The 120,008-nt window shown below is 42.1% G+C and overlaps 3 protein-coding genes across 10 annotated transcripts; 1 reads left to right on the top strand and 2 right to left on the bottom strand.

Annotated features, from left to right (window-relative positions):
* Positions 1 to 980: 980 nt before the first annotated feature.
* On the bottom strand, positions 981 to 14,952 carry USE1 (unconventional SNARE in the ER 1). Of its 2 annotated transcripts, none has more exons than XM_074939862.1 (8): positions 14,540 to 14,952; positions 8,434 to 8,483; positions 7,525 to 7,603; positions 6,877 to 7,029; positions 6,275 to 6,293; positions 5,515 to 5,545; positions 5,057 to 5,219; positions 981 to 4,508 (listed from the first exon to the last, which is right to left on the bottom strand). In XM_074939862.1, the coding sequence occupies exons 1-8, from the start codon at positions 14,858 to 14,860 to the stop codon at positions 4,326 to 4,328; spliced, it is 999 nt and encodes a 332-aa protein (XP_074795963.1). In that variant the 5' UTR covers positions 14,861 to 14,952; the 3' UTR covers positions 981 to 4,325. The 2 variants fall into 2 exon arrangements, with proteins under 2 accessions (XP_074795963.1, XP_074795964.1); XM_074939863.1 differs by lacking the exon at positions 14,540 to 14,952 and adding an exon at positions 13,901 to 14,023.
* Positions 14,953 to 15,795: 843 nt separating this feature from the next.
* MYO9B (myosin IXB) lies at positions 15,796 to 90,406 on the bottom strand. Of its 7 annotated transcripts, none has more exons than XM_074939829.1 (42): positions 90,193 to 90,406; positions 76,071 to 76,964; positions 59,040 to 59,134; positions 55,372 to 55,434; positions 54,084 to 54,183; positions 53,255 to 53,355; positions 52,769 to 52,898; positions 52,162 to 52,251; positions 51,580 to 51,696; positions 51,080 to 51,214; positions 48,272 to 48,393; positions 47,516 to 47,657; positions 47,049 to 47,244; positions 46,346 to 46,421; positions 44,296 to 44,385; positions 42,951 to 43,064; positions 41,678 to 41,717; positions 40,894 to 41,016; positions 39,737 to 39,817; positions 37,719 to 37,829; positions 36,775 to 36,897; positions 35,871 to 36,020; positions 35,615 to 35,781; positions 34,301 to 35,119; positions 33,365 to 33,431; positions 32,783 to 32,913; positions 32,021 to 32,178; positions 30,454 to 30,644; positions 29,407 to 29,505; positions 28,759 to 28,935; positions 28,178 to 28,219; positions 26,212 to 26,323; positions 25,561 to 25,634; positions 25,093 to 25,285; positions 24,637 to 24,765; positions 23,932 to 24,037; positions 22,968 to 23,099; positions 21,591 to 21,714; positions 18,819 to 18,866; positions 18,115 to 18,254; positions 17,672 to 17,799; positions 15,796 to 17,518 (listed from the first exon to the last, which is right to left on the bottom strand). In XM_074939829.1, exons 2-42 carry the CDS (start codon positions 76,905 to 76,907, stop codon positions 17,082 to 17,084), a joined length of 6,510 nt encoding a protein of 2,169 aa, XP_074795930.1. In that variant the 5' UTR covers positions 76,908 to 76,964; positions 90,193 to 90,406; the 3' UTR covers positions 15,796 to 17,081. The 7 variants fall into 7 exon arrangements, with proteins under 7 accessions (XP_074795930.1, XP_074795925.1, XP_074795927.1 ...); XM_074939824.1 differs by having other exon boundaries at positions 34,157 to 35,119; XM_074939826.1 differs by lacking the exon at positions 44,296 to 44,385 and having other exon boundaries at positions 34,157 to 35,119.
* Positions 88,521 to 105,124, top strand: HAUS8 (HAUS augmin like complex subunit 8). The gene is given in 11 exon segments (XM_074939822.1): positions 88,521 to 88,588; positions 92,306 to 92,631; positions 93,044 to 93,099; positions 93,596 to 93,701; positions 95,321 to 95,434; positions 96,725 to 96,807; positions 98,123 to 98,197; positions 99,520 to 99,678; positions 100,664 to 100,805; positions 101,516 to 101,657; positions 104,126 to 105,124. Coding segments are annotated over 11 exon segments (1,392 nt in total). The 3' UTR covers positions 104,247 to 105,124.
* Positions 105,125 to 120,008: the final 14,884 nt, after the last annotated feature.

Below are 120,008 nucleotides of genomic sequence, written 5' to 3' on the forward strand. Positions count from 1 at the left end.
AAATGTGTTCTTTACAGTTCAACCAGTAAGTTTCGTAACCTATTTATGAATTAATACAGGAGGCCAGTGTAGATCAAATTGTACAATCAAAAAATGCTTTTTAAATATAATCGTTAGCACCTCTCCCAAGAAGGCAGTCTCTCACTTGCTTCTCTGAACAGACAGCCCCCAAACAATCAGTCACATTTTCCTACCAGCCTTGATGATTGTAGAGAGGGGTGGGCAAACTTTTTGGCCCAAGGGCCACATCAGGGTTGCAAAATGGTATGGAGGGCCGGGTAGGGAAGGCTGTGCCTCCACCCCGTATTCACCCCCTCCCACTTCCCGCCCCCTGACTGCCCCCCTCAGAACCCGACCCATACTGCTCCTTGTCCCCTGACCGCCCTCTCACAGAACCCCCCGCCCCCAGGACGCCACCTCCTATCCAACCCGCCCCCCGCCCCCCCCCCCGGCTCCCTGACCCCTATCCACACCCTCGCCCCCTGACAGGCCCCCAGACCCATCCAACCCCCACTCTACTCCTTGTCCCCTGACTGCCCCCTCCCGAGACCCCCGTCCCTAACTGCCCCCCCAGACCCCACCCCCTATCTAACCCACCCTGTCCCCTGCCCTCCTGGGACACCCGACCCCCTATCTAACCCCCCCTACTCCCTGTCTCCTGACTGCACCGCCCCAAACCTCTGCCCCATCCAACCACCCTCTCCCCACCCCCTTACCATGCCACTCAGAGCCGCAGAACAGGCTTATTGGAAAGCCTGGGAGGTGTGGTGGGGAGGAGGGACAGCGGGGTAGGGCCTGGGGGCTAGCCTCCCCAGCCGGGAGCTCAGGGGCCGGGCAGGACGGTCCCGCCGGATGGATGTGGCCCGTGGGCTGTAGTTTGCCCACCTCTGTTGTAGAGCATTATGCACTATACTCAGCAATCCTCCTCCTGAGAGAAACAGAACACAGCAGGCAGGAAGCACTGGTAACATGGCCACCTAGTGGTTCATAAAAGTGATCTCTTCTATTTCCTTCCCTTCCTCACAAATGATTTAAAAATACTTAAACACCAGACACACCTAATTCGTTATCACTAGCAACTGCACCTAGAAGAGCAATGCAAGTCCTGCCTAATTTTGAAGAACAATTTTCCAAGTTTCAGGGACAACTTAGAAGCCAAACGTTTCTCTGTGTCTATTTTGCGCATACATGAGTTCTCTTTGCCTTAGGACCTGGACACTAGATTTTTCCTGGATGGAATGGATGCTTTTCAAGTACTCTCATTCTGAGCGGGCTTTAGATTCCACAGGCACAGCCTCTGTCCCCTACACACACACACACACACAGTCACCCTCACTCTAACAAAGTATAACTTCAACAATACCACTCATCTGATTCTGGACACAGCAGCCCTTCACGACATCACGTAAACTCTTATCAACCCTATCAGGTTGTAACTGATTACCTTCTCTGTACATCACCACCCTACATCCTACAGAATGTGGATGCAAAGCGTGTGTCAACAAAATACAGCCAGGACCAAAGTCGGCCTTCACATAAGTGGGTGCAAGTCTCACTGCACTTGATTGAGTTTCACCTGCTTAGGGCAAGGCTAAGGTTGGCTTGCTTCAGCCCTGATCCTACAAGGAGAACAGTCCAGGCTGAGCCCCATCACCCACGCAGGCCTAATGGGGCTCCCGTGTAGTACCCATATCACTACAGGATCAGAGCCTAGATATACAATCATAGACTATCAGGGTTGGAAGGGACCTCAGGAGGTCATCTAGTCCAACCCCCTGCTCAAAGCAGGACCAATCCCCAACTAAATCATCCCAGCCAGGGCTTTGTCAAGCCTGACTGTAAAAACCTCAAAGGAAGGAGATTCCATCACCGCCCTAGGTAACGCATTCCAGTGCTTCACCACCCTTTTGGTGAAAATTTTTTTCTTAATATCCAACCTAAACCTCCCCCACTGCAACTTGAGACCATTACTCCTTGTTCTGTCATCTGCTACCACTGAGAACAGTCTAGATCCATCCTCTTTGGAACCCCCTTTCAGGTAGTTGAACACAGCTATCAAATCCCCCCTCATTCTTCTCTTCTGCAGACTAAACAATCCCAGTTCCCTCAGCCTCTCCTCATAAGTCATGTGTTCCAGTCACCAATGTCGAATAGAGGGGAACGATCACGTCCCTCGATCTGCTGGCAATGCCCCTACTTATACATCCCAAAATGCCATTAGCCTTCTTGGTAACAAGAGCACACTGTTCACTCACATCCAGCTTCTCGTCCATTGTAACCCCTAGGTCCTTTTCTGCAGAACTGCTGCCGAGCCATTCGGTCCCTAGTCTGTAGCGGTGCATGGGATTCTTCCGTCCTAAGTGCAGGACTCTGCACTTGTTCTTGTTGATCCTCATCTCATTTCTTTTGGCCCAATCCTCTAATTTGTCTAGGTCCCTCTGTATCCTATCCCTACCCTCCAGTGTATCTACCACTCCTCCCAGTTTAGTGTCATCTGCAAACTTGCTGAGGGTGCAATCCATGCCATCCTCCAGATCATTAATGAAGATACTGAACAAAACCGGCCCCAGGACCGACCCTTGGGGCACACCGCTTGATACCAGCTGCCACCTAGGCATGGAGCCATTGATGACTACCCGTTGAGCCTGACGATCTAGCCAGCTTTCTATCCACCTTATAGTCCATTCATCCAGCCCATACTTCTTTAATTTGCTGGCAAGAATACTGGCAATGCATTACAAAGGCAGCATATAAAGAATTAGGAAGATGCACTTTTCAGCTTTCCTCTGAGAGGCACCACATGAAGGCAGGAGTTTGGAACAGTGACAGTTTTCTTACAACGTGAAGCGATTAAGGAGGATTTGTGTGACAATAGAAGGTACACATTCTACTGTGGATGGGTTTGCTCTTAAATCTATACGATCTGCAGGAATACATATCACCCCAGAAGCTGCAATATAGTAGTGTGCAACATTCACTTGCTATATATAGAGAGAAGATGGCAGTTGCTTCTAATTATGAAAATCATAGTAATACATAAGTCAAAGAGAAACCAATACAAACTTGTACAAAATAGACAGCAATATACAGAATACCAACAGTAACAGTTTGTAATACATAGAATGGTTTAAACTGAAGTGAAAGCAGGCACTTTGCAGTACTGATGCTTTAAAAGTTAGGGCAAGAGAGACAGAATCTCACACCCTCTCTTTATGAGCAGGTTGGGTGGGACGATTACACTGCTCTCTTTTTCATCCAGTACAGCAAGCCAGCACTTCATCAAGAGCAGAACGTGGCTGAAAACTTCGGGGTATCTTCCACCAGAAAAACAGTAAGAGTTAAGGAAGGCAAACATGCAAATAAGCCCAGCCCAGAAGATACTGGCTGATATTTTCCTTAAGTAAATGCCTTATTTAAAGAGAGACCAACTTCCTCGACTCTCATTTTACAGTGAAGCAACAAGATGCATAGGCAGGCAGGGTCTGCACAGTCTGAAGAGTACATTGCATGTTCAGGGCTGAACAGCCACCATCAGCTGCTTCCTGAAGGAATGGAATAAAGGTAAATGACACGCTCTGTACTTTGGTTGCATGTTAGGGTTTGTGATTTTAAGAGGAGATGAGCCGGTTTATTCAGGCTTCCCAAACTAGATGCTTCCGACCTCAGTCTTCTCCCATAAATCCAGGCTTCAGGAGACTTCCGTGACCAGAGTCCAATAGGCGGGAAGGCAAGGTTGTGAAGTTAATTTTTCTTCTTGCCTACTCTGACCCAAGGGGGCCCACTCAATAACAATGCTCCCTCCATACCTGCTACAGGCTGGTTACAAAGACAATTGCAGCAAGGGTCCTGTTAAAGTCAGTGGGTTTCTAAAGAGCAAATATGGTCTTTAATCCTTCAGTTGTGTACTGTTCCAATGAAAGTAAACTCCCTTATAAAGGAACGATAGCATTTGCCTTAGCCACATCACAAGTGGACGGCAGATATCTACCAAGGCACCTGGAAGGATCTATTTCTAGGGATATTCCACTGAAAGTGCCATCTTTATTGCAGTTTCTTTCTCAAGAAACAACCATATTAGTCAAGCAAAAGGGATACTGAGGGACCCAACTTAGGAAGCTGTTCACAAGGTGTCTCACCAACTCCAGTAAGAGCACAAGGAAGGGATGGAGGACTAGGCCCCTGGTGACCCCCTTCAGGATATGATCAGAGGTAGGTCACTGCTTACAGTGAGTACTTACCAAACTGGTCAAAGAGACTTGCTGGGAATGGGCAGAGTGTCACATACTGTCTAGCTTTCTACCTGTTGCTCCTGGAGGCTGTACACATTATCGGAGTTTAGGAAAAATTCTGATAAAGAGGATCATGCTAATAAAAATAAAACAAACTACAATTAACATTATCCAGAGCAGCCAGTTGACAGATTTCTTTGCATGCTGCTCAAGGCGTTCAGATTCATCCTTCAGCTTCTCAAAGTTATGGTCTGCCATTCTGAGAGAGTGAGACAATGTCTAGGGAACAAAAAAGAGCAAGCTGTAAGTAAGATTTGATTGCAAGACGAGAAAGACGACATTTTAGTGCTTGTCATTGATTAAGCCAAGTTGTGTTGATGTAGCCTAAACAGTAGGAGCCATATTTCAACCATGGAGAAGAGATGATTGAGCAAGCCTTAAGTACTAAACCCCGCAGTTTTCAAACCTGAGTAGTTAAAGATAGGCCCCCTGAAGCCATCTGTAGGCATCTGATTGTCAAAGGTGTCAAGTACCGGCAACCCCAACTGACTTCAGCAGGATTTGTGGGTGCTCAGCACCTGAGAGTCACACTACTTTTACATCAGGCATCCAGGTTTCAAAGATATGGCTATTGATTACAAAACTGAAGACTCTATAGTTGCACTATGGAGGATGCTGACAGGTCCTTCCAGCACACTCTCGCCCGCTCCAGTCACATTTAGAATTAAGTTACAGATATTCCAGTTTACCCCATATCTTGGCACATTAGTGTTATGCACTGCAATACTGAGAATCTGAATAGTTTCTTGCACTGCAATCTGTGCTACCTGGTTATCTTGTTTAATAACGTTCTGTGCTGCCAGGGTGTTGTTTTTGAGACTGCGAGCCAAACTCAACATTTCTTCAGCCAGCTTCTCCTGCATGCTGCGATGATGCTGTAACACAGCATCCAGATCAGTTGCTGACTGCTTCTCTTCAGATGCAAGGCCTCTGCAGAGCACAAGGGAGGAAACGTAGGACTCATTGGGTGTTATCATGGACTGTTCTCAGTGGTTTTTAGATCACCATTAGGTGATGTCAGAGCTGCGCTACAGCTCACAAATCTGATTAGATGGCAAGAGGATTCAGAGCATCAGTTTATTAGAACATCTAATAAGAAACCACTTACGTTTGCTTCTTCAAATGGGCATTAAAACCTTTCTAGCTGAGTTAATAAAGTACATTCAGGAGTCAAAGGCCCTTGCTTCCCCATCACAAAGAGTCAAAATATTAAACTATGACTTACTTCCGTTTCCTTAAATTTAGCTCTTCAGACTCTGGGGGAAAAAAAAGTTTGAATTTTAGCAGAAGATAAACCTCCAGGCCTGGCTCTCTTGTGGAAAGCTGCTGCACCAGGAAACTAAGCAGGTATAATTGAAAACTGTAGAAACAAAACTAAAGACTCTGTAAGAGGTACGGGGGGGGGGGGGGGGGAGAGAAGAGGTTTAAATCTGTCTGGGTGTCTGCACCAGGTAACAAGGGTTTAGAAAGCCTTGCCTCCCAATGGGAGACAGACAGACATGTTCTGGTGTCATGCAGTGTCATAGGTAACATTAAGAACATAAGAACGGCCATACTGGATCAGACCAAAGGTCCATCTAGCCCAGTATCCTGTCTTCTGACAGTGACCAATGCCAGGTGCCCCAGAGGGAATGAACAGAACAGGTAATCATTAGTGATACATCCCCTGTCACCCATTCCCAGCTTCTGGCAAAAGCTTGGCTTGTTGCCTCTAGTCCTAAATTAGATTTGTAAACTGTTCAGGGCAGAGACTTCAACTATACAGAACCTAGCCCAATGGGTGCCTGATCCAAACTGGGAGCTACTGCAATCTCAGTAACCAACCAGGCACTTAGTTGCTTTATGTAGTGGTTCACAAGAAGAGTTCCAGGCTAGCAAAAAAAACAGAGCATGCTCTGGCTCGTCAGGCAAGATTTGTCACCCCTTGTTCTTCCCCTTCCTCCTCCCCACACACATTCCAGCCATCTACTTTGATATAAACTTACCATTGACAGACAAGGGATCCTGGAGATACAGAGGAGAGGAGAGAGAAACACAGTAAGATTACAGATGGGCAGATGAAGTGACCTGCAGCCTTGCATCAAGCAACCCCGGAGCCCTAGAGTATCCTCTGTTCCCAACATTTCCAATCAGAAACTCCAACACCATGAAGCAGGGGCCGGCTCTCCAAGAGTCCAGCACAAGAGGTGGAGAGAGCCCAGGCTCATAATTGTAGCTCAGCCCTCTGAAGGGCAGCACAGAATCACAGAACTGGAAGGGACCTCAAGAGGTCATCTAATCCAGTCCCCTGCACTCATGCTGCCAGCTGAATCTGTGCTCTCCCAGGGAGAGGGCTGGTTGTAACCTCTGTACACGGGGCCTAAAAGCATGGTACTTTAAGATGTTTTTGAGATTCCATTTCACCAGAGGCTACACGATTCCCCTTGGCTCTGCTGCTACCCCCACGCTGGAACTAGATGGCTGAGCACTGCTACTAGGCAGGGTCACTTTCAGGTTGGAAGGGGAGTGCCAGGGCAGCAGCAAGCTGAGGCAGCAGATCCCTCTCGAACTAGCAGTAGCGAAAGGCCAGCAGCAGAACGTAACTTACCGTACCAAGCAGCTCACTCCTCATCTTGCCCGTGTAGCGAGCCTGTGTCTGCAGATGAACCATTTTAGTTGCTGGGGTTCGCTCTTTGTTTGTAGTGGGAGTTCGGCCTGGAGCCAGGAACTGATTTGCCAGGGCCTTTTCTGCAGACGACGACTATAAAGAGAGGGCCAAATTAATCTTGTGCTCTGCAGAGGAGGCTAGAGAATAACCAGGGAGCTCTTCTGCTGCTACTTCCCACAGAATGGAGGGTGAGCGAGAGGGCATGACAGCACAGACTCAATCCAGTCTAATTGCAGCAGAGCTCTTCAGTAGTCCATAGCTCAGCAGACGTATGCAGCACTGTACAAACACAGCCTTCCCCCAAAAGCTCTCAGCTCAAAGGTGAAGGGGACACCATTAACCATAGAAGAAACATTTGCCTTCTTGGTGGTTCTCTGAGGGGTGGGGAGAAAGTTTATAACTCTAAATATGAACCCCTTACATTTAACAGACGACAAGTTCCCAAGACACATCACTCGTGATTTTGAGCGAAAGGTTGTGCGTGGGTGCACTAAGACACCTGCTTATTGCTGTGAGATGTGGTGCAGACAGACAGACAAAAAACCAAACGCTCAGTAAGTCACTTCAGGCTGGACAGAAGGTTCTTACCAATTTTTCAGCTTCTAACATTCCCTTTAAGAAGTCCACTTTGCGGGAGTATTCATTCAGCAGTTCAGGGGCAGGCTTGCTGCAAGAGTCAAAAGAAACCATGAAAGCCAGGAGTGTCAGTATTTCCGATTGCAAGTATTTCAGAAAGTCACATGCACGTGGAACAGTCAAGAGATTAAGCAGCATTTTCCAGCAGAAACAGCTTAGAGCTAGGGTCACCCTCACTCGTAATGTCTGAAGGACACTGGATTGAACTGGGCAGAATGATCACATATCACCTCTAGAACAGGGCTGACATGCAGCCGCTCAGGGTGGTGCGTGGGGGAGGGGGTTGTAGCTTGCCATGCTGCTGCTGCGGTTGCACCTTTTCTGGTGACACTTGCATGGTTTCCCACGGGGATGGCAGAGTGCAGGGAGGTGCGTGAGAGCAATACTGGCAATGCAGACTGCTGGAGCACCTGGGAAATGTTGGAAGCTTTTTCATTTAAATTGCCCAATACGACATTTTGACACTTCTATGCCACCTGTCTGGCTTGTCCGAATAGACTGTTAAGGGCTTTCGGGCTGGGACCATGTCTTTCTGTAGGTTTGTGCAGCACAATGGGGCTCAGGTCATAAATGGGGCCTTTGAGTGCTCCTGCAACGTAAGTGAAACAACAGTCCCGGAGCTGTCTTTACCGATATTCACACACCCTCCCAACAGCAAAAAAACCAGCAGAGCTAAGTGAGCTCTAGGGCTATAACTACAAAGGGCATCCCCTAAGCACAAACCATTCTGCTATCCTCACAGTCCCGAGCGTCCCACAGCTTCAGTGTTCCTGGGTTGTGCCTATTTCCCACCTAAGAGGTTACTTGAAAAAGAACACACATGTTTTCCTTCCAACCTCCGTCTCAGAGACAGCATCTCACCTTGAGTGTTTCTTTAATGCAAGGAGCATCTCTTCGAGAGCACCTACATACTAAAAAAAAAACAGTTGTAAGAGTTAGGATTAACAGGAAGCAGTGTGGCAAATGCTAAAGGCAGTGCGGATATAAAGGACTAATGATAATGAGGATTGTCATTGTTTTCAAAGAAAGCATCGTCCAATATTGTTTTTACCTGGGTTAATGTGGCTTGTTTTTAAAAGCCAGCTGTACAAAGTTATATCTGACTCTCACACATACACACTCTTTAGAGTCTGCATCTTACAGTCTTAATGAGAGGATCATCACCAGGAGACAGGTTAAGGAAATGCAGAGTCTAGCAGCCTGATCTTATCAATGGCACTTATGAATTAATAAAACTAAGTCCTGTAGACTACTCCCAGCATCTCTTCCCCCCACTCTTCATCTAATAGCAGGCTAACAAGGCATACAACTGGACTCTCAAAGCAAAATTTCCTTCCAACAAATGGAAATAAGCCTCCAAGAACAGCAACCATCAGCTTGAAATCTAAGATGCAAAAACCAAGTTAGCAAGTTTCAGATGCTATACCTGCCCTTGAGGCTCCCTGCCAACTTCTGTGATTTCACAATATTTTTTACAAAAGAGTTTCTCCTCCACTATTGCAGTGCTGAAGACACACACTGACCAGAGGGGTGAAAACAAACTGACTGCACCAACATATTCAGTGTTGGAGAAAGTAAATAAGGGAAGTGTTATTTACTCCTTCTCATAACACAAGAACTAGGGGTCATCAAATGAAATGAATAGGCAGCAGGTTTAAAACAAACACAAGGAAGTATTTCTTCACACAATGCACAGTCAACCTGTGGAACTCTTTGTCAGAGGATGTTGTGAAGGTGAAGGCTACAATGGTTCAAAAAAGAACGAGATAAATTCATGGACGATAAGTCCATCAATGACTATTAGCCAAGATGGGCAGGCATGGTGCCCCTAGCCTCTGTTTGCCAGAGGCTGGGAGTGGGCAGCAGGGAATGGATCATTTAATGATTGCTTGTTCTATTCATTCCGTCTGGTGCACCTGGCATTGGCCACTGTCAAAAGACAGGATACTGGCTTGGATGGACCTTTGGTCTGACCCAGTATGGCTGTAATGTTCTTATGAAAGACTCCCAACATACACTGAAAATACTCTAATTTTTCAGATATAGTGACTATGTATAAGTAGTAATATTAGCAGGTACAAATATTTCAGACAGTGATTTTTTAAATTGGAAATGACCCTTTAGAATTCCACTCATGGAATTTGAAGCAAACTGGACTGGAATCCTGCTGTGAGGCTCTCTGGTTTCTGAGAGCTGTAGTGCAGAATAAATGATCACAATGGTCCCTTCTGGTCTTGGAATCTGAATTCTGCAACTTCATGTAAATTGGAAGTGAGGGAGAGGAGTTACTGACTTAACTATAAAAATGAATAATGAAGTCAGTACAGAATTCCTTATATTCACTTTTTATGGTGTCCAAGGTTTTACTGCCACACTTTTGCACTGAGTGTGCACATGTATTGCATGTACTATGAACGCGGTCAGGGAAGGACACTAGAGATTTTGGCAGCTGGGTAGAAGGCAGCTGAAGACTTTGGCACCCTGATGGCGTGGTAGGCAAAACTGAAGGGTTTTCACTTCAGGTTCCCATCCCAACCACCAGATGCTCCACTGAATAGTTCACTGATGTCTAAGGGGACAATGGTCACATCATCTTCACTTCAGCAGGAATAAGGCATCTTTTCAGTAGATTTTAGGTACTGCGAGTTGGAGAAAGACCTAAATAGAAAGGTCCTACTTCCAAGCAGCAGGACAGAGCTCTGCAACTCTCTGAACAGGCAAACGTCTGCCCTGCCAGCCCATAGTTTACCATCCATAGTCACTGAACTTTTTGTTTCCATAAACAGCCACCCACATGGCACAACCAACCAGTTCCTTCTGGCAGAGAAAGAAAGCTGCCAATAGGAAACCATCAGAACTGGGCAAGTTAGACTATGGATTAGTGAAGTGATGCCCATCTGGCTGCAGTCACCATCCCATGGGGACACCATCCCATTACATTTCCTGCTGAGAGAGGTTCATGTCCAGTTTCCATCCAGTACATCCTATTAAAGTGCCCCTGCGGCAGCGAATGAACAGGAATTCACATGCCTGGAAGGAAACTGGCAAAGCAAACAAAACAAAAAACTAAGGCAACAAGGCCAATTACCAAGACAAGATCAAGTGGAAGGGAGTCCCTTCCAAGAAACAGCTCTCTGGCTCCTAGGTGCAATGTTGAGACTACAGAGGAACAGTTGACATGAGAGAAGCAATACCTGCACTGCTGGCTCTCAGAAGTCTCCTAACTACACTGACCAAGGTCAGAGTGTGGAATATGATCCAAGCTGTAAATAGATTGTTTTGAAGTTTATTCCCAAATCTTAAAACTCCTTCTCAAAGGGGAATTCTAGCAATGGCCTGAATAGCATACATGTTCCCACAGCCATCTGCTTTATTTATCACAACAACAGAAGCCATGGAGTGGTGCTGATTAATTTGCGGGTGTCTCTCATCTATCTGTAAGCCACGAAATTGTACCTCTAGGCAAAGGCTTTTGTGCCTTATGAAGTACCATATATCTACTTCAAACATGAACGCACGCTGCAAAGCCTTGCTACACCACAAGCTACAGGATAAAAGTGGTGTGACATACAGCATAAACCAGAGGTTCCCAGATGCTATTTTGATATGGGTTCCTCAACTTCCATAGAGCAGCAAGATCTCTCCCCCCAGGCCAACAAAGGACTGACATGCAAGGGGTGTGTGCACATTAATTATACAAGCTACACACATAAGAATGGCCAGACTGGATCAGACCAAAGGTCCATCCAGCCCAGTATCCTGTCTACTGATAGTGGCCAATGCCAGGTGCCCCAGAGGGAGTGAACCTAACAGGTAATGATCAAGTGATCTCTCTCCTGCCATCCATCTCCACCCTCTGACAAACAGAGGCTAGGACACCATTCTTTACCCATCCTGGCTAATAGCCATTAATGGACTTAACCTCCATGAATTTATCCAGTTCTCTTTTAAACCCTGTTATAGTCCTAGCCTTCACAACCTCCTCAGGCAAGGAGTTCCACAGGTTGACTGTGCGCTGAGTGAAGAAGAACTTCCTTTAATTTGTTTTAAACCTGCTGCCCATTAATTTCATTTGGTGGCCCCTAGTTCTTATATTATGGGAACAAGTAAATAACTTTTCCTTATTCACTTTCTCCACACCACTCATGATTTTATATACCTCTATCATAGCCCCCCTTAGTCTCCGCTCTTCTAAGCTGAAAAGTCCTAGCCTCTTTAATCTCTCCTCATATGGGACCCGTTCCAAACCCCTAATAATTTTAGTTGCCCTTTTTGAAACCTTTTCTAATGCCAGTGTATCTTTTTTGAGATGAGGAGACCACATCAGTATGCAGTATTCAAGATGTGGGTGTACCATGGATTTATATAAGGGCAATAAGATATTCTCAGTCTTATGATTCCTAATATCCAGTTTGCTTTTTTGACTGACATATTGGAATATTCTTGCTTACACTGGGGCAGAGAATTGCCTACTGCTCATATTCAACTTTTCTAGGAAAAGTTGGGCAAGCTGTATCTAATTTCCCTCTCAGGGAAAACAAGATAGTACTTGGTTTTTGGAGAGCAGGATTCCCCTAACTTTGAACCTCCATCTCCTCATATGAAAGCAGGTAGTCTGGCAATCACAACAGGGTTCTTAAACAAGAAGAGGGGTCCGCTATGTGTGTGGAGTAAGGGTGACATCCAGTGGCCACAGCCAGGATGATTAAACAAAGATCCTTTAAATCCTGGCAGACTAACATCTCCTTTCTTCACAAAAGTATAGTTCAGAGTAAATTAGACAATTCTGAAAGGTCGAAATTCAGTAAATTTACGAAGGCCCAAGTGAAACACTATAGCGAAGCAAGTCAAACAACCAACAATCTAACAAAAAATCTGACACACAAAGTGGGTGAGGTAATCTCTTTTATTGGACCAATTTCTGTTGGTGAGAGAGACAAGCTAGAAGTTTCCCACACCGGAAGAAGAGCTCTGTGTAACAGCAAAAGCTTGTCTCTCTCACCAACAGAAGTTGGTCCAATAAAAGATATTACCGCACCCACCTTGTCTCGCTAATATCTTGGCACCAATACAAGTAGAACACAGCATACATAAAAAAAATTCCTCAGATTTAACAACATAACAATCTCACTGAATAAAGCTGAAGAAATTTCCAAGAGAAAACATGATGTGGTTTTAAATTCTGCTTCAATACTAAGTCCAAAGACACCTATATTAGATTTCATCTTAATAAATCTGAAGAGTATCTCTAAGTCAGAAAGACTGGGCTCTAGCCAAGGAAACCAAATACACCAGCCTACCCACAACCCTGGACATTTCAGTCACAGAAGACTGATACCCTGGCAGGGAAAGAGAACATCTTCCAAGGGAACATCAGAGACCAGAAACATGAGATTTCTCTTACAGCCAACCTGACTCAAAGGGAGCTCTCTGCCAAATCATATCTCCTCCCAGTCACCCCAGTTTGCAGCTCCCAGGGTAACCACTGCGTTTACAAGACCATGTTAAAGTTTATGAATAAGACTATGACTTTCTGCTATCGCGTAGGCAAAGCGGTTCAAAGAAACAGCATCCGCATCCCTCTGAGAAGTCTGCAGGGAAAATGGCTCATCAAGCTGCTTTGGTCGCTTCATCGAACTAGGGCCTGCACACCACCAGGAAAAGGACCAGCTCCTGCTCCCAGCCTAAAGAATGGGATAATCTAGCCGGGCAGAGCCGTGCTGTTACCGTCCCACTTGCAAAATCCAGTCACAGAGCCACAGAATGTCAGGGTGGGAAGGGACCTCAGGAGGGCATCGAGTCTAACCCCCTGCTCGAAGCAGGGCCGATCCCCCGCTAAATCATCCCAGCCGGGGCTTTGTCAAGCCGGGCCTCAAAAACCCCTAAGGAAGGAGATTCCCCCCTCCACACTTGGTCAGCTACTGCGGCAGCCAGAACAGGGCGCCTAAGGCCGCGCTACGTCCCATGGGGACCCCCGGGAGAGAAAGAGCTAGAAGAGCTTCCCGCGCTGCAGGCCGGAGGGCGCCCGGCCCGGGGGCGTTGGGCAGCCGCCAGGGCACCACGGCGGGGCTGGGGCGGGTTCTCGCCTTCGCTCGAGGGCGCAGGCAACAGAAGGAGCCGAGGCCCCGCTCGCGGGAAAGCAGGCGGCGCAGCCCGGGGCGGGACGCGGAGCCCCCTGTCCCCGGCTCCCGTGCCGGGGAGGGGCAGCCCGGGGCGGGGGCTCCGCTCCCCAGCGAGCGCCAGGGGCCAGCGGCACCGGGCGGCGCTGGAGCCTGCTGGGGACACCGCCTCCCGGCCGGGCCCCACAACCCGCGCTCCCCCGCGGCACCTTCTCCAGCCGCCACTCGTCCGGCTCCCGCCTCTCGGCCGCCAGCGCCTCGCAGCGGCTCAGCAGCCGCAGCAGGTTCAGCTCCAGCCGAGTGGCCGCCATCGCTCCGACCCGGAACCGGAACCCGGCACGCGAACACCCCACTTCCGGGTCAACGCGAACAGCGGCCGCGGCCTCCACGTGGCAGGGGCGGGGCTCCCCGGACACGTCAGCGGAGCGCAGGGCGCCGCCGGGCTCCCCCAGCGCGGCGCGTGGCAGGGCCCGGCGCGGGACAGCCCGAGCGCGGCAGCCGGGAGCGTGGGCCCCGCCCGGGGCAGCACCCAGCGCAGGCGCGGCGCAGCGGGCGGGGCGCGGCGGGGCCCCCTGGCGGCGGAGCTGCCCGCTCTCGTCTCCCCTTCAACGGCGCGCCCCCGGCCGCTGGAGCATCGGGCGCCCGGGAGCCGCCCGGGTCACGGGCTCGTGCCGCCTGGAGGCGACGCAGCCCAGGGCGAGGGAATTACGCAGGAAAGGCTCGATTGTCCCGCGGCTACTGCCCCGGGAATGAAAACTCCCGTCCCGCAGGAGGTGAGGCAGTTCACCGCCCAGGCGTTTAACGCCGAAACAGGGTTAAAGCCGAGCTGCAGCCTGTGTTTCATTTACCCAGCTCACAGGCCCGCTGGTCGCGGCGACGAAGCAGCTGCATAATTCTCCTAACGTCGGAGAAAATTCTTCTAAATCCCTCCTTAGAACGTGTTTCTTCACTACCACCTCGAACCAGCCCTCCAGGGAGAAGTACTGGGGTCCGTAGAACACCCACCCACTCGCTCTTGCTCTCGTAGACTGTCGGGGTGGTGGTGTCTGCCCCTCCAGCTTATGCCTGGCTGTACAGAACTGAGCACACTGAGCGGGGTCAGCCCGTAACGTCACCAAGACATACTGGATTTGTTCTGCTCCTGTGACATTCACTTTCATTGGGCCCATCTAGGTTCTGCTCCATCATATGCATCATGATGTGACACTGCCTCTCCGCACACAATCCACACGGCAAGCAAGAACAGGATGAGGTTAGTCTAGTTTATAAAAGGCACTGTCATTTCCATATATTAAAACAAACCTTTCAAGGCATATGGAAGATACTTTAAAGAGTCTTACTAGCCTGCCTCAATTTGTGCTTAGGGCTGCCTGATAGTGCACAGCAGAAGAAAATAGTTACTCAACACCATGGGGGCTAATTCTGTTCTGATCTCAGATAGGAGATAGAGTTTTTGTTTTTTAAATTAGGCCCACTAATTTCATGTCATATGCCAAGAAAAAGCAGTCCACTTTTTGTTCATGATACCCTCCCTACCTGGCTGATGGGGGCATTCAGCACCTAGTTGTAAAGTTAGTGAAATATGGTACTTGAGTTTTCCGGCTCACCTCTAAGCTTTAGAGCCGCAAACTCCTCATGCCAGGGTCTACCAGAGAGCCTTTTTATGTCAGTGTGCGCTCCCCACTGATTCAACAGCAGCTCTAAATACAGGGTGGAACGTATGTTTCTTCATCACTACTTGTTACAGCAGCACGTTTAAATTACAATAAAGCAGCTGGACTGGCTGAATGTTCTCCGTCAAGACTTCTTCGCATGGAAAATTGGGGTTTCAGTTAAAATTTATTTTGTAAAAAGTATCTGCATTCTGTGGAAAATTTTGATTTTTTTATTGCAAGTCTGAAAACTGAAGAATTTCTATTCAGAAGTACATGAGAGTTGTAGTTTAGGTCCCCTTAGAGTGACCAGATGTTCCGATTTTATAAGAATAGTCCTGATTTTTGCGTCTTTTTCATGTATAGGCTCCTATTTACCCCCCACCCCCATCCCAATTTTTCACACTTGCTGTCTGGTCACCCTAGGTCCCCTGTGCTTCCATTCTTCAATCTGGGGCAGGCTCTCCAGTTAGACTACTACTCCTGTGATGCCCTACAGCTATGTGACTGCTGTAATGCATGACCTTTCCCACCAAGACATCCTGGTATATCATGGGAGATATAATCACATCAGTCTTTAAGGAGCATGGCACTGAGGCACCCAAACTATAATTCCCGTGAGCCACCATAACAGCATTTCCAAATCAAAATGTTGTGGGGTTGTTGTTTTTTGGAGGGGTGGGGGCTAAAATTTCAAAATTTTCAATGAGCAGACTGGAGGGGATTCCTGACTAGAGCCAGTAAGCAGACTTCCTCATATATCAGCCAGAAAATCTGCTGCCCAGTCTACACTCCCAGTTCACATTGGTAGAGGAGAGACTGAATGGTAAACTAAGCCCAACTCACATGGCCCAAGTTTTGGAAACTGTTTGTGCTTGCATGTTCTCATGCTTGACCCTCAGTGACTATTGCAGCATTGTGATACACAACATATGCTGAACAAAGCCTTGCACAGAGTTGCCCACTGCGACATCTGCATTTGCTTAGCAATGCAGTTGTACTTGTACACAAAACATTGAACTCTCAGAAACATTCCATGGTTACATGGCCTTTGATGATCAGTATTTACCCTGCAGAACCCTCTCCAAATCCTTTTATGGAAGTGGTGGGAAATGGCATCCAAATCTCAGGGAAGCAGATCCACTTTTGGTCAGAATCAAGTGTCTTCTCTCCTACTTAAAGGGCTCTCTGGAAAGGGCAGACACTTAAGCAATAGGACACTGATAACCTAACACATGTATTTTTAAAAAGTGCAATGTATTAATAAACATTTTGATATATTTTTGGTCTGAGTTAAGGCTATTACATTAACAGTTCTGTAAACGACAAAGGAACTTGTCATAAAACATACAAAAAAATGGAGTAAGGCAAAACCTAGGGACTCTAACTCACCTTCGGACCTATTAGAGCCCATCGTAAGCAAATACAAAAAGGCACAGCAGGAGAAACTAAGGTCACGAGAGTCTTCCTGCAGACTCAAGTCTCCGTATTTTACTCTGACCAAAGCAGATTTAGATTCTACTTTCCCCCTCCCCCACCAGTTTCTTTTAATTTGTTTACAAATAGCAGGATATTGTTTGTTTTAAGCAACCGTGCTTAACCCTTAGAGTGCTGAGAGTTCCAGACTGCGACTCCAGTGACTGCTTAGCGCAAGTGCACAAGTTCACAGTCCTTAAAGGAGGGTCAGAGCTAAAAGTTGTGGTCCCAATTTTTAAAAAATTCCAACATTTTAAATATTTCATTCATCTATGCATGAAATGCGTGAGTAAGGGTCTGAAAACCTCCGCTTCACTTTTGCTGTTGGTTCATATTCGTCCAAAGGTTCCTGAGTTTGGGCCACCACAGACCCTTGTGCAATGTATACGGAGTGAATTTTATCAGTTCGCCTCGCTAGCCGGTCCCTCCGTCTCACCACTGGCTGAGACTCTTCAGCCAGTGTTCTGCTCTGGGATTCTGTCATTTTGGTAATCCCATACGGAAGTTTTATATTTGCTGTCGGCATCACTGGATTTCGGCAGGGGACTTTCATCTTGATCAGCATTGATGATGGTCTGCGCCTTGTAACTGAGGAGACTGTGGAGGCCAGTGGAAGAGAAACGTTGGACCCTCCGCAAGAGTCTTTGGCAGGCACACTGGGGCACCGACCATGACACTGGATTTCAGACAGCATGGTTCCTTTAAAGAAAGTAAAAGCTACTTGGAAGTTAAAGTGCATTTTAAAAAATGTAAATTGACATGACTGGTTCTGACCAGATGTCACAAAATATGTAAAATATGAAATAATGTAGAGGGTAAAAAAAAAAGAGCACACACTACCTTAATACTGACCTTCAGTATCCAGCCGCCCTATTCGGTCCTCTGGCAGACTCTCCGTGCTCGCTGAGGTCTCAGAGTCTAGATTTTCCTCATCAGAGCCTTGCTGGTCAAGCTCAGGTAATCGGTAAGTTATGTCTTCCCTGCATCAAACACATATAGATCATAGCACTCCAGAAAGTCACTGACTTACAATATTTACCAATGCTACTGACATGAACTATTCTAAGTAGAGCAGACGTTAGAAGCAAAGCAGTCCTGCACCTATACCTCACTAAATTTCACCTGAAAATATTTCCTTTGCCTGTTACCTTTTACTGCCTCTCCTCTTCTGCATTCTGACTTCGCAAATTATGTTTGAAATGCAACACAGAAGTAAAGCAGCATGCTGTGTTGCCTCCCAGGACACGAGGCATAAGCTCAATAGATTTAATTAGAAATATGAAGCTGGGACTCACTTTTCCTCTTTTATTGACTGTATGCGTTCTATCAGAATCTCCTTTTCCCGGTTATCAACATCAGACACCTCGTCTTCCTCCTGCAGTGATCTCAGCTCAGGGAAGCTGTTGTCATTTCCCCTGTCTTGGGGGCTTTTACTCTGTAAGAAAGTTGGATGCGTTATGCTTCATGATCAGGAGTAGGATATCTCACACTAACGTCTGGACAGAAAGTTAGTTATAAAAGGTGGGCAGGTGAAGGTAGGGCAAGTGAAGGGCTCCCACAGAAGTAGGGAAGGGGGGTGTTAGATATCCATTCCATATATACAGGTATCTTTGAATAGGCCACACAGTAGCTTTAATTTGCCTTGAAAGTTTAAATTCACCTAATTTGTTTTAACATTTTTCTTTTTTCACATTTTTCAATGGAGAGAGTACGTTTGCCAACACTTGTTTAGCTGTGAGAGTTAACTACAAATTCTTGTTCCATTCAGTATGGGCACAGGTTAGAACGTCATTAATAAGAAATGGTGAAGTGAGGAAGGAATTGGACAGGAGCAGTGCATGCATTCCGGGGGAAGGGCTGCAGTGATGCATGCAGTCTGGAATGTTTTGAAATCTATTTCATACCATGTAAGTTATAATAAGCAGCAAATGTCTCATCATGCTGTGGTGCCATAGGAGAATTAACCATGCACTATAAACACATCAGATCTTGTACATACCAGCACCCCCTCATAAGGAGAAGAAAACCCAAGTTTTACAGGCCAGAGCTAGAGAAAGATGAAGACCAAATTCACTACATCATGATAACTTCAGAAAGTTGTTTTTTCTGATCAGAACAGTTACATTAAAACTTCATGTGTCAGACTTAATGGTAATCTCGATAGTTCTATCACTGTGATATTTTGCAATGTATGTGTTTGGAGGTTCTATAAAAGCAATATTTAAGGTTTTAAAAACATTTTGATCTACCCAAGCACAAAGATATTGGATCTTTCTTTATCAAAGACCTTCTTGCTCCATTGTACATATTTTAACCTGCTAGATCTAGGTGGGTTTTTTTTTTTTTAAACTCTGATTTTTCACTTATGTCAGATTTCTAGGGCACACAGACCAGCTGTATCAGGTTTTGAATCAGCAAATACAAGGCCACTATCCTGAGGTCCATATGTGGAATATGTGGTCCATATTGGCTGTCACAATTCTTACATCCAGGATTAAAAACAGACATGCAAGCTTAACACATACGGGTCTAACACTATTTAACTGCCAAACAAAAGGCTCTTTTCATCCCATTGATTTTAAAGCCAAACTCCACAATGAAGTCTGCAGGGAAGTTCTGCTTTAATTTTTTTTTTTTTTTTTTTAAATCAATGGCATGATGAGGCCAAAGAATTGTGAAGAAATCTCACTCAGTGCAAGTCCTGTTTGATACAGAGAGCCTTTGTTTGTGCAGTTAGACTGCAAGTCCTTTGGGGTAGGGGTGGTCACATGTCTGACTGACGGAATCTCTTGTAAAGCACTGGAAGTGCACACTGGTGTGTGTCAGCTTCTCACTTGGGCTGACTCAAATCCTAGCTCCACATGTACAACTCCTGTTCACTCCCTACACTTCTACCTCTGGCCTGCAGATACATTCCCAAAGAGCTTTTCTTTTTGCATTTTAAATTAGGAAGTTTTGTGGTACCACTTGCATGAGAGCAACTATAGTTAGGGTTACTTCAGCATTTCCATGATAACCACCATTTTCAGTCACTCAGCTTTATAAAACTCTCCCCCCCCTTTTGGGCTGAAATTTTTCCAGGCCTGGTTCCTGTTTAAAGCGGATTTTGTGTTTTTGACTCCCTCCCCCCCACCCCCAAATTATTCAGCCATTTAAGACAGACAGCTGGAAATTAATTCACTTTTACTAATTGTTGTGAAGGCCAAGACTATAACAGGGTTCAAAAAAGAACTAGATAAATTCATGGAGGATAGGTCCATCAATGGCTATTAGCCTGGATGGGCAGGGATGGTGTCCCTAGCCTCTGTTTGCCAGAAGCTGGGAATGGGTGACAGGGGATGGATCACTTGATGATTCCCTGTTCTGTTCATTCCCTCTGGGGCACCTGGCATTGGCCACTGTTGGAAGACAGGATACTGGGCTAGATGGACCTTTGGTCTGACCCAATCTGGCTGTTATGTTCTTATGTAATTATACAAAAAATTTTCTTTGTTTAAAGCCACTCTAGTGCCAAAAAAGGAGGGAAATAGCCCTCACAAAGGAAAGTGTCCTGGCGACACTCTGTTTTGATTGTGCCACATTTGGAAATTGCTCTTCTTACATGGGCAGTAGCGTGGGTAGGAGTTACTACTCTGACAATAATCCCAGTGCTGGCAGCCTGTACTGTATGCACACTTGAAGCTATACACTCATCTCTCGAGTCCCCTGGTCCCAGTCAACCAGGATCTGATAAAGGGATGCTCGTCCCTCTGATCTCTCTGAACGGCCTCCTCAGCTGAGAAGAGTGAACACTGGGGCTAGGAGCCAGAAGTTGTAGGTCCACTTCTTCCATTCCAGACCTTAATTCTCTGCATTCCACAACTTCCTAGGAAAGCCTCACCCCACTCCTTTTGGCAGGGGTGCTGGAACAATTTGTATAGTGGGGGTCCTGAGAGCCATTGAACAAAATTGTAAACCCTGTATATCATGGAAACCACTTGAAGCCACAGCACCCCCCGCACCCTTAGTTCCAGCACCTATGCCTTTTGGGAGGCAAATACAATTGCCCCTGCTTGAACGAAGAGTTAACTGAGTCCCAGAGAGGTGACATGCTTAAAGACACACACGGAGATTGTTGCAGAACTAGACACAGAATCTAGATCTCTGACTGGGTGTCTCATGTTTTATACTAAACCACCGTGCCCTAGAAAAAAGATATCAGCTCTTTGTACTATGCACAAATATATACATAATTTATGATTGCTCCCACCCCAAACATTATGCTTTTGATCACAGTCCATGCCATTGCAGAGCCAGCCCAGAAATGTGACTTTGGCACACTCAGCATAGCTGAGCTTTTCATGGAAGTACCAGAGACTGAAGTGAGAGCACACTTTGAGCAAGTGAATCACCATAGCCTCCGAAATGAAGGAATCCCCTTTAGGTTACTTGGCACCGAACAGACACAACCACCTCACAATCCTACTTACGGAGTTGCTGGGCTGCTGCCCAGATGCTCTCTGTACTTACATCATCAAGAGGTGCTCCCTCCCCAGCACACTGAGCTCATTCAAACTCAGACTTCCACATGGCTGAGGCCTAGTTCCCAGTGCAACACTGGGCTGGGCCAACTCCCTTTTCATTATAATCCAAGGTCAGTAACCAGCATTTGGTCTTTGACAAGCTGAGCAGGCTGGGAACGGTAAGGCTATTGTGCATTTCCCCCACCCCAAGGAGACTGTGATACAGCCCCTGTTGGGATGTGGGGCCTGTTACTCATTGTAGCACTTACCGTGTTCTGCCGGAGCGATGAGAGTCGGCGGAAAGCAATGCTCTCAGCTGCTTCCAGCTGGTTAATTTCACCCATTTTAATCTTGTATTTCCTCATCTGCTCCTTTATTAGCATTTCCACACACCTGTGTGAAAGTACAAGAGTTAATTCAGCAGCCTTCTCCCTGGATACCTACACATGGTTTGGGGACAGCCATGGAGGATGGGATGAGTCACCAACACATGGACAGATCTTCAACACACTGCTCATGAATACACCCAGCTTAGGGATGTTAGACACACATGTGGATGGCCCCCTCTCAAACCAAAGTCTCCAGAGGCACTTTCTCTAGAGGGTGGTGCTGTACGAGTGCAGGGTGAAGAGTCTACACAGACAAGCAAGACTGGGCGCAACCAAAAGCAGTGCTACAGATGATACATGTTCTTACTTGGATAACCAGAACCTTTGCACAGTGTGTCTCCATGCAACAATGGTGAGTGAACAATCACCACCCACGCGGCTAGCTATTTCTGTTTCTTCTACCTGCTGTCCTCTGCCTGCTCCGGCACAGACACTGCAGGGTATAGAAGGTTCTGCCCTTCTCCACCTTTTCAGCCCCACAGGAAGAGCAAACTGAATCAGAAGTTGGAAAAAGCCACCGCTTTATTATTTTTCAAACACTTCTTTCATTTCTGCTCTGGCTCTTTATTTAAAATAACTGAGGCAGGTCCAAGGCCAGCAACGTAGGAAGGGTGGGGATAAGCACAGAGAGCTAGAGAGGCTGCAGTAAGGCAAGCGATGCTAGTGATTAGCACAGAGAGGATACGGGCACATCTGTCAACTCGAGCGAGGCAAAGGCTGAAGGGCTCCCAAGTAGGCAAGTGACAGTGTTTAATTTCTATGCCATACCACGTAAGTAATGGCTCCTATCTCAATACAGCTATAGGACAGTTCTTTATACAGGAATGGTGCTACATTTTGGCCCAATTATTATTTTTATTTTACACATACAGATTAATACCACCACGCTGTACATATCCCCCTCCATCCATCCAAGCCCTGCTTGCAAAACAAATAAAGGACCCTTAATTATTAATAGTTACAGTAGTACCCTGATGTCCTCATCAAGATTGGGGCCTGTTGTGCCAAAGCCACAAAAATCAGTGCCAGAGCCAGGATTAGAACTTAGAATTTACTGGCTCCTAATTCTGCACTCAGTCCTCCAGACTGTCCTGCCAACAGGGCTCGAACAAAGTTTGTTACATTGGATAGTTCTAACATGGATCAAACTGCAAGAGGTAGATGAGGTGCACACGACAGCACCAGAGACACGCACCAACTGAAAGGGCAGTTTCACCCCATACAGACTTCTGCAGCAAACCAAGTGCCGAGACTTACATGGTTGTCTTTGAGACGTCCTTCATACTGGTGAGTGGGTCAGAATTATCAGGGCAGCGCAGGAGACATGGAGCAAAGACAATGGCCAGAGCATTGGGTGACATACGGTTGACATCTTCTATTAGAGCCACTCTGAAATTCAATGTTTGGAACAAAATGAAAGTTTCTTAGTAAATCTTTCTAGAAAACAAATGATCTGATCAAACTTTGCTAGTGTCTCAGCATGGCAGCTATGGAGGAAGCTCCAGAGGGTTCAATATACGCAAGACGTTATGGAAACTTGTTTTTAAATAGGTGAATTTTACATCTTGTTGCACGAAAGAGAATATGAATCCACACAGACTGAGGTAGCCTGGATGAACCTTGGCCAGCCACTCTGTGTCCCCTCTCGTGAGTCAGTTATCACTCTATTTTCAGGTTCCTACTTAGGTCCTCTCAGCTGAAAGCAGATCCTTCCACTTCATGCCCCCTTGCCAGCAGTACCCAGCTTATCACTAGAACACTTACAAGCATTTACAGTGCTCATGTTGCCTCTGCCACTCAGCTGCGCTAACATCCTCATACTATCTGCCATCCAACCACACTAATCCCTGCATTCCAGGCTGCTCAAACCCACCACCACTCAACCAGGACTTACAATGCTCTCAGAGCTAATGCTGCTTGGCTCACCTGACACAATTAGACTGGCTTGCAGGAAAGAGAGAGCCACGCGTGCACACAAATTGCCAACCCTAAATTCTCACCCTTGTCATATCAGTCTTTCACACAAAGCAGTAAAATCCCCACTCAGATCCCAAAATGGGTCAGGCCATCAGAAAGCTTCCAAGACAAATTCAAAATTCCACAAGATGAATATACTGATCTCTGGTTTACGTGGCTTTTTTTTAACAGTAATTGGAAAGTGACACCAGAGGGAGAATGGACTCAGCGCAGATAAAACCCAAAGGAAAGGAAAGATCATTACTTGACAAGGTGAAAGATGAGTCGCTCCAGGGTGTTGTGATTGGCTTGTGGAAGCTGTTCAAGGACACTGTAAATGGCAACGAGTTGCTCCTGCTTTTCTGGTAGCTCTGCATAAGAAGAGACGAGCACAGCAAGATCTCAAGACACCCAGGAGCTCACAGCCGTTCTAAAGCACCGGTCAATTAACGCCAGAACATTTGAATGCTCTTGGAGGGGTTTAGGGATCTTAAGCTAAAACCATGTCTGAACCTCTCTTGTTGCTTAGTACTTTAGAAGCCTTGGCTGTCACTTCATTTACTCACCCTACTATAGTGAGAGACAATAGCACACACCAGATGGTATTAGTTCTCCACCTTTTCACATGCTCATAACAGCATGGTAAGGACAGAGTGACAAATGCAAGGAATGTCAGACTCCAGGTCCGTTCACATTTTTTGCACGTAATATACTAACATTTTTCCCCCCCACGAGAAAGGGCAGTGTCATTATAGATGCTGCTATTCTGGAATCTTGACATCAGAAAGCCCAAAAATGGATTTTACCCCAGGAATTTCTGTTTCCTAGGACAAATTTTAGAGTGACTGCTGTAAAGATGACTAGGAAGAGGCCAAAAAACACAGTTAGTGCCGGGGCACTAAATCCTTCTCTAAGACAGAGAACAAGTGAAAACATTCCTATTGCTCTACAAATTGTTGACAAAACCCACCTACTGCTCGGAGAAAGTCACCGTACTGTGCAAAAGTCATGAGTGGGTCAGGTAACTCTCGCAGCCATTGCTTCAGGATGCCAGTGATGGTGTGAATGGGATAATTCTCTAGTTTCACTGAATTTGGATCTGAAAAGAGAGTTACTAGATTTAGCCCATCTGATTCCTTTGATACACACAATCAGCTCCCAAAGAAGGGAGCCTACAAACAATTCAAGCACTAGCGTATCTACTCCCCTGGAGCCCACGTGACTACTCAAAATGTGCCTGCGAGATATGTATTTATGAGCATGAACAGATTAGCAAGCTAATCAGTAATACAGGCTCCATACTGCACAAGTTAGTGCAGAGCAGTATTTCTGATAAGAAATAGTCTTACAGATGCTCTCAGAATAGCAGGGCAGCTGAACTGTGTGCTGGGAAGCAGGAAAGGCTGACCGCATTATTTAGACATACCTGTCTGCAGCAACTGTTTCAGCTCCCTCATGCGATTTGCTGACCCTGATTTCCTGTAGATTCCTTCTGTGTAGAGGCCATGCATCTCCACATACTCTAGTAGTTTCTCCATAACAACTGGGACTGAATTCTTATCGCTAATTAAGGAACTCACACACACTCCGAAGTGACGGGAGTCTACACCTTGGTCGTTCTGGAATTGATACAGGTCAAGTGTCATGTGTATTCCTGTTTCCAGGCTACCAAACTCATTTAAGTTAGGACCTCCTGTTACACCTAAATTAAAGCTGAATGTTTTATGCCATGCTTGTTACTAACTTTTGGTCACAAGATGCCCACTGGCGAGAATGGCATCTGGGCTGTGGCACTGGGCAAGATTTTCAGTTGTTGATACAATCAGGCCATCACTACCTAACAGCTGGTTTAACACATTACACATGTGTACTCTGAGGGCAGGACTTCTCTTACCTTTTTTCCACAGGGGGATGTGCAGCAGCTCTGAGTTTTGGACATGCATTTCTTGTGGCAAATCAACTTGCAGACTACAGAGGAGAGGGACTGTTACTAACAGATCAAAGCAGATTCAAATGCAAAGTTTCCTCAGTTTCCCATTTGCTATTAGTCTCTATATAGTCCAAATATGCTGCATACTGGAGTTTTCCCCAAAACACAAATTACCCTCTGCATGGGAGATGGAAAAATATTCTTAGCTGTAGGGCTGCTCCAGTTGGGATATGACAATATCACTTCAAGTCATTGGGAAACCCAACTGGTCAGGAGGTTTTCCTCCCTCATTTCACCTCATCCCGAACTCTTCAGCCACAGAAAAGGGACATGTAGTTTCTTTGAGTGGTGGTGTTGCTGCTGCTCCATGAAGTGGCTGGCAAGAATTGCCAGAATCCTACCTGCCACCTGTGCCAGCCAACTTGCACATGCACCCCCATGGCAACTTGTTCAGGTGCCCCCCTACATGCAAGGTCTTACCTGCCCTGGCCCCACCGCTTGGAAAGCGCTCCCAGCCCAGACCCCCACCAACAAGGCTATGCCTGTGCCCTCCAAACTTGTAAGGATCTGCAATTTTTAAAAACTAAGTGGCAAGAATGAGCCATTTCCACTTACTACTGCAAAGACAGGCCTTCTCCATTGGCCAGATGTAGGACGAGCACTGCTCACATGACTGCCGAATGCTCACTTGGTAGCTCGTGAACACATGGCCACTGTGCTCCTCAATCTGGGTGGGGGAAGAGGAGAAGTTAATGGCTCCCTTAGCTCAGATTGTTTCTAAAGAAAATAAGCAATCTCCACCTTACTTTTTCTCCTCTCTTCCACAATTAAAACTGATAGAGGGAAATCTGGCTTCTGGTGTAAGGCTAAACCAGTGGCTCTCAATCCTTCCAGACTACTGTACCCCTTGCAGGATTCTGATTTGTCATGTGTACCCCAAGTTTCACCTCACTTAACAACCTGCTTACAAAATCAGACATAAAAGTACAAAAGTGTCACAGTGCACTATTACTGAAAAATGGCTTACTTTCTCATTTTTACCATATATTATTAAAATAAATCAGTTGGAATATAAATATTGTACATACATTTCAGTGTATCGTATATCGAGCAGTATAAACAACTCATTGTCTGTATGAAGTTTTAGTTTGTACTGACTATGCTAGTGCTTTTTATGTAGCCTGTTGTAAAACTAGACAAATATCTAGATGAGTTGATGTACCCCCTAAAAGACCTCTGCGTACCCCTGGTTGAGAACCACTGCTCTCAACCCAAGATAATTGGTGTTGGTCCATTTCAGAATTAAGGCATTTATTAGACAGAGTTACTTTAACCCAGTCACCCATTAGATGTAGTCTGCTACTAACATTGAGCAGTCACTCCTCCCCTTTAAACAATTTCCTCATTAAAAAAAAACAGTCTGTCCTAAAAAGCACCCCAGGTGAGGTGAGATGTTGCATTTAGGAACACACCAGGCTGCACACGACAACAGACCAGTGATTCTTCTAATCCAGAAGCCAATGCTAGAACTTTGATGCGAGTGGTGAAAACCCACACCGACGCCTAATTTTCTGGTTCTGCTTGAACCCAGATAGCAATCAGCTTATGTTTTACAAACAGGCATCTACAGCCCTTAATTTATATCTTCATTACGGTAGTTATATGAAGTGTTTAATCCTTTATGAATTGCACAGTGAGATTTGGCTCAACAACACCCTACCACTGCAAGTTCCACAGTGCAATTACATGCGGTTTTAAAATTGTGGCCTTTCAGTTTCATTAAGTGCTCCCTGCTTGCTTAATGGGACAGGAACAAACAGAACCCTGATAGCTCTCCCAGCATCACCAGTTGTTTTATATCCCTCTAGCCTATCTCCTAGGACACCTTTACTTTCCAGAAGAAACAGCCCTGCTCTTTCAAGAATCCTCCCAAATGCTTAATCATTCTTGATGCTCTTCCTTGGACCTTTCATATTTCTTCTACATAATTTCTGAGAGGAGGGGACCAAATCTATAAAGGCAAGGAATCACCATTATTTTTGGTGTGATATTTTTCTCTACCCTTTAATGCAGCTGCTATCTTATTCCCTTTTCTGGTGGCTCATGTGCACACTACAAATACTTTCATGGAGCCATCCACAACAATGCCTTAATCTTTGCCCTGACAGATTACTTGACATTCAGACCCCAACAGCAATTATTGGAGTTTCAATGGTTCCTTTCAGCATGCATTACTGCACTTGTCTATGGTGAATTACATCTGTTAGATAGTGTGCTAGGGCTGGTGATTATCTTCAGCAAAAAAAAAATTTTTAATATTTTTTTGAACATTTTAAGTGACTCTGGAAGTACCCAGCACATATCTGGGAATGGTTCTGCACACCTTGCTGCATTGCGGAAGATGACAGCTATAAAGCTTTGTGATGAAGAGATTATGTTAGTTTGGTTTGCAAACCAAGAAGCCACATAGGTATAAGCAGTTTTTTGCAGGAGGAGGATCCTGTGGCACCTAGTACTGTGCGACCTCAACCATGGCGGGGGACTTCGTGCATGACCACAATTAAAAAAAAACAACACTCACTGCACGCTCTTGTTTTCGTTTCTTCTTCTGGGTTTTGCTTTGCTGCAGTGAGATACACAAAGGTATATTAATCTGTGAAATCCAAAGATTTCCTCTCCCTCAAAACTTTACAGCCCCCATTCCACCTCCAGCTTCATCTGAGGCTCTACGTTGCAGCCTCCACCAGCTAGCATAACACAGCTGGATAAGGTTCCTCTCAGAGTTCAAACCATCTCCTGAATCTGCTGGAGGGGGGTCGCTGTCTGGGGATAAAGCATTGATGAACCCTACCAAGAATTTTGGAGGTTTTAAAAAAATTCTTCCCAACTTGATCTTAGTATTTTCAGTATCTTGAAAAATGCATAATAATGAGAAATACCTTCAAATAAATTGGCCAAAGTCTGTGAAAATCTAGTACCAGGTGCTGGATTCAGGATTAATAAATAAAAAAAAAGTTTCCGAAAAGAACACCAAGGTGGGAAAATGTTCTGAAGTAACATGGACTACGTCAATGACATTGGGAAAAATGTGGTTCTAATTCTTTAAACACTTTTAAAGCAACTTTTTCAACCACCACAACTAGTGGAAAGGAAGTACTATACCTTGTGCTGCTCTGACACTTCTTTTTTTGCGTATCCTCGGGAAAACTCATCGAGAAGGGATCGGAAGAGATTTAAAACCAGATTGACGTCTTTCTGTTCCCTCTCTTTTGCAAGATTTATAACTAGAAGCTGATAGTTTTCTATCAGATCTTTATAGCCGACGTGGATTTGCCCGTTCTAGTGGAAGTAAAGGCATTATTCAAATTGAACAATCAGTGCAATAAAGTGCATCATTCTTTTTTTTAGCCATTAATTTAATGTTGAAACACTGTTGGATAATTTTTAATGGTCCCCCATTGGGTAACTAATGCAGCAACATGGACGAGCTGATGACAATAAAGTCCTGCCATCTTTGCTGCAGCACTGTAACCAGTGGTCAGAGGTGATGAGAAAGGGAAAGAAAGAAATGCATCTATTTGTATGAGTAAGTTTGCAGGATCTGACATTTGTACCCTAATTTTATCATTAAAATAAAACAGTACTGAAATATTTAATCAGTGTTAGAAATTCCTACTTGGATGCTGAAAGACTAAGGATAATACAAACAAGTAAAGCTAGAGCATTCATTTTAAATGCTTAACTGCAGCTCTTTGCAAAATCCGTGTGATATTCACATCACTTTTAGGGCTAACAAGGTATATTACTTACAGGAACAGAGTACATTGTTTTGATATTTCCTCTAAACTTTTCCGTGGCTTCAAAAAATAAACATTCAGTAGCAGACTTCTGGGAGTTCAAGTCATTTATCTGAAAGGCAAGGGTATTTGTCACAATCATATTTAAGGAGAGAACATCCAGTCTGTACTACGTTTAAGCTAACCGTTTTGGATCAGACATGTCTGAAGCTTCTAATTATCCAAAATGGGATTTCCTGATGCATCTTGATAATACTAAGAGGTTCTGTCACACATGGAAAGATAATACTTGTCTATGCCTCCTTCTGCAATGACTGTGCTCTTCTTATCCATACATTCTTGTTAATATCACCTTGCTGCCTGCATACAAGTATGAAGGCGACTTGCCAAGGGAGGTAAACACCATATGCATTAGAAACACCTGGACTGAGAAAAAATCCAGCAGGATCTAGTTTGTGTCAAGTTATTAAATCACTTCCCTCCTCCCCTTAAATCATCACTGAAGCCGACGCCTGGGAGAATAATCTTTCGAATCCCACGCTGGTGAACTGGGCACCTCCAGGTTGTTAGGAGTGGCAACAACATTTGTTCAAAGCAATCTGACATTTCTACTCAGCACTTGCACTTTTGCACGAAATCACACTAGCAGCAATTTCATATTTACATTTTGAGAAAACCAAAAAGACACAGCACTTTATTCAGTGGCAATTCATGATGAGCAATAGTACTTTGAATGATATAGCTAAAGACCCAGTTCCATGGCCATGGAACTCCTGCTCATGGAATTCCTGGTCAAAGGACATCCCCACATACAGCAGCTACAGAACAGGGCTGAAAGAAATGTCCCAAGTCCGTTCATATAACAGTTCTAAGCAGACCTTCCTTGGACATCTGGGCATAAAGACATCTTAAAAGGTGAGAAAATATACAACGTAAAATATAAATCATGAAAAGTTTCCACTCCAATTTATATTAGCTGACAAGAAGTAAAAATGGAGTGAGAAGAACCATAATCAGATAACTGGTCCTACAACACTGATCTGCATTCCATTTATCTCACCTTGTTTAGAAGGAACTCATCAAGGTATTTCAGCTCATTGGCATTTGTGATCTCACGGAACACAGAAGGTGGCCACTTCTCAGATACTGCTGAAACCTTGCTGATTTTAATATTACGGTTCCTTTTCCCTTTGCTAGTTTCTTTCACAGGTCGCTCTCCTGCCTGGGGGCGACGTGGGTGTCCAGAAGGAGCTGGGGAAAAGAATCAGTATATACTCTAGACAGAAGATAGAATTCTGTAGCTTTACTTCGCTCAGCTCCCTTGCACTGCACAATGGAAAGCATGGCACCAACAATATGGGAAGGGTCACGATTGTATTTTACAATCATCACAGTTGCTTTTAAACAATTCATTTCATAGTGATGTCCAGTTGACACAAGGCCAAGTCAAATCCATATCACCAGAAATATTTAAAGTAAACAAAAGAAATCTACAATTATCTTATTCTCTGCACAAACTTTTAGGATAATGCAGTTTCTGGAGAAGTTTCTTCGGATTCCAAGACAAGACTTGGACAAGACTCCAGCCTTGCAGTTTTCCCTTTGCGATCAAGTCTGGGCATTTATACTGTTAAAACTACAAAGAAACCACGGTTAAACACAAGGAAGCCAGAAATTCAGAACACTATTCTGAACATGTCCAATTGGATCTAGCTGGAGTGGATATGTCTGCATGGAATATATTAATGCAATATCCACCAAGAGTGAGTTTTAGATGCATACAGCTTCAGATTTTAAAATGTATAAATTTAATTCACCTTTCTAAACAAAAACTCTTGCACTTAAGACATGCCAACCACATTTAAGAATTACTGTTTCCATATCTATAATTTTGGTGACAAAGTCTGGCCAAATATAGCATTAAGACTAAGGCCTTGTCTACACTATAGGGGAAAGTCTGTCTAAGCTATGCAATTTGAGTTACGTGAATAGCATAACTCAAGTAGATGTAGCTTAGGCCTACTTACCGCAGGGTCCACACTGTGCTGTGTCGGTGGGAAATGCTCTCCCATCGACTCCCCTTACTCTTCTCGTTCCGGTGGAGTACAGGAGTCAACAGGAGAGCGATCTGCAGTCGATTTAGCGGGTCTTCACTAGACCCACTAAACCGATCGCCGCGCATCGATTCCCCGGTAAGTGTAGACAAGCCCTAAGACTACACAAGAGAAGAAGCCGCGAGGACAAACTAAGTCTGAAACTCTGCGTAGATTACTTCCCTTTTCCATGGGAACATACAGCTTATTTAGTAAAATTAGAAGGCTTATTGAGAAACATTGCCTCAGTGGGAAGCAGAACAGAATCTAAAGTTTTACTTTAGTCACATATGATTTGATTATTCTGAAAAATGAAGGTAACTTTGATCACAGAACATTTCTAACGCTTGCAGAATCTTAATTTCACTGAACACGAGGGTAAGCTGCCATCCATAGGCACCATTGGGAATTTGAAAAGGACAATTTTTGAGATGTTCACTGTGGCTCTAATGCTGTGAAGGTTCTGCAATCAACCCATTTTTTAATTTCTACTCCTTGCACATTCCTGGCTGAAACAGAGCAGAGGAAACTCACCTTCTGATAATTTTTGTGACTCCACTGCTTCTGACATCAGAATACACGATAGAAGAGGGAGATTCTCTCCTTCCTCCATTACATCAGGACTCTCCTTAATGTATTTCTTGTCTGGTTTCTTTCCCAGCAGCTTGCGCAGAGGAATTTTAAATGTGGATCTGAAAGTAAAAGCAGGTTGCATGTTTCTTTTATATGTTTGTAATGGAAGCTTGTTTTATACAGACACAGACAGGCTTTAAGAGAAAGGGTGTGCTTAACTGTACAATTAACAGCCATGATAGAGAGAAGTAAATCTTCAAAGCATAAGTTCTAAGCACTAGCAAGGTAAAGCCTGAGACAAGGGGAAGGGAAGGGAAGGAGGGTGTGTCTACCTGGATTATATTTACTATATATATTAATTCACAGCTTTCAAGAATGCAGAGAGAGGGCATAACACATTATCTGAAATGGTCAGTCAGTCAATAAATTAATTATAGATGTATATAATAGAGTATTTTCCCAAAAATCTATTGGTAGAACCAAAGCTCCAGGGATAATGGGTGCACAAAAAAATGCAATACATGTCTATCATTGGTACTAACACATTTTTGCTGATTGGCTGAGAAAAATATTTCTTGTTTTTCCCTACCTTGTCCCACAGCACTATAATCATACACAGAGACATGTGCAATACCTGGGCATAACAGGGCATGCTATAGAAAGGGCATGTTCTTTGGTTCGTTTGGTTGAAGTCAATCCCATAGACACACACAGAACACGTACTTGGCATCCATCGGCTGGTTAGGTGGCTGAACTGAGACAGCTGAATCCAAGGGCGATAACTGTTCATTGGACTTCCTTTGCACAGTCTGTTTCTTGTTGCTCTTCTCCTCCACCATTGTTTCCAGAGATGGCTACAGAATATTAAAGAAATAGAACGATCTTTAACACGGCTGTTACTCTGAAACCTTTAAAATCCAGTCCATGAAGGAAGTGCTAATTCACGTATTTAAGTTTTATCTTTTAAGAAATCTACCAAGTTTTGTTTTTGTACAACAATCGAAAGAATCCACTTCACTCAGTTTGTAAATTCCCTCATGTGGCAAGATAATGCCCTATTATATATAATGCCTCATCTGGGACTCCATTTGTGAAAGCATATAAAATTCAATGGACAAATTGCTGTGTAATAGCTGGCACATTAAACTTTTCATATTACATGGAAATTAAGCCAAAGGTTGACTTAAAAGGAACTTGCATTTACAGTACACACTGCATTTCAAATATACACAAGGTCCTATGCGTCACACTCCTAATAAGGCAAGTAAGGAAAATAGAAAATACACTTCTGAAGAGTGTGAATACCTGAATCCTGGTGACAGACTGAGCAAGGTTAGCAATATCATCCAGCGAAGAAATAGTCCCCTTCTTTCTATAAGATTAGAAGAGTATTACTCTGCATCAAAAAACCAGATTTTATATTTTAAGAATCAAAAGTTCATATTGTCAGATAGTTCAGGACAAAATCTTACTTCCCATAAAAGAGTTATAACCTACTGAGAAGTATCCTTCAGATTTAAGCATTTTAAAAAAATCCCACCTGTTGATTTTAACCTGTGTAGGAGAATCTTAATTGACACGCATTATTGTAATCCACCACTCTTCCAATATATTTGCATTTAAAAGTCAAAGATTCTTTACTTAAAATTTTGTCTACCATAAGCATGGAGCCAGTGCTGGGGATCTGAAGAGACTGGCCATTTTGGAGCAACATTTTATCCAGTGATGTAGGAAAGAAAGTTCTTTGAGAGATGCAGACAATCAGCAAGTACTAATGTACTAGCTAAGGCCTCAGTCCTCAAACTGGATCCACAAGCAGCACTGAATCCTTTGGAAAACCCCATTAGCTTCAAGGAAGCTCAGCAAGAGTACAAGGTTTGATCCACATGGATCTAACTGCAGGATTAGGGCCTCAGAACCCAGGAATTTTAAAGCACAGACAGTTTCTTTACCCCACACTGGGGCCAGGTGAACAGGCTGCCACAATACTTCCTCCCCTCCCCGCCTTTATTTTAAATATTTTTGATAATGGATTTCTCTAAAGCCGGCTGCTACTGACCACAGAATCGTCAAAGCCATTGGGAAAGCTGTTCTTACACTAGTAGGGTCTGAGGGGATTGGCCAGTTCGGTTTCTTTCATCCAAAGACTGGCTGAGCACATCATTCTGACCAGCCTCTGACTGCCTCTTTCCTTTCCATTTCTCCCGCTTGTCCCTCAGTTCTCCCTGGTCATGCAGATACCTCTGAATCTGGAAAGAGGGGGGGCTGTCCAGATCTTTGTCCACCTTCGAGATTCGGTGTTTGTTTTTATTTCCATAATTCTCATCTGCAGTTTGAAAGCTTCTGGTGGGAGCAAGGTTCTTTTTAACGTTCAGTGAGAGATCCGACGGCCTTTCAGGACAGGTGAAGCTTTGGCTGCCTTTTACTTGATTCTTTTGGTTCTCTTGAATTTTCACTTTATCAATATCCTTATCATCTAGTATTTCCTGTTTTGATTCATTGGATTGCTTGGGAAAGGAGACCTCACTGTCCAGTATTTCACCTGGGACCTGTGTGTCTGAAAGGGTTTTGTTTTCTTCCACTGGGATTCTCTCTTCCTCTGTACCTCTTGGAAGGACTGTGTCTTCTGCCGTGAATTTGTTTGGCTCTTGGACAGTTTCTGGAGTCTCCTTTTCAGAGGTTTTTTCTTCATGACATACTAAAGACTGCTCCTCTAAGGGGAACAGGACGTGCTTATTCTGTAATTTATTATGTTCCAGACCCCTTTGCCGGCGAGATTCCCGTTTCTCCCGACTGCTTGTGAGCTTCTCATGGACATCTGTTATGCTCTTCTGAGAAGGAATGGCCTTTTCAGTAGCTTGGCTCAGTTTTTCATCTCGATCATTCTGAGCTCCATCTACTCCTGCTGCCATCTGTTCAACACCTTGATCCGGCTGCATTTCAGGTTTTACAGCCAACTGCTCCAATGCCAGTTCATTACCATCTTCTGGGCTTACACTAGCCTCTCCCTCTTGAGCTTGTTGCATTTCCTGTTGCTTTTCTACAATCATTTGTTGAAATCTAGGTTAAAACACATTAAAGACAGGATGTAAAGGCTTAACCCAGAAGTGGGCAAGAAGCATGGCTGTGGGTTAAATATGGCTCACAGAGTACAACCAGTGGGTATCTTCAATTTTGAAGTCTCAGCATGGCTGCTTGGAGCTTTGTAGTCTCTGCAAGCTTCAGCTCTATAGTATGATTAGGACATCTACAATCTGCTCCATTCTGGTGCAACCCTTGCACTCTGGGCAAGCTGCCATTGTAGCCTGCTTGGGCACTCTGGCTTAACCCGAAAACTCAGTGCCTGGGCTGTCACTTCCCAGTTTAAATCTGGCCACATGCAGCTTTTACTCTTCTTTCTTAAGGGACGATGATCAGATTGGCTCTACCAATACCTGGTGACAATGCACCATAATGAAGAATTCATTCCTGAAACCATAGCAAGCTAGCTCTGAAACAGCCTGAGCGGTATCTGAATTTAGGCCTGGCTGAACCAGATCACTCCTTTTCCTTTACCTCTTGCGTTGTAGGTGTCCCCTGACAAGAGCCTGCAAAAGGGAGATTCTCTTCCTCTGCTGATGGTAGGATTCTCTCTCCCTATATCCTCGCCATACCGACTGAATGTAAATGGCAGCGTTAGTCCTCTCCAATGCCCTCCTAATACGGTATGAACGCCAACAAGTCTAGAAGCAAGATTTCATTGGTCAGAAGCAACCACAGAAATGTTTTTGGCAGAGATTTGCAGCTCACACTAAAATCAAGTTACACATACCTGCAGAGTAATGGTTGCCTGCCGCATTCTGAGAAAGTGTCTCCTTTCCAAAACCATCCGGAGCCAGCTCTGAAGGAGAACTATCTTCCTGATCACTTCTTTATGTAGTGTGTCCTGTAGCATCTGTCGTTCAGCCTCCTTCATAAACACCTAGTCAGTAAAAAAGGTCACATGAGCATTAATCAGTACCAGACTGCTCCATCTCTTAGAAGGATATATTCCAGGGATACTATACTTGGGTATGCATATACTTTGCTTTCAAGTTATAAGAGTATTGCATTTCGTTTTCCAAACAGCTATGGCTGCCTCCTGCCACATAACATCTGTTCATTATATCTGATACATTAATAAGTTTTTCCATCCCATTTCCTAGTTTTCTGGGTATTAAACATAAATGGAGGATAGATAGCCACAATTCTGTCCCACACAGGGCTGGGAATAGGGTTCATTTGTAAAGCCCAACATCATGAATTCTTCCTCCCAAAAATCTATTTTAAATTCTGTTTTACTAACTAAACCCTCATGTTCAGATTCCACCACACACTACTCTGAAGGCAGCACAAATCTCTTTCTAAATGGAAACACTGATCTTTGTGATAAAAGCCAGTGGTGCTCATGGTCCACAGAGCCAATGTCCTTGAAGTATAAAGGCTGTCGCTGCAGGGTACAGCCCTGCACCAAGTCCAGGATGCTGCCGTTAGCTGTCTTAATAAGGGATTGGAGGAGCTACAAGCAATTGAGATATCCTGGAGAAGACAGAGTCAAATTTTTAAAACAGTTCATTTTTCTGTGGATAGGAGAAGAAAGAAATTCAAATATATGTTGGGATTCCCCAGCAAAACGTGCAGACTCAGCACATTAGTGTTTCTTACAGGGGCTGAAGTGGAGGACACATTTTACAGACCTTGGTCTTTCCTATTTGGTAGTTGTTTTTGTCCAGTTTCAGTTTATTCAGATGAGCTGAGATCTCTTCCTTCGAGGCTTTGGCATTTTGGGGTAGTAACACTTGAAACTGGTCTTTGAAATCCTGAGTCGGTAACAAACAGAGACAGTGAGAAACCAGATTTCAGAGTAGCAGCCGTGTTAGTCTGTATTCGCAAAAGAAAAGGAGTACTTGTGGCACCTTAGAGACTAACAAATTTATTTGAGCATAAGCTTTCGTGAGCTATATACGAAAGCCTGTGCTCAAATAAAATTTGTTAGTCTCTAAGGTGCCACAAGTACTCCTTTTCTTTTGAGAGACCAGAGTTAGCAGACAGTTCAGGAGTCTGGAATTCTAACTAGCTCTAGCTTCCAAATCATTGCAGCCCAAATAACTTAGCTTAATTTCAGGAAGTACTAATATTACTAATATCAATATTCCAAAGTTGCACTAATACTTTTTAACCTGTAAAATGCTGGCTCCTTCCAGTTTCACATCCAAGTTAATGCTTAGTATATGGAGGTGTGTGTATATCTGCCATATCCAGAGGCTATAAGTATATTACTTTATAATGGGATAGGCCTATTGACATATACATAGCTGATACATTAAGATTCTCTACATGCAATAACTAGAACAGCACAGATAAACCTCAGAGCAGTTCAGATTGTGTCTTGTCAGCATACACAGGACCTGTCTAAGTTAATGACACATGCTTTTAGATAGCATTTCATTGAGGTTTCAGAGCTAGATTAAGCAGATACTTCCTAGCACAGAAATTGAAACTGAGTCCAAGTGGTCATAGCATCATATATTATAGAGACACACAGCTGAAGACACCTGTGCATCTCATAAGTGGTGTGTTTTTTTATAGAAGCAGATGCTTCCCAAATCATACTGGTTTGATCCCACTGCACCCCAAGTACCTGGAACGTATATTTGGCACTGTAACCAGATCTTCGGATTCGCACAGTCTCCAACATGCCAGTGTATCTCAACTGCTGCAACACTAATCCCTCATCAAAGAATAGCTCCCTCTGAAAGAGACACAGGGAAACAGAGACCTAAACACAGGACACAATTTACACCATCTCCTCTAAGACAAGATCTCTTACTGAGAATTTACACTGATTTTCTGTCAGTGACGCCTTTCTCCTACTCACCTAAAGCCAGCTACCCCAAAATATTTACATTTCTTCCCTTCAGATCCACACAGCTGGAGACAGTATTCTTATGGCAGGAGTCAAAAAATGGCACTGTTACATACAATCTTTAAAGTTCTTTTTAGCATGTGAGCAGTGTAGAATTCTTAAAGAAATGCTACAGTAGAACCTCAGAGTTATGAACACCTCAGGAAGGGATGTTGCTGGTAACTGAAATGTTGGTAACTCTGAACAAAACGTTATGGTTGTTCTTTTTAAAAGTTTGCAACTGAACGTTGACTTAATACTGCTTTGAAACTTTACTATGCAGATGAAAAATGCTGCTTTTAACCATCTTAATTAAAATGAAACAAGCATAGAAAGAAAAGGAGGACTTGTGGCACCTTAGAGACTAACAAATTTATTTGAGCATAAGCTTTCGTGAGCTACAGCTACAGCTCACTTCCACTGAATGCATCTGATGAAGTGAGCTGTAGCTCACGAAAGCTTATGCTTAAATAAATTTGTTAGTCTCTAAGGTGCCACAAGTCCTCCTTTTCTGTTTGCAAATACAGACTAACACGGCTGCTACTCTGAAACCTGTCATTAAGCATAGAAAGTTTCCTTACTTTGTCAATTCTTTTTTTTTAAAGCTTTCCCTTTATTTTTTTAGGAGTTTACATTTAATACAGAGTACTGAACTGTAATTCCTTTTTTTTGGGTCTGTGCTGCTGCCCCATTGTGTGCTTCCAGTTCCAAATGAGGTGTGTGGTTGACTGGTCAGTTTGTAACTCTGGTGTTCATATCTCAGAGGTTCTACTGCATACTGTTAATTTTGTGATGTAGGTTCTTTGAGGAAGCTTGGAAAAGTTTGCTCTCTGCCTTTATTTCTCTAACTAGAGTTCTTGGGACAGAACTGCTTCCTGGAAATTGGACATTGGTGTTTGGACTAAGATTCCAGAATAAGCATATTACCTACATGCAGTTTATGACCTCCTCTCTTTGAGGACTGGTGTCTACAGTGTAAATGAACAAGCTGCAATAAGAAAGTACCCAGACTCCACATTGGTTTCCCTTTGGAGGAGGAGAAATCAGCAACCAGCAAGACCCTAGCATCTGCTACCACTTGACAGAAGAGCAACAGCACTTTACATGGCATAGCAGAAAAAATAACCAGAGTAACCAAATAATATAAAGAATTGTGTTTGTTATTATTCATCTTTGCATTCTTCTTGGTGCTTCTGGTAGAACTAACAACGGAGCAACTAGCGCCAAATGGTCATTCCTGAGGTGCAGACATCTATCCACAAAGAACTGTACTGAGACCCACTAATTCATTCCACACATGCCACCAAACAGCTCTCTTATGGTAACTGCATCCTGTAACTACAAACCTGAGTAGAGCTAGAACTGGCTGCCAGTCCCTTGAACCTGCCAGAACCATAATCCCCAAGGCTTGCTGTGATGACACAAGTTTTATAAGAGGGCTGCTGTGGCTATTTTGACAAAAGCCATTTGAGGAGGACATCAGTCATTGAATCCCTCCCCACAACACACAGGAGTCTCTTGCTTTCATTACATTCTTTTCAAAAACTGAAGAAAGGGCTAAGAATTATTTCATGCACCACTATATTTTTAATCAGGTATCAGAGAAAACACAATTTGCCTTTACACATGCTAGTTGCAGGCTGCCTTAAAGCAAAGTCAAATCTAAAATGTTGACAATGGTACATTGATGGGGATGCCCTTTCTGTACATCCACTAATCAGACCAACTTAGCTCTGGGAGGCAGAATGACCTACCTTCTCAGCATTGGAGCGGATGCAGCGGATGAAAAATGGCTCCGCTTTCCCCAGGGTCTCCAGTAATTTATTGAGGGAGTTCTGGAATGAGATATTCAATACACTCATTCTTCAAATATCACTATTTTGAGTTGCCTTTAGCAATAGCTTTGAATGTTCTTCAGTCATGTTGTTCAAATGGACAAAAACACCCTACACACAGTGTGCCCTCACTCTCCATCAACGCACAAAGGGGTGCACACCCTGATCATACCTGGCACTGCCCACGGGGCTGCCCAGAGATTGGTGTTCGTAGGATAAAGCCAGATCTAGGAACTTCACACCACCTGGTGCGATGCTGTCAAATGTGGTCACTCTGGTTGGCACAACGGTCCTTAGTACACTGTGTGTGTTTGATGATTGATGATGATGATGATATTTTGGCAATAGCAGACCTTTCTCCTCTGAGTACAAGGCCTCTCTATTCTTATGGCTAATCAACCAACAATTGATCTGACAGGGGGCCTTAGGTGCCACCATTTCATCTCTTTTGTGTTAGTTTTTTCCTTTCTCTGCCAGAAACATCAAGACACCTTCACCTCTAATCCTTGGAGATACTCCAAACAATGGCAACAACTAATTGTGTAGCTTATGACTGACCTAGCGCAGCCTACCCCATAGGTGCTGACTGCCAGAAGGTCCTATTTTTTGGTGACACAGGGCAGACCGCAAGTGTCAGAAGATTGCATAAGAGCTAGGAGAATGAGCTGATCATCTATATCAGGGGTTCTCAAGCTTTTGTACTGGTGACCCCTTTCACACAGCAAGCCTCTGAGTGCGACCCCCCCCCCCAATACGTTAAACACACTTTTTAATATATTTAACACCATTATAAATGCTGGAGGCAAAGCAGGGTTTGGGGTGGAGGCTGACAGCTCGTGACCCCCCATGTAATAACCTCGTGACCCCCTGAGGGGTCACTAACTCCCAGTTTGAGAACCCCTGATCTATATAGAGAATGTGCAAACAGGTTTAGGAAATAAACCAGAAGTCAGATCTGTTCAGGGACAGGTCCTCAGTGGTATGCACTCACTGCATACTCCATGGCATAGCAGTGGTTTCTGATTCTCTATGAAGGCTGAAATATCAATCTCTCTCCAGTTCAGACACTCATTTACCTGAAACTGTGCACTTATGCTAGGTGGTTTCTTCTTTTTGTGTAAGTGTAAGAGGGATTTTGTAGTCCGATCATGCAGAGTCATGCTCACTATAAGCTTCAAAGACTTGGAGTCCAGCAAGTTCTAGAACAAAGAGATTTGCCGTTTTCACTCAGTCAGTATACATCTATATAAACTGTGATCACACTTGTAATATGGAAAATGGTTGAAGCCCTCAGTGAGTCTCATGATTTTTATTTTAAACCTAAATCATTCTCTTCCAAATACCGAAACCATTTCTTCCTCAAGGACAGGAAAACACACAGCCTCCCCCAAATACTTCTGCCCCTTGTGGGCTAGTCAGTGGCTCTGCACACGTGCCATCTCCTCCCGTATCCTAATGCAGGTAGGTTCATCCACAACTAGTCTCCACTGCCTGGATGAGTCACAGATGACCTGTGAACTCTGCCTGAGCTCCAGAATTCGGTAGGTTTACCTCAGATGTAGTATCTAGAAAAGAGTGTTCCTGGCTTCTAGGAACACTGAAATGTGCTTTCTCCACATATTTAGCTATTCCATAAGCCTTCCAGTTACATGCACATCACTTTACAGAAAAAGGATTCAAGAAATATTTCCGTAACTCTTCAGATAAAAGAACAAACTGTACCTATACAGCAAACTCATCTTTTGGATGTGAAAGGGAGATGAACACTTTTCTGTATTCTCAAACAGTTTTCCTGACGCATGATGCATATTCATTATTTGCAAAACCCAAGACATCGTAAAATGTGCTGAATAAATTTACCTTGGGAATGATCTGCTTTTGTTTGGTACCTCTACTCTTCCTGTTAAAATATTAAAGATTGTTTAAGAAACAATACATAATATGATTTTTGTTAGTTCAGCGTGTTAGCCATGCCTTGCAAATTAGACCATGCTAAGATGCAGAGCAGAAGAGAATGAGTGCAACAGCTTCAGGAGGTGTTCATGCATACATAGGAGTTCCTTATAACTGATTAATGCAGGGACTGCAAGCGACTTTGCAAGGAGACTGTTTTGCCAATTTCCAATACCTGCAGTACTAGCAAAAAGGAAATGTTTTGTCTACAAATAAAATTCACAGCTGTTAGAGAAATGTTAATTGCTGCATATGCTGTATTTGCTTTAAAAAATAAAACAAAAACAAAACACATGCTATTAGTCTATACAACCAACTGTACAGTCTTTGGAAGTCTCCTTATCACACTTATGCACTGCCAAAAGGCTATCGCTGGTGGTCCCAGCATCACTTTGTGAGAGCAGGGAGCTGTTCACAGCTGAACAGCACATGCCAGTTAGGAATTCTGAGGCCTCACTAATGGGATCATCTCCAGGACTTCCTAGGCTAGGGCACAAAGGTACCAAATGGAATGAGGCAGTGAACTGGAAAACGAATCCCTCGGGAATGGGGCTGCATTTCGCTCCCTGCTAATTCCTGCAGTGTTAACCCTTTGGTGTAAGGTGTGTCCCAGATCAGTGTCAGGCAATTAATATCCCATTATTATGCAACCTATTATAGATTCATTTTCATACATATATACACCTGACACTTAAAGACACTGGATCTAGGAATGTATGTATTGTTAGCCTATGTCCTGCACTTTGGGAAACGATTCACTTCCTTATCTTCACAGATGCTGGAACTAGGGGGGCTGCTGCACCCCATGGCTTAAAGTGATTTCCATCATATACAGGGTTTACAGTTTGGTTCAATGGCGCTCAGCACCCTCACTATAAAAATTGTACTTATGTTGTGAAACTTGATTTTCTATAAAATTTGGTGTTTGGAGGCCAGTTGGTATCAAAAGCAGAATGTAGCATTAGCTCGTGCAAAGGAAGCAATGTAACATTCTCTGCAGCCACTACAGGTAGTGCACTTTTACAGAGGAAATATTTTGCTCAAAATTTCTGTTTTGTTTAAATTAATCTTAAGAACGGCTTGCTCTACTGTCACAAAAATAACCATTTTGTTCTGGACTGTAATAACTGCTTCATTATTGTTACACTTGCAAAGCAATGCCCAGAGCACCAAAACTCACAGGAAATGGAAGTGAGGTTGCTGAAGTCGACTGAGTGACCGAAGCAGCCTACAGGGATCTTCACCCTGCCAGGGAAGTCCTTTTATGCTCTTGATGATTTGGTCATGCAAGTCTCTAAACGATCCACAGCCAGACAAAGACAGCCATGAGGGAGAAAACAAGGAGATAAAAAGGAAGTCCCATCACCCAGTATGTTCTAAACAGCAGGTCCATCCAAGGCTACTTTTCCCTAAACATGAACATTTCTGGAAGAGAAAGTGCTGGCTTGACATATCAATTAGTGCCCCCATGTTTTAAATATCAGGGTCAAGCGTCAAGTTATTTTCTAGGCCTAGTGTCCATTTGACGCACACTTTTGGGTCATCAATTCTGAATGCACTGAGGATCACAGCTTTTCACCAATAGAAGTCAACACAGTCAGCAAGTCCTTAATGCGATGTCCAAGGAAAACTCTGCAAACAAATAGCTCGGAGCAAAGGAGCAAAATGACCCAAAAGTGGGAATTGCTCCCTTGTAGAGAAATACAATTTTCAATAGCTTAACATGTGCAAAGAAGCTATTTTGTGTGCTATTTGAATGGTCTTTAGAGACAATATTTGAGACTTTTTTGCACTTAATCTAGCAATAAATATAAATATTTCTTTGAATAGCTTCAATATGTCTGAATGTTACAGTATGTCTGCTTAGCACAATCTCACGAAGAAGTAGACCAGAAGGCTAGATGTTGCAGGATTACTTGAAACTGCATCAAAGTGAAGTTTTACTTCTCCCATTTCCAGTTCAAGTTATTTTTTTAAATTCATGTTTAGCTTTTAAAAGTCAGCCTGGGATGGTCTCTAATTAGTGGTTCAATCAATCAGTTTAACCATGCACCATGCTTGGGAGTGTCACATCTTGGCAAAAAACTTACCTTCTTTACTTTCCAGAGAGGCACAAACCAAAAATATAACAGAAGTGTAAGAAGTCACTTCTGACCATAAAATGCCATCGCCATTCTAAGCTGCTCAGTGAAGCAGCACCAACCATTTTTTAAAAAGGTATTCATTCATTGTCTCTAGTTCCTTTGGCAGTTCTTTTTAAGAAAGCTGTTAATTTTTTTTTCATTAAAATATCTAAAGGAAATGAGTGACACTAAGGCTGATAAGTTTTATTGGCCTACTAAGAGTTCAGTGTGGACTTCACTTGCGCTTGGCTGAAAGTGTCCAATTTGCTATGAACCAGTTATTTTATGATGTGTAACACTCTCTGAGGCTTGAATTCTGCCCTGACCATGCTCAGAAGATGCATCTGCCCAGGAATGTGCCTCCCTGGTCTCCAACTACAAAGTCTTCTCACTTCTACTTACTTCTTGCTTTCATAAAAAGCAATGATGTCTTCAAAAGCATTTATATCGAAATCCTCAGAGCAATCAAATGAGAAATCAAGCAATGAGCAGCTGCAAAAGGAACACGTATAGAACCTAAATATTGTATGAAAAGATAAATATGCAGAGACAGAGGAATGATCAGAACTAGCTCTGTAAGGAATCTCCCTGCTCCCAACCACTTCACTGCATTTTCAGTGATTACTGCCATACTCCTAGAAATAAAGGCTACAAAAGTATGGGGACTTGTATGGATTCTTCAGTTTTCAGGGTCCAACAGCACGGGAAAGAATGTACAACATAGAAAGCAACATACAGTAATTACAGATGGAGAGTTTAGAAACTTAGTGGTAAGGCTAGGTTCAGAGTTTACATCAGTGATATTCGGTAGCACTGTTTCTTATTTAACAACCAGCTGGAGCATCTCCTTAAAAAGACTTTATAAACAATTCTTTCTTACACGCAGACAGATCTTTATTTTCCTTCCTTTCTTCAGAGCATTTCAAGTAAAACAGAACATATGCGTTTATCTGCTCCTTATTTCCATCTGAAAAAAGACTTTTCTGGTATCCCAGCCAGAGGCTGGGAAATTGGATTATATCTGGATTAATACTTCAAATTGGGAACAAGTAGGAAGAGTGGATATGTTCCAGAAAGCAAAATCTTAAAATTCCATAGCAGTAACAGAATGAGAGAAAGTTGACACAGAAGTGATATCTAGACAAGAGAGAGCATATAGACAGCTCCAGTTTTCTTCACAGTGTACTTTTGCATCACATCGGTATCCTATGCTGCCAAATCCCTGGGTCAAGGACTGTCTTATTTGGATATTTCTATAGTACCTAGTACAAGAGGACCCTAATCCTTAATTGAGGCCTCTAGGCACTACTGTAACACAAATAATTAGACTGCATGCTCAGAGGTGCAGGGACTGCATCTTCCACAGTGTCTGGAAAGTGGCTAGCAAATGGAGGGTGCTACTGTGTATAAGTAACAAAACTCATCTAGGTTCCCTGCCCAACACCTTGGATCTTGTTTACTGAATCCTTCACAACAAGGCAACGTTCCCTCTGTTCCTTTTCTCCATGCTGCTCTCTATGCATAAAGCTACAGTAGAACCTCAGCATTACGAACACATGGGGGAAATGGAGGTTGTTTGTAACTCTGAAATGTTTGTAACTCTGAACACAACGTTATGGTTGTTCTTTCAAAAGTTTACATCTGAACATTGACTTAACACAGCTTTGAAACTTTACTATGCAGAAGAAAAATTCTGATTTTAACAATCTTAATTTAAATGAAATTTAAATGAAACAAGCAAAGAAACAGTTTCTTTATCTTATGAAATCTTTTTTTCTAAACTTTCCCTTTATTTTTTCTGTTTTTAACGTTCTAGTTTACGTTTAACACAGTACTGTACTGGCGCTTTTTTTTGGCTTGTTTTTCCTGTCTCTTGCTGCTGTGTACATCCACTACCAAATGAAGTGTGTGGTTAACCGGTTGGTTTGTAACTCTGGTGTTCATAACTCTGAGGTTCTACCATAATTCCCAATGACAGCACAGCATCCTCCCCACTGTCCTCTTCCAAATCCCTCCTAACCCCACTTCTTCCACAGGCCCACACACATTCATTCAACATTATTCAGGCATCCTTGGCCTCCGAACATTTTAGAAGAGGGGTAATTAAAGATAGATATTCCAAGTGAACAGCTTATTCTGAGTCTCCCATCACAATTTATACAGCCTAAGCATACTAAGTAGAGAGCAATTATGCCTCATCTAGCGAATCTCCTATTTTTTGTACTACTTCCTATTAATAAAAACAACAACTGGAAGAACTCAACACAACTGCCAAGATACTAAAAAAATAAATGAGTTGTCAACCAAGCGTGTGGATAGCGGTGACAACATGGCCCGGCAGTGTAGGGCCCTTCCCCACAGGGCAAATTAACTCTTCCCTACTATCCTTAGGATACTGCCCATTGTTCTGTGTAAATGGCTCTAATTTAGAGGCCAAGCATATGTCTCTCACCGATAAACTTTTTCAACTGGTGTGTTTGCTCTCTGGAGTTCTCCCAGGGGAACCCGGGGTCCATGACGCACCACACCTGTTGTGGAAAGTAAAGGACAGTGCTCGTTAATTTTGACAAATTTATTCACACAATGGAACATACAGCATTTCAATCACAACTGCAGAAATATACCTGAGGGTCTAAAGTTTTGCTTCAACTACAGCTGGCAAACTCATCTATTCAAAAAACTCTTAAGACTGAGTATTAATATTAAAGGTGAAACAATCTAGTTTATAAAATTGGGATCTCAGTGGGGGCTTGGGAAGCCTGACGAAATGCCATTAAATAATCAGTGACAGGCAGACAATACCTGCTATGCATTAGAATTGCCTGCATCACAACTAGCTTTACAAAATATTTTATCATATTTCACATACTGTTTCTAAAGCATGCACTGGTGGCAACAGGCTTTCATGCTGGGTGTAGCCGTAACACAGGGCTTAAAGGCAGGAATTCCTGACTTCTGAACTCAGGTATAACAACATCTATGCCCTTCTTGGCCTTGGACAAGTTATTTAAACTGTAGGACACAGTTTCCCCTTCAGCATTAAGCTTTAATACTTTCTATCCTACAGATGTAAATCCCTTAGATCTATTGATATAAAGAACAGCAACTGCTTGTATTTAAAAATATTTCCAGAGTGGTTTCTGTGTGCTCAGTACCTGCAGTTTTCTGGGCTCTTTGACGTCCTGCTTCTGCAAAGACAGCCATCGCTCTAATTGCTGCCCGCAGAATAGCCCAGCGGAACACAGCCACTGGGTCCATTCCTATCAGCTCCCGAACGTAAGCACTGTCACTACTTCGCAGCAAAGCAACAATATCTGGTCTCATGTAATCCATGTTCTTCTCTCGGAAATCCTGCAGAACAGAATCACCAGGGCCGAAATACTATATCAGAAAGGATTCCTATGGAACTGTGTTTTGACTAAGGGGATATGTCAGCCTGAATAATTCTTAACATGGTCTTGGTCTTCACTCCAAGACTTTCACAAAAAAACTAATCTAAGTCTAGTGACACACCAAGTCTAACCCAGACCCAACAAGTTTTCTGTTTATACCTAATTGTAGGAAAGGAAAGGGAAAAGGAAAGGAAAGGGCCTTTGGTGACTATTCAAAATCTACTACATACCTTTATCTGATATTTAACTTTCCCGGCAAAGTGCCGGATGATAAAAGCAGGTTCCTTCACTGGTGTCCCAACAAAGAATTTATTCTCCTCATGCTGCTGCTTGAACTTTGCAAGTAGGGTCTGGCTGGTGGCATGTGGGAAGCTAAGGACATAAAGTAGGAAACAGAGTGGGAAATATCAGTTTCTTGCACTCCAAGTATGAATGAAGGTAAGCCTGCTCATACAGAGAGGTGTAAGCTGGTACAAGTCCGAGATGTCACTAGCCATGACAAACTGGATAACTATGCCCTATACAGGGGTAAGCAGCTTATAATCCCCGCTTTGGCACTTAGAGAGCTGAGTTACAGAGTTAACTTTTAAGCAGAAAGCAGTCCACAACAAAGCAGAATATTTAGAAACATCTATTGTACATATAGATATTTCACACCCACCTTCCATTATCAAGCTTTGTAACAACTGGTACTAAGTAGCTATGTCTTACAGCACTTTCATAATTACATTCCACAGCCATGTGCTTCATACTAGCTCCATAATTACACAGTGAAAACTCCAAGTTTTGTTTACAGCAGCACTCAAGAACACCAACATACTGGCGTAATTTCTCAGAAAGGAATCTGATTTAGCTGTACACTGTACATACAAAGATCCCTCCCTCCCCTTAATTTGTTATCTACCATGACCATTAACTTCATCTATTTATAACCTTTTCCCTTATGACACACACAGCTAGTCTTGAGGAAGAAACTTGATACTTGCTTGCTTTCTTCATCTAGCAGATAGAAGAGGCCAGTGGGCTTCTTGCTGATTAAGTGAATGCAGGTCACGTTATCTGTATAGTCAATATTGTGCCAAGCGATCCCTTCACTTTGATACTCCTCCTGTGCAACTCAAGAAAATTTCCATATCACCACAGCAGCCTGTCAAGCCCTGCTAACTAAACACTGCATCCCACATCAGGGCTTCCTTAGATAGATACTGCCAGGTTCCAAGTTTGTTAGTTCATACAGGGGCAGTCAGAACCAGAAAAAAAAATTCACTTATAGATAAAGCATAGATTCTCTAAATAAAATATTAATTAATCTCTGTATGGTAAACTCCATAAGCCAGGCAGACCAGGCCTACAAAACACTGGGGAGTGAGACATGGAATCCATTTCTCTAAGGGCGATGGCGGATATGTCTTGCCTTCAGTAAGCAATGCCTTGGTTCAGAAGATTTGGAGTTTTGTTTGATAAAGCTGTGCAAAGTACACTTCCACATAGTTTTGTGCCAAACAACCCTGCAGTGCCAGCTCCACAACCAGCTTTTCTTTATGCTGTGAAAGCCAGAGGCAAATTGGTTTGGAGATAATACACTTACAATTCTGTGTAACGTATTTACACCCCGGTGAAAAACAGAACCACATGTTTAAAAAGAGAGAAGCAGCAGAATGTGAAGTGGAGGTGCTTTCTACATGATGGATGTTAGAAAATGCATCCTTTCAATTGGGTGGAACTAAATCTGTCCAATTTATCTACTCTGTGTGATTTATATGCACAACACACTATAAAAAATGATATTAAAGTTCTATGAACAAGTCCCTACTCAAAAAGAGAGATGCAAAGAATCCCCAAAGGAACCCACGCAGACAGAGATACAGGAAATGAATTACTTAAGAATTAAGGCTGTTTGGGAAAACAGAATTAGAAAAACAAAAACAGCATATAGCTATTTACTCTGGTTAGTCTGGATAACAATGCCTGTCCTAAATTATTACGCTGCTGGCTCTCTGCTGTGTTTACTTACGTTTGGGCAACTTTTTCCTTTACTTTTTTGCTTAAAGCTGTTTACACACTGTTCATAAGATACATAATACAGAGCAATTTATCCCTCATGCAGATTGACAATAGGACAAATTATTTTGTCATGATCTAGAAAAGTTTTTGTTTTTTGTTTTTTTCTAAAGCCAGCAGCAAGAAAACAAAGAAACAACAAGCCTAAGCCTAGGGACACAAGTCCAGATTGTAATCTCGAATGCTGCACCACACAAAACACGTAAAATCAAATACCATGCACACACAAAGTGCACTAGCTGATTTTACAGGACACACAGCATGTAATTGATATGTATCCATGCATTAAGTACATTCTCTAACAACCATCAGGAGGGGGAAGCAATGAGAAATACTGAATATTTTAAATACTGAATGTGTTAATGAGGACATTTAAAATGAGGAAAGTGATAGGTTTTTCCCAGATTGCAGAACAGAAGATGCAGCGTACCTTATTATTGGATGCTATTTCTGTTTCTGTGCTCTAGAGATTTCACAACTGAAAGATTAATAATTTTTGGTTCCAGATCCAGAACCAGTTAAAGCCAGAGCACAGAAAGATAAATCTCTATTATCCCATTGAGCAAACAAATGAGACTTCTCTCAAGCACTTTACTGCAGTTAAATACAAGTTAATAAAGAAACTGGACCCCCAGGGAAACAGCTGGCTAGCCCCCTTTTATTTAGTTAGCTTCTGAAGTCACAGGGATTGAGGAAACACCTGTACAGAGACTTCTTGCCAGCCAAGTTGTTACAGAAAGGTTAAAGACACAGAAAAGTTTACATTCTCTGTGGTAACCATAAAACACCCTCTTGCTTATACATAGTCTGGTTTACTATTATTGTATATGGCTTTTGTTCTATGTTTATTCAGAGCCTAGCATGGTGGGCGGGGGAAGGGTCCATGACTAGGGCTCCTACCCGCTATGGTAATAATAATGGCTTTTAATGCCTTCATATCTACATGCAATGTAAACAAATTATGGACATGCTGAGAAACATCACTTTGAATCTCCTCATTCTTATTCTCTCAGAATATCGGCCAGATTTTTTTTACATTTACCAGGTACCTCGTATTTAATAAAAATATGCCAGTGCATACATGTGAATCCAGTACCATAACATAAATGCACATTGTGCAATTCCGGTGCCATATGCCCCAAAATGGTAATTTCACCCTATATGCACAAACCCAAAAGCATGACCCACCTATTTTAACTTGGATTAAGACTAATTCACTACAGGATACCCCAGGTACAAGCAGCTAAATCAAAGTATTTATGAACGGATGAAATAATTTGAAACGAACCTCAACTGCTTTGCCAAACCTTTCCAAACTAATTCCCTTTTTGGCTACAGGAAGTTGATGAAGTTTCAGTCCCAAAATTTGTAACTTAGTTTCATTGTTATCTTGTAACCCATCTTCTATTTAGACTGAGCTCTTGGAGGCCGCAGCTGTCTGTTGTGCATGTACAGTGCCCGGTACAATGGGACCCTGGTATCCAGATGGGGCCTCTACCAGAATACAAACACACTCCACAAAATAAACTAGGACCTGAAACAGGATTTTTAACTAAATAGTTTCACAACTATAATGTTACAGCGTAAGCTTTTTGGAAAGGGGATACTTTTAATTTTCTGCAATGGTTAGGTGCTTTATAAAGCAAGACATATCAATACGTGAATAAAAGGGTTTATTATCCCATCCTTAAACTTTTGCTGGGAGATCATTCCTTCAACATGCGCTTTCTTACCTGTTCTAATTTGAAAATGTGTTGATTGAAGTAATACTGAAGCTGCTCATTTGCATAATTTATGCAGAACTGTTCAAAACTGTTGGTTTCAAAATCTTCAAATCCAAATATATCGAGCACACCAATGGACAAGCACTAAGAAAATGATGCAGAAATCCTGTTAGGTAGGCCATCATGAAAGTGAGCTAATCATACAATTATAGTTGTGGTTGTTGACCATGCACTAAGCATGAGTAATAGTGTCTATTCCAATATGACTGACATGTTTAAAATTTTAACGAACACTTTTCAAGATGATAGAAGATCGTTGCCTTTATGACACCTATGTTAAAATCCCAGCTCTAGTGAAGTCATTGAGAATATCACCACTAACTTCAATTGGGCCAGGATTTCACTCCAGATATTTGAGCCTACTGTCTTATTGGGTGATCTTTGGTAGCGTTATGTACACAACTGCAATAGCTGAGTTTAGAGGGTATTATTTCTGGTGAAGAACTTACTGTAACAGATTCTTCCATATCCTTCTTATTAAGAAGCGCATGATTAATTCGCAGAACGATCCAGTCAAACAGGGCACTGTACAGTGACTTTGCCATTGAATCACGAGCTGTTATAGCCTGCAGATAAAAAACAGTTCATTAAGTTGGCCTGAAATATGAGGACTTTCCTACAGTGGTGCAGTGTCAGAAAAAATAAGATTACTCCACTGTTGAACCTTTCTCTGGCACAGTATAAGGGCTTTCAGTGCCCTAGCTTTGGTTTAATTTGTTTTTATTTTAACATTCATTTGTATAGACTCACTAAATGTATAATATATAACTTTTTCCACCAGCTGACAATGGGATTTTGGCCATGTCTATTAAAAATATGTATTTAAGTGAATAAAGTAAAAATCCCACAGCAATCCAATAACATGATATTCACAGCTCAGATGTAATCAGGGGCTATTTTCTGGTTAGTGATTTTAAAGAGTAAGAAAAGCCCAAGACAACTGTTTGAGCATTTTTACCAACAGACTCACAATGCAGGTCAGCTATAGGTAAATGGCCAAGTTCCTTCTTCTAATGCCTTTAGACACTCACCTCACTGAGACTATATGGCAGGATAAGTTTGTCATTAGCAGTCACCGTTTTTCTTTTTGTCAGTACTTCCACTAAAATTTCTCGTTTGACCTTCACACAAAAAGCAAGAAAAACAAGAGTTACTGACAACCTTAAATGTTAGCTACCTGACCAACAGCAATATGGTGACAGCAGTAGTTACTAATTCCTCAGATACCAAAGTCAAACCCTTAGGACAACTACAGCTGTGGTTGAATAAGTCTTACATGCAGTTAGGATTGATTTGTGTGGTGGGAAGGCCCCAGTGCTGACAAGCTAAGCTCTACTTCTCTGCTCCTGATACAGGGCTGAAGAGCTAACAGAGTAACCAGATTTTACCATTCCCATCTTTTGGGTTGTATTTTACCCCCTTTATCTCTCCCTATTCCCAGAAAAGTCACTCACAGCGTGCACATTCCTAGTCAGTATAGCAAGCTGGCTCCCTTCCCCAAGAAGATACCCCTACAATACTCCTATGCCAGTTCTGGGGCATGCTGAACTTGAGTAACAAAATGCTCCCAAAAAGTTATTGAGGCAGACCATGACAGTGGTTTAATGTTTATGGAACACATTAATGGCAATACTCTACCTTTAGAAGCTGAGAGAGGGTGTCCAATACTTCTGGGGGTCCCACTTCCAACCCTTCATCCCGACCTGTGGCTCTCTTCTTGTAGGTAACGTTGCCCAAGTAAAGAATAGCTGAGAGTACTGAAAAGATCCTGAAGAATAAAAACAATAGTGACTTTTTTTAAATTAATGTTCTAATTGAAGTTAACAGGTTAATACAGCCAGAATGCATAACAGAAACACAGCCACATCTACTTGAAGAGATGTGGACAACACAACTGGCCTAGAGCAGCCCACAAAAGTAGCCCTCTACTTTCCCTGTTTTGAAATGGGCTTAGCAAAGTAAATATAGTTTTGACGTCTTACAAAGTAGCACACAGCACACCATTCTGTTCATAATGCATTTTTACATCACAGAGAGCAATACAGACTACTTCACATCAATTTCACTGCAATATATGAACACTAACCTGCTGTCTGCAGAAAGAGGCTAAACAATTCTACTTACTGTTTTTTAGTTGCTGGAAGAAAGCCAACCATCTCCATGGCTTGTTTTAATCTTTCAAAATCATGGCGCAGATCTTCCCCGTCTTCTATTTTCAAGTTATGCTACAGAAAAGCCCCACAATAATTCAGTTCACATAAACACATTGAACAAGAGAGGTGCTGGCACAACTCTTATGCAAGCACTCTAATGAAGGAAAATGAACCATCCAAAGTGCAGGCCTGAAGCAACTTTTGTTTTGCTCTGGCAAAGTCCAGAATTTCGTTTATTTCAATTTTCTTACAGCAACTGCAAGACTAAGCTCTTACTTCAAATGCATACTCCGTCTTGTTTCCCCAACCAGTCTCCAGCTGAATGATGCTATAAGCGCAATCAACAGTCACCTGAGTCTTCAAACGGAAAGTGCAGTCTAATTACTGATATTGAGGCTGAGAACATCTCTAAAACAGTTCTACAAAGGGAATTTTATGTCATGTCAAAATGGTGCTCACAGGTTCATCTTTAAGACCTGCCGAGATCTCTAATATGGGGCCCACAAAGCTGAAGCATGGACAATTTTGGTGAGGGTTAAATCTCATCCACAGAGAGAAGAGTAATGAGTGGTTCACACCATGATTTGTGCTGTTGGTGCTCATGTTGCTGCATAGCTAAGAAGCAGTGTTTTGTCAAAAAGCCACCTTTGCCATTTGAACTAGTTTCTAGATAGAGAATCATCACAGGACACAAGAGGAAACAAAGATTCTCTGCTCTGGTGTCCTTTATCACTACAACACCTCAAAGAGGGACACAGCATCTTCGTCACTGAAGTTACACACAGAGTACCAACGTTTACCTGATTGAGGTAGAAATAATCTTCAGGCTGCTTGAGGTGAAATTCTTTACGTTCTTCCTCACTGACTCCAAGTAACAAATAATAAAACACATGGTAGTTCCTATAGAGTGAAACATATTTCTACTTAATGAAGATATGATATTGGTTTCTCTTTAAGCCTTACTTGCTTCCAAATGGATAAAAAGGCACCTTTGCCATAATTACTACGTTACATATCATTAGTGGCACACATACAGTGTTTAGAAAAAAATCCCAAGGAAGAAAATTACTCTTATCCTCTCATTTGTTCTTTATTATTAAAGTAATAAATAAAGAATTGTACGTCTATTGTAGAGAATTTACTTAGAAAAAGTAAAAGTGCATAATCTGTTTTCCCAGAATGTACATCCAGATAAGCAGCACTGGTTCAAGAAGAAGAAACCTTTATATGAAATCTCAAAATGGCTTAAGTATTTCCTCCTTCTGGGTCCACTGTCATAAATTCATTTGTATGTAGCAGTGTCCGAGTGCACAAAGGGAAGGTGCTTAAAGGTGACTTGCAAAGGGAAAAGAACTGGGCTGGCGTCCTTTTTGTTTTTATGATGTCTGGAAAACTAGTGTCAAGAAACAGCATTTTAACTTCAACTACTAGTTAACATGTTGGATAAAGAAGGTCTTTGTACTCCCACTCCCATTATCATACAGCTCACAAGTGATCCGAGACAGTTCTTCCACCAAAACCAGGCTTGATACTACAGATATTTAAGGTAAAATAAACCCCAAACAAGCAGAGAAGTTCTCTGGAAAACCTTCAGAACTTCTATGTAAGTCATAGCAGCAAAAAAAAAAAAAAACCCCCCCCAAAAACTAACAAACCAATTTGTGAACAACTTTGTGTGGGTCACCTTTAAAATGTTTAATGTCTATTAGCTCTAAGAAATACTGGCACCATGACATGACTGAGCTAAATTTATTTTCATAACTCTAAATAATCCTTGTTATCTGACCAGGACTGGCAACCATCATGCTAGGAGTATATTTCTAGAGAGCACTGATCAGTACAGATTTAGCCAGTATTCATTCAGGTGCAGTCCAGCCTTTTGACAGCTACACAAACTGCCGATGACCTGCCTAAATGAACCAGTAATTCACCCCAAACTCTTCTCATTGTGATCTGCTCTCTTGTCAGGAGAATTAGACAATTGTGGAATTTCTTTTATATCAAAAAAACTGTGCTTAGAAAGGTGGACATCACTGATTGGGGGAGACACAATCAAACAGATAGTACAAAATACGAATCTCCTCTTACCTTTCATCCTTCTCCTGAGAGACAAGGCGAGATTTTTCAAGCAGATATTTTTCAACAACAGCCCTGCAATCCCCCAAAAGAAATAAAACATGAATGGGGCAACACAGTCAAATAGAGCATCTGGATATTAAACACTAAAAAGCAACTAGCTACAAGTGAGTTTATGAAGATTTCATATGCCCTAGAGCTCAGGGTAGAATGGCCTCGTTGTCACCTCTGCTAGCCTGAGACGAAAAAACTCAGTCATATTGTGCTGGCTCTGAGAGGATACAATGAGAATGCTTGAAATGGGCAGCTACCCTGAGGAACATTTATCTTTTTGGTGCTTTATCTGGGTAGATATGAATAGAAAAACATTAAACCAAGATTAACTGTTGCTGTAAAACCATAAATACTGTACACAACTTGATTTTACCACTAGAGCTCCTTATCACTTTAGGGACTCAAGCAAAGGCCACAACATGCAGAGAGAATATAACAGAAACACTGTTGCCAGACTTCCTGAATTTGCTGGCCCACACTGGACCACCCCACCAGCCACAGAGGGAGGCCAGAAAGCAGGGAACCCTATGTTGGAAACTGTATGGCGAGTAAGCAACAGAACAATCTACTCTTCCACAGGGGATACAAATGGACAAAGAACGAAGCCAGAGCTGAAGTAGCCTTTTCTCATGCTGGAGACAGAAAACAAATGAATTCACATGGTACCAATCTCCTGAGTTGGGGTGACTTCATCTGTAAAGATGCCAGATTTATCCAGAATAATACTCAAAGCACTGAAACAGAGTGGAGGCTTGTTGTTCATCTCTGAAGTGTTTAAGAAACAGCAATGATATAAATAAGACTTTTCAATGGAACATTGCATTGAAACCCCAGCAACAGTTAACTGTTACAATTTCAGTACCTGGAATAACACAGACAGGTTTGCGGCATAGACCAGAACTCCTTTTTAATGTTCTAAGCTATCTCATTCCACCTCATGAAAGCAGAACCTTAATGTGTTTACAGAAATGTGTGGTGTGATGCTGCTATGTATTCTGCATACATACTACGAAGTTTACCCACCAAGACAGAAACAGATTTCAGCGTATGACATTAGATGGATAATTAAGTGCAAAGACATCATATAGGAGGCAATTATTGGACAAAACCTATTACTTGTAATGAAAGATCCAGTATAACATCTAATTGTTGCTGTAGTAAATAACCTTTAATCACTTTATACAACTGATATAAAGTTACTCCACTTTTGGATCGGAGCACTCCTAAAGAATAACCTGCAACGTTTAATGTCTATTGCAGAGTTCAAGTTCTATTTAGACACCATCATATTGATTTTTTTAATGCGTTTTGTAACTACGATGCCCCAGCTAAAATGAATCTACATTTGGGAACATTTTTTTTTTTTTTTACCAACACACATTGAATTCTCCACTCCTCTTCAGCTACATTAAGCCCAAGTAATAGCTAATGCATGTGTACATAGTTTTAACTACCTTGTTTAGTGTCATTTTCTTCTGCACCTGTCTTTCAACTGGTGTGTGACTTCTCTAAAAAAACAAAACTTCCTCAATTCTATTTCACTTCTCCCCAAACTCTCTTCAAATAGTAGATTTGAAACTATTTTAAATTACAACATGGAGAGGACAATGGAACAGCCACCGTTTAGCAGGAAATTAAATATACAGTGACAATCTTAAGAACGGCCACAGTGGGTCAGACCAATGGTCCATCTAGCCCAATATCCTGTCTTCTGACAGTGGCCAATGCCAGGTGCTTCACAGGGAATGAACAGGACAGGTAATCATCAAGTGATCCATCCCGTTCCCCATTCCCAGCTTCTGGCAAACGGAGGACAGGGACATTGCAGAGCATGGTTTTGCATTCCTGCTATCCTGGCTAATAGCCATTGATGGATCTGTCTTCCATGAAGTTATCTAGTTCTTTTTTTAACCCTGTTGTAGTCTGGGCCTTCACAACATCCCCTAGCCAGGAGTTCTGCAGGTTGACTGTGCCTATTAATTTAATTTGGTGACCCCCTAGTTCTTGTGTTATGAGGAGTAAACAACACTTCCTTATTTACTTTCTCCACACCAGTCATAATTTTATAGACCTCTATCATATTCCCCCCTAGCTGTCTCTTTTCCAAGCTGAAGAGTTCCACTCTTACTAATCTCTCCTCATATGGAAGCTGTTCCATACACCTAATAATTTTTGTTGCCCTTTTCTGTACCTTTTCCAATATTAACCAGTTACTGATCCATGAGAGGACCTTCCCTCTTATCCCATGACAGCTTACTTTGCTTAAGAGCCTTTGGTGAGCGACCCTTGTCAAATGCTTTCTGAAAATCTACGTACACTCTCTCCACTGTATCACTTTTGTCCTCATGCTTGTTGACCCCCTCAAAGAATTCTAGTAGATTGGTGAGGCACGATTTCCCTTTACAAAAACATGTTGACTCTTCCCCAACAAATCATGTTCATCTATGTGTCTGACAGTTCTGTTCTTTACCATCGTTTTAACCAGTTTGCCCCGTACTGAAGTTAAGCTTACCGGCCTGTAATTGCCGGGATCGCCTCTGGAGCCTTTTAAAAATATTGACATCACATTAACTATCTACCAGTCATCTGGTACAGAAGCTGATTTAAGTGATAGGTTACATACCACAGTTAGTAGTTCTGCAATTTCACATTTGGGTTCCTTCAGAATTCTTGGATGAATACCATCTGGTCCTGGTGACTTACTGATGTTGAATTGATCAATTTGTTCTAAAACCTCCTCTAATAATACCTCAATCTGGGACAGTTCCTCAGATTTGTCACCTTAAAAAAATGGCTCAGGTGTGGGAATCTCCTTCACATGCTCAGTCATGAACACTGATGCAAATAATACATTTAGTTTCTCCGCAATAGCCTCATCTTCCTTATGTGCTCCTTTAGCATCTCGATCGTCCCCACTGATTGTCTAGCAACTATTTCTGATGTACTTAAAAAAATTTTTGCTGTTACTTTTTGAATCTTTGGCTAGCCGTTCTTCAAATTCTTTTTTGGCCTTCCTAATTACATTTTTACAGTTCACTTGCCAGAGTTTATGCTCCTTTCTATTTTCCTCAATAGGATTTAACTTCCATTTTTTTTTTTTTTTTAAAGGATCCCTTTTTGTCTCTGCTTCTTTTACTTTGTTGTTTGGACAAAATCTTAACTTGTATTAATTACACTGTTAATTGCATTACTAATTTAAACTGTGTTATTAAAAACATGGCTCTGTAGGGATATATTCAAATGAAATTAATTATCTTGGCCAATGTGGCCTAGCAGACAGAGCACTGGACTGACTCAGCACATCTGGCCCTACTTCCAGCTCTGCCAGTAGCATACCGGGTAAGCTTGGGCAAGCCACTTCCTCTGTGTGCACCTCAGCAAACTGGGGATGAGACGGATACTGACCTCTGACCTACTGAGGAAAAGTACTAGGTATTGTTTTTACGTGGGCTATGAAAAATCCAAACGAAATGAAGTTATGTATCTTTGAAATCACCACCCACAGAAACAGATCATTCACATATGTGGAATGCTTAAATGAAAAGCTATTTCAGACTCCATCAAGTCTGCACAAAACTTTAAGAACATACAGTTTATCTCCGGAAAGAACCTCATGCCATACTTACCCTCGGACAATACCATTCTCCAAATAGTTGACTTGAATGAATTTTCCAAAACGACTGGAGTTGTTGTTATGTGCTGTTTTTGCATTTCCAAAAGCCTGTAACAAAGAACAGGGTGAGTCTATATTTTCATCAGTGAAACAGAGTAAGCTGGTACATAGCTTCCACTGTTCATTGTTTATCCAACTATTGGTTGGCACTAAACACCCAAAATCCTAATGAAAGAGCAAGATGCATGTGCTATAAGAATGAACAGTTGCTAAGACTCCTTTCTTATTTGCTATATATCAGTACATTTTGCTCAGACGATATTTCAGGATTTGAGGAAGGGGACTCTTACATTTATTAGAAATTACTTTAATATGGAACACGAACAGCCAAGATTAAAAAAAGCTTAACAAAGGAAACCACAGTTAAAACAGCCTGAATTCATTAGAAAGCAAGTATGACCTTAGAGAAGGATCTTGTGTAGGGGAAGAAAGCTGCAACTACCAAGGAAGTACCTCTCCGTAGTCAAAACCACAAAGTGAGCAAGCTTCCTGTTTCCAAAAATGAATCCCACCCTCTATGTTACAAAGTAATATAAAAGTTGCTTTGTCTTTAAAGAGAAAATATGAAATTAAAGTCTGTTTTGCAAAGTTAGCCTATTTGAATTCTGAGGGTTAATCAAACTAATCTTGTATGAAAAAATGGAAGTTCACAGATATGGCTTTGGTTAGCAGAAATTCATCTTGGAATTGCTCTCAGAGTGAACTGGTCCTTTCAACATTTTTTCAACTAATGAATGAATTTTAGGTTCATTAGTATTTGTCATGAAGAGACTTGCATTAGCAGCTTTCAGGAGTAGAATTCAGTCTGACAGTCTAAAATCTCTCTCCAGAGAAACAATAATTAGCTGCTGGAATTTGTTTCCTCTTTTCTCACTTTAATGAATAACTTTCCCCAGACTCAGAGAAGGATGGAAGAGGAACAACAAATACTGTAGCCATGACACTAAAGACAGCAGATCACTACCTCCAATGCCTCTAACACAGGAGTTCTCAAACTTCACTGCACCACAACCCCCTTCTGAGACCCAAAATTATTACATGACCCCAGATGGGGGGACCGAAGCCTGAACCTGCTCAAGCCCCATGGCCCTGGGCGGGGGAAGATGAAGCCCAAGGGCTTCAGCCCCAGACAAGAGGCCTGTAACCTGAGCCCTGCCACCCAGGGCTGAAGCTCTTGGGCTTCAGCCATGGGGCTCAGGCTTCAGCCATGGGACCGAGCAAGTCTAAACCAGCCCTGGTGACCCCATTAAAACAGGGTCACAACCCACTCTGGGGTCCTGACCCACAGTTTGACACAATGACATGTCTGTTCAGCTTGGCATGCCCCATCCGCAGGGTTCCAATTTAAATGTCATTAACCCACCTACTCAAGCTCTGCCTGTATTGCTGTTACAGATTATAGATCAGTTTTGGCCTATAACTATTTGAACAACCGTCCCTCTGTGGGCCAGTTTATGGACCAGACAGCAGCACATTTACTTGACCTTGATAGCCAGACCTTCAGTTTGAAATACTTCAGCAGCAATTTTATTGCCTTTAGCCTCAGGGGAGTTAAGATATAAAATGTGAGAATACCAGCCTGCCTTCAATTAATTTTCTGCCATACACTTCACGGGGTTTCATCCCTCTCACTGGACTCTACGGAAAACTCCTGACTGGCAGCCCTCCTACAGTAGCCTGGTGGAAGAGCCAAAGGGTTAATTTAGGAGTAGCTGAGAGCAGGAAGCTAGGGATGGTCATTTGGAGATGAGCTTTCAGGAGTGGGGGTTCCTGGGATGAGCAATGTGTATATGGAATGAGCAGGTGGAAAGGATGTGTATGAAAGGTGTGTGGAATAGATATGGTGCACATGGAATGGGTGAATCTGAGAGCCGAATGAGTGGCTATATCTATGAAAAGTAGTGGATGGGTGGGTGCAGAATTAGAGGCTGCACAACTGAAAGGAAGTAGATGCAGAAAGAATTTTGTCTGTGGAATGCATGTGTAATGAGTTGGGATAAAGTGAAAGAGGGTGTGTAATATATGTGTGGAGTGGGTAATTAGGATAAATGGGCAATATGTATTTACAGATATATGTACTTTATGCAAATTAATGTAAATGACCACACATTTATTTAAAAAGGAATCTGCTAGGTTTTGTCTCCAAGAGTTGGAAGGTATTGACTCCCTTTTGTTGTAACTGCCACACAATGTTAAGACTGTAAGATGCATTCCATGCCAGGCAGTCTCTCTGTGGAATCTATACCCTAGAAGTGCCCATGGATTTCATGATTATTCAGGTTATGATGGCTCTGGGATGCACAGTCAGCCAAAAAAATAGGAGGTTACATACTGTAACTGGAGGTTCTTCAGGATGTGTGATCCCTATCCATATTCCACACAAGTGGAATAAACTAGGGACCATCACTTGAAGAAGAAGGATGTGTTTCTGTGTTTTAATGGAGTGCACCAAATCTGAAGATACCAACAGCCCCAGCACAGGAAGAAATCATTACTGAAACCTCTGTTATCCTATACTTAAAGTTGTAAGTTGGGAATTCTTAACAGGAACACTTGCTGCGACTTAATAGACAGCACTGAAAACTGTTTAATGTTGCCATATCCCTAACATTTAATTGTGACTTTTTAAAATGTTTATCATTTGGTATTAAATCTTAATAAAGATCCTTTATACATTTCTTAAAAATAGCCAGAAGTCAAGACAAAAATCAAACCAAAGGTATTATAGCGGAGGTATATTTAAGGGGATCTTGTCACTTGATTAAAATGCACACAGAAATGACCTCGTGCAGTCAGTGTGGAAAGGCAGCAGTTTAGAAAATATTACACCTCCAAGTGTGAACTTTATCTGCAGAAAGTTCTGACACAAGCATTTCCCATGCAAACTTCAAGCAGCATCAGTTATGAATTCCCAGATGAAATTTGTGTTTCCTAATACAACAAATCCATGGAATGATTTCACCGAAAGGCCATGTATGACAGCATCCTGAAAATGACAGCCATAAACAAACCATTGGGACAGTTATGGCGTAAGCATCAATGGCGCATTGCATCAACGCTAATCACGCTGTTTCGTTTGCAGTTCTCATTGGAATCCATACTTGTACTAGAGTACACTACACTGTTGCAGTTGCACTGTCCCACACTTCAGCACAGATCCCTGAAACAGTCTCTTCTGAGAAGATTTCTATGGTTTTCTGCTAGCTTTCTGAGAACACACTGTAAGGCATTTGAACACACATGTTCAAGGACACATTTTCAGGATTGCAGTCAATGAATGTTTACATCCTTGTACATTTCATATTACACACCAGTGACTAGGATACTGCGCATTAGCTATGGATTTGATTACTGCTTTGCTTTTGTTATATCACCAGCATTCCTTAATGTATTCTTGTAACTACCACCTAACAAGTAATTCTCAATGTTATCTCTTTGATTTTACTCCACTCACAGGCATGGATCTCTGAGGGAACACGCAGATAACTCATTTTGGATATGTCTGGTATATTTAGAAAACCCTGGTTGATTAATCAATTTTATAGTTAATGGAACTGATGCCAATCCATAAATAGGAATTCCTGTGACATCAGAACAATGAACAATCCATGACACAAGAAGTTAAATCTGCCCCTCTCTACCAGGTATTGGCTTAGCTATGGCTTTCAAGAGAACGTCACCAATTACCTCTCATTTAGAGTAAAAAAAATCAGCAGTATTAAACCTCACCAAACTGCAAACTAGGGAAGACCCCCTGTAAAGGATTCATAGACCTACTCTGCAAAGAATCAACTACATGCAAAAAACTGGTCTTAAGGCTGTCAGTTTGCCACCTACTAAAAAATCCACAGTGTACTAGGTTTGCCCAAGTATAATCTATTTACAAGCAAGCAGGCATCCTGGAGTTAATTAATAAGAAATCCCATAATCCTTGTTTGCTAAAAGACTTTTTACTTATTACTCATGCAAGCAATGCATATGATTTAAAAAACTATCCAATGGCTCAGATGACCTCACCTCTGGTATTTAGTCTAAGCACATAGCAAATTCTCAAAAGATGATGTAAAATATATCTGTTTTATATACTCTTTGAAATGTGTTTACTGGTTTTGTCTCATTGTCAATTACACCCATTACTCCCTTTTACACATTCCAAATAGCTAAAAATTTCAAAATACTGAGTAATGTTTGACCTTGCACCCAAATCAGAAGCAAATACCACTTCAGCATGTTTTTTACCCCTTACGTCATAGTGCTCTATATCATAGAGAATAGGACTGAGCATTATTTACTGTATAATTTGGTGAGGTTACTAAAAACAAAAAGTTACGTTTTCCTCTTAAAACCAGCTAGGCTGAACAATGTTTTAACAGGATTTACAGGTGCAAGCTACACCAAATTAAGCCAGGTCTAAATTAATTTAAGAGGGTCCACACACAAAGTTTCACCAATTTATCAAAGTCTATTTTTTTAAAAATCACACCTTTAGTTAAAATAGTGCAATTTTGTGTGTGGACAAGGCCTAAATAAGTTTTAATTCACAGGTTTAGTTATTTCTGTGCAAGTCTGTGTGTGGACACACTTTTTTCGGAATAAAAGTATCCATACAGACTCTGAAATAAGGTGTGCACTGAAATTTCTGCACTGAAATAAGGTGTGTGAATTAATGCCAATTTAATTATTTCAGTGCAAGTTTGTGTGCAGACCCCAGGTAACTGAAAATAAGGGTCTATAAAGGAAAACAATCCCTGCTCACAAAACCCTCCTGAAGTGAAAGTAACAAGAAAGGAAACCTAGATAGTCATAAAGTAGATACTCTGGTTGGCTATTAAAGCACATTTAATGAGGACTTGTAGAACCACAAAGGAACACACCGAGTCCCCAGATTGCCTTATAAATAAGATATCATTGGCCACAACTACAAAAGTGAGAAATATTATGACACAACTGAAGACTGCATTGGGAGAGGATTGCGTATAGGCATAAAGCACTGGTACGTGAACCCAACATTTACAATATGGTAACTCCTAAAGGCCTCAACCTGGTCAGGGTCCCATTGTGTGAGGCACTGCACATACAGATAAAACAAAGACAGTGCAAGCCTAGAGCTCAAAATGTAGAATTATGAGAAGACGACTAGAGGATAAACAGAGATTTTGGGGTGGGGTGAGGAACATGCAGAAACACTTCCACAGTCAGAGAATCACAACAGTTCTACAATTCCATTCGGAGCCCCTGCGTATGTAAGGACCAAAGCCAGAATTAGGTCCACGGTGTCCATTTCTAATTATAGAACTGTCCAGTTTTATGGGATTATGCATATTTATTAATTACTATCAAGAGTGAACTAGTTTCATTACTCTGGGAGATAAAGCAACCCAGTGAATCAAGCTCACCATAGTTGGATCCAGTGCTTGACGGACATCCACACCCAACTAGCAAACAGGAGTGGCAAACGGGAGTTTTGCGAGGAAGTTCTCCAGGTGAAGGAGAAGTGACTAGGTGACCTTTGGGGTGAGTTTGCTGGCTGCTGTGTGCCTGCTTGAAAGAAATGTATAATGTGGTCTGTTGGGAAGTGGTGGGGGCCTGTATGCTGAGCCTAGCATAGTTTCCTAAGGAGCTCTATCCTTTTATCCTAATCCCTTTAGAATCCCTTAACAAGAGAGTGGATCTAACTCATGGAGAACGAGCATTTAAAATGCCAGCTAGTAAGCAACTAGAAAAGCGAGTGAACTGGAGAAGCAAGTGGGGGACTTAAGAGAGGGAGAAAGAGAGCTAGATATACCTAAAAATATTCTCTAAACTTAGGCCAATAACTCCCTCACACACAGGGCAAAAACACACACACACACACACAAAGACCAAACACACACAAAAGACCCTGCAAGAGTAAAAACAGTGCAGGCAGAAGTCCAGCAGCAGGGTGGGAGGTAAAATGCGTATCATTTTATTGCACTGAATGCAGCACGTCTGATTACCTATCTTGTGGGCTGATGGCATGTGTGTGCATTTGGTGCAAGCAGCTTATGGCCCTCAGAGACCAAGTACGGGCTCTTGAGACCAGGGTGGGTGAACTGCAGGAGCTAAGGGATGCAGAGAGGTACATACATGAGACTTTCCGAGACAACAGACCAGCCCCATCCCCAATCTGACAGCCACCACTCTGGTGAGGAGGATGAAAGTCTCAGGGCAGGATGACATTAAGATGGAACCATCCTGTAGTTGGGGCCCTCCTTCCACATGATGTCATGGTATCATCTGACACTGAGTATACCTCTCCAGGGAAGGGGACTCCAGTTATTAGGAAGAGACAGGTGAAAGTACTGTGAAATTTGATTATTAGAAATATCTATATTTGGTTTTGTAATGACCAGGAGAACTGCATGGAGAATGGCCTGCTGGGTGCAAAGGTTGTGGACTTCTTGAGATATCTAGACAGATGTATGTACAGTGCTGGGGAGGAGCTGGTGGTCGTGGTACTTGTAGGTACCAATGGCATAGGTAAAGAAGGAGATAGCTCCTGGAGGCCAAATTTACGCTGCCAAGGAACAGATTAAAGTCCAGGACCTCGATGGTAGCGTTCTCTGAAATGCTGCCAGTTCCACACATGAGGCCAGTTAGAAAGGCAGAACTGCAGGATCTCACCGAGTACATGAGACAACGACATTTGGAGGAGGGATTTAGGTTTATTAGGAACTGAAGAATGTTTTAGGACAGGAGGAGCCTATTCAGGAAGGATGAGCTCCACCTACACCAAAATGGAACAAGATCGCTGGCATGTAAAATTAAGAACAGTGTAGAAGAGTTTTTAAGCTAAGGGCTGAGGGAAAGCTGGCAGGTGCATAGGAGCACACGGTTTGGACAGAGACATCCCTCAGGCGAGGATTTATTAATGGGGATACTCTATATCCTAGTAAAGAGGAGGGGACAGAAGTTGACAAAGCATAGTTAGAAACTGAAGAGAAAGAGTCAAATAAAATAAAGAGTCCTATCCAATTGCATCACACAGACAACTAAATATTGACAAATTTTGTAAGTGCTTGTATACAAAAGCAAGAAGTCTAAATATTAAGATGGGTGAACTGCAGTACCTGGCATTAAATGAAGATATTGATCTAACAGACATCACAGAAACTGTGTGTAACAATGAGAATCAATGGGACACAGTAATACTAGGGGAAAAAAAAGATAGGAACCACAGAGTAGATTGCACTAGTAGTGTAGTGGCACTATATGTAAAAAAAAAAAAAAAGCATAGAGTCAAATATATTAAAAAATCTTAAATGAATCAAACTGTATCATAAAACCTTTACAGATATACTATTCAAGCATGGAATTTCTGAGTATAGCAATAATAATACACTACTGACAACCTGACCAGGATGGTCATGACCTTCTTGTAAACTAGGGAAATACAACCTAGGTGGAGCTACTATAAGGTGGGTTCAGTGGTTGTAAAACCCTTTCCAGAGAGTAGTTAACAGTGGTTCACTGTCAAGCCGGAAGCGCATATTGAGTGGGGTACTGCAGGTCTCGGTCCTGGGTCCAGTTCTGTCCAATATTTTCATCAGTGATTTAGATAATGGCATAGAGAGTATACTTACAGAGTTTGCGAATGATAAAAAGCTGGGAGGGGTTGCAAACGCTTTGGAGGATAGAATTAAAATTCAAAATGATCTGGACAAACTGAAGAAATCATCTGAAGTAAACAGGATGAAATTCAATAGGGACAAACGCAAAGTACTCCACTTAGGAAGAAACAATCAGTTGCACACATACAAAATGGGAAATGACTGCCTAGGAAAGAATACTGGGGTAGAGCAAACTAGGGATCATAGTGGATCACAAGCTAAATATGAGTCAACAGTGTAACACTGTTGCAAAAAAAAAAAAAAAAAAAAAAAAAAAACCCAAACAAAAAAAAAAACAAGCAAACATCATTCTGGGATGTATTATCAAGAATGTTGTAAGCAAGACATAAGAAGTAATTCTTCCGCTCTACTCTGCGCTGATAAGGGCTCAACTGGAGTATTGTGTCCAGTTCTGGTTGCCACATTTCAGGAAAGATGAGGACAAATTGGAGAAAGTCCAGAAGAGAGCAACAAAAAATGATTAAAGGTCTAGAAAACATGACCTATGAGGAAAGATTGAAAAAACTGGGTTTGCTTAGTCTGGAATAGAGAAGATGGGAGAGGGGAAGGAGGAAACATGATTACAGTCTTCAAGTACATAAAAGGTTGTTACAAGGAGAAGGGAGAAAAATTGTTCTAGTTAACCTCTGAGGACAGGACAAGGAGCAATGGGCTTAAATTGCAGCAAGGGAGGTTTAGGTGGGACATTAGGAAAAACTTCCTGTCAGGGTAGTTAAGCACCGGAATAAATTGCCCAGGGAGGTTGTGGAATCTCCGTCACTGGAGGTTTTTAAGAGGTTAGACAAACATTTATCAGGAATGGTCTAGTTATTACTTAGTCCTGGCTTGAGTGCAGGGGATTAGCGTAGATGACCTCTCAAGGTCCCTTCCAGTCCTACACTTCTATGACAGTAATTCTGAAATCCTCAGGGAGATTAGAGAGGCTACAGAAAACAGAAAACCAAATCATAATGGGGGATTTCCATTAGCCCCATATTGATTGGGAACATGTCACCTCAGGGAGGATGCAGAGATATAATTTCTAGATATCATTAATGACCACTTCTTGGAGCAGCTAGTCCAGGAATCCACAAGGGGAGAGGCAATTCGTGATTTAGTACAAAGTACACAGCATGTGGTCCAAGAGGTGAGTACAACTGAACTGCTCAGTAATAGTGACTAAAATGTAATTAAATTTAACATCCTTGTGTGGGGGTGAGAAGAATACCAAAGAAACCCACTATGGCACCACTTAACTCAAAAAGGAGAACCAAAAAAAAAAACAAAAACCCCCACCCAGGAGATTAGTTAAGTGAAATTCTGTAGAAGGAACAGTCACAGGAGTGAAATGCCTACAAGTTGCATGGAAACTTAAAAAAACATCATAATTAGAGACTTAACCCATTTTATACCCCCCCCCTTAAAGAAAAAAAAAAAGTAAGATGACCAAAAATATGCCACCATGGCTAAATAGCAGAGTAAAAGAGGCAGTTAGAGAGAAAAAGACATCATTTAAAAATTGGAAGTTGAATCCTGCTGAGGAAAACAGAAAGGAACAAACTCTGGCAAGTTGAGTATAAAAGGATAATTAGGCAGCCCAAAAAAGAATATGAAGAGCAACTAGCAAAAGACACAAACTAACACCAGGTGTTTTTTTTTTTTTTTTTAAAGTACATCAGAAGGAGGATGCCTGCCAAACAAGCAGTGGGGCCAATGGACAATCAAGGTATTAAACATAAAGAAGTACTACTTCACACAATGTACAGTCAACCTGTGGGACTTGTTGCCACGGGATGTTGAAGGCCAAAACGATAACTGGGTTCAAATTACAAATTAGACGAGTTCATGGAGGATAGGTCCACCACTGGCTATTAGCCAAAATGGTCAGGGATGCAACCCCGTGCTCTGGGTATCCCTAAGCCTCTGACTGCCAGAAGCTGGGTCTGAACGACAAGGGATGGATCTCTGAATTAGTTGCGCTGTTCTGTTCATTCCCTCTGAAGCAGTTGACACTAGCCACTGTCAGTCGGACCCAGCACAGCCATTCTTATGTTCTTAAATAGAGAGAATAGTGCAGTCTTGGTCTGTAAAGGCTAATGACACGACCAGTGCATGGTGTCTGAATGTCTGGGGAACTCTGGACAAGCCATGTGGTGAGTACACTTAAGAGCAAAGAAGTATTTTATCAGTAGGCTAAAAACCCCAACATGTCAGGCCACATTTGACATGTAACTAGAAGCTACTAAGGTTTAAGTGAATAAAAAAAGGGAACTGCCATGCCTTTTGTGACTATGATCATTTTATAAAGTGTATGTCCTCAGAACAGCATTTACTTTAAATAGAACATAGTCTACACCCACTAAATATATTATGCAGGCTTTTGTGGCAAATGTGAATGAAAACCAGAGCTGAAGTACCACTTAGTCTTGGCCCACCTCATACCAACATCACAGGCTCAGCATATCTGTAATACAGGAAACTGAGGGCTGGCAGCAAGCTCAAACTGTTTTACTCTGTTTTCCATTTCTAGCGGGTTAGCAAATTGAGGACTTTACTTTCCATAACTAAGTTTAGCAGCTTCTCCCTAGCATGAATTGGCTGGGCTCTGGGAAAGCCTCACTTTTTCTACCTTTGGGGTTCTGCTGTCATATTAATTCATTTTTAGCAATTTCTTATTTATTAAGGAATGCGGCTTACAAGAGAAACACTTACAGGCAGTATTAATAGCTTGGGCCACTCTTATTTGGAACCATCCTTTGAAGAGAATTAAGTTTCATGAAGACGCCTCCAGGAATACATTATCCAAATGGCAGAAGAGTACCTAGTGCTGTTTTTATTTCACCTATCATCTCTATAATATCCTTGAGTAACCTGGAATCCTCCTGTCAAATCAAACTAAGACAAGAATCAAAATTGTTCCACAACTGAAGAGGTACCCCAATCTATTCCACAGTCTGTGCTACCATCTTCCACTTCAGAGGCACCATGCTTTATTATTTCAGTGGATTAGGAAGGCCATTGCTGTAATGAATCCAAGATATTCACATGTACCAATATTTGGTTTCAGAAGCTGGCTGGATTTTTAGCTGAGTCTTTCAAAAGTAGACATTTACAATGAATTTCTACCACTCCCAAATTATGCAAGTGGCTTTGCCAAGAATGGCTTTTATTTGGAAACTACTGCCAGTGAAGTTTATCAGCACTTTAGAAGGCCAGTATTTATCTTTTTACCAATCTTACAAAATCTCTAACACATATTCTGTGTGTCTTTTAAATAGATTCAATACTTCGCATTTTTCCTTGACAAAGTGACCATACAGAATTCTTGGAGCATTCCAAAACTATGTAGTGAAGTAAAGTCTTCCCAATCATGTGGAATAAGCCTGGAACATAAGTTTCTACAGGACTAGTGCAAAAGTTTAACCAACCCAAACTTTGTCCTTATAAAAAGCTCCCAGGAGATGCTAATTCCTTCAGAGGGAGATAGGGATAGATCACTCCATAATAGCCCTCTTCTGTACACTCCCTCTGAAACTCTGGTATGGGCCACAGTCAGAGACAGGATACTGGGCAAGATGGACCATGGTCTGACCTAGTATGGCAGCTCTTATGTTCTTATAACTTAGTCCATATAAAAATTTCTAAACCCTATGGCCAGCCATAGTTTAGTTTTCCTAAGCACTGCCCATACCAGAAGGCAATCCTCCACTTCAGTAAGAGATTACACTTTAAAGATTAAATTGTTTAAATTGTGGAGAGGAAAACAGAGCCAGCCTAACTTTACGCTCCTATCCATCCTCTGGCACCCACCCAAAACATGTCTCTGCCATTTGTTGCAGATTCCCTATACTGTTCTAGTGTATCAATAAGGACACCTGTAACAACCACTCTTTAGTTAAAACAGCAACAGTTTCATTTCTTAACTCTCTTTTTGCATTTACATAACTTTAAAAAGAAATTTTTTTTTTAAGATGAACCATGATCGTTGCACCATCTTTTACCTCTTTTTCATTCCCTCCTTTGTTCCGACAGAAAGACAGAAAAAAAGACAGAAAGAAAAGTGACTCCCAAAGGTATCAACTACCACTGCTGGGTGGATCCCCGTAACACGTCAGACACTGGTGACTCATCAGTTAGACGGTGGGTCATATCCAGTCTAAAGGTTGGGAATTCTTAAGTTTGCCTTCAAACCAGTGTCTTGCAGATTAGCACAAAACAGTGTTAAAATGATCTTCACACATGTACTCACCAATTTGAGAGTGGGTAGGGGAAGGAAAAAGCACTTTGGATGATAAATAGTCCATAATCTCCTAATACAAATATGCTGAAATCAGTGTGTTACTGCAGTCCAAAAAAGTAATAGTTTATTTTAACTACAGTGTTTTATTAGCATTTGTATATTAACAAGGGCAGTGCAGTGGCAAATCACTTAATTAGGAGGAAAATATTTCAGTCTGTTTTTTCTCCCTGAGGAATTCTGTTAGGTCACTTTTACAGTTTTGTCTTCCACAGAAAATGAATAGTCTTCACAATCTACTTTTCTAGATCAGGAGCTGGCAGGAAAACTCCAAAAAAAGCTACCTAGGCAAAGCTGCCTGCAAGTTGCAGAGTCAGGTGAGTTCTGTCCCAGAAAAGAGGGGCAAATGCCACCAACAGAAAACTATTCTCAGAGCTCAAGATGGAGTTATGAAGAGGGAGAAAGTGAGTTAAGCAGAAAAAGCTTTCAATTAGCCCCCAAACTACTTCCTAATTTATTTAGCAGCTTGCTGGCTACATTTTTTAGCACTAAACACTCCAGTTGAATAGCTTTTCCTCTCTAGCAGCTATTACTAAGATAGCTACTATATCCTGAATGTTCAATTGGTCCCCTTGCAGTCTTTAAACAGCTTTTAAAAATTACATCTTGGAAGCTGGAAATTCAACAAAATACCCGTCCCAGGGATGTTACTGTTAGAGATTTTATTAGAGCGTTCCATCGTGGCACCTGACAATTTCCCATACATAAACAGACACATGTGGAAGCTACAGTGTAACAAGAGATGCTTTTCATGTCTATTATGATATTGCATGTGATTGCTATACTATTATCATCTGTAGCAGAAAAAAGACCTTGCTAAAATTATGCATGAAGTCAGAATGCCAGAGAGTGACCCAGGCTGTATTTCCTTTGGTCAAGCGTTGCAGAAGTATAAGCAACAGCAGTCTATTTTCTGACCACCTTAGTTTTCCAAGATCCATGATCTTTTCTGCGCTAAATCCATATTAATCCAGGACTGATTCTTCTTTTGATTTATTTAATATACAATATCTTTCATAGTTAACTAGGACATCTATGAATCATTTTGGCAGATCTAATGTCTCAGAAGTTGGAGAAGGTAATTTCAAGAAGCATTTAAATTAATCCCATGGCAAGGTGTAGTTGTGGTTATATTTTTTTGCAGAGTCTGGTTATTCTGAGCAAATGATTAGATGATTCAACACTTTCCACTAATTTGAGGAAAGGTGAGCTACCAGCTTTGGCTAACTAGTCTTCACATAGCAAAGAACATGCAGTTTCAGGTTTCCTGACAGGCTATTCTTAAAATATATGATTTTTTTTTTTAAATTACAAACACAACTTGCCAGTACTATGCCGCCATTCACCTTTTTTACGTTATATTAGAAATGTTGTTATGACTCACTTGAACTCTATGAAAAGGTCAGCCCATTAGCAGATGCCTGGCAACCAGGTATCACTAAAATAAGAGGTCACCAAAAAATGGGGGAAGTTCTAAGCCAATACCTAAAGGCTCTTATAGTCTTACTGCAATCAAGCAGACTTCAATAACGTTAATAGTCTTTCACATTTCAGAAGGACTCAAAATATAAAGCAAAAACGAAATAGAGTATTGCCAAATGACTAAAACACATTTCAAAGTATTCTTCTGCCCCAAAAATCCCCAGGAAAACTCATTTTCAAAGGAAGATTCCTTGTTGTGTTTGGTTCTATTAAATGAAAAGCCCAAGTGACTCTCACTGTAGCCAAATCACCAACTCTGAAACAGGACATTTTGGTTGCGAACAATTCAGTTTCTGTAAGACAGAACGTTTGTTACAAAGTTTTCATTGCATTCTCCTATTAAACTCATAATTGACTTAAGTATTCATCATCACTTAACAGAATAGGAATTTCCACTAAGAGGACATCTACACTAAGAAAACTGGGACCCATAATTCTCCACTTCATCAGCTCCAGCTGTGATAATAATGGAGGCAGTAGCGCAGACATGAGTTGAACAGTTATTACCATGTTGTCTAACCCTACTGTAAAAATGTGAGTTGTCTATACTTCAAACCTTCACTGCTCCCACTGATACTCAAGCTGAACTCTTGGAGAATTATAGGTCCTAACCCATATGCAGACATAACCCTACTCATATTTTTTGGTTAGAGTCACAGGTGCCTCCATAACTTCTCTACATGCAGGACTGTACTGCCTTATTAACTTTCATGCATCTACGAATGCTTTATTTCCTCCTTTTTAGTTTCAATCTGATAAGTAGCACCCTTCATATAAACTTGTGCTCAGCTCCGCAAGACATTTTGGGATACATCTGTACTGCATTTTGTTACTTTTATTAAGAAGCAAACAAAGGGATTTTCGAAAGTACAGCCCCAGATAGGAGTTTAGGTTGAATTAATGTGTGATGGACAAAGACCCTTAAAGCATGAGAAAAGTTCTTGACTGAAATACTCATAAAAAGAAACTATCAAATCCTAAATTTTAGATGGTATATGTTGAAATGTCTTCTTTATGTGAAGGTTTATTTAGAAAATTCCCAAGTTTAGGTTTCAATCTTTAATCATATTTTTAGCTAGGAGTGGTTCTTTATGATTCAGACTTCCATGTTAGGTGTATCAATTTCTAAGGGCTTGGCTACACTTGCGAGTTACAGTGCAATAAAGGAGCCCCGGGCCCACTAGCTCGCTACCCATCCACACTGGCAAGGCACGTAGAGCGCTCTGACTCCGCGGCTACAGCGTTGCTGGTACTCCACCTTGGCGAGTGGAATAACGTTTGCTGTGCCCTCTCTGGAGCGCCGCGGCGCCAGTGTGAACGAGGTGTTGCTTTCCTGTGCTCTGATCAGCCTCCAGAAACATCCCATAATCCCCTTAAGTCAAGTGGCCACTCTTGTCATTGTTTGGAATTGGCTGTAGGAATGCGGAAATGCCCTTTGAAAGCTCCGTTTCTGACAGCCGGTTGCTTATATGCTCCGAGACAAAGCAACCATTAGCGTGGAATGATGTATGGGGGGGAAGGGGTCAGGGAGGTGAGGGGGGTCTGCTGCTGTCTGAACTTACAAGACAGAATGCTGACATGCTCTCAGCCCCCCAAAAACCCACTCTCTCTCCCCTCAGATACACACAACACACTCCCTGTCACACTCCATCCCCCCGTTTGAAAAGCACATTGCAGCCACTTGCATGCTGGGACAGCTGCCCATAATGCACCGCTCCCAATGCCGCTGCAAGTGCCGCAAATGTGGCCACGCCAGTGCGCTTGAAGCTGTCAGTGTGGACGGGATTGCAGCGCTTTCCCTACTGCACTCTCCGAAGGCTGGTTTAACTCAAAGCGCTCTACATCTGCAAGTGTAGTCATGCCCTAAGAATGCTTGAATAAAACAGCATTCATTTTTTATTGCATAACAGATAATTACAAATCTAGCTGGTGAAGTTTGGAGTATTTGCATTTCTCATTCAGTTGACAAAATATAACATGTGATTTCAAGCCCCTCTATCTGATTTGATTATGCTGTATCACATCTTGCAAATTAGAGTCCAAAAGAGTTAATGGTATCAGATACAGCAAGATCAGCTGATTGAATAGTGCTTTCCACAGTGACCCCTTCCTGTTTTCTATTCTAAACTGCAAACTTGAGCTCCAGCAACTAGCAAACCTCAAATTCTACTTCTGCTTTCAAGTAGCAGAAAGCAAGGCAAAATGCTTGCATGTGCTCCCTGTTCTGTAAAGCATCATGGGTAAAATTTTCAAAAGCACCTAAGTGACTCACATTGAAAAATGATATGGCAAAAAACCCTTATCACTGGTGGTTGAACACTTTTCACAAAGTGATCACTCCATATCGGACCTCTCAGCCTTCATCCTCAAAGGAAACCTGCACAACACGCTCAAAAGATGAGTGTGGGAGCTTAAATTCATAACTTTTCTAGACACTAAAAATCATAAACTCAATAAGGACCAGGCAGGCCCCTCGTCTGGTTTTTAAACAAACTGACCTGCTTTTGTAATGTTTGTTCCCTATCCAGCACTGAGACAAAACCAGATATGGTTTTATGCAGTATCCGATGAGGGATGCCATAATGGAGAGCGCCCCACTCCACCACCACCAGCATGACCTTGTACACACCATGCGCATGGTCACACCAGTGGGGGCAAGATGACACAAGTTTCCAAATGGTGCCCCCATGTGGCATGACCCTACACGCAGACGGGGATGGGATCACTCCCACATCATTCCCAGAAATACCAGAATCTCCAATATTCCAGGTATATATGAGAGGCCACCCTAATAAGGACACTGGATTTAATGCTTATTACAACAATCTGTAATCCATTAACACCCCTGTATAAGACTGGTGGTTGTTGTCTTTCCTTCTGCTGGAAATGATGTAGTAATTAAGACAGAATTTGCTCAGAACTCTTACGGGTTAATCAAAATTTCTCCCCAACTGAGAACATGCTTCTGCCTGAAGCAAACATTTACACTAGAGAAGTAAATCCCCGCGAAAGGGAGTTCACAATGGAAAGGCTAAAGACATCCTCACCATGCAAAAAAGCACCAATAGACTCAGAGCAGTAACTGTTTCAATGGAGAGCTATTTACTTATGAAAACATTCACTGTATTCCTTATTCAGTGGAACCAAGTGACTGGTTGTATTTGACCCTAGACTCAAATACTGACAGTGTCCTAATGAGAGACACCCAATGAATCCTTCACCCCAGCACATTGAGCTCTGGCCGTGAAAACATAACTGATCAAAATTGACATCTCTGAAGACGAGAATGTAACTTGCAAAGGAAAAATAGAGAAATAGCCTATTTCAAAAGAGAACTAAATGGTCTATTTCATCTATGCAGAAAGTTAGTTGCAAAGAAAGATTAGAGATTAAAAACAGAAATAATTTAAAAATCTGTCTTCAAAGTAGCAGATCAACACAGACTTGGATTTTCAATGCCTCTGCAGGAGAAAGGCCTTCAAAATCCTCCCTAAAAATGACACATACCAGCAATTATTCAGAAAGTTTTTAAAAAAAGTTATTTGTGCGAAGAAAAATTTCAGCCTAAGTTTACCTCCAGTACTGGTCCAGCTCCCAAAATAGTTCTCTCCACACCACTTGCGTACCCCTTCTGACTCAGTGCGGTGAGACAATGAATTAAAAAGTTTGTACTTTGAGTTTTTCCAGATCCACTTTCACCTGAAATGACTATGCACTGGTTAACGTGTTTTTTAAGCATTGTGTGATAAGCCACATCAGCTATGGCAAAAATATGGGGCTCCAACTTCCCAAGTTGGTGATTCTCGTACATCTTGACATATTTGGGGTTATAAATGGGCAAGAATTTGAAGGGGTTGATGGCAATCAGAATGCTTCCTGCATACGTATAAATCTTGTGTTTTAGAAAGCGGCGTTTGAGATTCTCTAGGAGTGTTGTTTCTGTTAAATTGGAGAGATTGCATAAGTCATCAAAGTCTTCCTGATGCCATGGAAGAAAACCCCTTTCAACCAATCGTCGAGCGTCCTTCTCCTTGGACACCAATTGCATATGGACATATTTGATGGTCCCATCAGTGTCCCTCTCTTGCAAAAGAAAGTAGTACCCATCGTTTTGTGGATGCTCATCCTGAGCACGGCGGGGCCAAAGCAAAACCCTATGAACAGGAGAGTCATTCAAATCAAGTACCCATTCTTCACCTCCCGATTCTTTCACCTCCACAAGCACATAATGCTTTGAGACATCCAAGTTCAAAATATGTATCACATCCTTGATTACATCTGAAGTGGTGCTGTCCTTAGTTGCAGTCACACTGCAGCAGGTGGTGCTTTCTGTCGAGAGCTGGGGGTAAATATGAAGATTATAGGCCGCCTTCTCCTGGCAAACTGCACTTCCAGCATCTTTTAAACTCATTCTGCCCCCAACCTGACTTCAGCATACCGCCCCAGCTTGTTGATCAATGCCCATTATCTGCAAAAGGAGAGTGAAGAGAGTCAGATGTTTAAAGGTATCCTGTCCAACCGGTTTCCCTGAAATACAAAAGCAACTGAACCAAAAAATAAAAAGTTATCTGAAATATAAGATGAAGTTATTACACAGGCAAATTTATGGAAAGTAAGGTGTTTTCCTGAACATCAGTGATGTTATTTCAAACAAACTGCCCATTTTTACTTAGGATCTCACAATGGAAAGATTTTCTTTATGAGTGAGACTCAGATGGCAGAGGTTGGGGTGGAAAGAGTTTGAGCATCTGGATTTCACAAGCTGTTCCTTCCAGCCTGAGATAGTTCTCTCCTCACTTAAGCACAGTGGCTATTTCTTTCATAAAATTCACAACAATTATTGAAAAGAAACACAATTTAGAGTTAATTTCATTACTATCAATCAACCAACAACCACACCCTTAATGCCCCAAAGCGTATTTTTGCTTTTCACCTCCTATTCAGGAAGAGATCAACTAAAATTAGTCTAAATTGTAGCACATTTCAGCGATAAATTTTGTAACTAGCTCATCTGGGATACACAACTCTCATTCCATACCTAAAGAACCCCCTATTCATTCCTTTACCTTTGTCTTTCTAACTATTGCTTCATCTCTCTCCTCCCATTTGCATTCAAGCTCCTCATACATGAAGCTCCTGTAGTGTCATTGATTCCCACTACCTTGATTTCCCCTCCTCAACCCCTACTGGCCCCCTGCAATTGAGCTTCAGTTTCATGGGAGTAGAGAGAGCAGCTCTTATGGAAGTCAACCAACACCTTTTTGTGGCCAAGTTAAAAGATGCTGGTCTGTATTCCTCTTTGATTTGCAATCCACTCTGAATCACTGTCCTTCGTTCAGCGTGGTGCTTCATCAGGCATTCAACCTCCACCTAGTTATGTTCCATGGGTAGTCACACTACAAGTCCAAACCATTATGACTGCGGTACACTGAGTTCAATGACCTCTATTATTAACTTCTAAGTGGAGAGCAGTTTCCTAAGGGAAATCTTGCAGTTTAGGCAGATGGACAATAAAGCTCTATCTTTGCTCTCTTCAATTTAAGGTGCTCTATAACAGTATACGCAGAGGATGCTACTTGACCAAGTTTCAGAGTAACAGCCGTGTTAGTCTGTATTCGCAAAAAGAAAAGGAGTACTTGTGGCACCTTAGAGACTAACCAATTTATTTGAGCATGAGCTTTCGTGAGCTACAGCTCACTTCATCGGATGCATACTGTGGAAAGTACAGAATACTTGACCAAGTGACCCAAATACAAGTCACAAATTAAATCAAAACATAGTACAATATGAGAAAGTCAATTCAAGTTATAAATTAACATGCAGTCATTTTCAGTGGCAGACAATTTTAGGCCAAAGGGTTCCACAAATAAGATCTACAGTGCGTTGGAAACATTATTTTGTTGGCATTTCCACCACAGGCGGTCAATGACTCACTCCCGAGATGCACATGACAGTTCTGCCACTCCTGAACATAGTCTCAGAATGGAGAACTTCATTTCTAAGCAATTCTGTGTAGAAGCAAGAGTTTCTGAAACATTTTCTGTTATGCAAGTTTTTTAGATTGTTTTCAGTTCATCCTTATGAAACGGGAGGCAGAATGAACCACAAACAGTGGGACAAATAATGGCACTTCTCTGGTTAATCCATACGATCCCCTGCAGAATGGTTCCTTATTCTACATAAAAATTAAGTCTATCACTTCTAAGAGGCTCGTTGTAACACTCACACAGGCGGTTGGATCGGACGACTCAGGAAGTCCCATCCATTTCTTAAATCTATAATTATCACTGATTTTTGACTCATGGCAGATACTCAACCACAAAGGTTAAAGGTTTCAGAGTAGCAGCCATGTTAGTCTGTATTCGCAAAAAGAAAAGGAGTACTTGTGGCACCTTAGAGACTAACAAATCTATTTTAGCATAAGCTTTCGTGAGCTACAGCTGAATGCATCCGATGAAGTGAGCTGTAGCTCACGAAAGCTTATGCTCAAATAAATTGGTCAGTCTCTAAGATGCCACAAGTACTCCTTTTCTTTTTTTAAAGGTTAAAGGGTTACATAAGAGCAAGTCTACCCTTAAAATGTTTCATTGGTGCAGCTGTACTGGTGCAGCTGTGCCACTGTAGCACTTTAATGAAGATGCTCTAAACTAACGGGAGAGAGCTCTCCTGTCAGCGTAGTTAATCCACCCTCCCTGAGGCAGTAGCTATGTCAGCGGGAGAAGCTTTGTCAGGCAACAGCAAAGTAAAATTTACAAGACTCTGCTACTTTCACCACCGCTACTCAGAACCCCAGTCAGCAGTGACACTATCAAGAAACAGAATTTCACCTTACTGCTGCTTGGGAAAGCTAAAAGCAGAAGGGACCCTGGACTTATTCATGGAAAAGAGGATCCAAAAAACCACTAAAGCTACAGACGACGAAGAGTGACAAAGACCACTTCATCTTATCTCCTCAGCCAGGCAGTTCTGGGAAAAAAGTAGAGTAGCTTAGACCCTCTCCAATCACAGAATTCCTGCTCTCTTCCAGCAGCGAGAAGTTTCAGACACTTACTAGCCAGAGACTGGTATGAAAGATGGACCCAAGCAGAGTCCAGAGGCAGCATTCCCACAGAAACCTCAGCAGCCTTCTACTTCCCAGTTGCTGAAGGTGGCTGGAGGCTGCTTTTCTTACCTAGGCATTTTCTTACCTAGGCATTGACCTTGTTGATAAAGCCCACCCAACCTCATCTACTAGCTCATATAAAGGCTGTCTGATACATTTTTCACTCATCCATCACATTTTCCAAAACTAAAGTCTTGGATATCTGCTGGGGGAAATGGAACACTAGTAGTCTCAGCTCTGTTCATGGAAGACAGAGGCCCATTATAACATAATACACTGCTTGTTGAGGAGACAGCTGGTGGTCTGAGCTCAGGAGATTTCCAAGACTGAGAAACAGGAAAAAAATATTTCCCATCCTGGGGAAGGCTGATCACTGACAAAGCAACACGCAGATGGTAGACATCAACCTGAGAGTATTTATGCTAGACACAGATTTGCCGTACATGCAGTCATCACAGGCATCTGCTTTACGGGACATCAAACAGACAACGCAGTTTTGTTTCCTCACTGGGATAGTCTAGGGCACAGAGCCTTCAGTGAAAAGAACTTGCTGCAACATGATTACTACATACATTCACTGAGGGAGAAAATAGGAAGAGTCACCATAATGGTTGTTTCACTTCAACCAAATACGAAATCCAGATGCGGTTTGCTTTATTTTAACACTGCTGAATTTTCAGAGGCCCTCTTCCTCCTTGTGGATCAGCTGCCTCACGTAAAACATTTAGAGAGTTATTTAATATTGATGTTAAAGGTTATTTTAATATTAAAGGCTGGGATTTTCAAAGGACTCTAAGGAAATTGGATACCCAGCTTTCAATGAATTCTTTTTGAATTGATTTGCCTTTGAAAAATCCAGATGAAATTATTCAATAATTTGTGTGAAGGTGACCAAAACCATTAAAACTTAAATGTTAAAGTTCACTTTGGAGTAGTCTGAAATGCAATGTTGCAATAATCCACTTCAGATACAAACAGGAGGAGAACCTCAGTGCAGTGTCATAAAATTAGAAACTTTAAAGCACATCAGTTGTTAGGTCTAATTACTAATTACCTTCACAGTATCCCTTTAAAAAGAGCTAAAGTAGTCTCATGAAATCTTCAAAAGCAAAGCAGAAATGAACATGGATGTTCTGCGAAGCAACAGGCATTAAACAAAATAAGATGTAAATATCTTCTGGTCTACCCATCAATCTGCTTACAGATCCCAGCAGAAGATGCCTCCACTATTCATCCCAACAGCTCAAGGCCATGATTTGGCAGGTTAGTGAGCTGAGGACTTCTCTGCCTACAAGTTCAAAAACTATACTAAATCATAACCTAGAGGCTGAAGTACATTTCTCTTGGGATAAACATTTAAAATCACTTGAACAGGAGAAATCAAACATTTCAACAAAACTAGGCCTCAAGCCAAGATGATATATACCCTAGAGCCCTGTTGGACCCAGCAAGGGGTTTGGTGGGCTTTTTTTCATATTTTGCTCAATGACAGCTCCAAGGAGTGCCCAAGCAGATAGGCCTTTTCTGCACAGTGGTGGGAGGAGACTATCTGAGGTTTTAAAATACTGGCCTGAGCAGTGTGGCTGAGGAAATAACCTTTTGGAACACGTTCTAGACTAGGTAGAAACTAGCCAACACTGGTCAGGCAAACCATCTTTGAAAATTGTGCTGAATTTGCTTATAATAGTTTTATAAGCTGGTTCAGACACTTTATCGCTTCAGTATAAACAGGGCTCTAAATGATACATAAACCTGAGGTCAGCTGTAGCAGAGACATTGGACACAGAAGAAAATTAGACTCTTAAGATGAATGTCTGTTGCCACAGACTATTACTGGAATTTCAGAAGGAAACAGTATGCCTAAGCAGTCTGCTAGAGCTAGTAGAGTACATTACAGAAGTGAATTCATGATGTACTGCTGGAGAACTACTAGATCTCTAGGCTGGTAGAAAAGAAACCAAACCAGACTTTCAGATAATTTTATCTCCTTCCGCCTCTCTTGATTGCCTCATTGATTTAAAGTAGGACATTTACCATATGACCCAAGCAATGTTATTTTTTATTATTTGTATTACGGTAGTATCCAAGGAGCCCTAGTCATGAACCAGGACCGCATTGTACTAGGTGCTGTACAAACAGAACAAAAACTCCTTGTCCCAAAGAGCTTAAAATCTAAGTATATGACAAGAGATAACGGATGGATACAGACAGACAGGGAGTACAAGAAATCTATTTTTTTTTCTGTTTCAGTTTTCATTACTCTTCCCCTCTGCCTATATAATATACAGAATATTAACAAAATACTTACAAGTAGCATGAATATAATCAGTTTGTTAAGGAGCACTGCTTAACTTTCAAATACTTCCTTGTGTTCTAATACAGATTTTTGTTTTCTTCCCATTTTAGTGTGTCAAATATTTAAACTGTTACCGGCTAATAGCTTGAAAAATGTATGTGGTGGGCGTGAGATTCATCAGTATGTTCAGATGCTACGCCTGAGGGAATTCTGCATCACTGTATGTGCGCAGAATTCATGTCCCCCGCAGATTTCTTTGTTTCCCTACAGAAAAATGAATTCTTATGGGGAAACAAAGGGAAACCAAAAGAGTGGTCACACACCCCCACCCTGGCAGTGCAGGCAGGTCGGTTTGGGCAACTGGAGCACCCGGTGGAGACAAAAATCACTGCTGTGGGGGGAGGACGGGGGACTGGGCAGTCATGTGTGTGAGAGAGACACTGTCCCTCTTGCTTGCTATTGCAGCACTCTCAGCAGGGAGGGGCAGGGCATCAGGGTGTTTCTGAGGTAGGCAGGCATGGGGCAGGCTCTGCCTCCTCAGGCAGAGCAAATGTAGCAGCCTGCCTGCTTAGTGAATTGTTCCCATTGTCTTTGTGAATTCCCCCAGTAGTATAAAACAGATGTAAACGTTTTAAGGCTCCTTTACATTGCCAGAGTGGTGTAAAGGAAAGTACAGCCTTATAAATGCTTATGGTGCTTTAGTGATTAGAACTGAACTAAATTTTTGGACTGAAAAAATTTCCTATCAAAATGTGCTCCATCAACTGTTTGTTACTGACCTTTCTGCAGGTGGTCAGTAGCCAATATAAATTGTGAGTTTGATTCCCCAGCCATCACTTGCTCTTCAGTTGCCTATGATGTAACACTGAGCATATGGCTGCATATATTTGTTGACTAATAACTAGAAATAAAGGGTCAAACCTAGCTACATTATATTAGACAAGGGGGTTTGGGGATTTTCTTCAATACTCCCCACTCCCATTCTCCATCCATTGCATTGCAGTTTAAATAAGTTACCAAAATACTGTAATTGAAACCAGTGTGATTATATTGTGTTATTTTGATAAACAAAATATGCAGAATTTTAAAATATTGTATGCATAATTTTTTATTTTTGGTGCAGAATTTTCCCAGGAGTAAGATGTGCGTGCACTTCAGAGCTTGCATGCATGCCTGTTTGTTTATTGTGTGTATCTTCTAGACTACTACATAGCCTTACTTCAACTGGCAGCTTTGCATATCCACACAGACTAATGTATTATCTGAATACATATATCTCATGCAATGTACTGTATTTTCCTAACAACAAGTTTATGATTTTATTTTGGCAGTGTTCATGGTCATGTATTTTTCAACATGAAAATAGCAACAATACATGGCTGATCTCCAAAGTCAAATACAGTTCAGTAATATTTAATTCAAACCACAGACTTTGCAAGATACTAGTGTCCCTGAGTAATGTGAAACACCAATTTTCAATTATGTGTTTGCTTCAGAAACATGCAATTACTGACTATGACAGTAGGACTGTTTCTTAAACTGAAAAGGAGAAATTCTCCATCTCCCATAAGAGAGGATATTATAGAGGTGCCCCAACAACTCCAAGGCTGCACTGAGCTTTTCCACTTAAAGCAAGGTTTAAATCCCCTAAATTAACACTGAGCTTCCCAAACGGGTACTACTTCTTTCAATAAAAACAAACTTGAATTCTCTTGCAAATTTTCATATTACGATCAGCTGCAGATTGAGAAGTCTAAGCAACTTGAAATCCTTCTTACTGGATATTTTACATGCAAATATAAGACTTTATTGGATTCACTATAACTTTATTTTAATGCTCTGAGACTTGTAATTTTCCACATTAGTTAATTCTGAATCAAACACCATCAAAGATTGTTTTTTGAAAGAAGTATATGATGGCTAAATGTTATTACATTTTTCTTAGCTGTTGTAATCAAGGAAACCAAGGGACAAAGTGTCTTTGCCATGGGCTTCCTAACACAGAACAAGCTGGACTCTAGCAGGGGAGGCTGCAGAAAAAAAAGGGCGCAAGCATGCTCCTTACCTCACCCTATCCTCACCCCAACCTCAGCTTTGCTGCTCAGTGGTGCGTAAGGCACAGAAGGTATTCCTCACCCTCTCAACTACCTGCTCTGCTCCTTACTGCCCCTCAAGCCCCTGCATCACAGCCCCACTCTGCCCAGGCCCCAAAGTCCCTACAAATCACATCCAATTCCTTTGAATCACACTCAGATGCACAGCTTAGTTCTGAACTCAGCAAAATTAAGATGCTCTACTAGTCTACTGGACATAAGTTTATTTCAAAAGCCTATAATGCATTATTACCTAAATTAATCTGATGGCAGAGTTAAGGCTATGGTGCTTATTAAGTGAGATTGAGAGGAATCAGATGTGCGTGGCAGAAATATGGTATGGTATGGTATGGTGGAAATGAAATGGAGTTAGCTGTGGAGGCAGAGTCGGAGCTTGTTTGGATAGCGTGAGCATTGTGCGGCAAAGTCCATGAACCAAGGTGGCCTGGATGTTAATGTTGCCTTACCTGGTGATTTTCTTAAGAACATAAGAATGGCCATACAGTGTCAGAAACAAAGGTCTATCTAGACCAGTATCCTGTTTTCTGACAGCGGCAGGTGTCAGATGATTTAGAGAGGACAAACAGAACAAGGCAATTATTGAGTGATCCATCCCCTGTCCTCTGGACGCAGCTTCGGGCAGTCAGAGTCTTAAGGACAGCATGGGGTTGCGTCCCTGATCACCTTGGCTAATAGCCATTGATGGACCTATCCTCAGTGAACTCACCTAGTTATTTTTTGAACCCAGTTATACTTTTGACCCTCACAACATACCGTCAACTAGTTCCACAGGTTGACTCTGCATTGTGTGAAGAAATACTTCTTTATGTTTGTTTTAAACCTGCTGCCTATTAATTTTATTGGGTGACCCCTGGTTCTTGTGTTATGTGAAGGGGTAAATAACTCTTCCCTATACCATTCATGATTTTAAAGATCTCTATCATATCTCCCTTCAGTCATCTCTTTTCCAAGCTGAACAGTCCCAGTCTTTTTAATCTCTCCTCATATGGAAGCTATTCCATAGCCTTAATCATTTTTGTTGCCCTTCTCTGTACCTTTTCCAATTTTAATGTATCTTTTTTGAGATGGGATGACCAAAACTACATGCAGTATTCAAGGTGTGGGCATACCATGGATTTATATAGTGACATTATGACATTTTATGTCTTATCTATTCCCTTCCTAATATTTACTAATATTGTTAGCTTTTTTGACTGCTGCTGCTGAACATTGATCAGATGTTTTCAGAGAACTATCCACTGTTTCTTGAGTGGTAACAGCTAATTTAGCCACCATTGTTTTGTATAATTGGGATACTTTCCAATGTGCATTACTTTGCATTTATTAACATCTAATTTCATCTGCCATTTTGTTGCCCAGTCATCCAGTTTTGTGAGAGCCCTTTGTAACTTTTTGCAGTCAGCTTTGGATCTGAATGATTTTAAATCATCTGCAAACTTTGCCATTTTACCCTTTACCTTCTTTTTCTAGATCATTTATGAATATGTCGAATAGCACTGGTCCCAGTACAGGTCCCTGGCGGATCCTGCTATTTACCTCTCTCCACTGTGAAAACTGACCATTTATTCCTACCCTTTGTTTCTTATTTAATTGGTTATTGATCCATGAGAGGACCTTCCCTCTTATCCTATGACTGCCTACTTTGCTTAAGAGTCAGTGAGGGACCTTGTCAAAGACTTTCTGAAAGTCCAAGTACCCACTGGATCACTTGGACCACATAATTGTTGGCCCCCCTCACAGAATTCTAATAGATTGGTGAGGCAGGATTTCTCTTTACAAAAGCCATGTTGACTCTCCCTCAGTTCTTCATTCGATTAGTAGTAGTACTCCGTTAGGGCCTACTTTCCTGAAGGAGGCTGGGTCCCCATTGTCCTCGGTACTATAATTACACCCATGATTAAGGTACTTTTTCTCTAAGTTTTATGTGGGTTTAAAAATAATTTATTCAGCCATACCATAATCTAGGCATATTTGAAACAGCTTTACAAACACTGTGCGGATAAAGACCACAGCTCGTTGAAGTAGTAGAGCATATTATCTCTGCAAAGAGCTGCATCCTGTTACCAATCAAAGTTCAATATTGTATATGGTAGCATAATAAAGCCCAGGTAAATCCAACTCTACATGCTCCACTTCATTATTAAAAAGGTACTTGACGTAATTAGTAAACAAAACAAAGCACACAAGAGAAATTGACCTCAGTGAGGAGGCAAGTAAAGTAGAAGACCAAAACAAAGAGGTTCTGCTAATCCTTTCACAAATGTGCAACCCACTATTATATCATTAGTTTTTTTATACAAGGAAGAATTTTAAATACGGTGCATAGGGTGCTCTCTCTGCTTGAGGCAGGGGACTTCTGGAAAGTTTTCAATCTACTTTTTCTTTTATGCTTGTACTTGCAAATTGAGGATTGGTAGAATCAGGCCTTGAAGCACAGTTCTTGCAGCTAAAGTCCATGGCACCTGAGGAATACAGTGCCCAAGTCTATTTTAAATAGATGCTTGCATTTTACCGCAGGCGGAGGGGTAAAAAGTATCTCCTCCACACATGAGGATCAAACATACAAATTACCTATTGGAGTAGTATTGGACATTGTTCTTAAATTAAAGTTGCTTCCATATATGGCCAGAGGTTCCCCTTTTACCTCCATTTTAACAGTGTAAAAATAAACTATTTTTAAGATCATGGCTAAATGCTAGAAAGGAATTCTACACAGACATGAAATGTCTAGTTAAAAATAAATCAAACAATATCTATTCAGAGACACTTTTTACAATCTTTAAGTCCCTAGAGATGCAATATGTATCTATTTTGTATAATAGCAAGGAGAATACTTTGATCAGTTTATATATAAACATCAACTATACCTTAAATCATACAAAATAAATGCCAATTTTCACTGTTAGTATTGAAGTATGTAATACCAAATCAATGTTAAAGAGAAATATTTTGTATTTGGGATTTAAGCAATGTATCTGTAGAAATTCTTAGCGTGTTATTTAAAAATTACACACACTTTCCACGCTATAAATGTGTAACAACAAGTACCAAATCCTGGGATCTTTAAATAAAATCAGTTAAAAGTTATCAAGAGTTGAGACAACCAAGATTACATATGTAAGGGTTTTTTCTTTCTGAATTCCAAGGATATGAGAAACAAGACATTTGTCCTTACAACTAATAGGTCATTTTTAAGGTGGGCAGACTTGTGTTATAAGTATATGAGTCAGACAGTTTATTCATACATCAGATTGTTCAACAGGTCTAATGCTTGAATCACTATTTGTCAGAAAGCTCAGTTTCTACGAAGTTTCAATTATGGATAGGTCTCATTTAAATTTTTCATCAGCTGCATTTACGGTTTCCAAATTATTCAGCCCTACAAGCATTTTAAGTTCCACAGCAAAACTGGAACAGAGACCTAAGAACCCCCCTATTCCTATGCTGGTTAGAACATCTGAGTTTTTGGGCTGCCCCATTTCACTGAAGTATAGCATTACTGAGTCAACTTCTGGAAAAAGCTCTTTATTAAACCAGTCATTCTCAAGTATAGCAAGAAAGCATGGTTCAACTTGATACAGTAAGGAAGCTATGCAGAACCATTCTAGTACATAGCACTGTGGGCTCTCCCGTGCTTGGGAGTAAGCCTAGGCACCAACACTTAAAATTTAGGTGTTTCCCTGGGTTTTGGGAATGGGACAAGAAGGGAGCACACCGGTGCAGCAATGGCACAATAGTTGCTGGGTGGGGGGGGGAGCACTCCTACATTGTCTCCAGTGGGAATTACCCACTCCAACACCGAAGTTCATCTGGGTAAAGTACAGAAGTGAATGACTAGTGAAAAAGAAAAGCATTTCAAAACAGGATGCTGATTAATACCCCCACCATCACTACCTACTCTTATAGGGTACTATTCATCAATAGAGCTCAGAAAGGTGGCCAATCATTTACAGATGGTGGAACTGAGGCAGAGAGGCAGGAAGTGACTTGCCCAAGGTTACCCAGCAGGCCAAACACAGAGCTGGGAAAAGAACCCAGGTATCTTGAATCCCAGTTCAGTGCTCTGTCTTCTAGAGCACACTGCCAGAGTCAATGGAACGGCAGAGATTAACATGGATTACAGTGTGAGCATAACAAGAGAAGAGCGGAGAAATTGAAACGAAGCAACAATTGCTTTTATTAAAGTCTATTAATCATTCAGATACACTGCAACCAGATGCGATATGCTGTTGTGTATGTCACACCCGATTACAGTGACTGAATTTACTCCTTTTCTTAAAGCAAGGAAATGTTAAAACTTTGCATTTTTAGATGTGCTATTTTATATAAATTCTGGATAATAGCATCATGCAATTTTAAAGGGAAAAAGTCAAAACTTCTGAAGAATAATCATTTTAGGCAAATAAGTATATATACACCCTCTCCACAAAATTCACAGCTTGTGGAGAATTATAAAACACAGCCATCTTGTTTTTCCTTCAGTTTTTTCTATATAAATCTGTTCCTGATGACATGCAACATAAAGAAACCAAAGGTTTACTGAAGTCAACAGGTGTGAATATTCATGTGCTAATTGGAATGTAGGATTGCCTCATGACAATTTTAGGACAACTGCTCCTGTTGGCCCAGTAATAAGTCTGAAATCCCTAGACCCTTCTGAATGCTTGCAATAAATACCTTATCTGCAGATAGGAAAGCAGGCAAACTGATATTAATCCACTCTGAAGTGTTGTGTGGGGAGGGTGCTGAAGCCATCATCCTTGAAAAGCTGGTCACATGTCAGAAGTCTAAGATCACCTCCGTAACCTCTACTACCTCTACTAACCTCTACCCCGTCTTACAGAAGATGGAAATGAGCAATTATAGAACTGTTGTGGGCATTGCGTATTTCTCACCAAATTCAGAAATTCTGAGTTGTGAATTCCCCACGATGCTCACAAATGGAACCAGTTACGATATCGATATTAGTCTCTAGCCATTTTTCTAGTCAAAATAGAGGAACCTAGAAAAAAAAGTATGCTTCCTAGCTTTAAGACCTTAACATTCTTTGGACATAAGACACAGTGCCAGTAGTAACCACATTGCAATCCTGTCTGCTGAACACATCAATGCAGATAGATGCAGCATAGCATAATACAACCTACAGGCACTTTCTCTTAAAACTTGAGCACAGAATAGGAGTCTGAGGCAGCCTGTGCAGTTGATGGGTCTGTAGTGCCTCCTGCTCACTGGCTCAGTCATAGAGCATGGAACAGAGAGCACCCACAATCACAGCTGCATGCTTGGGTTTACTTTCAAAGGCACCAGAAGGTCTTAGGAAATAGCTGTGAGCTGGAAAAACCAAACTCCACTGCCAATAATGGTTCCAAGTACTGTAGTTCGGATTCCCCAAGCAAACATTGAAGGACCTTATCTAGGAAGTTGGGGCAACCAGAATGTGTCTTCCTCCCCCTAACCTCCCAAATCCCATGGGCAAGCCCTGCACCATCTGAGAGGGCTGGAAGCTACAGATCCCCCTGTGTATTTATAGAAGATCTGATTCAACCCGCCCTCCTGCCCTTCCTCTCCAGGACCCTCCTCCTCCCACCATCGCCCCCTGTATGACACTCCACATGTTATCCTCCAGTTCTCCATTACCTGTTACAAAGCAACTCCCATATGAAAAACTCTGTATAGCATTATCACCTTCTCCCCACCCTTTCCACAAACCATCCTACACCCCTTCTCCCAACCATGTCTTCCCCCCCCGCCATCAAACCAGCTCCCTTCTCCCCCCAACCAGGGGTGCTGGAACAATTTGTATGGTGGGGGTTCTTAGAACCATTGAACCAAATTGTAAAGCCTGTATATAATGGAAACCACTTCAATCCAGGGGGTGCTGCAGCACCCCCAACACCCCTACTTCCAACACCCATCCTCCCACCCAGCCCCCCTTCTCCCCACGCCCTCGCAAACCGCCCCCGGCCTCCCCATCCGGCCCCCCTTCTCCCCACGCCCTTCCCATCCTCCCACCCAGCCCCCCTTCTCCCCACGCCCTTCCCATCCTCCCACCCAGCCCCCCTTCTCCCCACGCCCTTCCCATCCTCCCACCCAGCCCCCCTTCTCCCCACGCCCTCTCAAACCGCCCCCGGCCTCCCCATCCGGCCCCCCTTCTCCCCACACCAGCCCCTTCCCGCTCACCCACCGAGGGCGAGGAACGAGTGGGGCAAAGGCCCGTTCCCCATCGCGTTCCTCCGGCGGCTCGGTTGGTCGATCACTCCCAGCCCGGCGGCGGCCCCTCCTACTAGGCCCCGCCGAGGAACCGCTCACTTCCGCGTTTGCGGGGAAGGGACAGGGCAACGCCGGGCAAAGCCTGAGGAGCTCCGAGCCGCTAGTGCGCCTGCGTGCGAGAGCTGAGCATGCGCGCTGCTAGCTGGCAGCGGGAGGCGGCGCCTGGGCAGAAACCCAGGGGGATGCGCCAAGGAGCGTGTCCGTTTGGGTCGGGCTGCAGCGTCTCGTCTGCAGAGCTGTCTGCTTTCCCCATGAAATGTTCTTCTTCCAGCTCCTGCTCTCATCCCGGTAGCAGGTTCTCTGCGGCAGCCCAGGGGGTCTCAGACTGGGGGTCGGGACGCCTCAGGGGGTCGTGAGGTGTCAGCCTCCACCCCAAACCCCGCTTTGCCTCCCGCATTTACAATGGTGTTAACTGTATTAAAAAGTGTGTTTAATGTCTAAGGGGGGGGGATCGCATGCAGAGGCTTGCTGTGTGAAAGGGGTCACCAGTACAAAAGTCTGAGAACCCCGGCGGTAACAGATGTTACTAGCCAGGTGCCTGGGAAGCCCGGGCTCAGTTGCAGGGACATGCTTAGGGCGTATGGGCCAACAAAGAAAAATTCCGTGTTAGCCACGCAGCCTCTTCGCTGCTGTGCAGGCAGGGGGAGTAGAGTGTGATGTGACTGGGTAGCTACAAAACAAAGCCAATGTCACTAAACTGTTGTTATTGCATTGCAAATTTCTGATCCTTGCTGTTATCATCAGTTTCCTACACACCTAGGGTGACCAGACAGCAAGTGTGAAAAATGGGGATGTGGGGGGGGGGAATAGGCGCCTATATAAGACAAAGCCCCACATATTGGGACTGTTCCTATAAAATCGAGACATCTGGTCACCCTATCCCTAACATTATGTGGAAAGCAGCCCACCCATCCCACTAGACAGGGAAGGCAATATCTGGGGTAGCCAGAGGCACTGGACTGGGAGTAGTGGGTGGCAGGGGGCAGCAGGTTCTGGGTTTTCGTGGTGCTTAATTTGTGCCAGGGCAGAGCCTCAGCACCTCTAGGCTTGGCAGTTCATAGTCTGGCACCTCTGGGCTTGCTGCATCAGTTATGAATGTAAAAAAATTCCTTGAGCCCCAAGACCTCTTTCATTGCAGATTAAGCAGTGGGTTTGCTCTGTGCCCAGCTGCACTTAGTGTGCCAGGTGGCAGCTCAGCACCAAGAAGCAGGTCCCTGCTGCTTGCTCTGTATTTGGACAGGCAGCATGAAAAAGGAGGTAGAATTGATACCTTTCCTTCCCTCATGCACATTCCCAGCCACTCTGATCTCACCTGTAGACTAGCATCACCCCATTGAGACCACAGTATGTGGGTATGTGTGGAGTGGAGTGTCTCGTCCTCATTTCCATCCTTTTAAGTCTCTGCTACATGGGAGAGGTTCTGGTTGCAGGAAAGGGTGGCCGAAATCAGGAGCCTTAAAAGATCATCAGTTTTGTCAACTCTCAGGAGTTTAACATGAATCTCATGATAATTAGGGTTTTTTCCTTAAAGTTCCAGATCCTGGAGTCAAGTTAATACATGAGAAACTGAGCTTTAATTTAAAAAAAAGGTAAACCCCTAGTACTTGTGATGGCAGATAACCCTTGACAATATTACCCCTACTCCCAAAGACTCGGAAACAAGAAAGAAACAATTATTATTTTAGCTCATGATTTTTAAGCCTAGCTCATGATTTGGCGGGGTGGTGGTGGTTTGCTGACTCATAATTTTGAACATTTAGGGTAGGAACCACTAGATCTGGCCTGCTGCAGAGGGGCGACCCTGACTGGCAGGGTATAAGCCAGTGGGTGGTTTCTGGTGCCCCAGCGAGGCCATGAGCGGGCTGGCAGAACGGTCCCAGTGAATGTATTGTCCTGTGCTTACTGCCCACATTGGCTCCCGAGCTACTGGCCCTGGTCCCGTGGGGGCAAAGGTACAAGGTCCCTGCAAGGATTTGCGGTAGGGCGGCAGGGGCTGGAAATAGCTGCGTCCGCCTTTCCCCTCCAAGCCGGCAGGGGGAGCGACCAGGAAGTGGGCGTTCTAGCTGCTCCGGTATAAACTCGATGATGAGGCTGGAGAGGTAGATCATCGCGCAGCGCTTGCGCGGGAAGTTTGACGGCCATGGCGGCGGCGGGAAGCCCGGCGGGGTGAGTGGGGGGCGCTATCCCCGTTATTGCCCCTTCTCCCCGGGGCAGGGCCTGAGCGGGCCCCTTCGCCTCGCCTCGCCTCAGTGCGCGCTGACCTGGTGCCGGTGTTTGTGCAGGGCGCCCCCGGGGGCGGAGGGAGCGGCTGGACCGGACGGGAGCGCGGGCGCTGCGGGGGCGAGGCCGAAAGGTAGGGGCCGGGGCTGGGCCGGGGCGCTGGGCGGGCCCGTAGGTAGGTAGAAATCCGCTGATTTCTCCTTCCCCAGAGACTCCTGCGTCGGATCCACGCCGCTGCCCACCCCCCCCCCCACGAGCGCTGCCCGCCCCCCTCACGCCCAGGGAAATTTGGCCGCCCCCGAGTTCATCCACCCCTCCCCCCACCGTGTACAGCCCCTCCCTGCCTCCTCTCCCTGTTAAATAAGGGGTCAGTCATCCCCATGAGCCGGAAATATCACTAGTAAAATATTCATTTGTTATAATGCATGTCGTTGTGTGTTGCATTTGCGAAATGCTTCGTCGCCACAGTGCTGAGACTGGTGTAATTTAGATGGAGATAAATAGTCTTCTTGCTGGTCAGATTTCATTTTTTTCCTTCCTTTCAGGGGGAAGAGTTGTGAAGGCTCGCTACCTTCAATATGATAGAAAAGCTCTGGGGAAGGTGAAGTATGGTTTCAAATGGCCTGCTTTAAAAGGAAATGCTGGCTTCTAACATAATAAAATGAAAGCTGATCGAAGAAAGCAATTTTCAAAATTGAAAATATATATCCGGCTTCAACTGAAAAACAAATATTTTAAAGAGACTAGAACATGGCTTAGAAATATGCCTGGCAGCGGGGTCTGGTGCTGTAGAAGCTGCCTAGTACTATTGGTTAAACAATATGGGTTTCTCTAATCCCAGTCTGTAAGAGTTTTTCTCTCTTCTCTCCCGACCCGTTCTTATGAGCTCTTACCAAGTCCCAGAGAGAGAAATCAGGATAAAGAATTAAAGCCAAGCCCAGGCCTCTTATGTGATGTTGCAAAGCATTGTGATGCTCCAAGGCAGTGTTTTTTTGTTATCTATCAGTGAAATCCTGTAACAAAGTAGGAGTCAAGACAGGGCATTACACCTCTTAATCATTATTAATCTTGAATATTTTCTGTTTTCTGGTTGGCAGAGTACCTCAACAAATTCATCTGTAGTTTCTGGTGTAAAAAGATCTGAAAAGGGGGAAACCCCAACTGGAAGAGCAGGTATTTTTCAGAAATGCAAAGCCACCACAGGTAAGTGGGTGTGTTTGTGTGTGTTTAGCAAAACAATCAGAACAATTCTTTATGGACTTCTCTCAACCTGTGCTGCAGTAGTATCACTGGGGGAGCGGGGATTATTGTGAAATTCTCTAAAGCAGTGGTCACCAGCCAGTAGATTGCGATCAACTGGTCAATCCTAGAGGATCTTCTAGTCAATCATGATCTGCAGTGAGGCTGCTGCTAAGGCAGGCTTCCTGACTGCCCAGCAGCATGCCACTCCCAGAAGTGGCCAGTGTGGCCTGGCAGGGGTCTCCCTCTGTGGCTGCCCCTCTCTGCAAGCCCGGCCCCTGCAGCTTCCATTGGCCAGGAGTGAGGAGCTGTGGCCAGTGGGAGCTGCAGGGGCCGGGCTTGCAGAGAGGGGCAGTGTGGAGTCATGTGCCCTCCCAGGGGGTGTGTTGGGCCCTTCCAGGGGTGGTGTGGGGCTGGGATAGGCAGAGAGCCTGACTTAGCGGTAGTCATACCAGGAGCCGCTGGAGGTAAGTGCTGCCTGGTAGAAGCCCCCTCCTGAGCCCCTGCCCCAGCCCTGACCCCTCTCCTGGAGCCAGACCCCCTCCCAGAGTTTGCACCCCTGCCCCAGGCTCAGCCCTGATCCCCCCACACACACACTGTGAACCCCTTGGCCCCAGCCCAGAGCCTGCACCCTCTCACGAACCCAAACCACCTACCCTGTCCGGTGAAAGTGAATGAGGGTTGGGGAGAGGGAGCAAGGGTGGGGATGGAATGGGTGGGGCTTTGCGGAAGGGGTGGGGCCTCAGGGAAGAGGTGGGATAGATCTTGGTCACCCTTAAATTTAAAAAGTGATCTTGGGCATAAAAAGGTTGGAGACCACTGATCTAAAGATTGTAGACTAAGTAGTCTAGAGGCCTACAAAAGCTTCCCCCCCCCCCCCCCCCCCAATCTGACAATATAGCAGCATTGTGACTCCTGTCATTGATACTTATTACATTAAAATACATAGTACTATGTGTAGATTAGTTCTACATTCTCTATCTGGAAACGAAACACCACATTAATTCTCTAGAATAAGCAGATATCTGTCATTCTGTAGATGGATTGGGCTGCTACTTTAATACCCAAAAATACTTCTCTAATTGTTAATAGATCTAGAGGAATGAACAATAAAACCCCCACAATATATAAATCACCAGTAATGTTGCAAATCTACATGTTTGTACAATGATCCTGTATGTGACTCTCAGTGTCTGAGCACTTGCCAGGTGATCATCCAGTTTAGTCTGGTAATGTGGGAAAGGAATATTTTAAAATGATTTTAATTTAGCATTACTTCTGTACTTTAATCACCTATGCTTTACCTTTTCCTTCATTTGGGTTCTGCTCATGGTGGCAACCTATGAAATGGCTAAGATAGCAGCATTCTGAACGAGTTAAACCCCAACTAAAAGGAACTTTGCAGCAAGTTACACCTGCTATGTTTGTTGACTTTTGGAAGACAATAAAGGTGGAAATATCCAGATGGGACTTTTCTGGGTTTTTTTAATGAGCTATTGTGCAAACACTTGTGAACTTGCAGAACTAGGTGTTCTGGGCTGCTCACTTATGTTGTACCACACTAAAATAACACGTTTCTACAGGCACTGCCCCTAGCGCACTAAATCGTACTGTCTTGGGAAAAGATGACTTGCAGTCCACTTTATTAGAGGGCCATAAAATTGCTCGACCTGACCTCGATCTCTCAGCTATTAATGGTAAGTTTTCTCCTTTAACTCTCTCCTTTCAACATCATTGTTTAAATCAGAAATTAGAATGTATGTTAATGGTATTTAACCATTTTCTGAAGATCTCAAGCATACTACAAAAGAGGGTAAACTATTACTCTCATTCTAGAATTGAAGAAACTGACATAGTGAGGTGAGGCCTAAATTTTTAAATGACCTCTATTTTTCAAATCCCCAATTTTTGGGGTCCCTTACTTCTAGATTCCTAGGACTTGATTTTCAGAGCATCCACCACTCTGATTAGTAGTAACAAGCTGAATTTGTTGTAAGCGCTCACCCCTTCTATAAATTATTCCCCAGGTATTCAAAGGTAGACACCTAAAATTAGAGGCCAGTTTTGAAAAGTTGGCATGGCCATGTTCATACGAGTCAGTATCAGAGCCAAAAATAGAATGTTTCTGTTTGGGCTCTTTCTTCCCTTTATAAAATCAGTGTGGATTGATTTAAACCAAGGCCATTTAAAATCAGCAATTTAAATTGCCAAGTGGAAAGACCTGATTTTAAATAATGGATTTTAATCAACTCTTCCATTTTGTACTTTATTTTCTAAAGAAAGGTACATTCTCCTTGATATAACCATTAAAATATGTTGTTTTACAACTAAATGGGGCCTTTACACTAGATTTGATATGTATTTTTGCTGCTTAGGAAGGTACACTAAACTATATATGTTTATTTAAGTAAATGTGTAGCTGAGTATTTTCAGATTCTTATTAATTGTACATTTTTAGTATGTTAGAAAATGGTGATTAACTTTTTGCTCATGATTTGTCAAGCTTCATTAGGATGGTAACTGGAATTTAAACACACAAGACAGTATGTCAAATTTCTTTCTGTTAAACAAAACAACCCCTTAATATAATATAATGATCCATTGTGCCATATTTATAAAGCTTGACCTTGGAATCGGGAGAAAAACTTCTTTCTTTACATGGAAAAATAGCCTTTAACTCAGTTTTTCCTAGAGGCTCATGGATTCAGCATTTTTTTTTATTTAAATGTTTTAAGAGATTATAATTTTAGATCTTAACATATTTTGTATTAAATTCAGATGTCATTTTTAAAAAGAACTTAATTTAAATAACAAAATAAAAAAATCTGATTAAAAACATTTAAATCAATTTTATCCACTCTGCATAAAATCATATTAAAACTGGCTTTTATTAAGCTGCTGATTGTCTCACTCAAAGCATTTTGGCAGAGAAGTGCTGTGCATACAGATTTTTATTTTTTTATATATATTTTTCTTTTGTGGTTTAGACAAAAGTCTCTTAAAAAAGATTCCTGGTTCAAAGTCTCTCTTCAGAGCAGACTCAAGAACACGAAAAAAAGAGCAGAACTCAGTAAGTGACACTTTAAATTAGCTGGAAATTGACACAGCTATATTTACTGGGAATGTACTGAATAAGGATTTTTGTTCATCATTAACTTTGTCAGCAAGAGTTAAGACTTCTCCCCAGAAACCACGTGGTAACAAGTGTTTCTGTAGTGTGTGGTGTTGGTGAGAGTGTCGTCATCTTGAAAGCACTAAGGACTATTATGGGCTGAAGAGCTGCTGTAGGGCTTGTGGGCTAATGTTGCATGCAGTAGTTCCCAAAGGACTAGAATAAAGAATCTGCCAATAAAACTAAAAGCATTGGGTACAAGCAGCTTTGCTAAAAATAGCGTGATAAATGCTCACAAAAAGAAATGTAGTAGATCAAATTCAGCCATGGCTGTAAAGCTTAATAGATTTGGACCTACTTATATTGGGCTAACCTCAGCTCTATATGTAAAATTTTACATTCCTTTTTAAGGAAAAAAATCTGCATTTTGCTAGTGAAATGCACCCTATCCTAAGCATTCTAAAATTTCTATCAAAATATCCTTTGTTCTGCCAGCTGCCATGTTGTATAGTGAAGTATTACCTTGAGTATCCGATATCATTTTGAATGGAGGAAGAGAGAATGTATAATCCAGTATGGTGCTTTCTTCATGTCACTGCAGGGATGGAGGCCTCTCCTTAGTGTGTCACCAAGCATATCTGTCCTCTAAAGTATGACCAAGTACAATTAGTAAAGGCTCACATGGTCTCTGCTGGTGGGGATTTGATTTGTGTACCACCAGCACTCCATTGTGAGTCCAGCTTCCATTTCTTCTTAGACCCTACTCTGACTTTGGCTAGTCTTCAAGTTAGTTCTTCATCTTGTTGTGCTCTTACCCATGCTTTCTAATGATGTCCCAATGTTCACAAATATGCATGAAGGATACTTGCACCCCATGATTTGTATAGTACAGTACTTGAAAATTAAACTGAGGTCCCTTTTACATTGACAACGATTCATCCAACACAGCATAGAAACTTCATATCCTCTAGTGGTATTGTGAATCCTTCAGATAATACACTAAGTAGAGTGACAGGATAAAAGAACAATAACCCAAAGTTAACCAGCCTCCATGCTGGTAGGTGAGAAATGCTCCATTATTAAGAAATACACCCATTTGAAAAAACAATAGTCTGTGTGTAGTTATAACAGGGCAGGCTTTGTTTACAAATGTACTTGTAATGATCAGAGATGCTGCTTTGAACAGACTCAAACTTTAGTTTTGAAATACTTGTTTGTATTTAATTTCTAAGTATATGTGCTACCATTAAATTTTTTTTTAAATTTCCTTAAGAAATCTTCTGATCCTGATGATGTGATTGGGATGTTGGAATCTCAGGCATTGCTATTAAACTATGCATCAATGAAGGTAAGATACAAATAGTCAAATGTTTGGTATTCCAGAGCTACAAAAAACATAGCCTATTGGAAAACTTTCTAAATATAATTGAAACAAGCTTTCTGCCCCACACAAGTTAAATTTGTGCTTCAGATATCCTTGGTTATGCAATTGTGATTCACTTCAGACACTTCCTCATATATAAAAAGAAAAGGAGTACTTGTGGCACCTTAGAGACTAACCAATTTATTTGAGCATAAGCTTTCGTGAGCTACAGCTCACTTCATCGGATGCATACTGTGGAAAGTACAGAAGATCTTTTTATACACACAAACCATGAAAAAAATGGATGTTTACCACTACAAAAGGTTTTCTCTCCCCCCACCTCATATATAGCATTTCATGCACTTCATTAAACAATGATCAGGGCTGAGAGAGCTTCTGAGATAGTTGGGAGGAGCCTCCAATTTCCAGATGAAGTGCACACTTCGACCATTCTTATATTTTTGCAATGGTATAAGTGTGCATGGTACACTACAGATAAAAGTATTGAGCCCTTGCTCCCAAGAGATTACAATCTAAATTAGGATGATTTAAGGTGGGAGAGCAACATAGTGGGAGGGGAATACAGGGATGGGATGACAAGCAATTCAGCAATCTGCTTAGGTATTCACTGAGGTTAATGATACAGATTTACACAGTTGTTCGTTAGGTTTACAAGCCATCATACTATAATGGAAGAGGTATGTTTGGGGGGGAAATTTGGAGGCGAGAGTAGAGTCAAATGGGGAGGGGAGGAGGATTTGGTATTAGAAGCTGCATGGAAGGTGAGGAAATAAAGGACCAGATGATATAGGGAGTGGTTAAATGTTTGACTTGGGTGGAGTGACGTGGACAATGTGGGGAGTTAGACTGGTACAGGATCCTGAAGACCTGGTCGAATATGATACAGAAGATGAGGGGAAATCGCTGAAAACATTTGAAGAAGAGATGGTCATGGTCAGAGGGGCTGAGTAAGGCATATGACACATCTCCCTCTGAAAACTCAGATAAATTTTTTTCTCTACCCTTGCACACTTCCTAAGTTTTCCCTTTTATAGACTAGATGCCATCTTGACTTCAGGGAGCTCTAGTAAATGATCATGGAGGTGAGAATCTTCCTTTACAGAATATAATAGCATTTTAGTAACTCTATAAGGTACAGAAAAATCACTGCATATAGTGAGTTAACTTCTGAATTCAAACTTGTTTGAATTTCTCTTCTCTCTCAAAATATTTTGGAAATAACTTAACCCCTAAAGTACTTAGCTGTGGTTTAATATTGGCTCCAAATACATTCTTGGATTTCACAGATAGAAAAAAATATTGCCCAGCTGGAGGAGAAAGGTGAAAGAAATTTATCAATCTTGTGTGAAGAAAAGGAAAAACAGCAGAAAAAGCTGTATGAGCTGAAACGCCAACTATTGCTCAAGAAGAGAGAGCAGAAGCTTGAAGAAGTGCTGGATAAACAGGTTAGTTTGTCACACTTCATGTTTCTCCTGCAGTTTGCAGTTGCTCTGAAGAAGCAACCTTTGGCCTTTTGGTACCTTCTGTGCCTCAAACAAAAAAGCATCAAATTTGAACCCTGCTGTGACATTTTATGCTTCTCGGCCAACGTAAAGGAGGTAGAATATCTGCAGCACCTGCTTTGATGGCCTCTTGTGTATGGACTGGAGGAAACACATGGAGGTCTGAAGGAAGAGCAAGAGCATATTCTGAGCTGTGGGGAGGTGATAGTGCACCAGTCACCAGAGCAGCTCATAATCTAAGGCTTAAAGCAATAGTAACATCCTTTAGTCTTTTGTGGTATACCACTTGCGAAAGCACAGCATCTGGCCCCAAACATCCTGGACTACTACAGATATCTGGGCCAGAGCAGAGGCACTGATCACCTCCTGGGGTGTGACACAATGGCATCTCCTTGCTGTATGTTTTGTTTTGTGGCATGGGATCAGCATAAGGAAAACTGCAATGGACCTTGATACATTGAGATAGGTGGCAGCAGCTCCATCTTGGCATTGGTACCTGAGGGAACTTTTTTAAAACATCACTTAATGGGAACATATTGTAGAACTATAATAACCAAACGCCAAGAGCCTTACTAATAGTGATTTAAGTATCCCTTTAAAACTACCCCAACTGGTTAGAACAAAACATTCTCATCTTTTTCAGTTTATTTTGTGCATTGGCAGCGCTTCCAAACAGAGGAAGTAAAGAAACAGATATTGGAGCAGGCCTCCTCAAACCTGGAGGGGGGGCACTTTTGAAAATAGGAGTATGTGATGATACAGCCACAGAATTTGTTGATTTCTTTAAATCCTATTGATGGTCTTTTTAATACTGAACTAGACTCAAATCTCACTTTATTCTTTAAGACAAACCAGATAAATTCTGACTGTTCTTTCAGAGTGGCTTCTCTGCATTGAGGTGCTGGGTTATGTCCCTTTTTGTTTTCAGATTGAAGTCCTTTCTCCTCTTCTTACTGTCTGTGAACAGTTTAAGGAGGAGTATAAGACCTTTGCAACTGCCCTGGACACCACTAGACATGAGCTTCCCATGAAGAACATTCACATGGAAGGAAATAGACACAAATATTTGGGTATGAAAACTCCAAATTAACAGGATTTTGCACTTTTCAGTGTACTTGACTCTTCTGTACTACTTTGAATTGAAATGTAACTCTAACCTTGTTAAATCCATGGCATGACTCTTGTTCGCTGCCCTTGGGTTTTTCTATGGAGGAGACACTGAAACATTAGTCCCAAGCTTTGCTTTGTATTGTCTGCATATTTGTTCATCTCTAGTTAATAAGCTGCATCCATCCAGTTTCTTTTTCTGTAAGAAGAGCAGAGCACTCTAAACTAAGAACACTTGTGTAGCATTTATAAGATTTCTTATGGGTTCATTATTATTGAAAGTATCTGCAAGGATTGACATTTGCTATTGACACAATATCCAACATATAGCTAGCCAAGGAATTCTGAATAAATGAAGCTTCCGCTCCTGTTGTAGCAATACTTGGTCTTGGCTTGTAAACTTTCTGTGGAACCTACTAATCTCACAAACTGAATTGAGCGAGTTACCTAGTCTCCTGCTGTGATTAGTCTTAATATAATGCAAGACAATTTTGCTCTCATAGTAATATGCTCCTGTTGTCTTTTCGTGAAGGCTGAGTGTTCACCAGTATGCTCAGATGTTCTTCAAGCTCTTGGGTGACCACTCAAGCTGCTGACATCTTTAAAATGTATATTATTAACAGGTGCCACTGTACATTCAGTGATAATAGCTGTAACATTTGCTCTTTTGTAGAGGACGTACAAAAGCATTTAGCTGTCACACAAAGTCTTTTGGTGGAAGCTGCACCTGGTTACTTGGAAGAAAATTCAAAGGCATTCCCAGTACTGAAAGAACTTAAGGAAATTGCTCTCAAAATGGATGCAGAACTTGAAAGGTATTTACAAAATCATGCTGAAGACTCCTGAGTTCTATAATGGATCTTAAAATCTGTTTGTTTTTTAAAAAAAAAACAAAACAAAAAACTGCGGGTCCTACAACCTCTTCAGACAATCCATATATGAAATGGCTAGTGCCACTAAGCTTACCTCCTGTACCCTAGTCTAGAGCTGGCCACGACTGGCCAGATTTCACCCCCTCCTCTACAGAGCAAGAAACACACACACCCATTTACTCCCCTTGTTCCCACCCCCAAAGGTCTACCTACACAGAAGGCAATGAGGAAAGGATCACCCAAGGGGGTGGTTAGTGTGACACACTCTGACTCCCATAAACAAATTTCAACCAAGGCTAGCAGTCCTAAAGTCCTGAAAGACAGGACAACAGCAAGTACCAGGGATTGGAGGTGTGGGCTGCAGCACTCTGTCTTCAAGAACATAATGCAAAGAAGACCATGACTCTGCTGTCCTATTCTTCCATATGGCTTTGCAAAGAGGCTCCAGTAATGGATTATACCTCCCCTCTGCATCACTGTATATCCCTGGGAGTATCCTGAACCCAATTCCTTTCCCCTGCTATACCCCATGAGTCACCACTTCCGTAAAGGCTTGCTGCTGGAACATCCACCAGAGGTGAGAAAGGGACATAATGCAATAGGGTAAACATTCCCCCAAGAAGCAGACTAGAGTTGAAATAACTAGGGCTGTCAATTAATTGCAATTAACTCAAATATTAATTGCGATTAAAAGAATGAATCACTTATTTAACAATAGAATACCAATTGAAATTTATTAAATATTTTTGAATGTTCTACGTTTTCAATATTGATTTCAATTACAACACAATACAAAGTGCACAGTGCTCACTTTATATTTTCATTACAAATATATGCACTGTAAAAATGAACAAAAGAGTATTTTTCAGTTCACCTCCTATAAGTACTGAAGTGCAATCTCTTTATCGTGAAAGTGTAACTTACAAATGCAGATTTTTTTTGTTAGAGCTGCATTCAAAAACAGTGTAGAACTTCAGAGCCTACAAGTCCATTCAGTCCTCCTTCTTGTTCAGACAATCGCTAAGACAAACAAGTTTGTTTACATTGATGGGAGATACTGCTGCCTGCTTCTTATTTACAATGTCACCTGAGAGTGAGAACAGGCATTCTCATGGCACTTTAGTAGCCGGCATTGCAAGGTATTTACATGCCAGATTTGCTAAACATTAGTTTGCCCCTTCATGCTTTGGCCACCATTCCAGAGGACTTGCTGATGATGCTCGTTAAAAAAATATGTAACAATTAAATTTGTGACTGTACTCCTTGTGGGGAGAGTTGTAAGTCTCTGGCTCTGTTTTACCCGTATTCTGCATATATTTCATGTTGTAGCAGTCTCGGATGATGACCTAGCACATCTTAGTTTTAAGAACGCTTTCACAGCTGATTTGACAAAGCGCAAAGAAGGTACCAATGTGAAATTTCTAAAAATAGCAGAAGCACTTGACCCAAGGTTTAAGAATATGAAGTGCCATCCAAAATCTGAGAGGGACAAGGTATGGATCATGCTTTCTAAAGTCTTAAAAGATCAACACCCTGATGCAGAAACTACAGGACCCAAACCACCAAAAAAGAAAATCAACCTTCTGCTGGTGGCATCTGAATCAGATGATGAAAATGAACATGTCAGTCCGCACTGCTTTGGATCGTTATCAAGCAGAACCCATCGTCAGCATGGAAGCATGTCCTCTGGAATGGTGGTTGAAGCATGAAGGGACATATGAATCTTTAGCGCATCTGGCACGTAAATATCTTGCAACACCAGCTACAACAGTGCCATGTGAACGCCTGTTCTCACTTTCAGGTGACATTATAAACAAGAAGCAGGCAGCATTATCTCCTGCAAATTGTAACCAACCTTGTTTATCTGAGTGAAGGGCTGAACAAGAAGTAGCACTGAATGGACTTGTAGGCTGTAAAATGTGACATTGCTTTGTTTTTGAATGCAGTTATTTTTTGTACATAATTCTACATTTGTAAGTTCAAATTTCGTAATAAAGAGATTGCCCTACAGTACTTGTATGAGGTGAACTGTAAAAAAAAGTGTATTTTTCAATGCAAATATTTGTAATCAAAAATAAAGTGAGCACCATATACTTTGTATTCTGTGTTTGTAATTGAAATCAATATATTTGAAAACGTAGTAAACATCCAAAAATATTTAAAATAAATGGTATTCTATTGTTTAACAGCATGATTAGTTTTTTTAATCGCTTGACAGCCCTAGAAATAACATGAAATGGAAAAACTCACAGGCCCGCTCATGACTGAACCCAGAGACCTCTCCCTCTACAACACCCCCAAGTTCTTGCTATATTGGAAAGCAAACCCACATCTTCTACCACTTTACTGCTCATTTAATGAAGTTACAATTAGCCACAATAATTGCTTCAGTCTGTCTGACTTGTTTACAGGAGCTTCAAGCAAGTACAGGACCTGTCCTTTGAAATCAGTAAGGAAGTTTCTTTGCATAACCAAAAAGTCTGTGAAGAGACTCATGGAATAGAGACCCTGAAACGCTGGTACTTTGATTAGCTTTGAAATGTTCCTCAGTGACTTGAACACCTGTGGATGCTCGGCCAAGGAGCTTGCACAAAAAAGCAGACTAAAGTTAAGGACATCTGCCTGGTAATTTTATCATACATTTCCTCAGTTATATAACTGTAAAACATTCATGAGCTATGATGTGGAGCATTTTTATAACTGAACCAACGTGGCATGAGTCCATTTTAGACTCAAACCCCCAGCCCTACATCCTTTGTGGAAGCTCATTGTCATTGCAAATGCTGAAATGTGGAGTAAGAGCTATAAGAAATGTTACTGTTGACAAATTTAGTACACCCATCCAATCTGTTTGTGTTCCTTGTGTGTCATTTCAGCTGCAGCAGGGCAAGAGATCTCTTCCCAAGGGAAATGTGGCTCAAAGGTCATTGTGTCAATATGTAGATGCAGGACCAAATGTGTGTGGGACTGTGCATTATTGACATTAGCCTGCAAGAGGGATGCCTGAGCTCATGCCGTGTGCACTGGTCATTTTGTGAGGAAGTGCAGCAGGAAGTCTGATCACCCCTTTCCTTTGCAATTTGGCAAGAGGAAAAGTCCAGAGAGATGGCTATCGCTCTAAGTGGTAGTTAAATCAAAGGATGTTGAATGGGGGAACTGATCACTGACTTCTCTGTAATATTGTCTTTGGTAAAGCTTAAAAATCTCATGCTTAAATTCTTGTTCTGTGTCTTAGTACTTTTCTTTTGTATTAGGTTACGTTTTGTTTGGAAGGAGATTTATCTTTCTGAAACTTACTTTCGTCACTAATGGCCTTATTATACGGTTCACTCATGCCAGGTCTTGGAGAAGGTTGTGTACAATTTCCCGGAGCCCTTTTAATATACACGAATGAAAAATAAACTTTATTTCCTGAACTGTCCTGTTTCCCCATATTATTACTTCCTACAAGCCTTTTCTAATGGAGCAAGCTACAGCATCATGTCCTGTATGGGCAATCGGTGTATAAAAGCTGCTGCAGAAAGGTCTGTCCTCCTTATAGTACCGTTCAGAGCTGCTCTGTGTCACTGTCCCATGCTCCCCCCGAAGATCTCTCAGATGTCTCTACTGCCCAGTCTGGGTATTGAAACTCACCCAGGAGCAGCCAACTCTTCAAGAGGGTGCCTTCTGTCAGGGCCTAGTATAAGGAGGGCTTAAACGATCCATGGAGGGGGGGGAAAAGGCTCTAGCCACTAAGCCATTAGACTTCTCTAAAATCCCTCCGCTGCTGTTCTCAAGTTTAAATCTAGGGCTGTCAACAGGAGGCCTTCACATGTCTCTGCCATACAGCAGCTACAATGGGCTAATCTGTTATAAAGTCACTAGGAAGCATACTACTCAATTTAGGACCATGTACTAATCAGAAAGGAGTTTATTATGTGCTGCTTGTCCAACACTATGCCAAATGACCAATTAGTGCAATACTGTCTGTTCTAAACTCTAAAGCTAAGTCCATCTATTGGCAATTTTACTACTCTGGACTTTCTAGTAGTTTTAAGGTGACAGTTTACATCTTGTTGATGAAAATGTTACATGTAGAATGCTATAGATCAGTGGTTCTCAAACTTTTGTACTGGTGACCCCGTTTACATAGCAAGCCTCTGAGTGCAACCCCCCCACCCCCATTTATATATTAAAAACACTTTTTAATATATTTAATACCATTATAAATGGTGGATGCAAAGCAGGGTTTGGGGTGCAGGCTGACAGCTTGTGACCCCCTGAGGGGTCCCGACCCCCAGTTTGAGAACCCCTGCTATAGGTGAAATGGATTAGACAAACTTTACTTTGTAAAAGCAGGTATGAGCACAAATTAGCACATATACCTTTTAGAATTTTGAATTTTTCTGTACACTAGAGTCTTGTCTATTTCTGTGGATAGAAATCTGTAGTCAACTATTTCATGACCTTTGTCCACCACCCTTGGAATTCTGTCTGTGGAGGTTACACTGCAACATTGGTCCCACGCTTTGCTTTGTATTGTTGCAGGTTTGTTCATCTGTAGTTAAGCTGTGTCTGTCCAATTTGTTGTTTTTCCTGCTGTAAAACAAGCAGAGCTCTCTAGGTGAAGAGCATCTTCCTCTTCTCCCCCAACCCCCGGCTCTCACAGTTGTTGTTCTTAAGCCCTTTAAGTTTGTCCTTCATGGTAATAAAACTTCATCCTGAATTCTCTTTTGTTTTGCAAAGAACAGACACACAGATCATTCTGATTCTTGTAGGTAGTTCCTTCCTGTTAGTCTGGGCCTTTAAATTAGTTTCTTGAAAGAAAACAAGTTTACTTGTTTAACATTAATTTGTTGCTTTTTCTGGTCCACCAAAGCTCTAAGGAATTCTTAGAATTTAAGAATGCTGCCGTGTCTTCAACACTGTAAACAGATTTGAGCAGCTTTAATTTCTTGTTGACTTATTGCATGTAGGGATCAAATAATCCATGACATGTAAAACTTGTTTTATTTATAGTCTGGTGCCCTAACTTTACCGTGTCCTGCTCTTCAGTGTTAGCTCTAAAGTTTTTATCTATTAATCTGCATAAAGGAGGATAGTTCAGCAAGGCAGGAGCAAGAATAGACCATTTCTGAACCTGGATTTCTAAATTTTCAATTGTTGTCTTCCTCTGTTTTTAATTAAATGGATGCAAAAATTGATGTACAGGAATTGCAGTTGTGAATCATGCCATGGTCTGTTCAGTCAAATATCCTGGCTCCAACAGTGGATAGCACCAAATGCATTAAAGGAAGGTGCAAGAAATGCCAAAGTTGGCAGAAGTGGGCTAATCTGCCCCTCATTAAGGACTCATCCTAACCCCTAATAGTTAAACTAGTTTCATAGTACAGGGGGTTTTAGATCTCTAGCATTTCATCTCTTGAGAACCAAATTCAAATTTTAGCTCTGTGGGCTTATATCACAGCAACTACAACCATGGACAGAAGTCATTCTTGTTAGGGCTGGAAGGGGGAAAGGGGTGGCATCAGGTCAGCAGTTGCCATGTGTTGGCATACTTGTATGGGGAAGCAAAACTGGATTGAGGTGTTCTAGATCAGGGTTAAAATGTGTTGATCACTCAGGAGAAAAAAAAAATATATCAGGAAGTCTTTATCAGCTGCTGTCTGTGATTTGGCAAGTGTGATTTGAAGTGTCCAGAGTGGTGGTCATTGCTGGATATGAGTAGTAACATGTAAAGAGGGTGGATGTGAGGAAAACTGAACATGAAGGCCATGACTAAATAGCCAACAAGATGGGAGGTTTTTTGTTTTGTTTGTTTAGAAGAAGAAGTTGGGAAGGAGACTTCATGCTTTTTTCTTATTTTGGCATCACTTTTCATAAATCTATTGTAACTCTAACACTGCCTTGGATGGGAAGTCACTATATAAAAGCCGCTAAGACTCTTCTTATGCATCATTTTGATATCCTCTGAAGGGCTTCTACTGCAGTAAAACTTAGGAGGGGCCAGTAAGTTATTCTTTCAAACTATTCATTTGGTACTGCTTATTCCACTAAAACTGTAGGATGTACGCTGAGCAGTTCCCACCTGAGCAATGCTTTTCACTGCTCCAGCTGGCACTGTTCTTGGGTGACGGCAATATGGATCATTTACTACAGATGCCTACAACTCAAAGAGGGGTCTCTATTTGAGTCTCTGCTGTAGTCTCTGACTGAATGCATCCGATGAAGTGAGCTGTAGCTCACGAAAGCTTATGCTCAAATAAATTTGTTAGTCTCTAAGGTGACACAAGTACTCCTTTTCTTTTTGCGGATACAGACTAACACGGCTGCTACTCTGAAACCTGCTGTAGAAATGTGAAGGATTCACTTACAGAAACTGACCACTGGATGGAGGACTTTGCTAACTACTTAGGTCTAGTGTGTGGCCACAAGTTGGCAGATCATCAGCTAATAACTGCTTCTGTTTTTTGATGGGTGGAAATCTGAATAGAGGAGTTCCTACATAATAAATGTGTTGGTTTAATATGCTTTTCAAGGTTAGGGTGATCACCATTCATCTGTCCCTGTGCCTTTAACTCCTGCTCATCCTAAGTGAGTCTCTAAAGCACTAACTTTTCTTCAGAGAGTTAATGGTATTTCTTTTAGCCTTTGTGAAAAAGACCAAAAATCCAATTTATGGTGCTTTTATAATTCTTTTGTGCGGTGAACCTATACAAGACACATCTATAATCTAATAGCTTTGGTAAAAAACCCCTGGAGAAATGAAAACTTCATCATTCCTTTATTCGGTGAGTCTCAAGGTGTTTATGGTATTAGTCTTATACTTGGCCAGTCAAAATTCTCTATTTCCTTTGAAATAGGCTGTGTTCAAGTTTAAAACAATCTTGCATCTTTATCAGTATAGTAATTGTGCCAAAATACTATTTATCCAATAAACCTTGATACAAAGGTACCGGTACTTTTTAAAAAAAAATCAAAGGATTTTGAAAGATATGTATTAACATGCTAGTCCATCTCCCTGCATAGTCAACTCCTGTATACTGCCTTCTTAAACTAAACAAATGTAGACCTGCACAACGGATTTCAATGACTAAAACTATTTACCAGTTAGATGGAAACTCTTGCTTAGCCATCCCAATTTTATATAATGGTTTCAGTACGTGTTATGTAAAAAAAGCTCTGCCTGCTCTTTGCAATTTGGGGGATTAGGAGAGGTAGTTAAGGGCAGAGTTTCAGCTGGCTCTAGTCAGTTTTATCCACAACCTAATTTTTTTCGTAGTATGTGTAAAACCAAGTTCACTAGAAGAACATGTTAGTAAGCTGTTGCCCTATAACTCTTCCTTCCCCCCCCCCCCCCCCCCCCCCGAAATATAGTTTTGCCAAATGGCAGTGTAGAGTGGAAATAATAAGGGAACCTATATGGCTCTTCTTTCTCTCCGCTGATGGACTTTTTTAAGATGATGCTTGGCCTAGTCCTCTTAAACGCACCATTCCTTTGTGATAGTCCTCTCCAGCCCCGAGCTTATCATTATATGAAAAGTTGCTTATGGGACATCACAGGTTGACACTTTGTAACTGATTCTTGTTTTTCTGTGAAACGGTCCAGATATGGCTAGCATATCTCTGTGCTAAGAGGTAATGGAGTCCTATCTTAAGACATTGAATTAAGCTTCACAGAAATCTTTTAATCTCTGAAGCATCCAAATTCTGCTCAGTGGACAAGAGAAGAGAACATGTAATTCCATCAGTAGACACTTTTAGACTAAATTAAATCTCTTTACTTTGTTTCATCAACAGGAAATGCAACAGGCATTCATAGAAAGAATGAGGGGTAGCCATGTTGGGGAGGGGGGGGAAATCAGTCTAGGGAGGATAAGGACCTGTTTGTCTGGAGTCTGACCTGAGGAAGCTAATCCTAGATAGCTATTTAGGTCTACGCCAATAAATGTGATATGCCACATTTCAACAAAGAATAGAATGTGATTATTTTCTCACATAAATGCATCTAGTTAGACCGTTACATTTAAACTAGGTCAGCTAATTTGCTGTGATTTGATTCCCAGCATGAAAACACTGAGTCCAAATCTGATACTCAAAAGTAGTGAGACAGATTAAAAGTAGCGGGGTACTTCAAAAGGAGTTTTGTAACTGGCATGTGAGATAAAGGAAACAGTTTGTCCTGGGAATCTTGCGCCATTAACCCTTCCAAGTCCAGCACAGGGTCAAATAGAACTGGGAGGAAAGCTAAAATACAGCTATACAGAACAAATGTAGAGGAGTAGAATTTCATAAGCACAAAATCCATACTATAGTTTGAATCCCATGATGGGAATTCTACCTTTTTGTCCCTTAGAATTGTTAAGTGCAGAAAAGATAGCTATATTGATGTTTGTGGGTCTTGTGGAAGAAGTGAGTTGGAGCCTGGCATTGGGATGTTCCAGTAGATTTTAACGTCCTTTATCTTTCAGATGGTGTTTTCTTTGAAAGGCTAAAACATACTACAAGTTTAAAAAAGGGGGGGGGGCATAAAATAAAAAAAAAATGCATGAATTGGGGACAGATTTTGTTTGACATCCTAGAAGAACCAGTCTAGTATCCAGAAAACAAATGCTCTTGCCTCAATGCACTTGCTCATATTTGTTCCATAATTAAATGTGATAGCAGTGGTGGTGTTCTGTTTTGCTTCCTAAATCATATTACTATCCTGATGCCACTTTGGACCCATGAAACAATAGTTTATCAAGAATAGAGCAGCCTTAACATGGAAATAATGGAGAGGATTCTGAGCAGTGAACTTGGCAGTAGTCCACTTCCAAGAACATGCAAGTCTAATTTATCTCCAGGCATTTATTCCTTCTCAGCTGAGATTGGGTTGTTTCATAGTTTAACGTGATTCACAGCAGAGCTCGTTTCTTTTTGAAAGTGAGATTCACAGTATGTAATAGCTGCATGAAATGAAGCTAGAGCAGAGTCTGAAACTTGAGATTATAGGGAGCATAGTGTAATAAATGAGGGGAATAAATTACCGATGGGCTAGGAAGGAGATGTTTCAATGATCTTAGAACTAGGAGATCATCAAAAAGGGGAAAGCAAATAATAGCTCTACTTCCTAGTAGAACTGTGTTCTCATAGTTGTAAGTCCTGTTTTCTCCACAAAAGGTGTTTAGCCACATAATTCATGACCCAGTAATCTCTAATGCCCCAGAAAAGGTATTTGCTTCCTTGGAATAATATTTCCTGTGTAATTTATTTTACACATAACAGACTATGTAATCTTAACAAAGGGGGGGAAAGAACTACACTTAGGCTTTATACTCTGTCTTATGTGAGTAAATGTTAGATGAACCAAATAAGTCTGTTCCAAGTTGCCAGAAGCAGTAGTTTATAAATAAATAGGTATAGGTGTAACTTTCGTGGATAAATTATCCAGTGAAGCAATCAAGTGATTAATACATAGGGATTTAATGCTTGTTTCTCTCATCCAAAGTAACTGAATGTGTACAGTATCTCTAAGTATGAGGGATTTGTAAATCTTTTGGGGCAGTAGTTCCTTGCTGGTGCTGCAGGCAGCAGTCATCTATACTATGAGCATAGTGGGAGGCTTACTGCAGCGGAGTGATCAAAAAGGTGTGTACAAAACATAGCACATATGGGAGTGTCTGCTCAGTATGTCCAAATGAAGTCACTGCCTACTGGTCATTCTCAGCCTCACGTCAGGCAGTCAGACAATACTGAGTGTGGTACAGGTGACTGAATAGGCTTCTGCCAACCATTAGATAAATAATGCAGCTGAGTTCCACTAGCAAAGAGAACAATAGACATAATTCATGACTCTTACCTTTTCTTGAACTGTCAAGAATATCTGCTCAGGTCAAATGCGCTGAGCTTGGCTAGTATTATGAACAGATTCTCAATAGCTGTAGCATTAAAGGTTTTTTCCAGTTTATTATTTAGGGAATTGGAAAATTGATGCAATTCATCTTTCCCTTGAATGTTCCTCTTAAATCTTTATTCACACAATACTTTAGGCTTGTCCCATCTGAGCTATTACAGTCCTCTTGTTCATGTTTATCTTAAATTGCTAATGTCTAGGTGTTCATCTGCCAGGCCAGAGGTACAATCATAAGTTTTTGAGCAGTCTGCTAACCAGATGAACTATCTTTAGACCTCTTACAGTTGCTTTTCATTCTGTTTTTGGAAAACATAAGCTAACTAGTTCCAACAGTCATTTGCACCAGGGTCTCCTGCTTTGTACGTCTGTCTGCTTCCTTGTGGATAGCTCTCTTATGAGGCACAGTCAAAAGGTGCTGGGAGGCTTTTGGGTGTAGCTGGAGTGCAGCACACTTCAGCTCTGCCTCCTCAGGCTCTCTGTGATGGGGTGGGAAAGATTCCCTTTATGTCACTGGTGGAACATAAAGGACTCTAGCCACAGAGAATTGTGGCCTCTCTCTCTCTCTCCCTCCCCCCTCCCCCCCCCCCCCAAGTCTTTGTGCATGCCATATGCAAGTGGAGCTGATCCTCAGCTCATCAACGGTCAGTGAGCTGCTCAATGCCCAGCAGGTGTTTCTGCATGTTAGGCTAATGGGAATTTATTGGATTACTGTAGTTTTCCCCTCCTTGAAGTAAATACCACTTTGTTGGAGATCCGGAAACTCATACTGAATATGATAAACAAAGGGCTGGCTGGACCACGAGTGCCAGGATATGAAAGAAGTTCCAGAGTGGCAAATGATTCACAATTAAAGGCATTTCCAGTGATTATGTGAGCATTCCTGTTCAATTCACAGAAATAATTTTAGGTTGGTTGTTCTGCTGTGTGGTTTTTAAAGCAGACACAGAAATGGAGAATTGTTTTGCAGAATATTTTTTAAACAATATTCACCCAGTATCTGTCTTTAAAATTTTATTGAAATGAGTGTGCAAGGAATAGCCTGCAGTTTCCAGAGCAAGTACAATGGAAGGCATAGCCCATTTTATTCCACTGTATCTAACCACAGGTCCCCTATTTTTAAAAAAAAAATTCTCAGTCTATATATCAGACATTCAGAGGTGGGACACTGTGAAACTTCTAAAGTCCATTCATATAGAATGGGAATCTTTTTTCTAATATTTACTGCGTGTGACTGATAAAACCACACAAGAGAAAAGAATATACCGACATAGCTGTGAGAAGAAGTAAAATAGTCTTCAGGAAATAGGCAATATTTACTGTACATTTTCACCGTGCTTTTGCAGTTTTATACAATGCAGTGATATAGGTATTAGTCACAGCCAGTTTCTCATCATTGCCCAAAGTATTTTCAGTGGGGCTCATTACTAATCTGGTCATACCTATGACAGGTTTCAGAGTAACAGCCGTGTTAGTCTGTATTCGCAAAAAGAAAAGGAGTACTTGTGGCACCTTAGAGACTAACCAATTTATTTGAGCATGAGCTTTCGTGAGCTACATCTCACTTCATCGGATGCATACTGTGGAAACTGCAGAAGACATTATATACACAGAGACCATGTGTATACCTATGACAGTCATCCTTTATCTTGTTTTGGAGGTTAATCCCTTTACTGTCTTCAAATCCAGTCTTGTATCATTTCTTTTCCCTGAGGGAGCCATATAATGCTTGTACAAAAAAAATAAGCTCCAATTCCCCAAGTCTTCCCATTTTCCCCCATTCCCTGCTGCCAGTGTCTAGCCCTAGTCTGACCACTTATCACATGATGTGACTTAAACACAGTAGTCCTAGCTGAATGTCCAGATTCATACGGATATATATGCATTACAGTTGATGGAATGGCAGTATGTGAAACAAGTGATAATGTAGATATTAGCATCTGCTGGGAGAGCAATACAGCAGTGCACAGACAATCTAGGAAGTTTTTGGAGACTGTTGGACAACTTCCTGGTGCAACTACTGGAGGAACCAACCAGGGGCGGTTCTCCTCTTGACCTGCTGCTTACAAACAGGGAAGAATTGGTAGGGGAAATAGAAGTGGGTGGCAATCTGGGCAGCAGTGACAATGAGATGGTTGAGTTCAGGATCCTCACAAAACAAAGGAGAGTCGCAAAAGACGGACCCTGGACTTCAGCAAAACAGACTTTTTGACTCCCTTAGGGAACTGATGGGCAGGATCCCCTGGGAGGCTAATATGAGGGGGAAAGGAGTCCAGGAAAGTTGGCTGTATTTTAAAGAAGCCTTATTGAGGGCACAGGAACAAACCATCCCGATGTGCAGAAAGAATAGCAAATATGGCAGGCAACCATCTTGGCTTAACAGTGAAATCTTCGGTGAGCTTAAACACAAAAAGGAAGCTTACAAGAAGTGGAAACTTGGACAGATGACTAGGAAAGAGTATAAAAATATTGCTCGAGCATGCAGGGGTGTAATCAGACCAAAACACAACTGGAGTTGCAGCTAGCAAGGGATCTGAAGCATAACAAGAAGGATTTCTACAGGTATGTTAGCAACAAGAAAAAGGCAAAGGAAAGTGTGGGACTCTTAATGAATGGGGGAGGCAACTTAGTGATAGATGATGTGGAAAAAGCTGAAGTACTCAATGCTTTTTTTTTTGCCTCAGTCTTCACAGACAAGGTCAGCTCCCCCACTGCTGTCCTGGGCAACACGTTATGTGGAGGACGAGAGCAGCCCTCAGTGGTGGAAGAATGGGTTAAGGACTATTTAGAATAACTGGCCATACACAAGTCCATGGGTCCAGATCTAATGTATCCGAGGGTGCTGAGGGAATTAGCTGCTCACGAATGGAACGTTTGGGCTGGAGATAGTTTGGTGTCTGACCCCTTTACCTGCCGAGACCTACCTTCAGATCCTAGTTCAATGAGGACCAAGAGAAAGTGTGCTGGTATCTCACCTGTGGCAGTAACGGGTGCCTCTCTGTGGAACACAGCACATGTATGATGGAGCACAATAGTTAGCATTTACTTAGGAGAGGCGAAGGACTGGGATTACTGGGGGAGAGGTGGAGAGCGAGATGCGCTGGCAGAGCAGCGTGAATATCAAGGATGGGAACAGCTGGGTGCTCTGCAGTTCAGGACTGAGGTACATCAGCAGAGCTAGGAGAAAGTCTGGGATGCTAATAGCAGGGAGTTGGACAGGACTGAAGCGCACTGGCAGAGCTGACCCCTATATCTGCCTGCACCATGCTTGGCTCTGCCCAGAGCTATTTAGTCTCTCATCAATATGCACAGCATTGTAAAAAAGGAAAAGAAATTTGCCTTAAGGACATAAGAACGGCCATACTGGGTCAGACCAAAGGTCCATCCAGCCCAGTATCCTGTCTGCCAACAGTGGCCAATGCTAGGTGCCACAGAGGGAGTGAACCTAACAGGTAACGTTCAAGTGATCTCTCTCCTACCATCCATCTCCACCCTCTGACAAACAGAGGCTAGGGACACCATTCCTTACCCATCCTGGCTAATAGCCATTAATGGACTTAACCTCCATTAATTTATCTAGTTCTCTTTTAAATGTGATATGATTGCAGAGCCATTGGCCATTATCTTTGAAAACTCGTGGCAATTGGGGGAGGTCCCGGATGATTGGAAAAAGGCAAATATAGTGCCCATCTTTAAAAAAGGGAAGGAGAACCGGGGAACTACAGACCGGTCAGCCTCACCTCAGTCCCTGGAAAAATCATGGAGCAGGTCCTCAAGGAAACCATTTTGAAGCACTTGGAGGAGAGGAAGGTGATCAGGAACAGTCAACATGGATTCACCAAGGGCAAGTCATGCCTGACCAGCCTGATTGCCTTCTATGATGAGAGAACTGGCTCTGTGGCTATGGGAAAGCAGTGGACATGATATATCTTGACTTTAGCAAAGCTTTTGTTAGTCTCCCACAGTATTCTTGCCAGCAAGTTAAAAAAGTATGGATTGGATGAATGGACTATAAAGTGAATAGAAAGCTGGCTAGATTGTCCGGCTCAATATCTAGTTGGCAGCCGGTATCAAGCAGAGTGCCCCAGGGGTCGGTCTTGGGGCCGGTTTTGTTCAACATCTTTTTAATGATCTCGATGATGGGATGAATTGCACCCTCAGAAAGTTTATGGATGACACTAAGCTGGGGGGAGAGGTAAATACTCTGGAGGGTAGGGATAGGGTCCAAAGTGACCTAGACAAATCGGAGGATTGGGCTGAAAGAAGTCCTTGTTGAACCTCCTCAGATAAGTTCAGAGTCCTGCACTTAGGACAGAAGAATCCCATGCACCGCTACAGGCTGGGGACCGACTGGCTAAGCAGCAGGTCTGCAGAAAAGGACCTGGGGATTACAGTGGATGAGAAGCTGAATATGAGTCAGCAGTGTGCCTGCGTTGCCAAGAAGGCTAACGGCATATTGGGCTGCATTAGTAAGAGCATTGCCAGCAGATCAAGGGAAGTGATTATTCCCTTCTATTCAGCACTGGTGAGGCCACATCTGGAGTATTGCATCTAGTTTTGGTCGTCCCCCCCACTACAGAAGGGATGTGGACAAATTGGAGAGAGTCCAGCGGAGGGCAATGAAAATGATCGGGGGCTGGGGCACATGATTTACGAGGAGAGGCTGAGGGAACTGGGATTGTTTAGTCTGCAGAAGAGAAGAGTGAGGGGGGATTTGATAGCAGCCTTCAACTACCTGAAGGGCTGTTCCAAAGAGGATGGAGCTTAGCTGTTCTCAGTGGTGGCAGATGACAGAACAAGGAGCAATGGTCTCAAGTTGCAGTGGGGGAGGTCTAGGTTGGATATTAGCAAAAAGAAAAGGCGTACTTGTGGCACCTTAGAGACTAACCAATTTATTTGAGCATAAGCTTTCGTGAGCTACAGTGCACTTCATCGGATGCATAAAGTGGAAAATACAGTGAGGATGTTTTTATACGCACAGACCATGAAAAAATGGATGTTTATCACTACAAAAGGTTTATTTAAATCTTTAGATAAGCTAATACCAGCAGGAGAGTGGGGTGGGGGGAGAGAAAACCTTTTGTAGTGATAAACACCCATTTTTTCATGATCACTACAAAAGGTTTTCTCTCCCCCCCCACCCCACTCTCCTGCTGGTATTAGCTTATCACTACAAAAGGTTTATTTAAATCTTTAAACACCCATTTTTTCATGGTCTGTGCGTATAAAAACATCCTCCCTGTATTTTCCACTTTATGCATCCGATGAAGTGAGCTGTAGCTCACGAAAGCTTATGCTCAAATAAATTGGTTAGTCTCTAAGGTGCCACAAGTACTCCTTTTCTTTTTGTGAATACAGACTAACACGGCTGCTACTCTGAAACCTGTTGGATATTAGGAAACACTATTTCACTCGGAGAGTGGTGAAGCACTGGAATGGGTTCCCTAGGGAGGTGGTGGAATCTCCATCCTTAGAGGTTTTTAAGTCCCGGCTTGACGAAGCCCGGGCTGGGATGATTTAGTTGGTGATAGTCCTGCTTTGAGCAGGGGTTTGGACTAGATGACCTCCTGAGGTCTCTTCCAACCCTAATCTTCTATGATTCTGTGTAGTTCAGGTTGCATTGGGCATAGTCCATTCTAAACACTTCTCCATGGCGTTTCTCAGAGAATCCTTTTGGGTTGAAATTTCTCATAGTTGATCTCTCCCAAATAGAACAAGTTACTTTTGGGCAAAGTTGCATTAAATCTGTTTGTTACTGAACTAGGGAAACATAAAACACTGGGGTGCTCTATACACTTTTTTCCTTTGTGTTCAAATAATATGGAAAGATTTTTAAAACATCAACAACACATGGCAAGTATGAAAGAAAACAGTTCCTCAGCAATCTAGTTATAAATTAATCTCCCCTGCTGACTAAGAGATGCACTCAGGTTCACACCTAAGCAAGTTTCAGCTACAAGTCCCCCTACTTGCACCAAGCAAACCAGTTTTCTCCTCTCCCAAGCCTCCGTGCTTACACTCCTGCCTTTCAGAAGATGCCAGAAAGGAGCCATCAGATTGGCAGAGAGTGGGATGTACAATTTTATGTTCCAAGTGCTGGGTCTTGTTGTGCCTTTAAGCATGTGAAATCTGAATTGGCAGGAATTGTCCTTTTGGGTCCCTGGATGCCACCTGAAAGGGAGCAAGCGAGAGAGAACTTTAAGATTGCACATGGTAGCCTTTTTGCTGAGCCTTCCTATGTAGGTTTTGTTGAGTTAATGTTGCTGTTGAATTTTTATTCCCTGGAGCATTTTTGCAGCTGTTGGATATGTAGAAGTTACAAAACTTACAAATTCTGTGTGATGAGGCAAGCTTTATCCACACTCCCTTCTAGGTCTTAGGTCACCCTTCCACAAATCCCTGATTTAAACACCACCTCCAGCTGCATTTACTAGCTGCTAATTAAGTGTTTCCATTCCTTTGTAGCCTAACTGTGAATTAATCAGGTTTAATTAAACTGTCTCTGTATAAGCTTGTTTTCAGTACTTGAACTGATAGCCAAATTGTTGAGCAAAGCAATTAACTTTTTCTTCACCACCTGCCTTTGATGAATCTTTTTTCTTTTTAAGCAGTCATTTGCAGAAATGCTTTTTATACTTTCTGAAAATCCTGGGCTTTCCCTTGCTGCTTTCCTATAGGTTTCCCCAAGCTGCAGATGAACCATCCAAAAGAAAATTCTATATGAAAAACAAAAATGTAGTATTTTAAATACTGTACTACAAGACATGGTGCTCCATGGGCTAAATAGGCCTGAGAACTACAATAGCAAAACAACAGACTGTAGTAAGTTGCAATTCTTCAACAAAAAAAGTCAAAAACAGACTCCAATGAGAGACTGCTGAATTGGAATTAATTTGCAAGCTGGATACAATTAACTTAGGCTTGAATAAAGATTGGGAATGGATGGGTCATTACACAAAGTGAAACTATTTCCCGATGTTCTTGTCAACTGCTGGAAATCGCCCACCTTGACTATCACTACAAAAGGTCCGTCTCCCCCTGCTGTTAATAGCTCACCTTACCTGATCACTCTCATTACAGTGTGTATGGTAACACCCATTGTTTCATGTACTCTATGTATATAAATCTCCCCACTGTATTTTCCACTGAATGCATCCTATGAAGTGAGCTGTAGCTTACGAAAGCTTATGCTCAAAAATAAATTTGTTAGTCTCTAAGGTGCCACAAGTCCTCATTTTCTTTTTTTGTAGGCTGTAGTTAGTTTTCTTAGATAAATTTTCCACACACAGCCCCCCCAGAAAGCAAGTTCCGGTGGTAGGGAGAGCTCTTCTTAGAACCTTGTTGAAGACTATAATGTAGTTTGCGATCCAGTTCAATCTACAAGTAGGGCAACAATTTTAATATAAACCATCACGCTGTTTTCTTGAGACACATTACAATCTCTCTTGTCAGGGTTCTGCTTTTACCAAGCTGGCTACTTTTTTCCTTCTATATCAGGTAGTGACTCCTCTGTGCCAAGACCTGATCTCCTTTTCTGCATCCCAGAATGTTGACCTCACTTATCTCTTTTTTTTTTTTTTTTTTTTTTGGACTGCTTAGCTCTCCCTTTAACTACTAGCTTTACCCTGATGACATTCATCTGTTCATTAGTTTTGCCTTCTTATAGTGAACTCTTTCTGGTCATACTCTCTGCCTTGAGCAAGAAACTAACTTTCTTCAGCTAAGATGAAGCTGCGAAACTTCTCTGAAGAAGACGCTATTCCTGTGGGCAAAAGGAGCCTCCTTTAAATATAGCCCCATCTCCTCTTTCCTTCCTTTTACTTGCTTTTTCCTTTTGCAGTTTCTCTCTTTCTGACAGCCTGCTTGACTCTGAACTCTCTTGTTCTCCCTAACTGCCCATGTCTGCAAATCTGCCTATTGCTATTTTTACAACACTGCCTATGTATGCTACTACCAGGACTCCTCTGCTGAAATCATTTACGTATTGGCTACTGCATCTTCCTCCTTGGAATCCTTCCAAAGTCCCAGTGTTCAGCCTCTCCAGAATTCAGGTGCTCACCTGATGTGCAGCTACATTTATCCCATCCTCAAACTACTCCATTGGCTCCTTGTTGTCGTTAAACCCTTTATGGACTTGGTGTAGCATATCTCTTGGACCTCCCAGGTTATTTCTGCCTACTCCTACACATTCACACTTAACTGCTGATTGGGAGTGCCACTTTCTCTCAGGATTTTGCCATCTCCTACACTGAATCTCCACTTTGAAATCCCAGCTGAAAATGTCTTTTTCTCCATTCCATACATCACTTCATTTCTCCCTCCCATTTCTGTTTTTCTCTTATTTAATGTGGCAATGTGTAACTCTTTAAAGCTGCTTTAGGGATGGAGTTTCTTCATAGGTTAAGGCCAGACGGGACCATTAC

Source organism: Natator depressus, chromosome 25, assembly GCF_965152275.1.
Source record: "Natator depressus isolate rNatDep1 chromosome 25, rNatDep2.hap1, whole genome shotgun sequence".
NCBI lineage: Eukaryota > Metazoa > Chordata > Testudines > Cheloniidae > Natator > Natator depressus.

Bases quoted from the DNA above. Each gene is read 5' to 3' on its own strand.
- USE1 (XM_074939862.1), bottom strand. From the start codon at position 14,860: ATGGGCCCAATGAAAGTGAATGTCACAGGAGCAGAACAAATCCAGTAT. The intron at 7,604-8,433 runs GTGAGATGCTGT...TGACTCTTGCAG, and splicing joins GCATTAAAGAAACACTCAAG to CAAGCCTGCCCCTGAACTGC. The intron at 7,030-7,524 runs GTAAGAACCTTC...CTCTCTTTATAG, and splicing joins TGTTAGAAGCTGAAAAATTG to TCGTCGTCTGCAGAAAAGGC.
- MYO9B (XM_074939824.1), bottom strand. From the start codon at position 76,907: ATGAGTTTAAAAGATGCTGGAAGTGCAGTTTGCCAGGAGAAGGCGGCC. The intron at 47,245-47,515 runs GTATGTAGTAGA...TCTGTTCTGCAG, and splicing joins AAGTTAAATATCAGATAAAG to GATTTCCGAGAGAAGAACAT. The intron at 28,936-29,406 runs GTAAGTAATATA...TACTTCCACTAG, and splicing joins AAACAATGTACTCTGTTCCT to AACGGGCAAATCCACGTCGG.